The sequence below is a fragment of the Micrasema longulum genome, unplaced genomic scaffold (assembly GCF_059751315.1).
Source record: "Micrasema longulum isolate JH-2025_06_02 unplaced genomic scaffold, ASM5975131v1 h1tg001317l, whole genome shotgun sequence".
Taxonomy (NCBI): Eukaryota; Metazoa; Arthropoda; class Insecta; order Trichoptera; family Brachycentridae; genus Micrasema; species Micrasema longulum.
In genome coordinates, this window is record NW_028278504.1 from 70,263 (window position 1) to 192,158 (window position 121,896).

General features: G+C 32.3%; 3 protein-coding genes across 5 annotated transcripts; 1 reads left to right on the top strand and 2 right to left on the bottom strand.

Annotated features, from left to right (window-relative positions):
* Nucleotides 1–3,879: 3,879 nt before the first annotated feature.
* LOC148275910 (pancreatic triacylglycerol lipase-like) lies at nucleotides 3,880–27,096 on the bottom strand. 2 transcript variants are annotated; one of them, XM_088235021.1, is made up of 6 exons: nucleotides 27,040–27,096; nucleotides 19,325–19,514; nucleotides 17,195–17,468; nucleotides 14,014–14,176; nucleotides 11,640–11,840; nucleotides 3,880–5,223 (listed from the first exon to the last, which is right to left on the bottom strand). In XM_088235021.1, the coding sequence occupies exons 2-6, from the start codon at nucleotides 19,447–19,449 to the stop codon at nucleotides 5,000–5,002; spliced, it is 987 nt and encodes a 328-aa protein (XP_088091147.1). In that variant the 5' UTR covers nucleotides 19,450–19,514; nucleotides 27,040–27,096; the 3' UTR covers nucleotides 3,880–4,999. The 2 variants fall into 2 exon arrangements, with proteins under 2 accessions (XP_088091147.1, XP_088091146.1); XM_088235020.1 differs by lacking the exon at nucleotides 27,040–27,096 and adding an exon at nucleotides 21,130–21,296.
* A 5,206-nt stretch (nucleotides 27,097–32,302) lies between these two features.
* On the bottom strand, nucleotides 32,303–120,610 carry LOC148275911 (lipase member H-A). 2 transcript variants are annotated; one of them, XM_088235044.1, is made up of 8 exons: nucleotides 120,279–120,610; nucleotides 89,554–89,662; nucleotides 84,909–85,054; nucleotides 83,710–83,803; nucleotides 81,548–81,699; nucleotides 42,205–42,396; nucleotides 40,673–40,844; nucleotides 32,303–34,534 (listed from the first exon to the last, which is right to left on the bottom strand). In XM_088235044.1, exons 1-8 carry the CDS (start codon nucleotides 120,334–120,336, stop codon nucleotides 34,477–34,479), a joined length of 981 nt encoding a protein of 326 aa, XP_088091170.1. In that variant the 5' UTR covers nucleotides 120,337–120,610; the 3' UTR covers nucleotides 32,303–34,476. The 2 variants fall into 2 exon arrangements, with proteins under 2 accessions (XP_088091170.1, XP_088091171.1); XM_088235045.1 differs by lacking the exons at nucleotides 89,554–89,662; nucleotides 120,279–120,610 and adding an exon at nucleotides 85,933–86,070 and having other exon boundaries at nucleotides 84,909–85,065.
* LOC148275912 (aldehyde dehydrogenase 1A1) lies at nucleotides 59,330–79,685 on the top strand. Its single transcript, XM_088235023.1, has 11 exons — nucleotides 59,330–59,434; nucleotides 69,501–69,605; nucleotides 71,757–72,024; nucleotides 72,449–72,565; nucleotides 73,092–73,279; nucleotides 73,968–74,070; nucleotides 74,155–74,339; nucleotides 75,510–75,674; nucleotides 76,267–76,424; nucleotides 77,683–77,757; nucleotides 79,485–79,685. Exons 1-11 carry the CDS (start codon nucleotides 59,411–59,413, stop codon nucleotides 79,546–79,548), a joined length of 1,452 nt encoding a protein of 483 aa, XP_088091149.1. The 5' UTR covers nucleotides 59,330–59,410; the 3' UTR covers nucleotides 79,549–79,685.
* Nucleotides 120,611–121,896: the final 1,286 nt, after the last annotated feature.

Below are 121,896 nucleotides of genomic sequence, written 5' to 3' on the forward strand. Positions count from 1 at the left end.
CATTAAAAAAAAAACTTTATTTACACACAAAAAAACAACATCTTTTCATTTTTTTGCAAATGCATTCTACTCGAATGCAACCCTGGTAGATCAATGAATAAAACATTTATGCTCCTAACTTCTTTCTTACATAATATATTGGATATTTTAATATCTACGAACACGCAGAGCGCAAAGATCTATATTTCTCTGAAAACCGCACGTAAATTGGTTCAGCCGTTTAGGAGGAGTACGGTGACATCACACGTACAGAGGAATTTTATATATATATAAAGATAATTAAGTGCCTAAATATAGGTTTCTTTATAAAGGTGTTCATTAAACCCTGTCACATCCGAAACCATGATGATCAGTATGAGCAAGAAGACATATTGGCGCATTAAAATATTTTTTTAGAAGGAACAAAATTTAAAAAATTAAATATTTAAAAAATCAAATGGTTGTTTACTTCTGCAGGGGTAAAACGAGGAGTGGGAAGGGGGGAGTCTGATACAGCGCCGCGCTCCCCTAACTTCTCCCCTGTGGAAGTAAGCAACCATTTGTTTTTTTAAATACTTTATACTTTACTTTGTATATTATTTTAAATATGCTAATATGGCTTCTTGTTCATACTGATCATCGTGCTTTCGGATGTGACAGGGTTTAAAGAACACCCTGTATAACTAAGATTTATATTCAAAGTCAACCAAGGCGTTACGTATTGTGATAGATTTCCGGTTTCCGGGTAGCCGTGTTTTTCAACGTCCAGTGTCTTTTGACAGGTACGGGGTTTTGCTTTTTAATGTCAGGAGAACTCACCGATTTGAACTCGTGACATCACGGGCAGGGTAATTTCAAAATTACAAAACTTTAAAAAATCATAGCGATGATAAAACGATACGTAAAAATTTTAATTTGGCTTTGTTTGATAGCCTTTTAACAAATAAAAAAACAAAAACGAAAAACGGAACATCCTCATTGGCTATGTTTTTTATAAATACATTTTTTTATTGGCAGATTAGCGACATCTCTGTTTATTCGTCGAACACAGCTTAATGGAATCTGCAATCTGCCAACACAAGTATTTTATAATTAAATACATACGGTGATATCAAAACAGGTAATTAAAATGAATCTATTTTATTCACAGGTGGTAAACCTAATCAAATATTTGTAGATGGCGTTGTATTCTTTCATAATATATAATTGATTTTATAATATCTATGCATACCGATTAATACTTAACTTATCGTAGCCTTACAGAATGGAAGTTGGCGGGGAAAAAATAATCCCATTTGCTGGATAACTAGAAGAACCAGTTGCATAAAAAAAAATTAAGTTGAATTAAGTTTAAAGTTAAATAATTGTAGCGTTTTGGTCAAAATGGACAATGGAGTTCGCACAAAAAAGTCAAACAAAACACCTCGTTTTGCACATTTAAGCAAAAACTTTAATTTAACTTTAAACCTTATTTATCTGAACTTTTTTTCTAAAAAAATAGACATAATACAAAGAACTATTTTTCTCTAAACGATATTTTTTTTAAACATTTAAGTTTTCATTTAAATTCTCGATAGAAGTTCATTGTAATTTATATAAATAAAAGACGAGTGATACTTTAATCCACAGATTTGGAATATCCAGTGACCGGTTTCATCGTTTTCGCGACATTTTCGAGACTGATATATTTATTAAGGAGTAAAATGTATTTATACAAAACAAAGGTAAGGATAGATAATTCAAAATTTTATGAAAGTAAATCAAATAAATTTATTTTTATCTTAAGGATCATTTTCAAAATTTTTTCGGGTTAACTAATGAGTTGATATAATGCTATTTTAATAAAGATAAAAATAACTTTATTTAATTTACTTTCATATAATTTTGAATTATCTATCCTTACCTCAGTTTTGTATAAATACATTAACCACTCCTTAATAATAATACCAGTCTCGAAGATGTCGCGAAAGCGATGAAACCGGTCAACGGATATTCCAAATTTGTGGATTAAAGTATCACTCGTCTTTTATTTATATAATATATATTTTGTTTCTTAGTTCTCATTGAAAAATCAATCTATGACTTTTTACGAATAATAATCAGTTTTTATTTTCTAAAACGTACCTAAATAAAAAGCTATAGTTTTTTTAGGGCCATTGATCAAATTGTAAAAATCTTAGTGAAACATACTGTCTAATAATAAAAAAAAGGTTTCTGAATTTTATTAATATTTAAAGCATTAACTTTGTGGTCAAATATTTTACTAAATGTTATTAAATATTTGTATATAACCACTTACCGACTTTTCTGTGTCTATTGATTTCAAAACGTACCCGTCTCTTCGTCAGGACACCATTAAGCCAACATGAAAAACCCACTTTACACCTTCACCATAGTTGTTACAGAAAAATATAAAACCAACACGACGTGCACTTTAATAATTACATGCACTGATAAGATTATGAAAACATTTAAAGTTGTTTGAGAAATAGTTGAAAAAAAGGAAGGGATGGAAGAAGGAGCTTGAGTTTAATAGGTTTAGGGTGACCATTACAATGGAACATCTTATAACGGGCTATATTGAAAGGTTGTTTGATTATTGATTAAAGGAACGGGATTTTTGAAAGCTTTCCTAATGTAAAATAGTTCCATATTAATATTATGTTAATAAAATTTGTATAAAACCACTCACCGACTTATCTGTCTACCGGTTTCGAGACGTAACCCGTCTCTTCGTCAGGACAACAACACTACACCAACATGCAAATATCACTACACACCTTCACCATAGTAGATTTGCAAAAATATACAATCGACATGCAGGTTAGACACATGCTTCACTACGCCACCACCGAGGGTTAATGACTTATGAAGCTAATATTTCAAAAGGATTAACAATCGGAAAAGGAGGAAAAGGGAGGGGGAGGGTAGGGTGACCATTACAATGAAATATCGAATAATGGACTATATTGCAAAGTTACTTGATTATTAATTAATGGGACATTATTTTTCAAAGCCTTCTTTATGTAATGTTGGACCACAAAGTTAATGTTTTTAATATTAATAATATATTTTCATATTATTTACTTCTAACTCTTTTATTATTTGTATGTAAGATTTTTACTCCTTTATTTTAGTCATGATTAAAATTGTCATGATTAAATATTATTAGTCATGATTGAAATTGATTAGGTAATTTGCGACTTCGGAGAATTTGTCATTGTAAAGACACCTTATAGAATATCAAAATTTCTTGAAGTTCTTCTAACGTAAACAGAAGGACGAGAATTATTGCATTTTAATTGGTAAACACTTGATAATGAGTTTTGCATGTTGGTTTATTTGGTGTCCTGATCAAGAGACGGGTACGTCTCGAAACCGGTAGACATAGAAAAGTCGGTAAGTGGTTATGTACAAATATTTAAAAATATTTAGTTTTCTGAATTTGTTTACGCTCTCCTAAAATCGTTACAGTGAGCATTAATTTTAGGCATTGCCTTCAACACTTATTTTTATTATCTGTTCAATAACTTGTAATAAAAATAAATAAAACGCCAACGCGTGCTTCCTTTTCTTTTAATGCTTTTTATAAAGTAAATGATTTATACCATACAATCAACATAACCTTGCAATATTATGTTAATTTTGATTTTCGATTGATTTTGCCTAACTGAAAACGATAAAATCGACGTTTGGTTGTCCCGTTTCCCGCACCCCAAAACTGGACAGATTTGGTTGTTTTTTTAGATAGAGTATCAGAAAGAAATTTTCTGTATCGCATTTTTTGCGTTTTAAAAAATAGTAATCTTTTGTATACCGTATGTTCGAGAATTAGAGATAAAACTGGGTACTTTTAAGGGTTTCTGGGTGGTTCTAGTTCCCATAGTAAAAACGCTAGCGACACGCCAATGGTAAATATGTATATTATCTAAATAGGGTTTAAAACAATTAGGGTTTTCGCTAGGGATCAGTGATATAACGAGAGGTAATTTCGCCTGAGTTCGATAGGGATCATGTTAGGATCTGTGTTAGGACTTTGCCAGTAGTGTCTTAATAATTTGATGTACTTATGTCCTTGCTTTGGTAAACGTATTGTTTTTCTTCTGCTGCTTCGGTGCATGTTGTATAGGGCAAATTTTTCATTGGCATAATCAGTTCGAAGTGCAGCTGTCTTTTTCGCACAGTATCGGAGAGGCATTTGCGAGACAGGAAAACAAGGTTCAAACACCTATTCATTAAATTTATCAGGCATTTTCAACTTTAATTCGTACAACTGTTTACAATAATAATATTTGCCAATAATAATTTACTAAGGAGCAAGTTCTGGCTTGCGGCTAGGGCAGCCACCTTTCAGGGCCCACTTCCCCTGGCTACGGGCATATTCCTGCCTTTGCTGAAAGCTTTCAAAAAATCATGTCGGTGTAGGTACTTACATTTAGTAAAAAAACAAAGATATTTATTTTTAAATAAATGTTTTTTTTCTTAAAAAAAGTGTCTGCATATTTTTACAATATAAAGCTATTTATTTTGTTAGCCTAGAGAAAGTTCAGTGGTACGGGAAATAAGATACAAAACAGTTTTCTTACACGCGGTAAAAATTGAAGCATTTAATTGTATCGCGAAGTTTCTCGAAAACGTAGGAAAAATATAACTACTTTGAACTACGTTACAAGTTCTTCCGAATCAGCTAGTAACAGAGTGTTGTGATAGATTTTCAGTTTCGGGAGCCCAACTCACCAATCAACAGAACTCACCGCCTGGAATTTGTGACGTCACTGGCGTAGTAATTTCAAAATTACGAAACGTCAAAAAATCACAGCGATGAGAATTGATACATAAAAAATAAAAATATATTTTGGGCCCAGTTTGATTAAAATTAAATAAAACACCGCTAAACTTCCTAATTATTACCTACATTAAAATTATATAAAATTTCGATTTCTGTATAAAAAAATCACCGTTTATGATTTACAGATTAATGGCATTTAACACGCCTTGGCAGTAATCCATTCGGTATTTTTCATTCGTCATCTGTGTTCCTGGCGTATGGTTTTTTGGCGTTGGTGGTGACGTAGAAGATGCCCCTGGTGTCCGCTGGAACCTGGTCTCCCATAGAAGTAGGAGGGCCGGTACAATTTCCACTGCGGACCTCCCTGTCGCTGACACACTCCCGAGAAAGGAATCCGAAGCGCTGAGGTATGGACTCTGCAAAAAACTCCCACGACCTTCCATGACTGCAAGCCTCTGAAAGACACATCAAATCACATTTGTATACAATATATTCGTCGGCCCAACTAGTAAAACTTTACTTTTGTTGAGGGGAGAATAAAAATAGTTATTATTTCAGGAGCGAAGTTTTTTTCGGTATTTAAAAAAATGTAACACTACAGATATACAAATTTTACACACATATATGCCCTTTTTTACACATGCCACGCAAATCCACCCGGCCCGGTAACTTTACCGCGTTTATCGTACAAACCCATACAAAATGTGTCACCTTTTCACACGTGCTGTAAAAATCTAGACGACCCGGTATGGCCCTTTTCACACATGCCACGCAAATCCACCCGGACCGGCAACTTTACCGCGTTCACCCTACAAACGCATACACAACGTGTCAGCTTTTGTAGGGTGAACCCAGTAAAACTAACGCCGGGTGGATTGGCGTGACATGTGTGAAAAGGGTCCATCGCATGGGTAAGCGTTGCACATGTGAAACGGGTCATATAGTACTAGCATAGAATTATAAAAGTTCAGAAACCGCGTACGCGTATTAATCTGAAGCCGACTAAACGACTCATAAATGAGAAGTGTTGCGTTTTGGCCATTAGTTACTTTGTAGACGTCGCTTAGTACGCAACCGCCGATTTAAATTAAATTATGCCGTGTTGTGTCGTTTTTAAGTGTCAAAATAATACTGGGATTGAATGGAAATAGGGTGAGATCACATTTCATGTGTAAGTAGCGAATTCACAAATAATATTATATTGATTATTTTACCGTCTGTCGGATTGTGAAATAAAACAAGATGGAAATTTTGTTAGTCGAAATTTTTACAGGGTTTTCTATTAATTAACTTTAATATAAAAAATATTAAACGGTATTATTTTACGTGATTACTAAATTTAATGTGTTGTTTAATTGTTGTTTAATTGTTGTTTAATTTTTTTTACGTTTGCCTAAAAAAATTACCTGTTTTTTTTTAAATATAATTTTTGTGGTAAAACACAACACAATTTGTTTACATTTGTGTTGTGATAGTAATTTTTCGCGGTCTGGCAACATTACGCGGCCATTTCACGCATGCGTGCAGGCGAGATGTCGTCTAGGGGGTAATTGGGAAACTTTTGACCACTGTGCGATCTATGCAAAATTGGTTCTACACGGCTTCTGATATATTATAATTCTGTGATTACTAGCCTTTACCCGCGGCTTCACTCACGTGGGATTAGTGAGATATTATTTGTGTCGTTTATCAATTAGATTTTTTGTTAATCAATAAGAATTTTCTCGATATAATGATATATTTTATCTGTTTTGAAAGTAACTCAGTCTTCCAATTATCGCTATGAAAGAAATATTATGATCCGTTAAGCTAGGGTTTCCTAGGACAGCGGTGCCCGTATCTTAACGGCCGTAGTGAACGGTGATGCGGTAGGCAGCCGTCGTAGCGGTGAATAGAGAGTGGTTTTATTTTTTAACGGTGTTATCAACACCATTTTTAAAGGAAACCACTCTCTAGTCACCGTAACGACGGCTGTCAACCGCATCACTGTTCACTACGGCCGTTAAAATACGGACACCGCTGTCCTAGGAAACCCTAGCTTTAGTCTATGATACCGTGGTATCGTTATTCTGTTCAAAAATCCAAAATCCCAGTGCAAAACCAAAACAAAAAGCAATTCAAACTAACCATAGATAAAGCAGTTAATTATAGAAATTTAATGAATTTATTTCAAATTTATTCTTTTTGACATCCCGATAAGTACCCTATTTTACTTCTTCCCTCCCCGGCAATCCTTTTTCAAAAAAATATATCAATCGGTCGCTCCATTGTGACACAAGGAAAGACAAATAAACAAACACACTTTCGCAATTATAATATTAGTATTGATGGATTGATATATAACAACAGAGACGATAAACATTTTATTGAAGGGAGGGAATAGAAGTCAAGGCATTTACAGGGCATATGAACTATCATTGGCTGGTTTCGGCCTATGTTTGAACATTCATATTCTTCTGTTGATCTTCGAGAAGTTAAAGAGCTGAAACATTTATTGATGCGGGGGAAATTCCGACAAAATTATTTCTCCACATATATGTTTAAACATGGGGAGAATGGTGAATGTGACACGAGTATATAAAGTGGCCACTTAAACCAGCCAACAGCAGGTCATAAGCCCAGTAAATACATAGACTTTTACATTCCCTTCTATAAAATGCTCTTTATCTCCGTTGGAATATATTAAACTTAATAATTCTCAATGGGGTTTAATCCTGTTCTTGTCTTTAAAAATTTGAATAGACTCAAAATATTGTTGGCATGTAGATTATTTAAGTCCTGACAGAAAACGTCAAAATACAATTTTTGACCAAATGGTCAATGTGAATCATGGTCAAGGTCAACCACACATGTTGATTTACGAGTTTTAGAGGATAGGGTGATGATTTAATTAATGTGTAAGTGACAAACAGTTTTAGCTAGCTAAAGGCACACACAGCGACAACACGTGCGCGGCATCTTCAAGGTAAACTGTATAAAATTTACAGTTTACCCTGAAGATGGCTCCTGATGGAACCATTGGGTTGTTGACAAGGCGGAACAAATCCAAATTACACAAGATCATAAAAAAAGAAAACATATTGATAACAGTGACGGTGAAAACCTACGCATCTATTTAAACATTTTTTAATTCTGAAAAAAGAAGGATTACTATTAAAATATTTTCGCAAGGAAAGTATTTTTGAAACGGAATAAAAATACATAAAACATATGAATTATTATACAAATAATGAAATAGAAACGGTTTAGTAAAAACGAACACGAAAACGGTCAAGCATAAAAATAGTTTATAAGAGAATATAAAAACGTGGTAAGGTAGAAACTTAGTGATGCGCACAACCATAATCCGTCAATGGATGAAATTTTAAATATTTTGGTTAACAATCAACCTACAGTTTTTTTGTTCCCACTATTTTACGTTTTCCTGTTTTTCGGTGATAAATTTAAAATTTACAGTTTAGTCAATTTTTTCCACTTTCAGGGATGGATAATGGGGAACTTCAGCCCTACGGGAAATTGGATACAAAAAATGTCTTTTTGCCCGCGGTAAAAATTAGAGCATTCAATTGTGCTTCAAAGTTTCTTGAAAATGTGCGAAAAAAATAATAAAAAATATTCTAATAAAAAACCAACTACTTTGAACGACGTCACTAGTTTCACACGAATCAACCAATGAAAATAGAGCTGTGAAAGATATCTGGTTTACTTACCATCAACGGACTGATCGGCAGAACTTACCGCAAAAAAGCGGGAGAGAACCTCTGAAATCGCATGCGGAGTAATTTCAGAAATACAAAACTTTGAAAAATCGTAGCGCTGATAGTACGATATATATATATATTTTTTTTAAACTATTGTTTAATAGTATTTTAACAAAAAAAAATTATTGAAAAACCACTGAACTTTCTCATCGAATTATGCCCACATAGAAGGGGTACACGTGATTTAGTTTTTTTAGAGTAATTTAACAAAAAAAAAATTTTTTTTTTTATTAAACAATATTTCACAAAATTTTATAATTGTCAATGGTACCTCGTTTTATTACCTATTTGCCATTTTACTTTTAAACAGAATCGTTTTTTTAATTTCGTTTGTTTGTCCCTTCCACGTGGGCACAATTGAATCGTTTGATAAAAATCAATGTCAACTGTCGACTTATCCAAAGTCGATTGTAAAAACTCGATTATTTTTATAACTGGATAGTTTGGTTATGCGCATCAAAAATAGAAACAAAATAGTGCTCAAATACAAACATTTAACTCAAAATTATTGGGAATAATGAACAATGACATTTAATTACAGAGAAGCATTAGACGTGAAAAGAAAAGTAGATAAGTATTATTTAGATGATGTTAGAATTCATTATTTGGTGAAGAAAATCAGTCACACAGAATGTTTCGTATTAGAAATGATAAAAAATCTGTAAAAAACAAACAGTTTATGGATCTTGTTCATCGTCTTGATATAAACTTCTTGCGTATGGTTCCTCTCCGTTTGTATCAATGTAGAAAACACCACTGGCCTCGTCGGGACAGTCGTCTCCCATGGAGATCCCAGACCCTGTACATTCCCTTTTCCGAACCTCGTTATCGCTTTTGCATTCACGGGCAAGGAAACCTCGCGGCTCCCGAATGGACTCCACAAACAACTTATGAGCCCTGGAATGGCTGCACGCCTCTGCAAGACAGTCTCAACTTTGTACATTGTGCAAAAATTAAACTCGGTGTTAACAAAGTACACCCCGACGACACCCCAACGTTTTCATGCGATTCCAAGCGAGTTTTCAAATGTCGAGATTCCCAAATCATTTCATGTCGCAAACATTGTTAAAAATTGGCTTGTCGAAAAAAACATTACAAACCCCTTAAACATTTATGTATGTTGTAAAAGTACTACAGTTATTTACATATATATTCGTACAAACGCGCGATCGGATTTTTGTGTTGAATATCTGTAAAATTACTATCCATATTTGCATTCTCTATTTTGATTTTATATCCTAAACTATTCTGGAAATGATTGCAATCAATAAATGTAAACAAACTCTTCATGAAAAATACGAAACACTCGCCAATACAAAATTGCACCTCACATTGATATTCGTCAAAATAACACTATCTAACACATCACCAATTTAAACTCAAAACATCCATAAAACAACAATCAAGTTAATACTTAATCGGGCATCCCTTTCATTTTACAACACACCTAAGTTTTTTAGGCATAGAAGATACAACTTTTTCGTAGTATTTAACGTCAAATTTATTCCATTCATCCATCAGTCGTGATTTTAGGTCTTTTGCTTTAGAAATATTGTGTTCCTTTAAACAGATTTCCAACTTTGGGCACATATTGTCAATAGGATTGACATCTGATGATGTTGGTGACGTTTTTAATTAAACTTTTGGACAGCTGTACAATAACTATGATCGTACAAAGTATGATTCGTGTCATTATCTTGGTAGTATATTATGTACAAACATACCTGCAAGTGGTGTTTGAGTGAGCTGCATTCGTGCAGAATACAAATATACACAAATCCTGTCGGGTCATAGTGGGATCATGAGCTCAATTTCATTTAAGCTATCCAAAATCAACACCGGCCCATGTAATAATGTTACTCCTCAAGATTTTCCACATCTGTTAATGCATTGCCCTTTTTTAGTTTATAGATAATACAAATGGAGGTGCGTTGCATGAGGCTTTACAGAATATTCATATAGTGATCGTAAGGACACGTCAAGAGAGGTAAAATTATGCGTGATAGATTAAGTTAGGGCAATATAAGGTATCAATGATAGCAGGACACCAAATGCCGAACACTCTTCAACAGGATCGGAAGGTGTGTTGACAAACGATAACAGTCCGCTTTCTCCTAGTGAGTTTTCTGTGGTTTCCTCGTAATTAGATCAAATGATACTTACATATTATTTACGAATTTATTTAAGATTGTTGTAAAAAGAAAATTTCAACACCTAGTTATACTCTAACTTATTAATAATAAATATAAAAAAATAATTAATAATTATGGGAAATAATTCAGTCAGATGAATCTCTTCACAACATTAAAGGTTTCAGCTCTTTAACTTCACTAAAATCAACAAATGGAAGAATTGAAGAAATATGGATGATCTAACATAGGCAAAATGGTGAATGTTACACAGTGTGTAAAGTGGCCACTTAAACCAGCCAATGACAGGTCATAAGCCCTGTAAATGCCTAGACTTCCATATTCCCTTATTTAAAGTATTCTCCATCCCTGTTATAATTTGTTAATAAAAAAAATATTTCAAAAACAAAACATTGTTATAAAATCCAGACGCTTTCCGATGACACTATCTACCTATAAGGATGTTTGTTTTTAACAGAATTCATCGCCCTCCCACGAAACGATGCGATGGACCCAGCATCCCTAATCTCTTTTGGCAACTCATTAAACATCTTAAGTCTTTTATGATACATATTGTTTTGAGTTGCCTGGATTCTTGTTTTAGGGAGTCTGAAACCCTCACCTCCCCTCGTTGGATAGCTATGAATTTCGTTATTGCGCTGAACATCACAAAACGTGTCATTATAATATATTGCTCTTAGCCACATTTCAATATTGTTATATTTTAAACATAAGAACTTTGTGTTGTTTTTCTTTACAGTCAATTTAGAAGTATACTTATATTTTTTGAGTGAACAAATAAATAACTATCTCTTTAAAGTAAATGTAAACCTTGCACATTATAGAGAAGGTAAAAAATAATGGAACTTCGTGGAATTTATATGTAAAAAAGGAAAAGCTGCATTCGTATTCCTATTACAGCGTATCTTAAATTAGGTTCTGTTGAGTTTTACTAAAATAACGACTTCTTCTGTCTCTTACCGATGATCTCCGCAAGCCCCGAACATCCCGGCTGACTCGGTTTTCCTCCATTAGGGTAGAAATCAGCATGCCCCAAGGGGTGAAGGTATCCCAGGACACCAGCACACGTGTGGATGACGTCTACAAACTGAGCGTCATCAGGGTCCAGCCGGTTGGGCGGCTTTGCCCAGTATTCGAACCCCGGTAAAGCGGGATCCAAACCTGATGAAATAAAAACAGCAAATTAGTTTTTTAGAGAAAGGCTCATTTTACACTATTCACGTTCGTTCAAATCCACACGATGCGGCAAAATTAGGGTGGATTGATGTTTACTAATTATTTTAGTGGCTACTTTCAAGTAAAAATGCTGCAAAATAAAATATAGTAGAGATTAGTCGGCCTCGCCGTGTACTAATTAGTGCGTTTGTTTATTATTCTTGAGGTCCAAGTTTCGATTTCTGGCAGGGTGGACACGAAATGTTAATTTTGAAGGTTTTTTGAACTGAAATATTTTACTCCTCGTGGACTGGTACTTGAAGCGTAAGATTGATCACCTTACCTTCATGTAACATATGATCGAACTATGCTGCATATGGTTTACAAATGCAGTTCCCTATGCACCACTGGGTGTGAAAAGGGGGAAGATTTATTTCCAAATTCTTATTTTTTACAAATTTGGAAAAATTTCACGATACGTCTGAAATAGGCCAATATCGAAACATTATAACAACATCAACCAATACGGTACATATTGGTTTTTGACTTTAATTGATTTAACATCTTTATAACCTCCACAATACATAACCTCCACAAATACATCACATACAAATAATATAATCACTAGATCCTCAACACATAGACAACTCAAACATATACAAACTAAAACCACTTTCGGACAAAGGGATTTTGAGAATTATTTAATTAAAATCTATAACCTACTTTCACTATCTATTAAAACAATTAGTAACGAGAAAATGTTTAAAAAGGCTATAAAAAAATGGATAGTGGAGCTAGGTAGAAGTAAAATGGATTGTCTCATTCGCCCATAACAATATTGAATCAACTGCTCCACAAGTGTATAGCGTATGTTAGGTTTTTGTTATTTTCATTGTGTGTTTTGTAATATAAATAATACAGATGTACATAGATACCTTGTTTTTAAAACTGTCTATTATCTGCTAATTAAAACTGCTAATTATCTTCGTTTTTTTAAGTTAGTCTTCTTTGTTTATTCTCAAATGTAATTTTAAAAAAGTGTATTGTTAAGTGTCCTCGGCACGGGAAACCCCAGTGAGGTCATATTATTTTTATATTATTAATTATAGTTTGTAAGCAAAAAATATAAATAAATAAATAAAAATTAACTTTTTTTATTCGTTAAAAATATGTAAGATACTGTATATAAACAAATAAAAAGCAAAAAAACACTAATAACCGCACGACCAACTTGTCAGTTGGTTTTCGTCAAAGAAATTTCAGAACCAATTACAAGAACCAATAAGTAAAAAAATATAAAATACACAGTTTATAGATAAATTCAAATACATTAATATTACGTCATTTGGTATTGTTTTTTTTTTCAAATGAAAAATGTTGTGTCGATGGTAATGAATTAGGATTTAGGTAATAGTGGTATAATATGATTTGAATGAACATTTAATCAATTTTTTTACTGTACTATTTAGATTCAAAATTATAATAGTTTGTCCAATTAATTATTTTTCATTTATATTTTTATTAAATCTCCTCTTGAATAGTGATTGAGAAAACCATCAATATGGAAAAAAAAGTGGATAACATGTATGTTTAAAAAATGTATATACTGCCTTAGAACGGGGAAGCCAACCCAAGTTAGGCAATTTAAAAGACTCACCAGCAAAAAACATAAAATATGTAGGGATACTTTACTACGCATTAAAACCTTAACAACATGAAAATTGCCGTAATAAATATGTAATATACCATCTCAATGAATTATGGCCACCCGGAATTTGACACAATTTCTGAATTCGAGCTGGAATTTCTAAGAAATTTTCTTGAAAAATAATACATACTCGTATATATATATATTTTTTTTTATATAGTGGCCACTCAAACCAGCTAATGACAGGTCATAAGCCCTGTAAATGCCTAGACTTCAATAATGTCTTCTCAAAAATGTTTTCTCTCTCTGTTGCAACAAATTTAATAATAGTATTTACATTTTGTTGTCAAGATACTAGTTTCGAAGATCACGGGTAAGCGATGATAAAACAGGTCTCTGGTTATTCCGAATTTGAGGATTAAAGTATTATTCGTCTTTTATTTCTATAATATAATGTTTATTAAAACACATCTGTGCCGGATACCTTCGCAAGTGCTTTTTACATTTCCAAGAATATGCTAAAAATAAAACCTGATATCCGGGCGACTTTTATGGATTCAGTCTGGACGTAGGATCCTGCATATCCTGATGCATGAGCTCCCAAGCTGTGGCCCACGAGGTGGAACTGCTCTGGCCTCATCATGTGTTCAGTAATCAGGTATAAAATCATGCTGCCAGTTTTGTTGCCGACTACCTGTGTATTGAAAATATGAAAAAATGAACTCTATTCTGCTGCAGGTACAATTAAAAAAATAATAAAAATTCCTGTTTCTGTACCAGCTTGTATAGTGCAATGGTCAATACCTGACAAATTATCATCATCATAATCATCATGATCTTATCACTACTCAGTAGTGCATTAGGCAATGCATTTTGATCATTTGTTACATAACAGAAAGGTGAACATGTGGTCAACCTTACGCTTCAGACGCCAGTCGGATTGTATCTGGAACCTCAAACGTGGAAGTCGAACGCGCTAACTACTACACCGTGAGTACGACTAATCTCTATTCAATTCATTTTTGCAGGATTTTCATCTGTGAGTAGCAATACAAAATAATTCAATGAAATCAATCCCCCCTACTTTTACCGTGTAATGTGAATTTGGACGATACGTGTATGACAGTCATATCTCCACCTGATTTCCCCTTTCAGGATTTTTACTTGAGAATAGCCTTAAGTCAAAAACACTCGTCCAGTATTCTAGTTCTATTTCACACAGTACTGTATTCTTCATCCTCTCGGACACCTTAAAACTGTATGACAAAATTCATCGCTTTATATTATGTTCATACAAGTAGGTACATCATCTATTGTTTTATGTATTTATTTATTTTCATTTGTTTTTCCACTTGCAGGGAATCGATTTCCGGTAATTATATTTATTTATTTAATTTAATTCAGTATTCATTTATTATTTCAAATAAAACCTTTTTTCCGTATAAACACCGTACTGGGCACAACCCTTGTCAAGGTATCCATTTATATTCTTTATTTTGTCCTCATAGTCAGAATAGTAGGAATTTAAATAATATTAACAAAAAAATATATTAGAGTGATGCTTCTACGAGCATGTCCCTCAACTTTTCCATTGGAGACGTTGTTTCAATTTATGAAGGCACTGGACATAAGACAAACTTTAAAAAAAAGTCATAGACACACTTCTAGTCATGCGGTTAAAAGAGGCGATCTCAGCAGATTGCTCCTACGAGGTTTTCCTGTTATTTGAATTATTTAATACCAAAAACACGTACGGCTTTCGCTCAAAGAAATTTATCTTTTGTGGGCCTAAGAGTTTTCAATGTCCTGAATGAACATATTAAGTTCTGCAAACCGAAAGCCATTTTCAGGAGAAGTGCACGAGTTTGGATTTTGTCTAAGGGAAGAGACAATTTCAGGAGACTGCTGCGAGACATGGCATAGATTTATGTATAGTACTATGAAGCGTGTTGTCCAGATGTTTATTGAAATTTACGTTTATGTAATAGTTTTTATTTTTAGTATTCTTTAATAAAATTTTTTTTTTTTTTTTTAGTAAAATAAATATTTGCGTTCTTATGATTTACCCAAATATTTAATTTTGAGGGCCATTTTCAACGAGTTGTAAATAACTCACTATTAGAAAATGGAATCAAGTTGGGGTAGAGTGGGATTCGAACCACAGACCTTTGGTCCGTGAGTCCGAGACACTAGCCACAGGACCACAACCCGAAAATAAATGTGTTTAAGAAATGTTTCATTTAAGAAAAATATCAAAAAAATGTGTGCTTTCAAATGCTTGTATTTTATTTAAAAAACAAAAATGCGGTTATCGCGTTTTTTATTTAATTTATTGTCGTTGAATCATTATAAGAGATTTTACCATATACTTTATTTTCTAAGTACCACTACAGTTAAATAAAAATTTCAAGAGGTGTAACCTGCTGATCGATAAGCAATTATATTTTAGTTATATTTTTTTATCTGAAAAACTAATTTTTTTATATGAACATTTTACTAACAATTTTTTGAGACAAATCTTTGTAGACAAATTGTGGATTTTCACTGACGGGGTTGATATAAATACTATATATATTTTCAACAGAGATAAAGCTGTTAGGAATATGAAAGTATAGGCTTTTACATTGCTCGTGATCTGTCACTAGCTGGGTTATTTTTGTTACGCACAGTTAAGTTAAGTTTATCAATAAATGGGATGGACTAAATATTATTACTTTGAAAATACAGATGTTATATTTTATACACTACTTATATTAACGAATGATGTTATTTATAACCCAGTCATTTTTATTTCCCTCTGGAAACTACAATATTAGATGTTATGCAATCGTTTTTATCACTGATCTAAATTGATAGAATATATTGTTTTTTTAACATTGACACCATTACAACGCAATTATCTAATCTTTGTTAAGTACTTTTTAGATTTAATAATAATATAGGGAATTAATTATTTAAACAACAATTAAGGAAATATTATTATTATGTTGAAATTATAATAAACTTATGAAAATTACTTTCCTTTAAGATAATATGTGGTGGGTAAGAATTTAGATTTTTTTTTGTTGATTTTTTTGTTTTTTTACAATAAACATAATAATAAAACAGAGTGTTAAAAAAATAAAGCATAATTACATATCAATGAAATACATATTTTTAGAAAAATAGTAAACAAAAAATCCCACAAAGGCATGGCTTGTTCGTGGGTATACAAGAAAATGTTAATGAATTTTTGCTCCTATAGTAAATAATGGACAGTTATAATATTTTTGTATAACATAAGAAAGAAAAAATAAAATATTCTGTAAAAGATAATATGTTTTTTTTTGTAGTAGTTAAAAAAGGAAATAAAAAATATTCAAAAAAAAACAAAAAAATATTCATTATTATTAAAGGGCAACAAAATAAATCATAGAAAAAAATAGTTCATATCTTTAGTTTGAATTCAGGATAGTGCATGTTTTTTAAAAGAGGGAAAATTTATTAGATGAATTTACTAGATGAATAGGTACATTTGTTTTCTGTCACTCTCTCGCAAATGCTTCCCCGATACTGTGCAAAAAAGGCAACAGCACGTCGGGTCGATTATGCCTAGCTAAAATCGACAACATCGACGTTTTTAAAAGCGCATTCTACGGGTCTTATAAAATTGCTTTATAATTTGTTTTTAATACTTAAAAAATATATGATCGCATGTTTGTCATAATCTCACCTGAGTGTCAGCAGCTGATGAAAAGTAGAAAAGATTATTAGCGAGGTATTCCCAGTCCACTATAACAACATTCAGGTCTCTTGAATTCAAATAAGCATCCTTAATATTAATGACAGTGTTGCTAAAGCCACTTGACTGAAAGCCATGGATGACGATCTTAACGTCTTTCTTAGAGTCGAAATAAGGATCGTTGAAGGGTGTTCCAGTCTCCAAGGTATTGGAGTTCTCATCATTAGATTGCCAAATTAATTCGCTATAATTATCGGGATTATTTCTGAAAATAACACAGTCTATTATTTTATTAATACATGAAATTAAATGAGTGTTAGGAGAAAAACAAAAGAATGCTCTTGCTTTATACTTGAATATTTTTTTTATTTTCAATGACAAACCATCCACTCAGAAATTTGTAAGAACAAATATCTACTACAATTTTACGTACTTTACACATATTTCTACTTCAGAATAAAGACATATGCTCTTCAATATACCTAGACGGTATAAATCTGTTTAATCATGGGTATAAAGAAAATAACTACTTATTTGCTTTGAATTTATTTATTTACTTTGTAAATATACAATATTACATTAATATACTTTCTGGTAACATTATGCTATTTGATGCGCCGGAACTACTGAGCTCAATAAAATTAAATATCCCAACTAGAAACCTCAGACAAAACTTACTCTTTCATCCAATATCCATAGAACTAACTATGGTTTTCATTCTTCTATGCCCAGAATTCTCAGGTCTGCTAACTAACATACCAGTCTTGATTTATTTTATAACAAGTTCGATCACTGAATCAAATTCAATTATAAACACCTCTCTCCCGCTTCCACTTCCACCAAGTCTATTACATACCATTGTGTCTTTCTACTTTTCTTTATAATAAGTTTATATTTATGAATATGTCCTTTAAAGTGCCCATTGGGCGTATATATAAATAAATAAATAAAAATACTACATTAATAATCAAAATCTTAAATTTGTCAATAATTGTACATAATATATTATATATTATTTATCGCAAATGTCAACAAAGCATTTTGATCGAAAGGTGGAGAAGCTTACAGCTTCCCTTGGTCTTCCTGGAATATTATTAAACATTTTCAAACCCTTATAGTAAAGTTTTTTTGAGTTCCAGTCAAACTTACTTAGATTTAGAAACCTCCCAAAATTGCCACCACTTCTTTTTCCTCTCTTGTGGAAATTCTCATTATATAGGTATAAACCTATCAACATGTATCAAGGAAGTCGTCCGTTTTCCAACATATAAATTAAATTCGGAGTATTGAACAGAATTCTTGTTTTATTGTCTATGTTATTAGATATTGGTGACGCGAGAGAGGCGCAAAGGTTATTTCCTCGATAGCTGAAGAGCGCATGAACTAATCCAAGATGGTCCAACAAAGTAAGCCAACACACACGTTACTAAAAGGACGTTTACTGCCGCGGAAATTGACTCACCTGTTTGAAGTGTTCCCCCTCGCTGCACCAGATATTATTTGAGGGAGTGATGTGGTTGTTTACTTCTTTCTCGATTCGGCTTTGTGTATTAGGATTGGATATTGGATGGGGTGATAATAATGCCATTGACACTTTTTTAGCGATCACTATATGAAGACAGTGGCAGGCATATTATTTTGTTTTCAGTTTATCATGAGGATCATAGAAGACATATTTATTCTTTCGTTTTCAGTAAAATACAAAATCTGACAGTTTTCTTTTTAAATGTGGAATATGTAAATTATTGCAATGCAGTAGGTACTGCCAGGCTGCTCAGGTACCTACTTCTCAGGGTAAAAGACGACTACCAAAATATACAAATGGCAGTAAATATTCACGCGTAACCAGATATTTAAAATTAATTAGAGGATTAATCTTGTTTGGTTTTTTAAATTTTATTAGTATTTAATCAAAAATATACGTGAAAAAATCCAATTGAATTTAGTCCGCCTCGTGGACCAGTGGTAAGTTTGATTCCGGCAGAGTCGATGTGAAATATTCAGAATCATAAAACAAGTTCATATTACCTTTGTACATTTGTTACAAATGATCGCTGATACACTTACAGTGTTTTTTTACAACATCAGCTGAAAATAAATTAATTCTGACAAGTAATTTACCTGGTATATAGATGAAAGTAGATAGAATCCGCTTTATTCGAGAACAATCCCCTGGCTGTGTTATGTTCAGATTCATCAGTCAGATTGACAACTTGCGGGACTCCTTGTCCGTCCGGCATGTACATCCAAGTCTCTCCATAGTCGGGATACCTCTCCTTCAGGTCGTTCTTATACTCGATACCATCACTCCCTGGTCACAAAACACTTATTATGTAAACGTAGAAATATCATTTTTTACAGTGAGACCATTGTTACTGGAACAAGTGGCATTCAACGTTCCGATACGCCGGTTGTAAAATATTGATGTCCGGCCCTCGATAGGCACAGCGCAAACTATGGCTTTCATGCACCGATGTCCCGATTGTGTCGCATTGTAAACACGAGACAGGGAGTGTCTGGACTTTTTTGGTGATGTTGTTTCTTTGGTAGAATGTTCTTTCTACTAGATTTAAACAATCACTAAAATAGACCAGATCTTGTCTCTAGGTAGTTATTATTAAAAGTTTTTTGTCCTAGCATTAATTTTATTTAATTGTACTTTATTTTAATTACACCTGTATACAACTAATTAAACTAAATGAGTCCGTAAATAAATACATTATATAATTCACGGGCACAGCCTAAAAAGCCATAATAAGTGAGTGAATGTGAAAACAAATTAAATGAATTATAAATTAATAAATTGTACCGGGTAATTATCCCGTGGCTATTTTCGCGGTCTTATGGCGAGGTTCGAACCCCACTCCACCACAACTTGATTCTCATTTTCTAATAAAGAGTTATTTACAACTCGTTGAAAATGGACATCAAAATGTTCATATTTAGGTAACTAGTAAAATCGGTAAATATTTAAGATCCCAAATATTTATTTTTTATTGAGTAAACAACTACACGTGTCTGGGCGAAATAATTATTTCGTTTCTGGGTGTAAAATGAAACACAAACCCAGAATAAATGTTTTACACTTGATGGCTACTTACAGGAAAGAGTCATTTTTATTTGCAATTTTTAATTTTCACTCGAATGGTATCTTAATTGGGGATATATTTATAACAAAAAAGAATCGAGATATGTTTCGACTGATGAACTAATGTAGTGTCCTACGCACTATTAAGCACTGCATTGGTGCACCAATCGCATCGTAAGCGTATCTTGATATTTTTTGTTACATTAAGGTAAGATGATCAGTATTACGCTTCAGGTACCAGTCCAGGGACTATGAAATATTCCGGTGTGGAAACACCCTTTTAAATAAATATTTCATATCAACCATGTCGGAAATCGAGCCCGAGACCTTTCGCATGGTAGGCAAACGTGCTGACCATTACACCACGAGGCCATATTATTTACTATTATTTATTTCAATTGTGAACCCGTTCATTAAAAATAACTATATAACACATTATTGAACTAATCTTTTATATATAAAAGAAATAAATCAAAGTTTTGTTGTTATTTACTCAATATATGAAAACATTATTTTCATTACGGTGCTTTTGACATTACCATTTTTTAAAAAATATCGTAAGTGATAGACAATTTTAGAAGTTATCATCATAATACTCTTGGATATTTACGATGTTGTGGAAAAAATAGAGGTAAAAATAGTATTCAGCAAAAAAAACATATTACTTCTATGTGTTTATGGCCATTTTTAATTTGAAAGAAGTAGAAAAAACACAAACATGTTTTTAATTAAAAGTCATTATTATTACACTTTGGACATTTACGATAATCAATTAAATTAGTATAACATAGAAAAAAACTATTAAATATAAAAGTCAAAAATATCATAAAATAAGTACCCGGTAATGTGGCGAAGATTAGAAGAGAAGATATTGACAGAAGTCCAGGAGGCAGTGATGGGTTCATAATGATGAGGAAAGTGGTCTGACGTAGTCTGAATGTCCTGATGAAATGAGGAACGGAAGGAACACACACCGGAACACTGGTTGAATGTTATACTTTATATATTGTTTTAACGGAAACCTAACTATCTTCCGAGCGAACATGTTGTGGTTTACCTTGTGGGAAGAATAATACAAAGTTAAATTTAATTACCCATAGTAGTTTTGATAACTTAAAAAGAGTGAATAAAAAAAACGTTTTTTTTTTAAAGGCTTTCAAATACATGATAATTGTAAAAAAGAAAATGAGAAAAATAAAAATAACAAAATACACCGTATTATACAATGTGTCCCGGGCTCAAGTGAACGGGCGGTAAATACAGACAGAAAACTTGAAAAGGGGGTCAATCTTAAAATAAAATCATAAAAAATCAATAGTAAAAATCAAAAATAATCATTTCAGTGATAGCCTTTTTACTAAAAAATATATTTTAGTAAGTCGTTTAATTTTTAAAATCTTGTTTAATTGTTATTGCATTATTTCAATATATTTTTTAATAGTTAAAAGAATGCAGTTACAAATAACTTTTGCAAATACAACCAAAAATAAAATAGGTGTTTGAAAAAAAATATGGACGCAAAAATTTTACACCATTTTCAAAACAAAAATTGGTTAATACCGTTTTAGTTGGAAAAACTTCCAGTTAGGTGTAACTATGTTATTATTATTGATAATCATTTTACTAGAGACCCTAAAATACACTAGAATAATGTTTTTATCTATATTTCGTAAGCTTCAAGAAACACCACCCCAAACATGGCCCTTTGCTTTATTTGGGATTACTATAGTGAGTTACCGCCGCCGTTCGAGAGATGCCATTTTGCTGTCAAGACGCCATCTTGCTGTCATTGCCATTTCGCCATTTCATTATTTAGTCTACCAATCGCTTTGTTCGTAATAATACGTTTAGTTTCTTTGTCGAACTTTGCTCTCCAACACTCCATGTTTTGTTTTCGTTATTGTTTTACTGGGCGTAATTAAAAAAAAAACAAACACAAAACATATTCTTCCATACTTTTTTTCTCTGAAAATTCTTATTATTTTCGTTGTTTTTCCTTTTCATAGTTGCAATAACAGGTAAGTGAGAATTTTTATACTATTAAGATTTTATTCAAATGTGAGATTTATCAAAGAGTGTAGAGCTATCAATGAAATAATTAACTTTTTTTAAGATATATTTTTTTTACTATAGGATATATACCCTCCTGTTTTTCTGAGAAATAAAAGTTTTTCGTCTTATATTTTGAAAATGTATTTTCATATCACAACGGCCGGTTTCTTGAGCCCGAGACACTTTGTATAGGGTGATCACTTTAGCCAGACAGATACCTTCAAACAGCCCTGTAAATTGTTAGACTTCCAAGATTCTCCGTCGATCTTGAGACACATGTCTTCTTCTCCTTGATTGGTCAGCCGTCAGCACCAAGCACTCGATCTCTTAACTTATATCTGTCACCTGCCAGCATCTTCATATCCTGATAGCTGCTACAACGCACATACCCGATCGTCTGATCTATCTAACTATTTCTGGGCGGCCTCTATGATTACTGCCTTCAATAATTTCATTTCGTATAATTATATTTTGTACCTTTTTTTAAATTTAATCTGACGTTAAGACCGCTGACACACGACTACGCAAAAGTTCAGTTCATTTCAGTTCAGTGCCAAACATTGGCGTTTATTATAGTAAACAATACAATATGTTATGTTTGCAAAATAGTGAAAAGGGTACCATTAATATTAATTAAGTGTAAAATTAAATTATAAGCAAACATATTAGACACTGTCTATCCTCACTAGATAAAGTAAAGACCTATTCTGAGGTAGGCAGCATTTGCTTATTTTTATATAATACAGCACATTGAGTCTTAGTAATGTCTTGAGACGATTAAAATATGAAAATCTTGCAAAAGTGGTGGAAATAAAAAACTGACGAAGTTTATTAAACTGAAAAATAGATAAAGAAAAAAACCCCAGTAATTTGATAAAAATATATAAAATTTGTCAATAAAATATTTTTTTAAATACGACACACTGACAAAAGAAATGTTGAATAACACATAAACCCTTAATTGCTGCTTCAACTGGCTCCTTCTCAGTTCAAAAAGCCATTCCTCTGTACGAATTTTAAATTTGTTTCCAGCTCACCATAAAATTTTCTTGTGGGAGCATATTGTATACACGAGGGCCCATAAAAATTTAATGTTTTCGGGCAGAAGAAGGTTTCATCAATGTTTATTTTGCTTTCAGTTTTAGATCTGGTGCCTTTAGAATGGGATAATGATAGTGATGTTTCTAATACAGTTTTACCTAGAGTAACAATTTATGGCTGTATGTAAGATAAATTTCACAACCTCCCTTACTTCTGCATGTAAAAAAAAAACGTTTGTACAACTTAATTAAAATATAAAAGTGTATTTTTTAAATTAGGTATTTCGAAGATTCTTTTATTTATCTATAAGGAGATTATTTTGAACGATACAAATCATTTTATCAGATGCTTGTAGTTAAAACATAATTACCTGCAACGTTTTATGGCATCATGCAATTCACGGTTGTTAATATATTTGTATTGGATTTAACACACCAATAAATCACCGTAGAGTTTACATTACAATAAATCTCGTATAAAAGATCTTTAAAATATGATTATTTTAATTTTTTATTCTGGATTATTTATTTGTCAATTTTTTACTCCATTAAAAATAAAATTATTCGAACGTCACGGGACCTTTGTCCCGTGTTGGGAAAAAACTCATCGTGAAAGTCTTAATTATGATATAACGACGAAAGAATAGTAAAACAAGTATATGTGACGAAAATGACGACCAAGGAAGACGTGGCATGATCAGATAAACCAAAATTTTAAGTCTGGTCATGTCAACAGCGGACAGAACTGAAGGGCATGTATGACAAGATGTATGAATGTGGAAGAAGCTAGGAATGTAAGCCAGAATAGACGTGTGTGGCGGTCCATTGTCTCTGCCCACCCCTACGGGGAAATGCCGTGATGGTAGTAGTAGTAGTAGTAATATTATAACTGTCCATTATTTATTATAGGAGCAAAATTCATTAGCATTTTCTTGTATACCTACGAACAGGCCATGCCTTTGTGGGATTTTTGTTTACTATTAATATGTATTTCATTGCTATGTAATTACGCTTTATTTTTTGAATACTCTGTTTTATCACTTATGTTTATTGTAAAAAAACAAAAAAAATTCAATAAAAAAATATGAATTGAACCTTTGCCTAAATTGTTACCATACAATTTTCTAACCGTGTATCTAATTGTTTTATTTTACACTGTATATTAATTTAATCTCCCTTTGACTATTACATTATACTAATGGGAAAACTAACAAAAAAGATTTTTTTTGAGAGTGAAAATATCAGATTCTAAAAAATATGTATTCACCTTCTTAAGGGCAGCTATCCTTGGTTAGACAGTTTTGATGTCTAACCAGCAAAAAAAAATATGCATGTATACTTTTACTACTCATTAAACCTTTTATATACATAACTAAAAAAATCAATAAATATAAATAAATCTAAATTTCTGTAATAAATATGCAATCATAAATAAATCAATTAAAAAAAAATATAAAAAAATGATAATTGAAAACTATAAATGAATCATTCCGACGCTCTTTGGTGGTCCTCCACAGACACACAGACCGAAGACGATAGTTATAATTATTAATGAACTCATCATGTCTAGTGGCAAAGTAAAGAAAACTCGTCATTAATTAAGTATTAAACTACGAGTAAAGTTAGATAACGGAAGTGCGGGGCAGAGCTGGTGAACAGACAATAGGGGAGCCATATATCACCTCCGAGTCCCTAGACTTGTTTTCAAATTATCACCTACTTTTGTATTGTCAAAGATATGTTCCGAATCCTCCCCTTTTAACCCCAGAACGCCACACATACGAATAATTACTTCACTTGAACGTTTTATTTTAGTTTAGCTGTTCAACAGTTGTTGAATAATTGAAGAGTTTTTGCCAAAAACGGAATGTTTTCTCAATAACCGCAAAAACCATAACGATTTTTTAAAAAAATAAACATTTGGATTGTTTTGAATACAATATTGTAATGCATACGAGACATGTTTTACGATATTTCTTCTAAACAATCCAAATGTTTCATTACTGAGAAAACCATAGAATTAAGAATAGTCCAGAAGGAGCGTAGAATCATATTTGAATACATCGAACTGTGTCCAATAATTCCCCCACTATGCCTCACTTTCACCGCGCGCATTCGTGATGCCATCGCGTAATGTTGCACGATGGGAAAAAATATAATTATAACACAAATGTCAGGTAAAAAAAAAGTAATCTGTTAATTTCTCTAAAATAAAAATAAATTGTGCACGCGGAAATATTGATTAACACAACAGAGTAGATAAGTAAAGGGTCATTCAATAATAGTATTTGAATTAATGAACTTTAAACTGAAAATATAAAACAATTTTTATTTTATATAAAACGGATATTTTTATATCATGTTAAATAATATTTTATGTTTTGAGGATAATGTCGGTCAAATGTTCACCACAGAGTTGTTTAATCCGAGGTCGAATTTTCATTAGTTCTCTCTTTAGATGAGCAAAGTAGGGTAAAAAAATTTACTATCCTGGCAACACTAACGAAATGTCCATTTTGTTTTCTTTGACAATTTGACTGATGGAAAAATAATTCAATTTATAAGTAATGTATTTTCTACTTACACATTCATTTGCTAATTACACATGATATGTGATCCTCTCCTGTTTCTTTAAGATCCTAGCAGTATTTCTACACTTCAAAAGGATACAACACGGCATAGTTGAATTCAAATCAGGAGTTACGTACTAAGCGACGTCTACAAAGAAACTAATGGGTCAAAACGTAAACCAACTCATTTATGAGTAGTTTAGTCACTTTCTGTTTGATGTGCGTATGCGGTTTCTGGACTATTCTTAATTCTATTGAAAAAACAATAAAATTTCAGGTAATATGCAGTTTTTGTAAAAAAAAAACCTTTCAATTGACATCTGATTTGAATATGGAAATTTAAATAAATGCTTTTATTTTTTAATGGTAAATTGTTTTTCGTGTGAACGTTTAAAACGACTTCTTACCTACTCATATTTTGTCAATTCAATTTTATTGTGGAACTAAGGGACGCGGGATTGTCGTGGGAGGAGGTGAAAGTTCTGGCTGGCGATAGTGTCTCCTGGAGGCATCTGATGATGTCCACATGCTCCACTTAGGAGCGGATGTAAAAAATAAAGAGAATACATATGTTGTCAATACATCTTATGACCATGCTCTTGCAAGCTTGCCATTAACACAGCCTCTTCTTTTCTGTAATGAAACGCAAAAAATAATTTCACGGTTTTTTGTTCATTTCCGCTTGGTTTTCGATAAATAAAATAAAAACACTAAAATATGATGGGGCATAATATCGAATCTTGAGGGTTTCCAATTGGAAGTAAAAATAATAAAAAAATAATGACATTATGATTTACGAACATTTTTTCAATTTTGACACCATTTTCGATGAGTTGTGGAGAACTCGCTATTAGAAAATAGGTATCAGGTTTTGGTAGAGCGGGGTTCGAATCTTGGATCGATGATCAATGAGTCAGCGATACTAGCCACTGGATCACAAACCGGCTCAAATTTCTCCTTACAATATTCTCAGAAAATAATACAAATTGTATTATTGACTATCTTAATTGCTCCTGCTTATGTGAGTAGATGGTTTAAATGTAAATAATATTTTAACCTAAGCTCAACTAGTCAAATAATACTTACGTGAAGTGCAATAAATTCAGTGATCCAAGTTAGTTGATAATGCAATGCTTGTTATCTGCGGAAGATAATAATTTATTAATGCGCATTATTCGTTCTTACCGGGTTCCTGTTACTTCCCAGACAAAGGAAGTACCTGCTATCTAATGCAACTTCCTGCAATTTGTTCCATCACTCGACCCAATTTTCCTTTCTCCTGTCAAACTAGTTTGGTGACCTATTAAACTTTAGATTATCTAAGATTGTCCCCAATAATTCACACTCTTCATAAATGACCAAGGTTTATACATTTATATATGTATTTGAATCTTTAAGTACAAATAAAAAGTAATTTGGCGAACTTATTGCTAAAAGCAATTTCTTCCAGCCAACCAAAAAAACAGACTGGTCAAAAGAAAAGTAGGTCAAAAAATTGTACTTAAAAACAAAAATATATATCAAAAGACGCATACACGAAATTAAACCTAATTGATTGAAAATAACAGCTGTTTTTTTATGCGGAGATAAGGCTTGCACATATTAACTTAAATAAAAGTACATTATGCTATACATATTAAAGGATAGGGATTGTTTTTCAGATAATGAGTTTGAAAGGAGAGAGAAAGAGGAACCAAGGATACATGTAACAATTTATTATCTCTCTACTATATCAATACCATAGTAGAGAGATAATAAATTTAATGAAAGGCATCATAAATATATTACAAGCTAATATATTTGCTTTTACTGTGCTTAAAATAAGCCAAATAACTCTTAATTACTGTTACCAATTTTAAAATTCATGTCTCTTTTCAGTGCCATGACGTTACCAAGATTATATATCTCAAAGAATTTGGAAACCATTTTCTGAAAAATTATTATATGGAAGAAAAATTTGACAAAAACAATTTTATTAAAGATGTATGTATGTATGTATGGATGTATGTATGTAAGTTAAACAAACAACAATAAATAAATAAAACCATGATTTTTCATTAAAAATGAACCCCGTTGTTGTCCTAAAAATAAAATATTTTTGATTATTATTTCATTCTCCGCTAGTTACCTTAAAGAATTTTAAGCACCTTTCGTTATGAGAAGAAGCTGAGAAAAATACAACCAGAGTGTCCTGGGTGGTCTGGGATAATATTATAGGCTGGAAATTATGCTGTGTTGGGATTTTGTGCCGTGTGTCGTTCGCACTCTGCCAAGGTTTCAAAGAGCATTACACAATTATTTTTATCAGATTTAATGTGACGCAGCAACCCTCACGAAGGTCACAGAAAAAAAACATTTTAATCTCAACGGCCAGGCCGTGAAAAATCATTTTAAAAATATTATGTTTTGGAGGTACAGATTGAAATTGCAACAGTTCTTTATTTTTCATTTTCCAATAGCCAATCAATGATCAGTCAGTCGTCACAGACATAATCCACAACATTGCTGTGTAATAAAATAGGTTGATATAGACCACTAATCTTAATTATTTAAAAGAATCCCTGCTCCTGACTATCGACCATCTTAACATAGTCATCGTGAATGAGGCATCAAATATGATGATAGTGGAAAAATATCCATTTTTAAATACGTCACATTGACTTTTTTATTTCGCTCTTCGTAAAATAATAATTTTTAATAATTGTTTAAAAACCTTGTAAGCGGTAATAAATGTGTTCTTTTAATTAAGAAACAGCACGACTATACCGAGAATAAAAAACTATAATATTAACTAAAATCGTGTAATTATACTTATAAACATATGTAAGCTTAAAAATATGCCACGTTATGGCTTAACCGAATTCTTTAAAAACCTATTTGGATAAAATAAGTTATTCGAATAGAAAAATATTTTGATATGATGAACAAAATGTTCTTAAACAAAATAAAGGAAATAAAATAAAATACTAAACGTTACAAAACCATTCGAATAGGAAAATAGTCGCATTTGTTTTTTGGAGCATAAAGGGTTTCCATTTAGATAAAATTATGAATACATAATGTTTTAGAATTTTGTTAGTAGCTGTACATAATACTGTTAATTTTTAAGATAGCTTTTGTAAAATAACATAAAATAATATTTTTTCAATTTTTTACCAAATTACCCTGCATACCCAGATTATCTTTGTTTTACATTCTTACCAACCATAATTATCAAAATTGAAATCCATTGACTGACGAAAACAAATAATTTAAAGTAAAATATTTTGACATGGCATTATTGCTGCATCGTGCATAGTCTTCTTCTTCTTCTTCTTCAGCCTTATTCTCTCCACTGCTGGATAAAGACCTCTTCCAAACGTCTCCGTAACTTCCTATCACCCGCTTCCATCATCTTTTTTTTTTTTTGATAGTTAACTTTTTGTACATAAGTTGCTTAGTCCATTGCTTAGTAGTAATTTCTTCCGATTAGTTGGCCAATAAAATAAAAGTTTCGTTTTTGTAATTCAAGTCGTAAAACACACTCATTAGGAAATAAAAATACAAACGCTAAAGATATACACACATAGAAATTATTGTATTTGTATATAAATTACCTTAAATTAATACTATTACTCAATGGGAAAAAGGAATAAAGAGGAGAGAGGAAAGAGGTATTAGGAGAGATTAAGGAAGAGGAAGGAGATGTTTGAAACTGAGATACTGGTCTTAACATCTCTGATAGTGGTTGGGAGATGATTTCACAGTCAAGCTGCATGGACACTTTGAAGTGATTTAACACGTCTGAAGAAACTGAGATACTGGTCGTAACATCTCTGATAGTGGTTGGGAGATGATTTCACAGTCAAGCTGCATGGACACTTCGAAGTGATTTAACACGTCTGAAGAAACTGAGATACTGGTCGTAACATCTCTGATAGTGGTTGGGAGATGATTTCACAGTCAAGCTGCATGGACACTTTGAAGTGATTTAACACGTCTGAAGAAACTGAGATACTGGTCGTAACATCTCTGATAGTGGTTGGGAGATGATTTCACAGTCAAGCTGCATGGACACTTTGAAGTGATTTAACACGTCTGAAGAAACTGAGATACTGGTCGTAACATCTCTGATAGTAGTTGGGAGATGATTTCACAGTCAAGCTGCTTAGACACTTTATGATTGAGAGAAGAAAGAGGGATTGTGGGTGGGTATTAAGAAGGTGCTTTGAGAATTAGACCGAAGAGGTAAACCATGAACTGATAAGCGTTGATTTTTTTACGGAGGTATATATTAGCGTTAGGACTATGAAATACAGTAAACAGAAGTGAGAGGGAGTGATAGTCTCTCCGCTGTCTAATTTTGAGCCATTTCAGTTGTCTACGATAATCAGACATGTGGTCATATTTACCAGCTATCGAGACAATTCCATCGACCTATCTTTTCTGTGGCCTTCCAACACTTCTTTCGTTTGATCGTGGCCTCCACTTCATTATTCTGGGTCCACCTGCCATTATTTTGCCTCGCCGGGTGTCTTGCCCATTATCATTTTAGTTTTGCTGCACAATCTTTCTTAATTTCTTATTCTGTCTCTTAGAAATACACCGAGCATCTGTCTTTCCATGGATCATTGCGTGCATTTTAGTTTCTGTATAGTATAAAGTGTTATTAAAATATTTTAAATCATACCTGAAATTAAAGTCGATATCAGCAATGTTTGAGTATGTATAAATGCTTGAAGACTGGCTGGATTTCCTCTCTAGTCAACAGTAACAGTAAATATCAACAGATGGAAGAGTTGAGGAAATGTGCATGTTCAAACATGGGCAGAATAGTGAATGTTACACTGTGTGTAAAGTGGCCACTCAAACAAGCCAATGATAGGTCATAAGCCCTGTAAATGCCTAGACTTTTATGTTCCCTTCTCAAAAATGTTTTCCTTCTCTGTTGCAACATATTTAAAGTCGATTTATTTATTAAATGTTTTCTGAAAAGTTTTTAATGCATCATACTAATATATTACACAACATAATTATATTTTTGTACAGTAATTAAAATTCTTATAAACTACACAAAAATACATCTCACACTGACTTAAAATTTGTTAAAAAGGTGGGTAAAATAAAAGAAAATAAATAAAAGTTTAGTTTTATCAACTTCTTTATTAAAAGTATTTTATTCCTAAAGCTTTAAATAAAATTTCCTAAAACAGTTATTGCGAATTCGACTCTTTAAATTTGTTTTTATTAATATTCTTAAAATACACGAATATGTACAGTGCGTTCGCATATTAACAAGTGAGCCTATTGAACATAACTACATTTTTTGCTTGTGAAAGCGTGCATATTTAAATTATTCATATTTAAAACTTTTTGTTAAGCACACATTAAATAAGGCTTATTCAACATTCGAAGGCACTGTACTTAAATAAATACCTACTCTATGCCCGCCCAATCGATAAATACGTTTTTAGGCGATCTACAATCTGACTTCGCTTCTGTTGTAAACCAGTACCGGAATGAAAAACATAAAAAAGTAGCTTATTTTAAAACGAAAATCAGACTTCTGTTACATTTTCTAAGAAAAAGTTTTGTGTCTGCGTTTGAGAAGTTATTTGATTACAATATCAAATCAGTAACCACTTGCCAACCAACGTAAGTCGTTACCTATGTAAATTAACACATGCTACAAGGACCTGGGTTGGTATTCTGAATCTTCTCTACGCCCTAGACTGGTTAATTAAAGATTTTTTTTAATGCAACAACACTTTGCTTCATATAATGGCCACACCAATGATTAGACATAAAAATTCTGTATAAAACTGTTTAAAAAATGGAAAAAAACTAAAACGGTTTGGTCAATTAAGTTTTTTGGGTAAAGTTCGCAATAATTTTCAAAATTAAAAGTATTATAATTGTTTTCACGTGTTCATATTTTTTTGACGTTTAAAATCGTATCGGTGTGGCCAAATATGAAGCAAAGTGCAAATGCATTCGAAAAATAAAAATTCCCAAATTAATCACTCCCTAGGGGGTAAAGATGATTCAGAATATCATCCCAGGCTTAAATAGTAAAATGATACCCTGGAACCTCTTTTTACACGTTTTTTTAAAAATTACAAAAATGAAATAAAATATTATTTAAACATTCATTTAACAATGCGTATGGTAATATATTACGATACTATTCGTTTTTGGAATTTCATATATTTCTTTTTTACTCCCCAGTAGCTTAATCACAAATAACTATCGACGTGCTTAAAAACATGCTAAGCATTTGCACGAACACAATGAACAGTAATGAACATGCTTAAGTTATCGCAGTAATAAGTCAACGCGTGTGTAATCTCTATGTCAACGCTCGTGTCGGTTTGTTTTTTTGGCTTTTTCATTAATTCGGAATATTATTTCGGAATACCAGCCCTGGGGTGCTGTTCTGAACCGCTCTTGTGGCCGTAGAAAACACTTTATCTCATAGTTTTTGTATGTAAATACTCGTGATAAATAGTTTTTCTACGGCCGCGAGTGCGCTTGGAATACCAGCCCAGCCCAGGGGTTAGCAGTTTATCAAGTAAAAAAAGAGCTCAATTGGTATGAAAATACGATAATAAAAGTACCAGAGAGCCGCAGAAATGGATTTGTAGAGCAAAAGAAGGTAGAGATTTTTTTATTTAAAAATGCAACTAGAACGGCGCTCATGCATCGCTTTTCATACCAATACTAAATCTGGCAAATATCTACTTATTTTTAATTAAATACGTGATTGTAAAGGTTCATCCATTATTCTGCTTCTAAGTTATTTTTAATTGGTTCATAACTGAGTCCGGTACTAGGCCATAGGCTTCAAATGCCACCACTCGCATACGCTTCATATTGACCCACGCGAGTGTGGTCATGTCCGGCCGGGCTAAAGGCTAGTAAAGAGTATGCCGTACTCATAGAATTAAGAATATTCCAGAAACCGCATACGCACTTCAAACAGAAGGTGAATCAACTACTCATAAATGAGTAGGTTTAAATTTTGACCCATTAGTTTCTTTGTAGACGTCGCTCAGTACGCAACTCCTGATTTGAATTCAACTATTCCGTATTGTGTCCTTTTAAAGTGAAGAAATACTGCTAGGATCTTAAAGAAACAGGATGCAATCACATTTCATGTGTAATTAGCTCATGAATGCGTATATAACAAATGCATTACTTAAAAATTGAATCTCGAATTAAACAACTCTGTGGTGGACGTTTGACCGACATTATCTTCAAAACATCAAATATTATTTGACATGATATAAAAATATCCGTTTCAATTGTCAAATAAAATTTGTTTTATATTTTAAGTTTAAAGATCATTAATTCAATTACTCTTATTAAATGACCCTTTACTTATCTACTCTGTTGTGTCAATCATTGTTTTCCGCGTGCACAATACAATTTTAGAGAAATTAACAGATTGCTTTTTTTTACCTTACATTTGTGTTATGGTATTCAGTGACTTCAAGTATGCGCGCGGCGAAAGTGTGTCTCAGTGGGGGAATTATTGAACACAGTCCGATGTAATCGAATATGACTCTACGCTCCTTCTGCACTATTCCTAAATCTATGGCCGTACTATTCCGAGTTTAAGTTTGTTCGGTGTTTCTATCTCATAAACTCATAAGTTGTAAGGCTGCTTGAGATGATATGAAATTGGAGTTTATGTCTAAAGAGCCGCAAACGTCTATGCAAAGAGCTGCTTTTGCCGATCTCTGCACTAGGCGTATAAGAGTGTTGGTGAATAATATTTGTAACGATTTTTTAAAGAATTTTGCTGTCATGTCATATTTGAAAATATAAAAAAGAAACATTGATTAACAATTTCTTTTTTAAATCCCGAAAAACAATATTATGCCAGGAAACCTTTTCTACCAAAGTTATTTTTTAGGCAGTAATACGTAAAACTAAATGTAGTTATGCAGAAAGCAGTTAGCCATAGAAAAGTGAACCTGAGATAATAGCACGTTTGTAAAAACAGAATATAATAAAATCTCCACAACATTTGGAATGTTTTTAACTTTGACAAATGATAAACAATCAATAAATATGTTTTTTTCAAACAAGTATCTAATTACGCATTTGATCAGTTTTAGTCGTCGTTTTAAAATACCCCAAGATTTTTCTAGAGCTGTGGGTGTTTTCTGCAAATTGAGAAATACCATTTTTGAGATCAACATTATTTTTAGAAGGTGATTATTACAGTTTTTTGTATGAAAGCGGCCTGGCTGTTTTTAGCTGAACATAGAATTCACCTTACTGCTCCCGATAACATCAATATCTCATTTTTTTTATTGTGGACTGGCTGCTTTCTGCATAATTACGTTCAACATATCCCCTATGTAAAAAGAGGTTTTAGTGTATGGCAAACATTCCCGAAAAATATATTTAAATAGATTTAGAGAGTCCCTTACCAAACTACTGTTAAAAAGATACTGGCTGTGGGTTTATACAATATGTCAGAGGTAAAGTGTATGAGTTTTCAGCGAATTTCATCAACGAAGCGCATTAAAAAAATTAGTCAAAAGGACAATCCTCGGTGCTGTTGATCTTGACGCAGTACATTCCATAGGCCCTGAAAAAAAAACATTGAATAAATCGTGTGTTGCCGACGTAAAAGCACATGCACCAACTTGGCGGCCCTTCCTGGGGCTTTAATGTAGCATAGGAGGCTTCAGTATGTGTAAGCGATCTACCACCTCCTCAATAAAGACTAGTATTTGTCACTTTCGGGGGTGGTGATCGCCATACTGAAGCCCACATATAGATTAGAATTCATGAAAATATTTGTATGCCCATAATGTGTTTTTATGTTGTTCTGTATGAGTGTTGATCGCCGCGCGGTCGGCGGGGAACTGCGGCCGGCAGCGGGAGGGTGGGGACCTTATACGTGGCGCGAGAGAGACCGATAGAGCCGGCAAATGTGCTCCCTATCTCTCTCGCCGCGTGATTGGTCAACCTAGCACCGCCCGCTATTGGCCTAGCCTGCCGCCGCACGACAAAATGTTGTATATATAGCCCCGCCGGGGAAAAATAAAGTCAGTCATCTCACCACACTACTAAGGCTTTTTACTCTCCACTTCACCTCCCTACCTCGCTTCAAACCGGACCTCATCGCCACCTGGATTCGAACACCGCTACCCCCCTGGACTTGGAACTCGGATACTCTTTGGATTGGATTTTGGACCCCGGATAATTTGGACCCTTGGATACTTCCCCGGAACACACCCCGCCGTTCCCACCAACGGAGAGATACCGGCCTTACAACCCGGTTGCCTGACTCAGGATTGCGGCCGCCAGCGCTACTCGCTAGCGACCCCGCAAGGGATCTCTAGGCGACGATACCTCCCCCGGAGCTTATCGTTCGTCGGCCGAGGCCCGCCTACGCCCGGCCACTCTGCGTTTGACACCAGCGCCTATAGAATTGTGACGGGCGCGATTGCTACGGACGAAGCAGTGATCCGCCGCGTCTGTTACATCGTGGATGTACAAGGAAAACCGGTTAACTACATTTTTGGCATATTTGAGTTATGAATACCATAAACTTAAATTTGTTATCCTCTATGTAGATAGGTATAATCGGTTAAATTATATTACCGCCATTAACTGAGTTTCAGAGAATTGTTGAGCGAGTAAAAACGTATATATAGCATTTATTCTCAAATCTTTACAAAGAAAATCACTTAAATGATTTTAAGTGATTATTTTTTTATGGAAGTTTATGTTTTAAATAATGAATATACAAGGAAAAACGATTAAGTGTCTTTGTTCTGGTTTTTGTTAAAAAACAATATCACATGCAAAGTTTTTATTAAAAGTAAAAACGACTACTATGTGAGTTTAGCTAGTTTTTATTGAAGTAAAAATAACCGTTCTTATGAAACCTTACTACAGCGAAAAACTATGTTAAAAAAGACTAGTTAAAATTATGCAAAATAGGAGTCATTCCCTAAGAATTCCATCATTGGTACAAGAGTCCTTCCACTTCTGCTAATGTGAAAGATGCTTTATGTGAAGATGAAGACAGTGTTGGATTTGATACAACTCAAATTCAGTTAGACAATGTCGCCGGCTAACTCAACCAGCACAAATTTCTTCACAAGGAAAATCAGCTAAATGCGGACTTTATTTTTCTTATCTTACTTAATTATTTTTTTCTCAAAATTCTGTTGCTTTTTATTTCATATAAATTCTGATATGTATAAAAATATGTTTCATAAATAATAAATAATAAAAATTAAAAAAACAAAAAAAAACTTGATTTTAATGAACAACCAAATTTTAAAATTCAATTTACACAAAACTGGCCTTTTGCAGTTAACCAGTTTTCCTTGTATACCCACGAAATATAACTCTAACATCATCATCATCATCATTCCGTTTCCGTTTCTGAGTGCCAAGCAGTGGCTTTGGTTTACCAACCGCAGCACATATTGATTATTTTCGTTAAATAAAGGTAAGATGATCAGTCTTACGCTTTAAGTGAAATATAATTGTGTAAAAACACATTTTCAAAAGTAAATCTTTCATGTCAACCATACTAGGAATCGAACCAGAGACTTCTTGCATGGTAGATAAACGCTCTCACAATTTTATTGCGAGGCGGATCTACCCTACCTCATATTTATTTATTTATTCATATTTTACTCTTACAAACTATGAACAATAATTAACATAATGTGACCTCACGTGCAGAGGACACTTAACAATATACTTTTTTGAAATGTTTTTACATTTGAGAATAAACAATGAAAACTAACTTAACACTTTGTATCCCGGAGCCGTGTAAACACGTGATTATATAACTATGCGTTGTGTCCCGGTCCCGTGTTTTCACGTGGTTTACCAGCTGTCTAAAAAAGTGCATTTTATTGACATCTAGTGACTTTTATTACTACTTTTTCGCTGCTGGTAAACCACGTGAAAACACGGCTCCGGGATACAAAGCACAAAAAAGGAGTAAGGCCATGTATATGTGCAAACATAGCAATGCGCAATGTGGCTCTCCATAACCATCATACAAAAATGACTTGTTTAATTATTTCAAATAAATCTAAAAAGTTTCCATTGATTTAACCTGGTATTTTCATAATTATGCCATTTTTAAGAAATCCTTCACAAAGCATGAAATTTTACGAAAATGGGCCGGGCACAGGGTAAATTCTATGTGTATTCGGCCGGTACTCAAAGTGTTAATAAAATTCAAAATATTAATATGCCTTATATTATTTTATTATCACCAAAAGCATCACGAACTAAGAGAGAGAGTTGTCTTGATATGTTTATGTTTTTTCAATTTGTATTTTTGTATTATTTAATTTAGAACTCCCTGATTTGGCATATTATTTATTACTCTCATTTCTTACTATGGCATAGAGTGAGTTTCTAGAAACCATATCTCAATTATCATTTCAAATATGTTTGTATTTACAAAAAAATTATTGATTTCAATGATACTATTATTTTGTATATTTGATTATGTATGATCCTAAATTTGTATAATTTATATTTTTATATTTTTATCTGTTTTTTTGTTTACATTGTCTTCTTTGGAATTTTATTATTTATTATTTATACTTTGTTTTTTCTGGATTGTTATTATATTGCATCAGATGTCATTAAAATTGCATCAAATTAATTTTACCATCTATTTTTTATTGTTAATTATTATGGTTTGATACTGGCACAGCCTAAAAAGCCTAAATAAGTAAATTAATATAATAAAATAAATAAAACAACTTTGTTTTTAACCACTAGTTTTTATTTTTCACCCACCGGTTTCAAAGCAAACAAGCTTCTTTTTCAAGGTTTACGTAACTAATGAATTGATTCCTTTTTTATTTTTATCATGTTCACTAAATACTACACGTGGACCCAATAAATCAAGTCGTTTTTTTCCTTACACGGGTGGTAATTTGATATAATTATTTTTTAAGTTAGACAGGAGAGGACTAAAAGAAATATTGTTTATTTGGTTATTCATTATTTTTTTCTTATTTTTAGCTTTTTAACTTCCAAGATTTCTAAGTTGTCTAATTTTAATATTTTATTTTCAACATGAAGTACTTTTAATCCAGTGTCTTTATTGAAGTTATGATTATTTTCTATCAGATGATTTGCGAATTCAGATTTTTTTTATTATTTAAGCATCTTAAGTGTTCTTTTACTCTAATATTAAAGTTTCTGCTTTGAAACCGGTCGGTGGAAAATAAAAATTAGTGGTTAAAAACAAAGTTGTTTTATTTATTTTATTATAATGAATAACCACAAAGTTAGTGCTTCAAATATAAACTTTATATAAAGTAAATTAATATTTAAACGAGTGTAATTTTGAATGAATAAATGTTACTGACCGCTGTCAAAAGAAGAAAAGTCTCATACTTTGGTCACATATCCCGCAGTGAGAAGTATGCCCTTCTCCAACTTATTATGGAAGAAAATAGAGGGCAGGCGGGGTATAGGACGGAAAAGAGCATCATGGCTCAGAAATCTCAGACAGTGGTTTAGGTGCCGGATGCAGCAGCGCTGATTTGACTGGCCCAGGATCGTGATGAATTCAGAAAGATAATTTCCAACCTCCGGTGGAAGCCGCAAAAGAAGAAGAAGAAGATTACAAAAAAGTATTAACGATTACATTAATGCATGTATAGTTATAAACGCTGGCGTAAACGTTAAATTGAAACACAGTTGCGTTTAAGGTAATTATTCAATCGATATATCTGAAGCATTGATTGATCTGTCATTGCTTAAATCTATTATCAAAAGCACGAAGAAGAAACGATATAACTAATTAGTATTAAAATAAATCTGTATAGGAACTAACCGCAAAATTTCTAGGCACCCCACCCCATCGGCTCGTTATTTGAAAAGGCAATCCCAACTATTCCAAAACTCGCCACAGCGATCCAAAGTGAGTAATTTTGATAGTTTTTGATTTATGAAATATCAACTGCCGTTCTCAATAGCAGATAATACTGGCAAATGAGAATATATACTACGGCTGACAGAGGAAGACACGACCAATGTACGGTGGAGAGCCACCCGGAAAAATGAGCTACAGACTACGAAGGACGACGTGTGGGCTGGAAACGTCGAAGTGCCTTCTTACGTTCTCTCAGGCATATGGCCATGAAATAGATGAACCAAACGACAGGGTGGCCAGGGCAAAAAGCAGTGGAAGTTGGGGATAGTTTTTGTAGAAAACTTTAGTAGGAAATTATGTATGCGCAATGGTACAGGATCATCAGGAAAAATGTTTAGGGAAGAATATGCCGTCTGACTGGGCAGATGCTTGCCAGGATAAAAGGCGATGGAAAAAGTTGGTAATTTTAGGAAACAACCTAAAATGAAATATTCAGAGCACTACGCACTAGAAGGGGTTCGGTTTAAAACGAATGCAGCTAAACGAGCGATGTAAAAGTCTGAATGAGGACCTGGGGTACTACTGCATCGTCTCTACCAGATACTGATTAATTCGGGGATTTTTGTTTTTTGCGTTTACAATTTGCTTCGTGCATAGCCACACTGGTGATTAAACGTCAAATAAATATGAACACGTGAAATCAAACATGAACCTTTAGCATTACACAAAACACTTAATTAGGTTGAATTGACCAAACCGTATAACTTTACTTCCGTTTTTTAAACAGCTTTATACATCATTTGATATTTAAGAAGCAAAGTGTAGTCGCATAAAAAAATGCTCAAATTAACCACTCTCTAGGGGGTAGAGAAGATTCAGTATACCGACCCCGGGAGATAAAGTATGAAGACCTATCATGTGAGTTAATATCATCATACGTGGTAAAAATAGTAAAGGCAATTTCTGAAATAAATAAAAATAGGACACACAGTGACGAACACTGTCAAAGTGGAACGGATGGTTTGTTGATGTCTGTCCATAGTCCGTCATCTCCTGAATAAGTTTTTTGAGGTTTCTTCTTCATTAAGCTAATACGGCAAAGTTCCTTAACAAGTACTATAACCGACTATCCTACCAGATCCTTAACAAGTACTATAACCGACTATCCTACCAGATTCTAACACAATAGTTAAAGCAGTTAGAAAGAGCGGTAAAAACAAGCCTTTTACATAATAAGCAAGGCATAAAATAAACATCTCCCTTTTAAAAATTCAATTCAATTTATTTATTTTATATAATACATACATTACAAACTAAAATTTAATGCGTACGTATTATAAAAAGACAAAAAATATATAAAGAGACTATTGTCAAAATAGTAGGAGAATCCTGCTCCGAAAACCCCTTCAGATACATGGAACAGATCAACATCCAGAGCGATGTTGTTCAGCATAGCGGTACCCCTTCCAACAGGCATAACCATCGGCAGGTTGGTCCTGTATATCGGAATATGAAACAATCTATGCTAACACTGTCTTAGGTAATTATCAGGAACATACAAACCAATGCTTATCATAATCTCAAAATTATCGATCATATTGCGCAACAATCGATAAAAATGTGTAGTCAAATACACATTCCTTCTAGTCTCTAAACTGTTGTAGCCAAGCATACCCCGGAGAAACTCGGTCGGGTAGAGCCAAGGATAATACCCGCACTCTCTCATGTAGAGATATCTCAGAAACTTCTTTTGGATTTTCTCTTTCATAAGAGAGTAGTTCAATACATTAAAAAAAGGAGGCTTTGGTCCGTGTTACGACATCTACAGTTGAAGTTGGTGGTAGGTTTTACCTTTCGGGTGTTTCCTCCCCCACAAGCACGTCACGGCCGGAGGAGCGGCGGCCCCAGGCGGGTCCCGCGCGGGGGCACTCGGCCGGGCACGGCACGCCCACCATTTTCATCCTCCGCCGCACGGCCGCCGCGTAGTAGCACGCGCTCAAGAAGTGGGAACACCGAGCTCGTCCTAGTACCGACAACATTACATATAAATATAAGAATTTCCTTTCTTAGCATTATCCAAACATCCCTGCGTTAGATTGCACGTATATTTAATCAATATTAAATAGTTGAAACACCCGTCGAGTGGCTTTCTTCTGTAAATAATTCGTTTCGAGATGGATACATGTCGAACGAACGAACTTACAAAACAAAATTGTGACAGAATAAGCCTGCTGGGTAAAATAAAATAAAGCTAATTCATATCAGTAAATATTTGTATTTAACCACTTACCGACTTTTTATTTATTTAACTTTTTGTACATAATGTTATTTGTACATTGGCGAGCTTATTGCCAAATGGCAGTTTCTTCCAACCATCCAATAAAATAAAAGTTTTATTTTTATAATTCAAGTAACAGAACATATTCAATAGAAAAAAAGATTAAAAAGCTAAAGATATATAAAAATTGAAATAAACGTATTTGTTTATAAATTACCTTAAATCAAAACTATTACTAAATGGGAAAAAGGAAAAAAGAGGAAAGAGGAAAAAGGAGAGGAGGAGAGATTAAGGAAGAGAAAGGAGATGTTTCTTCAGACGTGATTTAAACGGAGATAATGTAGTAACATCTTTGATGGTGGATGGGAGATGATTCCACAGTCGAGCCGCTTGGACACTATATGAGTTAGCGAAGAAAAAGGAATTGTGGATGGGTATTAAGAGAGTGCCTTGAGAATTAGAACGAAGAGGTAAACCATGAACTGAGAAGCGTTGAAATTTTTCACTCAGGTACATAGGAGCGTTATGACTATGAAGTACATTGAACAGAAGTGAGAGACTACCGGTCGAGACGTACCCGTCTCTTCGTCAGGACTCTTACTACACCAACATGCAAATACTAAAATACACTTTCACCTTTACCAGCACTGTAGTATACACTGTATTTACGTAAAAATACATATAGCATCTGTGGGTAGCTCCGCATATAAACCAAAATATGAATCTAATGCACTGGAACCTATCTACAGAGGAACAGGTGTCGTGGCGCAGTTGGTTAGACGCCCAACTGTGAAACTTGCGTCGCGAGTTCGATTCCCGCCAGTTGCAAGAAAAAATCCAAGAAAGATTTTTTTCTTAATTAGTCTGGGTATTGTGTTGTATTTTTCATTACCTCCTTCCATATTCCCTCTTTCCCATCTGCTGACAAGCCTCGAAATAGAGGCTTAGCGGGTTATTTCTTTTTTTTTTTAAATAAAAAAACATTAAATCTAAACAGTATCATATACATATGTTGTCCATATTCAGTGGTATGCATGCAGAATGACTATTGCGAAAGCATTTAGGATACTAGCTCAGATATCTGTGAACTTAAATAATATCTTACTGATGGCATGTCCCTGGCAGCCAGGCTGGGAGCGCCCCCCGTTGATGCAGAAGTCCGCGTGTCCCACCTGACCCGACTCCCCCAGGAAGCCGGCGTTCGTGTGGAGAACGTGGACGATGTGGGCGTCATCTCTCGTCAGCCTGAACTTCCGAGAACCGTAACTGCTGACCAGTGGCTTGGCGGGATCCAAACCTGGAAATAAAACATCACAATTTATCATTATAAGAATTTCCGAAAAATCGGATAAGTTTATTGATGTGTTCATGAAAGGAAATGAAGTTAATTAATTGTTCACAGATCTATTGATTCAGACTTTACTGGCGGCTGTAACCGACGCGTTATGGGGAAGGTGTGGCGGTTTCGTCTCCTTGGTGCCTCGCATTCGGCGTACCCGGCGTCAACGAGAGGTCCGAGAGCCTGGCGAACCGAAAGAGCACTGACCGCTAAGACAACCTCAATAGCCCTGAAAAGGGCTTTAAACGGGCCGCGTTGGTGCATAGAAGCGAGCGTAGTCAGGGCAGTCAAGTCGACTATCAGCAGCGAAGAGCAGAGAGCGAAGCGGGCGAAGGGCGTCAGGGTAAAACACACAAGTCAAATGTCTGCCTATTATACTTACTTGCCTATTTCAAATACTGTTGATCAGTGTTTATATATATATTTTTTCTGGGTAAAAAATAATTATTTAATTTTACTTTTCACCTCTCCGGCTATCCTTATACAAAACATTATGTCAATCGGTCGCTCCGTTGAGACGTGGAGGAAACACAAACAAACAAAAAAAACACACACTTTCGTATTTATATCAGTATGGATGATACGCAATGCCATCTTGGGGTGATATTCCAAACGCTCTCGCGGCCGTATAAAACACTTTTATCTCGCGTATTTTGTACTTAAATACACGAGATAAAAGTATTTTCTACGACCGCGAGAGCTGTTCAGAATAGCACCGCTGGAACACACGTTCTGTTTTAGTCATAAGATCAAGTTTTACATTTTACTTTATCTGCAATGCCATATGTAGCGGGTTTCTAAAAATAATAATTCACTAACGAAAAAAATAAAAATATAGAAATTAGATTTCGATAAAACATTTTTTAAATAAAGATTAAACTTTTATGGCTATTTTATTCGGACAAGAGTCAACAACATCATAAAATTCAGGATGTGAAAAAGATAAAATTCATTTAGCTTTTGAGTGAATGGTAAAATTTATTTATTTCAATGGTTCCAACCTCAATGGCGAATCTAAAACAGGTACCTGTGCATATTTAATCAGAACATCATTTTAATTTTTAGATGGAATCCATATTATAATAGACATAACACATAAAATAAATCCTTGACATTTTTTCAATCAGATTTAGAAGAAGCATAATTGAGGGTACTACGGCAAAATCCAAAATTTTTAAAAGTGAGATATTTAATTTTTTCATTAATACATTTCATAAAAGGTACATGTTTTTTAAAAATTCTTTACATATTTACTTTTACACATCTAGTAAATTTCATCACTGTAACTCTCCAAAAAAAGAGACTTTCTCTTGTGCTTGGATAGTGGCTTACGCTGTTGTAGTTGTTTATTTTAATTTTATTTTTTTAATAAAAAGATATATTTGCGTTCTTATGATTTACCCAAATATTTAATTTTGAATGCCATTTTCAACGAGTTGTAAATAACTCACTATTAGAAAATGGAATCGAGTTAGGGTAGAGTGGGATTCCAACCACGGACCTTTGGTCCGTGAGTCCGAAACACTAGCCACAGGACCACAACCCGATTAATAAGAGTTTATATTATTTTAAATACGAGTACATGAGAAAAAAATAAAAACATAGGATATATAAAGAAAAATCATAAAACAATAATACATTCATACTAATTAAAATTTAATGTAGTTTTTACGTGTGTTCAAAATTTTTTTTAGATTTACTTTAAATTTATTTATTATTTTTCATGCTTTTTAGTTCATTGGGAAGATTATTATATTTTTTTACACCTTTAAAGATAAAGCTAGTTCGACCATGACTTGGGTGAAATTAAGGAATTTAAATATTATGTTGGTATCTATCTGAGTGACTTATTCATCTCAAATTATAAATTTTATATTAATTGAAACTTATTCAGAATACATTTTTTTACAATAATTTTAACATTGTCAGTTAAAAATACGACTTAATTTGTAAGACTTGACTTTTAAATTATCGGCTTTGTTGCAAACATAGCAACCATTACTTGTATTTAGTAATGTACCAAAGTTAATAATGTTTAAAATTACATTAATTATTTCATTTCTGTTTCTTGACATATTCATGCTTATGTCATCCCTGCTTACGTATAAAATATTTACTGATTATAATAAAAAAAATAAGTTTTGAAAAAAGTTGAAGTGAAGTATTGTATAAATTTTTGTGATTTGCTCAAAATAAAGAAAGATGGATTTTGCCGGGTTTGCAAATAGTACCCCCAATTATAATATTATAAATTATTTATAAGAAATGGTTAAAGGAGACACTTTTCGTGCTACGTCATGAAGATAATTTATCTAGCTCAGGATATTAAATATTTGTAAACACAAATAAATGTATATCAACGCAACGTAATAGTACATAACGTGTATTTTTTTAACTATTTAAAAATTTCGATTAAAAAAAAAATTCTGTCATGACAATTACTATTCTACCGTTATTGACTTTTATCTGTATTCTAAATTATGATTTTTCTAACGTCTTCTAATTTTAAAATTCTTTTGATATAACTTATACGAAAAAATGCACTTCTGCTATCTCCACTGCAATAAATTTATGAAGGTATGTATTATTATGTATAACCCAGATATTTTTTACTAATATGAAAAAATGATTTTTTTTTAAATTTAAAATATTTTTTTTATTATTCTTACTCTTCTTAATTCGTCTTTATTTTTTGCTACTTTTATCTAAATACATGTCTGTCATTATATTTAAAAAAACACTTCTGTTCTCTCCACTTCAATACATACGTATCTGTGCTATATGTATAGAATACCCATTTATTTTATACTCATATGTGAAGAATTTTTTTATCATATTTTTTATTTTACTTCTTAAAATCTTTTTTTTGCTACTTTTGTATAAAATACATTTGTCTTTGTGTGTATATATGTATGTAAAACATGTAAAAGCCTACAAGGCGTTAAATAAATAAGTTGGGATGTCGGAATCCAAATAACTATTTTTGTGAGCGATTAATTTTGACTTTGATTGATTGAGTATGTATTAAAATACCATCGTTTGGTATAAATATCCTCAATACGATTGAAAAGTCACTTTGGCATTCCGTAAGTATTCATTACGATTGACCTTGCCATTTCTTCATCAATCCTCTTTGGCTTCTACATCCAGAAACATAAGCAACATATTTCACATGTCTCACACCTAATCGTTCCAAAATATCGGTACACGAATCAATTTTATTTATAAGAACAAAAATAGTAATTGCACGTAAGTACCTATAATTTAAAAAGGTTAATCCATTTTGTTTACTGTGAACTGTGATTCATACGCAATAAAAAAACGAGGCATAAAAAGTAGATATGCCTCGTTTTTAATAGTTTGTACCTGCATGTATATTGTACATACATACAAATAAGTAACCAGGGCTACTTTTTCTACGGGTTTATGTGAAAACAACTTCATATCTCCGCTTTATCTGCTGACCACATAAGACGGAATACCTACTTATTTGTAATTAAAATATTTTTTTCCAATAATCCAACAATTAAACTAAATAGCAATTAATAACTTCGCGAAATATGTAGGTATATTCGCAATTATTTTAATACGGTTCATATATGTGGCCCTCCGTATCAAAGATGGTCAAACGCTAAAAATAGTATCAAAAGCGGTCAACTGCATATTTTATACTTTATAAAAATATCGTTACTTGTTGTTAACCTTTAGGTTAATTGTTCAGTGTTAATGGCACCAAGTATTATAAAATAAAAAACATTTGTAAACATATAAATTAAAAAGCGCTATTACAGATTTTTGAAATTTTCTCTAAAATGTATATGGAATCGTTTGGTCATCTTTGATATCGAAGGGCCTCATTTGCAAAAGTTGAAAAATATGTATATATAAAATAAGTACTTATAATATAGGTAAAATAATTATATTGTAGCACTGATTGAAAACACCGTAAATTGTTTGTAAATTACATTTTATAATGAAAATATTTACTAATTAAAAATTAAATAAACACATTATTATAAGACGTCAGTCCACATTATGTTCACCAAAATTGTATTTTCTTTTACACTATAAAAAAAATATGAAAAATTACCCACTTTTACTAAATTACCTAACCTAACCTAACCTAACCAAAACCTGACCTAACTTAACTTAACTAGTGCAGAGTAAAGTGGAGCAGAGAATCGTGCTGGAGGTCTGTACTCGTATATCTGTTTATATTACGTTCTGGAGCAAAACGTATTCTTATTTATATATTTATTTATAAGTAGTTTATTTCGCATTTTTTTAGACATAAGTCCCAACTCTATGGGACTTAATGTCCTGTGTGGAGTTGGGACAAGTAATTAGTTGACACATACATACGAGTACACCACCACAAATATTATATTTGATCAGAAACATAATATTTTTTTAAAATAAATATGTGGCTCATAAATATGGTAAACATATGGCATATTAACATAAAGATTATTAATATTAATTCAATGTTTTTTTATCCTTATGCTTATGATTGTTATTGTATAATATTATATTATTCTTTCCAATTTACTTTTTTTCCTGCTAATCATTAAAGCTTATCACATGCACGGAAAGAATGGTAAAACAGATTTATATGGAGATATTGAATGGCAACGTGAGACGAGGACGACGAAGGAAGACGTGGCATGATCTGATAAACCAAAATCTAGTGTCAAAAGCAGGCAGAACCGAAAGGCATGTAAGACAAAATGCCTAAATTCGAAGAAGCAAGAAATGTATGCCAGGATAGACGTGTGTGGCGGTCCATCCTATCTGCCTATTCCTACGGAGAAACGGCGTGATGGTAGTAGAAGATGAGTGTTATAAAGATATCTTTGTTTTATTAATTGTTATGTCAAACTTGGATTCATTTCGATAGAATTGAACTGATATGAAAAACTAGGATGGTATTATTGCATGTTTTTAAGGCAATTATAAACACATCAATATATCATTGTAGTGTGTACGTAAACACATTTGTATAGTGTAATTTGAGTAGACAAAATTGACTTTTAACGTAACAAACAATTTGGGATGTTTCATAGATTAGTTGTTGTTAAAAAAATTGGTGATATTTCCATTTGATTATTTTTTATTTATGTGTGTATTAATACATCTGTGATGTCAGAATGCAAGTAAGTTTTGCGCATACTATTATTTACTATTATCCACGCCTTAAGAGGAAAGGCTACTTGTAAAAAAAAATATATGTGCTTTTTTTCGCTCCTTATATTTAAGTTAGAAGTAATTATTATTATACAACTATGTAGTGGTATCATATGATTTAATGTAAAGGATCTTTACCGACAAGCCATATTAATTGGCTTAGTGAGTCCTGTAAAAAAAAAAAAAAAATGTTTTAAAAAAAAAAAAAAATGTAATATTGTATGTAAGTAATAATTATAAAAAAATATATTTAAAAAATTGGAAAGATGTCTTTTTTCAGGGTACAGCTTTCTCAACAAATTTGGTGACTGGACCTGAGCCTCCCATCGCAAATTCCTATCAATAATAACACCAATGTATTTCAGGAATCTACCCGTTGCAGAAGTTGGCGTGCTTTTTGATAAATTGTTTCTTACGGGAGCTAGAACCATCCAAAAACCCAAAGAAGCCCCTAGTTATATTTGTCGCTTTCGGACGTACGATATACAAATACGATAATTAAGTTTAAAAAACGGAAAAGCACCGACACTGAAATTTCATTCAGATACTCTTTTTTTTCTTTTTTTTTTTTTATTTATTTACAATTTTAAAAAACCCGTTAGGGTTACATTAGAAATTTAATATTGTCTAGTCATTTTATGTCTCGTCTAGTCTAGTTAGTTCAGTCATCATGTGCTTTTTCAGATTGATTTTAAATTTGTCTCCATTAAAAGTTTTCAAGTAGTAAGGTAGGTCGTTGTAGTGTTTAAGTCCATTATGTAGTATTTTTGACAGTCCTGTTTTTGTCTTTGCTTTTTCAATATGATAGTGTTTTTGTTGTCTGGTGTTATATTTATGTATGTCAGCATTTTTGACTAATATTATGTCGTCGTCTTGTATGTTTCCCAGTGTTATTTTGTGCACAATTTTTAAGGTCTCAATTTTAGTCAAGTAGTTTATGTCAAACTGGTGTGTTTTTTTGTACAGTTCAGTCGTAGAGGTCAGGTAGGGTAGGTTGTATGTTAGTTTAAGAATTTTATTTTGTTGTCTTTGTATTCTTGTTATGTCTGTCTTGTCTCTTTTAAAAAAAAAACATCAATATCGGTTCAGTTTTGAGGTGCGGAAAACGGGACAGCGAAACATTGATTGTGTCGATTTCAGTTGTATTTCAGTCCATCGAGAATAGGGTTATCATAATGACAGGCGTTTGCCGCATTTGACAAGCATTTTAAAGTTTGGACAGGCATGCGACCGGCATCGCTCAGACACAGGCATTTTTTAATTTCAATCTAAAATTTAGCCTATTGAGAAGGATGATGTATTGGTTGTAGAAATAAATATAAGTTAAACGCAACTTTAAATCCCCTCGCGTAAGGAGGAACATTTTAGACAGGCTAGATTGTTGTGGAAGCTTAAACATAGACAGAATGGTGAATGTTACACAGTGTGTAAAGTGGCCACTTAAACCAGCCGACGACAGGTCATAAGCCCTGCAAATGCCCACACTTTCATATTCCCGTCTCAAAAGGATTTTCCCTCTCTGTTGCGACAAATTTATTTTATTTTATTTTATCAACATAAACGGCAAATCTGCCTTTTACGAAAATTTATAATACTAACATATTTGGCTTTATATATATATTTTTTTTAAATAATAAATTTCCTTATACCCAAGATTTATAAAAAAAAATAACCTAAAATTATACAGCATATTCAGTAGAAAGTTTAAACAATTCAAGAATAAATGTAAAAAACAAAATTAAATAATAAAACATTCTACAGTAATACAACAAGAAAATCATAAGTACTGTTTTATACAGCTGGGCAAAGTGAACAAAAAACTATATATATTATGAAATGCATGAATAAATAAATATAATTACCATTCACCATCTTTGAAAAGGTTCAAAGTTCAGGTTCAGGTTTGTTCTATGGGAACAATATCATACTTTAAATATATTAGATACGTGGGAATAACTATTGCCGAGTTCATGAAGTCTGTTTAGTACGGCATTACAAGTATACACTGTCCGTGAATTGTTGCTACAAAACGGTGGCACCTGTCTAGTCATTCTTCCAGGCACCCTGAAGTTGATGAGAGATAAAAGTTCAGGGCAATCCCATATTGAATTTACAATTTTGAATAAATTTTAAAGGTCTATAATTCATGGCTGATTCTAAGTTTAAAATTTATATACCGTAAGAATTTTTTAGATTAACATTTTATGTCACTGCTGGTTACTATACAGTAATAAAGCAAGTAAAGAAATAAATATATTAAATATTGAGTCAGTTAAGGCAATATTAGTGACAAAAGAAAATTTCATAATTTTAAGTGGAGTTTTTTACTTTTACATATTAGAAAAAAAGATCAGTTAAAGAAATCTCGTCATCCGAAAAAAGTTAATAAAGTAATCACATTATTAACATATTACAAATGAGATGGAGAACATTTTAGAGAACGGAACAAAGAAGTCTAGGCATCTAGAGGGCTTATGACCTGTCATTGGCTGGTTAAAGTGGCCACTTTACACGCTGTGAAACATTCACCATTCTGCTTATATTTGAACATCTGTGAAGTTAAAGAGCTGAAACCTTTATCGTTGCGGGTGAGATTCATTTGATCTTTCACCTACATATTAGGAAACGCCTGAAAATAATTTTCAATTTTTATACTTCTTCTTGGATCAGGTGGATTTATCAACAATGTTTTGAATTTGTCCAAATTTTTGTAGATAAGGACTGGATTCAACCTTCTAGGGAGCTGTTAAATGTCTAGACTTCTGTAGATACCTAGACTTCTATATTCCCTTCTCTAAAATGTTCTCCATCCTGTTGTAATATGTTAACAGCTCCTAGGGGGTTAAATCCAGTCCAGATCTACAAAAATTTGGACAACTCAAAACAGTGTTGATAATCACATTATTTTCAAATATAAATTGAAATTAAAATATTTGTTATCTTTTTACTGCTTTTTACCAAAGACAGGCATTTTAGGCACCTTGAACAGGCCTCGTGCTGTAATGGTCAGCGCGTTTACCTAACATTCAAGAGGTCTCGGGTTCGATTCCCGACATGGTTGATAGAAAATATTTATTTAAAAGGGTGTTTTCACACTAGAATATTTCATTGTCCCTGGACTGGTACCTGAAGAATGAGACTGATCATCTTACATTCATGTTACAATTTTTTTATCAAAATACACTGTGATTGGTGTACCAATGCAGTGCCATATGCACCATTAGGTGCGGAAAGGGAATGATGATAATGAATAGGCATCATTTCATTTTTAAATGTAAACCCTAGTCGTGCAGTTATCTTTTTCACACAGTATCGGGGAAGTATCTGCCAGAGAGTGACTAAAATACTGATACTGATCTGGAATTTGAACAAAAAAAATGTTTAAATACCTATTTGTCAAAATTCTTACACACCGCTTACCCTCTCAAGATAAGTAAACAAATTATTGTAAAAAAAACATGTATTATCTAACCATATCAATTTTTTCTTAAATTTAAGTGGGGAGTAATTTTAGAATTACAATATTTTAAAAATCATAGCGCTGATAAAAAAAATAAAAAATTCAATGATACATAAAAAAAAAAACATTCAAAAAACCACTAATCTTCTTTATTAAAAAAAGTATAAAAGCAACAGAAACTAGTTTAAAAACAATAACATGAAATACAATATTTTTAAAAGAAAACTTATGTTAAAACTTAGTTTTCAGAATGTGCATTAATTTTCATTTACTACGGGCACTGTGGCTCAGTGGTTAGACAACTAACCGTTAAACTGGCGCGGCGTCGCTAGTTTGATTCCTGCAAGTTGGAAGTTCAAGACAGAAATTAAAAAAATATGTTTATCTCAATCGGTTATCGTGTTGTGTATTTTCATAGCTTCCTTCCGCGTCCCTCTTTCCCACCGCTGACAAGTCTCTAAAATAAAGATTGAGCGGGTCATTCCTTTAAAGTAAAATTTAAACGAACACCGGTTGGACATTTAATAAACTTTAAAAATAATAAAAAATAACAGTTTTAAAACCACACTGTGGGTACTTTAACATAGTATTCAACGCATAGAATAGACATTATTATTATAATTTGCCACTTAGTGTAAATTGTAAACATAAATTATCCTTGAATAGGGCTTGCGTGTCTATGATTCACTAAAGTATCTTAATGAGCTTGTATATCATGATGATAGACCTCTGAATTTATAGTACTTTATAAAGATAGTCATTTGTCAATATCACGGCCATTGAGAAAAAACATCAATCATTCGCGGCCTCCGTGGTGTAGTGGTCAAGACGCTTGACTCACAGATGGAAGGTTCCGGGTTCGATTCCCGGTGAGAACACAAAAATTAAATGTGATTTTTCTCAAGCCTGGGTGTTCTGTGATGTAATTCACCGCTGTAATTGGGCCTCCTGGCCTGTTGTGGTGCAAAAATAAAATAAAATAAAATAAATAAAGGCCGATAATAATAATGATGATTTTCATACTCTTTCTCAAGGAGAACAAATCAAAATGTTATTATATAAAACCACTAACCGACGTTTCTATGTCTACCGGTTTTGAGACGTACCCGTCTCTTCGTCAGGACACAAATTAAACCAACATGCAAAACCCACCATACACCTTCACCATAGTTGCCCAAAAATAAAAAAACCACGCTACAGTAATAAAAGGATGTTTTTGTTTTGTTTACCTTTTCTGTGCCGCTAGGTATTTTTTTAATACATTTTTTTTTATAATATATTACATTCAAATACATCTACCCATAAAAATTTCATTACATTTTTTATGCCGTTCCTCTCCAATAAAGATACATGCTCTTGTGCTTGGGAGGGCCTTACACTGACTTGATATTAAAGTATTATATTTTATTAACATATTACAATAGAGATGAAGAATGTTTAAGAGAAGGTAATATGGAAGTCTAGGCATCTACAGGGCTTATGACCTGTCAATGGCTGGTTTAAGTGGCAGAATGGTGAATGTTACACAGTGTGTAAAGTGGCCACTTAAACCAGTCATTGACAGGTCATAAGCCCTGTAGATGCCTAGACTTCCATATTACCTTCTCTTAAATGTTCTTCATCTCTGTTGTAAAATGTTAATATAAACAGCTCCCCAGGGAGTTGAATCCAGTCCTTGTCTACAAAAATTTGGACAAACTCAAAATATTGTTGATAAATTACCTGGCCCATGAAGAAGTATAGAAATTGAAAGAAAAATATTTTCAGGCGTTGCCTAGTATGTAGGTGAAATAATTCAATTAGATGAATCTCACCCGCATAAATAAAGGTTTCAGCTCTTTAACTTAACGAACATCAACAGATGAAATAATTGAAGGAATATAGATGTTCAAATATAGGCAGAATGGTGAATGTTACACAGTGTGTAAAGTGGCCAATTAAACCAGCCATTGACAGGTCATAAGCCCTGTAGATGCCTAGACTTCCATATTACCTTCTCTTAAATGTTCCTCATCTCTGTTGTAAAATGTTAATATAAACAGCTCCCCAGGGAGTTGAATCCAGTCCTTGTCTACAAAAATTTGGACAAACTCAAAATATTGTTTACTATATTTTATGTAACCGAAATATAAAAATAGAAATAGAATAATATTTTATCGATATTCTTCATTACTCCTTTATATATCAAGTGGTTTTTTTTGCAAGATATTGCTTTAATTAAATACATAAATAAAATTTAGCGCTTTAGAGATAAATATAAACTGGTAAATAAATCAATTTTAACTTAACGTATCGAATAAATGAGAACAATAATGAAATTAAATCAATCATATTTAATACAACAACAACAACAAACCATCACGCCGTTTCTCCGTAAGGGTAGGCAGAGAGGATAAAACGCCACATCACTCTATCTTTGCATACAGATCTCGCTTCTTCTACATTCATACATCTTCTCGTGCACGCGCGCCGATTATTCCGACTTTTGACATGTCCATCTTCAAGTATTTGTTGGATTTGGTCATGCCATGTCTTTCTCGGTCTACCTCTATTTCTGCATCCATCAACATTCGCATTGTAAATATTCTTAGCCGTTCTTTCGCTGTCCATTCGTTCTACACGTCCAAACCAGCGCACAGCTCCTTTCTTGATTTTGTCGATAATGCTTGTCTTAGCCTTACATAAGGTACGGATCTCAACATTTGTGCATCTATCGTATATAGTTTTAACACACATTCGCCTGAGAGATCCCATTTCGACAGCATTCAGCCTACTTTCATCCCTGTTTTTCCAAGTCCATACTTCGCTCCCATACATCAGGGTCGGGACCAGAACTCCGTTGTGAACTGCTAATTTTGCCTCTTGCGATATTTAACAAAGTGAAAAATAGGAAATAATAACACAGAAATTGCTTTGCATTCCCTAGCAGGCCACGAAATTTTAGGCAATTTTTGAAACTCTCATTTGAGCCGCTGTTGTATCAATAATTTTAATAATTTCCCGTTTCTTAGTATTTCATCAAGCTTCTAACAGATGCGTAAATCGCGTACAAAGGCAAGCGTCTTTACACGCTATTTTTATATGGACGAGCACGGAAACGGAGCACAAAATACTATTTGTTGCGTTAATTTGTTGTAGTTTAGACTATAATTCCACAATTTGGTCTCCATTTTTTATGTCCCGCCAATGTAAATTAGAAAAAGTTCAACGTAAATTCTGAAGAATTATAAATTTTAAACCATCTATTCCTCTTGAGCGAATTGATTATAACTCTTTAATTTGTGAACTTAACTTAAAAACATTATCTAGTAGACTGACAATTAATTAGTGATTTAATGATTTTGCATAAAATTTTAAATGACTGTTTGGACGTACTTGATTTAACAAACTTCATAACATTTAATGTACCTTCAACTCGGACCCGTCAGCCTAACAAAACGCTATTTTATATAAACAAATCTAGTAGTAATTCTTATATTCACTCGCCAATTCAGAGACTACATAAACTTGGCAATTAATTTAGCTCTATTGATATATTTTGCTGTTCAATATCCGAATTTAAAGAAATTCTTTTATTAATGATATAATAATTTATTGTGTTATTTAGCCATTTTGTGTTCGAGTCCCTATTGTTTACATTTTTTTTTAATTTGAATTTCTTTCCATTGAATTTTTATACTTGAATTCATTTATTTTATACTCGCTATCGTTTTGTAGTTTAAAGTTTATAATTACCATATATATGTATTTTTTATAATGTAAAATCCCGCTAGGGCGTTTAAATAAATAAATAAAAAAATGTTTCAAAAGTATGTTGAATGTTTACTGCGGTTGAAATCCATTTTCTTTGGTTTAAAAAAATACTGTTCCTATGTTTATTAAATGTGATTGTATAATTAATGCAATTTATACAAATATTTACGTTTGTTTGTTTGTCCGCGATAAACTAAAAATGCTACTGGACCGATTTGCGCACGATTTTTTGGAAAATTATCATTTTTGCCTTGTCTTGGAAAGGTTTATAGCTATTAAAATATTTGATCTTAAATGAATTAATAATTGAGGCTCGCTTGTTTGATCATTGTTCTAATTGAAAAGTGTAAATATATTATCAAACGTTCCATTGTTTTCAATTCAATTATATAATATACTAAGCTTTTACCCGCAGCTTCGATCGCGTGGTATTAGGGAAAATAAGTTTCGCAATAAGAATTTTCCTGATGGAATTTTTTTTCGGGATAATAATTAGTCTGCATCGATTGCCGGTCTTTCGTGTATTGCTGTGAAAAAACACGACGGTCTGTTAGTCTATGGTGACGTAGCATAGTTATTATGTTCAAAATTCCAAAATCCTATTAAAAAAACAAGACTAAAAGCAAACCTAACTAACCATAGATGAAGAAAGTCAATTTTAGATATTCAAAGAATTAATTTTAAATGAATTATTTTTGACAAATCACCTTATCGCCTGCTTATTTTTAAATAATGTGGCTCATTGTTTAAATATTTCATAATTTTTTTAGTGTGCTTTTTTAATTTCAAGATGACAAATAAGTAGCTTTTTTTACTTCTCGGCTCTCAAGTGATCAAAAAATCAAGGTGATTGGTCGCTTCGTTGCGATGTGAAGGAAACACAGACAAGCACACTTTCGCATTTATAATATTTGTCTAGATATACCTACATAATATAGAATCTAGCAATAGCAAAGCACTGCCGGGTTCCGCAGGTTGAATTATAAAACAGGAAACACATCTACTACATTTAAGCAACGACAAAATATTTTAAGACGATCGTCTTTTTACTACTCAAAAGACAATTTGTTTTTGTTTATTTTCAGAATGCAAAATCTTATTAAATAATCTTAATTTATTGAATGTTTTTTAAAAATCAAAGCTGCCTATTATATTCCCAATGTATTTTTTTGTTTATGCGTGTATTTTTGCTAATCAAATGATTCATTCATTCGATTAGCTTCTCTAATATTGAGTGATTATACGAGGTGTGTTCAGAAAATTAAGAGATTTTTTTAATTTCGCGGGTTTGGAGAGTCGATTGTCATTTTTTTGTTATGTTGGTATACATGCGCCTGCAGTATTGAAAAAAATTCAGCTGTATTAATTGTTTACTTTGTCTGTGGCAGCCGCTAAGGTTAGACGTGTTGGGCGTGCTCGGCGATTTTCGTCTTGGCGATCCAAAATGGCTCCACTGGGACGATTGAGCCTTAGCTTCGACGTCATATCCGTTAACCCATGTTTCGTCACATGTTATAACACGCTTCAGTCACTCTGTATGGTCGTTGACTTCGTTTAGTAACGCCTGAGCAACATTCATTCGCCGCTATTTTGTTCGAAATTCCAAAAATTTGGAACAAATTTTGCTGCCACGCGTTTCATACCCAAAACATTCGAAAAAATTTCATGACATTAGCCAATCGATATGACAACATCATCAGCGACTTCTTTGATTGTTATCTAGCGATCGTTCATAACCATTTCATTAACTTTTTCCACGTTTTCATCGGTTGTTGATGTTCCGGGGCGTCCCGGCCGTTCGTCATCTTCAACGTCTTCACGTCCATCTTGGAAACGCTTATTCCACTCGTAAACTCTTGTTTTACTCATAGCAGACTCACCATAGGCCTTTGTTAACATTTCATGTCCAATGTTACATTTTATTGATTTTTTTACACAAAATTTGAAACAAATTCTTTAATCCATTTTTTTAATAAACGAAAATCGCCGAGCTCATAAAAACACGTCTAACCTTAGCGGCTGCCACAACCAAATTAAAAAATGAATACGGCAAAAATGTTAGCATGCTTCAGGCGCATGTGTACCAACATAATAAAACCAAATTTTGACAATCGGGCTCTCTAAACCCGTGAAAGTAAAAAAAATCCCGTTATTTTCTGAACACACCTCGTATATATATATTTTTTTTATATGTTCATCAGTATAGTGGCATTTGATTAAAGTATAAAATTTTAACCTTTTGAAAGACCTCATTCAGAAAAACGTCGATTTATTTTAGTTCTAATAGTCAAAGGTGTCAAATTATTCATTTGAGGAAAAAATATTTTTTGCTTAACCTGATATTTACACAAAACTTGAACGTAAAACTCTAAGATTCAGATAAAAGCGGCCTGCGTGGTGTTGTAGTTAAGACGCTTGACTAACGAAAGGGTGGTTCCGAGTTCGATTCCCAGTTAGATGACAAAAATTAAATGTGTATTTCTCAAGCCTGGGTGTTCTGTGTTGTGGTTCACCACTGTTATTGGGCCTCCTGGCCTGTTGTAGTGCAAAAAAAATATGATGAAAAAGTAAATAATTTTAAGCATTATGCAAGATTAATTTTTGCATGAAAATGTATTTTAAATCATGAATAAAAATGTTGTTGTGAACTGTCAATTATTTAGTGGTAAACACTTGTTTAAATAAGTATTTAATATCAACTAGATGGCACGTATTACAATGGGAAGTTAAAAGAGTTATTTTCAATTAAAGTAAAGTTCAGTATGAAAAATTGAATATTTAAAAAAAAATATTTTTATGCATGTTAAATAACAGGTTACAGACGGTAATACTTTAAAATTTGATACAAATATTCACATTTTCGTACAAAAAATTCGATTTTACTTTATAGACGTCTTGTTGTCGATTCAGTGTTGTAAACAATTGAAGATAACTCTGTTGACTTTTCATTGTAATCGGGGCCCGTGTCGATAGCCGAAGTCGAGACCTATCGCATGACGGCGACTATTAGACTACCAGGGCTGGTATTCCAAACGAAATTATAGCGCGGTATAGCGCGTTTTTACGTACTAAATACACATTATAGCGCGCTGTAAACGCGTTCGGAATACCAGCCCAGGCGGACTAAATTTAAATTATTATATATATTTTTTTTAATACAAAGATTTTTTAAACAATATATTAATTGTAAATTGAAAAATTTTACTAATAAACTAAAAAATATAAATATTAGTACTGAAGGTGTTATCAAATGCATTTTTTTTTTTGTTTTTTGCACCACAACTGGCCAGGAAGCCCAATTACAGTAGTGAATTACATCACAGAACACCCAGGCTTGAGAAAAATCACATTTAGTTTTATACTCAATAACTTCCTTATATCTATTATCAACCTGGATCCCACAATGTTTGTCCATTTATTTATTTATTTATTTATTCAGATTTATATAAAAATAATGTGACTTCACTGGGGTTTCCCGTGCCGAGGACACTTAACAATATACTTTTTTTAAATTACATTTGAGAATAAACAAAGAAGACTAACTTAAAAAAAACGAAGATAATTAACAAATATTCAGACAGTTTTAGAAACAAGGTATTTATGTACATCTATATTATTTATATTACAAAACACACAATGAAAATAACAAAAACCTAACATAAGCTATACACTTGTGGAGCAGTTGATTCAATATTGGTATGGGCGCATGAGACAATCCATTTTACTTCTACCTAGCTCCACTACCCATTTTTTTTTTGCCTTTTTAAACATTTTCTCGTTACTAATTATAATTATTTGTCTTTAATTTTTCTTTTTATTGTTGCGTTTCTAGTTGTATGTTCCGCTAAATTCGCTAAATTTATGTTTTAAATAGACTTAGTTTGTAAATCTATGAAAATATAAAATATTTCATCGTTTTTCTAAACTGGCATCAATAGGGAAAGTCTAATTAACCAATAAATGAGGAAATTGGATACAAAAAATGTTTTTCTACGCGCGGTAAAAATTAGAGCATTAAATTGTACGGCAGTTTCTTAAAAATGTACATTAAAAAAAAAAAAAAACGAATTACTTCGAACGACGTCACCAATTCATATAAATCAACCAATGATAAGAGAGCTGTGAAATATATCCGCCGTCAACGGACCAACCGGCAGAACTGCTGAACCGAGAATAAGCGGAAGAGAATCTCTAACGTCACATGCAGAGTAATTTCAGAAATACAAATATTTAAAAAATCGTAGCGATGATAATACAATAAATTTATTTTTAAATTGGCTTAGTTTAATCGTTCATTAAAAATAAATATGAGTTTAAAAAAACCACTGAACTATATGAACCATATAAACATGAATAAATGTGAATTTAATTTCCATGGCATTGAAACTTACAAGCTCAAACAGTAATCTAACTTAAATGAGTTAAGTCGGGGACTTAAACGAAGTAGCAATATAATAAAAAAAGTAAATCAAGCAGCCGCCTCTGTCTTTTTATCAACACAACTCTGAATTCCGATTAGTTAGTTATTGACCGCGGTCAGAATAGCACCTTCGTTTTCTTCCATCGTTCAACAAAATGGCCAACGTGAAATACACTCAGGTAAACATTTTTAAAGTTACTCTTTGGATATGTAAAGATAAATAATGAACTATAGTTTGATTGCAGTTAATATTTTTGCAATTCGGGCGGATAATTTGAATACTATTAATAGTATTCATACTGTGAACATTCTTTAAATTCTCGGTTTATATTGTCGCCGGCTAAAGTTGTACTACATAGACACAGTGATGTTTTCAGTCCACAAATAACATGCGCGGGAAACGTCTGGAATGTTTTGAATATTGATTTTGGTTTATATTCATTTTATGGCTGTTCAAAATATTCGCCGGAAATAAAACATTCTTTTCGCCAAAATTAGGTACTTGAGCGTTTGCGTATAATAATATTATGGTGGTTATGTTTGCGAGCGAGGTATTTTATAACACAATAAATGTAAAATACGTAGTTGGTATTTTAAGCTTTGTTTTTTTTATAAAGCCTATATAATATCTTTAGAAAATACATACAGTAAACCGTTTATTCAAACTCCAGTCAGCTGGATTGCCAAATACCCAAATTGTTATCAGGAAATAAAAAAATAACGGAGATGTTTTTAAGCAAAATTTTTTTTTTTTAATTTTTATATAGCGCTGTGATTTTTTAAAGTTTTGTATTTCTGAAATAGCTCCTCGTGTGACGTCAGAGGTTGTTCTATGACAGTTCTTCCGATTGGTTCGTTTACGGTGACCAAACCGGATATCCTTCAAACCTCTTATCATTGGATGGTTCATGTGAACCAGTTACGTCATTCAAAGTAGTGCGTTTTTATGAAAATACATTTTTTTTTGTACATTTTTAAGAAATTTTACCGTACAATTTAATGCTTTAATTTTTACCGCGCGGAAGAAAACCTTTTTTGTATACAATTTCCCGTAGAGCAAAAGTTCTTGACATATTTAAGTCAGTATTTAATTTTCAATTCCAATTCGCTGTATTATTTCAAAATCAATCAAATCTGGCACTCATTCATCCGGATAATTGGAGTTTTACTGTACTATCATTGTAAAAAACGTTTTTATCTTTTTAGTATAGAAATTGAAGTTTTCGCAATTTTTTCATGAACTTATTTTACATAATATTTTTATTTTGCGGTTTTACGGTTGAAGTTCATGAACTATTTTTAAATCATTGTACCTTAGAGGATAAAACACGGGAATTCACGTTTTGCCAATTTGAAGTTAAAAATGCAGAAATTATCGCCATAAGTTATTTTATACTTGAATACTTTGATAATAAATTTAAAACTGTGCTGTTTTTATTCATGATAATATCTGTGCCTTAAAGGAAAAAATACGGGAGTCACATTATTCGAAATGTTCGGAAAACAAGATTTTTTGATTGGGTGATTCCCAAAACATCACAACTTTTGGACCAATTGAAATAATTTCAACCTATAAGAGCTTTTAATGTAAAATAACGATTTTTATGATAATAATTTTACGTATTTAAACAAAGTTGACTTCAGGTTTTTATTTTAACTTAAAAAAGCGTTTTGATGACGAAAGTAAACTTTGGTGTTTATTCGCGGATAAAATAGCTTATTGCGATAATTTCTGCATTTGCGCCTTCAAAACGGAAAAAAGTGAGTTCCCAAATTCGCTTCTTAAATTCATTCGTATCATATGAGAGGGAACGATAGTAAAATACGATTTGATTGCGTTACAGTGAGATGGATATATCGCACCCCCAGTTTTAGACTATGACAAGTCAAAAAATAGCATTCTGAGATAATTGAATTTAAAGTTTCATTTCTCCGAAAGAAATCAAAACATGTGTTTAGTTAACCGTGTTTTTTATAATATGTTTGTCAGGATCTGTATTTGAAAATGCAATGTTTCAAAAAATAAAATATTTTAAGGAAATTGTGTTTAAAGTCGTGATTTTGAGATATCATACTCTAAAACTAGACCAATGAAATATTTGAATCAAGGTTTTGAGTTAACTTATCGTGTACATTATTATTGCACTTATAAAAGTAGGAAATGAGATCATTTTTTTTCAAGATATGGTGCAAAATAATAAACTAACATTAATTTTGAACAATTTAATTTTTTATTTTCGCCAAAATAACCAATAAAAACAACATAGAAACCATCTCAATATTTTTTTATAGTTTTTCAATGTAACAGAAAAAAATAATAAGGACTTTCAAAGTCTCATCAATTGGAATAATTTCAATCATCGTTTTCTTCATAAGTCGATGTATTTTCTCTTCGAGCGGTATTAACGACTTTTAAATTATTACTATTAGGAATAAATTTTTTCTTGCATAGGCTTAAAAGATCTTTCTTTTTTGTTCAGTTATTCCTGGTAGCACAATGTTAGCATTCTGATTTTTTTTAGAATTTAAACTAACCAGTTTTGTAGGAAAGATCATCAAATCGGTTTTGTTAAAAAATCTATGTTTAGATTCTTTTTTGAAGTGCACAATTTTGATTGCTTGCCATTTCACTTTGTTTCCATCGGTTGTAGTAATATATTTTTTTCCTAGTGCAACAGAGAGCTGTTTTAGGTCAAACATGTAATTTGTTGCCATTTCTTTAACTTTATAGGGGTTTCCATTTTTTTTAACCGTGGCTATAATGCGTACCTGGTATAAAAACTGGCTCCCTTTTGGACATTCTGTTTTTTTCTTTTTCGATGAGTGAGTGTATTGCATCTCCTTCATTTTGGGTGTGGCCTGTGATCAAATATTGTTATGTTATGTAGATAATATTTTCTGCTGCTAATATGTACAAATACAAAGCAACTACGTATTTATTTTTATTTTGGCCAGCAATGTTATCTGACCAAAAAACTACAACATTCTTGTGGCGACATTCATTTTTCAGGTAATGATACAGACAACTACCAATTTCATTTGATCCTCTTTTAGCAGTCACCTCGTTCCAGACATAACAAAATCATTTTTTCTTTAAATGTCAAAAATTGTAAAATTATAGGTTGCGAGTTTTCAAGTGTGATAGAAGTCTGAAACTTCACCACAGGGCAATGAAAAAACTGCCTGTAAATCGAAGCATGCGACTATTATATCTGAATCGGGGGTAGCAGCATTTGCCACGTCAATTTTTTCTCATCTTATGCTCTTTCTTTGTTTCATTAAATTGATAATTTAATGAAACTAATTGTTCCGATTTTTGCGTCTCATTAGAATTTGAATATGATGTGCACGTTGCACATTGGTCTTTTTTAGGTTGGAAACGCCCAATGTTGAATTCAGTATTAAATATTGTAGAATACTGTAACAACTAAACAAATGATAAATTATTTTGTTGACACTTTTCTTAGTATAGTATATATATTGTTGCCAAATTCTAAGACCCATCAATGAACTCTCAAAAAGTAGTTTGGGGTCTCAAAAAGTGGGATTCCACCCTTGGGATGCTATTGATGTGATCCCTGACATATTGTTTTAATTCAGCATCATTTTTTTTATGATTGTCATGTCTTCCAGCCAATTAAATAATATATTTACTTCTAAATGAACTCATCTTGAAAAATAAACGAATACTTGAAGTGTATAAAAGTGCTTAAAACGAAATCTCTGTAAACAATGAGGCGAGTGTCAAAATTTAATGTGGTACCAAAACTCAAAATCAAGTCATTTGACTATTCCTAAACTATGATAATTCAAAATGTAATAGTCTTAAATTCATAAAAATGTTGTTTTCTTATTCAAGACTATAGCAACTCAAAATATCATAGTCTTGAAATATCACACAATATGATTTAAGAAAATTCAAGACTATATTTTGTGTTATTAAATTGAGAACAGTTCATTTAGACTTGTGAAAGTTTTTGACCAGATAGTTTATCATATTATCAATACTTCTACATTATTAATTCAATATCTTAGTTTTTTGACTTGTCATAGTCTAAAACTGGGGATGCGATATGACGAACGAACGAATTTACAAAACGAATTTGTGACAGAAGTGTAATATTTACTTTTAATATTGGGTTCATTAACTATACAGATACAGAAGAACTCCGACTATCCGAATTGTTGATTATGCAATGAATTTTATTTTCAGTCCGGTACATACATACTGTACCTACTAATGTACAGCACTTGTAACTACGCTTAACATGTAAAAGTGTTGCCTTTTCATTTAATGAATTAAAATCCCACTTTTTATTTTTAATCATTAATTTTCATTTTCAACATACATACTCGTACAGTAATTAATTGAAAATAAACCCATTTTCCTGGAAAAAAACTAATTATCGGAATGTTCGACTATCCGAATGGGATCCGGTCCCAATTGATTGGGATAATTTGAGTTCTATCTCATAATATAATTACTTATTATGATTAGGTACCTACTCTAGTTGTATCAAGATAATTAATATATTATGAAGGCTGGTATTATTCAATGTCACTTCACTTACACCTGGTTGTATTTCTTTACGATGAGAATATTAATAATGCACAACAGGCATAAATATTAATTTATAAATATTAACATAATTATTCTTTCAATCAGTGCTTCTGGCTCACCTGGGTACGTAATATGATGATGATTCCATTTTATCTACAAGGTAAAATTAATTTTCCGTATGAAAAATAGAATATGTTTACAAATTTTTTTAAAGTTTAAAACTTGATTTGAAACGTTCGAAAGATGTGTTGACCTTTTTTACTGATTACCCATTTGTTGCACGTGCACCGCGTCGCAGAGATAGATAATATCGAGGATATACTAACAGAATGCATTAAGTCAAGTCTTCATATATTTAAAATATTTTTTTAATATATGTGCAAAATCTTGATTTCAAATTGTATGCCTAGAATAAAGATTACTCTTTCAAAACTTAAAAAAAAGCAAATCGTGGGAGAAATAATGCGTTGAAAGAATAAAAAAGCTTTAGATGCGATTTTCTCGGAACTTGTTTGAATGATTAATGCATTCTGTCAATAAAGCCTTGATACTATGTATTATTACTACCGTAATATTATCTCTTAGTTTTAAAAATGAGTCACTAGAATATATTTTTTTCAGGATTACATTTTCCATTATAATTCGTAATATAATATTTACTATTTACTGACAAAATGTAAATAACTCCGATAACACATTTATAGATTTTCTTAAATTTAATTTATTTTTTTTTTTTATTTATTTATTCACACTCTTTATCAAAATACCATTCCATGTTCACTTTGCCCAGCTAACAAGGGTACATACCTCGTTCCAAGCTAGGCAATTAAATTTTAATATATTATAATAGTTAACAAATTAATATAAAGCACAGACAAACAAAATATAAACTTATTCGGATACACATTTTGATTCATATACATACAGACATACACATATATACACACATATATATAAATATACACATATATACACATGTACATACACACACACGTACATACACCCATGCGCATACACATACATACATTCATAAAAACATAGACAATTTATTTATGCGAAACTTCATGGTTGCCATCTATAAATATATATTTTTTAAATTATTCCTTATTTTTTATATTTTATTTTTGACATCCAGTAAGGTTCTCCAATCCGTGGCATGCATCAACTTTTCTGACTCCCTACGACCAATGTCATGAAAGAGCGAGGTCAACACCTTCCGTAACTTGACAACACTCCCGTCTTTCCACGATTCTGGCAAAAGGTTATGGACCTTTTTGCCTACGTTATAGTGTTGTCTCGATGCCAGAACAGTGTTGACCCCTTCACTTAGTATCAGATCCCTATTAGAGTATCTTGTATTATGGTTGTGGTTGACGCTTGGGTAAATTAATTGGTAATTACTTTTTACGTTTCGAAAATAAAAAAGTTATATCTTAAATAACATAAATTACTTTTTTAATTATTATTATGGGTAACTTTAAAAAAAAAAAAAGGAATAACCCTCTAAGCCTCTAAATAGATAGAGGGGATATGAAAGGAGGCAATAAAAAATACACCACAACACCCAGACCAATTAAGAAAAAATCTTTTATTGAGTTTTTTCTTGCAACTGGCGGGAATCGAACCCGCGACGCCAGTTTCACAGTTGGCCGTCTAAAGCTAGGGTTTCCTAGGACAGCGGTGCCCGTATTTTAACGGCCGTAGTGAACGGTGATGCAGTGGACAGCCGTCGTAAAGGTGATTAGAGAGTAGTTTCCTAGGAAAACGGTGTTAAATGGTGTTGATAACACCGTTTTCCTAGAAAACCACACTCTAGTCACCTTTACGACGGCTGTCCATTGCATCACCGTTCACTACGGCCGTTAAAATACGGGCACCGCTGTCCTAGGAAACCCTAGCTTAACCAACTGCGCCACGGCGCGGCGCCTGTCGCAAGCGCCAAGATTCATAAACATAGATTTTAATTTGTATTTGATCTAATATAACGCATCCGAGATCCTAATTAACCAAGCCCCTAAGAGCCGATAAAATAAGACCCTTAGGGCTGACTTTATGATCCCATGAGGACAGATTTATTCAAGGCCACAGGGTCAATATACGGCCCGGAGAGCCGAATTTACTTGCAATTTACGGCTATCGCCGATTGTTATTATTTGAAATCACTGATTCTTCACTATTCAATGAAATTGCTTACCAACCGAATTTTTTGCGTAGATCTAAATCTAAATCTACAAATTTTTAATGATTTCTGTTGCATTATTTCATGTGACAGATTCTTCTTGGTTTCGTAGTGTAATGGTCAGCGCGTTTGCCTACCATGCGAAAGGTCTCGGGTTCGATTCCTGACATGATTGATATGAAATATTTATTTAAAAGCGTGTTTTCACACCAGAATATTTCATAGTCCCCGGACTGGCACCTGAAGCGTAAGACTGATCATCTTACCTTCGTGTAACAAAAATGATCAAGATACGCTGCGATTGGTGTACCAATGCAGTGCCCTATACACCATTAGGTGTGGAAGGGGAATGATGATGACTTCTATAATACATTCAGATTTTTTCGAACAGCAAAAAAAATATTGTGAGGCCCAAAAGTATTATATTTCAAGGTGCTCGAAATCCTAATCAACCGAGGGCCGATCACCTAAAGCCCGTTAGGCCTAATATATGATTCCCGATGGGCCCAATTTTCTAGCATAGCTAGTATTAAGGCTGGAATTTAAAATTTTACTTTGTAGATAAATGTTGACATCCCATTGTGATATGGGCCCTGGCGTCACTGAAACCTATTATGACTGTAAATAACTATGGTGGATTTAAAAATATACATTATAGAAAACATGTTTTTGAATAAAAACGGAATTTAAATAGCGGTTTAGTATAGTAATCTTAATTCCTTTTTTCCACCTGCTGACAAGCCTCTAAATAGAGGCTAAGAGAGTTATTATTTTAATAAAATGCAGATATTTTGCTGATACAACAAGCGATAAGCGACACGCAAATATTTGTTGCTTGCAGAAAATAATATTCAAAATGATATCTGAAGACCGATAAGGATAAGAAAAATTTAATTTATCAGTGCGAAATATTCATTGCATCAATAATACTTTCGCTTTTTGTTAGAGTTAAACCTAGTTTTTTAACAAAATACGGGTATAATTGAACGTAGTTATGCAGAAAGCAGCCAGTCCGCAATTTTAAAAAAATGCCATATTAATGTTATCAGGTGCAGTAAGGTCAATTCTATGTTCTGCCAAAAATAGCCAGACCGCTTTAATACAAACAACTGTATTAATCACCTTCTGAAAATGGTGTCGATTACAAAAACGACCTTTTTCAATTTGCTAAAAACACCCACAGCACCAGAAATATCTTACGGTTCTTTAAAAATAATTTAAACTGGTCAAATACATAATTAGATTCTTGTTTGTCATATAAAAAAACTAATGTTTTCATTGTTTATCATTTCTTAAAGTCAAAAACATTACAACTGTTGTGTAGACTTGATTATTCAGTTTTTTCACAAAATCGCTATTTTCTCAGTTTTACTTTTCTATGGCTGGCTGCTTTCTGCACAACTACATTCAATTGAAAACTACTTTTTTTTTTAAATTTTGAATGTTTGGTAGGTACTAGGTACCTACAAACATGGTAATGATAAAGTCTTTTTTTCACCCAATAAAAGTTTAGGCATTGATGTCATGTTTTCTCAATTTAGGAATACTATTTATTTGAGGCCAGTTGCAACAAAGTTAAAGAATTGTTGCGTTTTTCTCAAAATGAACGAAATTTGTTGCTCGAGAACTTGTCTTTTTTTAAAAATATATCACAATTATTAATTTAACATTGAACCTTTATATTATAACTTTACTTTTATGTGGTGAAAATGGACTATGAATGCATAAATATCTTAACGTATATTAGGTTTTATTTTTTTTTAAATATATGTTTGGACCCCTGTATTAAGTAACCTTACATCTCATGTAAAAGGCTAAGGTACTCGGAAAATTCGTTATTTTTTATCTTGGAAATGGGATTTTTGATCGCTGGTTTTGGTTTATTACCTTTATGCAAAGATATAGTTCTGTTTGTGAAAAGGAATCAGATTTAAAACCCTGAATGAGTGTTTACGACTCCACGGCTACTCTTAGATAAAAATCCTGAAAAAGGACATTGAATAAAGATAAGTCTGCCTCGTAATACAGTGGTTAATGCATTCGCCTACCGCGCTAGAGGTCCTGGGTTCGATTCCTGGCTAGGTGACGTAAAATATTGGTTGTAATAGTGGTCATATACTGTAATATTTTATTGTTCTTTACTGGCACCCGAAGCATGAGACTGATTACCTTACCTGGTATGTATAAAAAAATATTAAGATACCCTGCATTTGGAAGACAGGTGCAGTAACCTATGCACCACTAGGTGCAGATAGGGAAATGATGATGTATTAAAATTGATGTGCTCACTACTAATGCTCAGAGTAATAATGCGTTTCAGCTATAGAAATGCAATTTCGCTCTATTGCATAGAACAATCATGTCGCAAATTTTTGGTTTGTTTTTGGTTGAATATAGTTAAACTTACATTACTAAACGTTTAAGCATTTCTGATCTGTCTTTCCTCTTCGAAATTTTAAACAATTTTATCGATAGCCCGTATCTCTGAAAGAGTATTTTAGTAAATTACCTCGTAAAGTCAACACGACAAGTACATTTTTTTTATAATCCATTGCTCAAAAAAAATTATGTTCAAAACTCATTTATTTATCGTAGCTGCTCCAAATTAAACTTACTCTGTCCACATTTAGATATTTTTAATACTTTGAAACACTGTAAAATGAAACATTTGTCAGTGTGTAATATGTTTATGTTCCTATTATTATGTTCATGTTATTATCATATCAAAATTTTCGATCGGTCAATTATATTATAAAAACCTCTCTCCTCCACTCCTCCACTCCTCCACTCCTCCACTCCTCCTCTCCTCCACTCCTCCACTCATCCACTCCTCCACTCCTCCACTCCTCCTCTCCGCCACTCTATTTTCTCATCCCTTAACCTTCTTAAGCTAGGGTTTCCTAGGACAGCGGTGCCCGCATCTTAACGGCCGTAGTGAACGGTGATGCGGTGGACAGCCGTCGTAACGTCGACTTGAGAGTGGTTTCCTAGGGAAACGGTGTTAAATAGTGTTGATAACACCGTTTTCCTAGAAAACCACACTCTAGTCACCGTTACGACGGCTATCTACCGCATCACCGTTCACTACGGCCGTTAAAATACGGGCACCGCTGTCCTAGGAAACCCTAGCTTTACGTGCTCTTTTTTTCACTTGTCTTATATTTTTTTCTTTTTACTGTGTTTACTTTAGCATGTTCTCTAATTATATTTGTGAAAAACTTTAACTGTAATTTTTAATATTGTGTTCTTATAAAACAACTGTTGTTTTTCCTAACTAAAAAAAACAATAAAATAAAAAAACAAACGACGGTCGAAAAAAACAAAGTACGCACTTCCCATTGTTTCGCTGTAAACGCTTACTTCATGATTGATATTCCTAGAAAGATTTTTGTCCGTATGGGTTATTACTCTGAGCTAAAACCCCCTACGTTCCAACACTTTTCTACTTTTGACGAGCGTACTTTTTGTGATGTTTCGTTTGGTTATATATATTTTTTAATTTCAGCTATTTATTAACAACGAGTTTGTACCTTCCGTCAGCGGAAATACCTACTTGGATACCAACCCCGCTACCGGAAAGAAGATTGTTGACGTAGCGGAAGCCACAAAGGTAATTATCAAAACTTCCAATTACTGGCGTACAATATATTAACAGACACGTTATTCCCATACTTACTAAGCCGACAAACCAAAAACACACGGAGAAATATTTCAATAGACGCAACCAAAGCTCTTGTGAATGCTTTTGTCGTTTCGCGTCTAGATTACTGTAATGGAATATACGCAAATCTCCCAAAATATTAAACTGATGAACTTCAATGCGACAGCAAGGCTTTTTACAGGAGTAATGTTTTTTTTCATATTTTACAACGAGATTTGCACTGGTTAAAAAGCCTAGAAAAAATAAAATACCAGCTTTGCTGGACAGTGTTCAAATCCCTTTATGAAAAGGCTCCAAGATTGATGCAGGCCGAGGAAAAATTGAAAAAAAAAAATTGCAGAAAAAATTTCTGCGCTATCTGTACCTAGAAGAGTTTGGATATTATCCTTGGCTCTTCACAACCGACTTTTTACTGGGAATGCTAGGCTATCAGTCATTATGAAGGAGGAGGGACGTTCATTTGGGTGTTCACTTTTTCCAGGTGATCGGTGGTCGCATACATAACTCAGAAATTCTGATTGATGTAGGTCTGTTCGTACCTGATAACTATCTTCGACAAAGACAGCATCGATTGTTTTACCTACCGCGATGCAGAACCAACCTGCCAACGGTTACGCCGGTTGGTAGAGCAATCTTGCTACTTAATCGCATCGCCTCGGATGTCGACATATTTCACGACAGTGGGCCTTCCCTTAGGAAAGCACTTTCTAACTTTTAATTTTTCTTTTTACATTTTGTTATATTATTTTAATAACATAACTATCTACTGTATTTTGTGATCTATTATTGTATTTAGAATGAATTGGCTCTTTTTTCTGTAATGTTCTAAATATCTGAATAAATAAATGAAATGAAAATGAAATAATAAAATGAAAATGAAATAAAACTTATTAAACTCCAGCGCTGCCCAAACACTAGGTTCGGAGATTTTGTTTTTGCCCCTCTGTCTGGAACCTATTGCCTTCACACTTGGGAACCATGGACAGTCTCAGTCAGTTAAGATCAAAATTACGTTCTTAATCTTTCATTACTCTTTGACTGGCACCCAAAACGTAATACAGATCATTTTGCCATCATGTAACAAAAAAATATATCGAAATACGCCGTGACTGGTTAACCAATGCAGTGCCCTATGCGCCATTCAATGCGGATTGTGGAATGATGGTTAAAGATACAATATTCAAGTGTTTACAATATTATTTTTTTGATATTTTGTAATTTCAATATGTTACATACAAAGTGTCTTCATCGTTTTAATAGTTCACTGACGTTTTCAATTTTTATGAGATCATTAGAGATCTGCAAACTTTTATGATTATTGTACATAACTATTTTTATTTAAAGATCGTAAATGAATAATATTATTGTTATTATATTACAATTCCTATATTATGTAACAAAAAAAACTAACGTAAATTTTAAAAGAAAAAAAATAGCTATGTATATTCGCACAGATATTCAAAATACATATTGTTTTCTGATTCTTTCCACGCGTATTATGAAACTACAACTCAATAATTGACTAGTGATTTTAATTACTCTGTGCAAAAACCGGACGTTATAATGCTTTTTGTAACTAGATATAAATTTATTTTAATATAGGAAGTTGATTACAGTCCTTAAACCTAGGATTTCCTGACATTGTTCAGTACAATGTTATTTAAAAATATAATTGATTTCATCCAGCCATTTATATTATTAGATTGATTGTTTTTTTCCCCATTTGAAATACGCTTAAGACCTTAAAGTACCTACATATATATATTATACTCTAAGCTTAAGACAATTTTCTTAGCATTATTTTGTTATTTTAGTTATGGCAGGTAATAGTTTTAAGGATGAAAAAACATGAAAATGAAAAAAAAAAAGAAGAATAAGTAAATTAACTTTAGAGGTAAGATCCAGAGCAGTCAGGAAGTCAGCCGGATCAATAATAGCAACTAAAAAAGTTTTTTTAATTTTCCTACGCATTTTTTTGCTGAGGTTAATAATTCATTGTCATTAAATTTATTTAATTTTCGTGTTTCTGAGCAAGGGGATATCCACGATCCCTAAACTATTACAATATTTTAACAATAAAGACTTTTTAATTTCTCGCAGGAAGATGTCGATATTGCTGTAGCAGCAGCCCGGAAGGCATTTTCCAGGAAGTCCGAATGGAGGAGTCTAGATGCTTCTCAGAGAGGGAAACTGCTGAACAAGCTGGCCAACCTGATGGAAAGGGACATTAAGGACATGGCCAAGTTGGAATCTCTGGACAACGGAAAAACCGTTGCTGATTCGGAATTTGACATCAACTGTGCCATCGACACCATCAGATACTTCGCTGGCTGGTGTGACAAGATTCACGGAAATACCATACCAGCTGGTTAAAATTTAATATTAAAAAAAAATATATATTGATTCTTTTCATTCAATTGTTGCGCAGTCATAATAGACTTATGAATGCGCAACAATTACGCAATTAACAAATACTCAGGCAGACACAGTCTGCGCTTTACTGGATTGCACAATTTAAACAGCGCTGTGCAAGCAGACATCCTTGCATAATATCCAACACTTCCGAATAAGTAATGAAAATGAAAAAATATACCAAACGCCTTAAGTAAAACTATTAGGTAGCTGTTTGGATTTTGGATAGACAAAATTCAACACAAATGAAAAAAATCATGTAATAGCACTTCATATAAGAGAAATTTACCATTGTTTTGGGAAGTTCATTGGAAACATCTTAATTTACAATATTTACTTATACAACTGTTTTCCGTTACTTATAATTTTATCATTTTCAGATGGAAATGTGATATGTATGACAAGAAAAGAGCCAGTTGGCGTGTGTGGTCAGCTTATACCATGGAACTACCCCATTCTTATGCTAGTGTGGAAATGGGGACCAGCACTCGCTGCAGGTAAACCTTCGAAATATGGCAATCATCGATCAGTATCAATATATGACACGATTTTATTAGATGACTCACGTGATTTTAAACACCACGAAGTCTTCCTGCAAGTCAGGTATATCTTTAAATACAAAGGTATACATTTCGCCAACTCTTTATTTATGCATCTTCTCAGGCATGCGCGCCAATTGTTCCAATTTAGTTGACGTGTCAACTCTCGACTTTAACGCGCCGCGCCTTTATTATCCATTTGAAAGATTACCCAAGAGATAGATAGAGGAACAGTTGGACCTCATCATCTTGGGAGAACAACTTGTTTTCTGCAACACCGATCATAGGATCTTTTTAAAGATGGAGAAAAACCCCTTCTCATTTTTCCTTGGCTTTGGTTTTATAGTAATTTGCAATGATATATTATTAGCTCTACATTTTATCGATAATGCTTATCTCATCCGTATATTCTTCACAGATCTTGACATTTGCCCACCTAAAGTAGGGGATCGCACATATTGTAATCATTTTGTGTATTTTTCAGGGTGCACATTAATTCTGAAGCCCGCTGATCAGACTCCTCTGACAGCCCTCTACATGGCCGCCCTCTCCAAGGAAGCTGGTTTTCCTGCTGGAGTGATCAACGTTCTACCGGGAATCGGTATTACAGCTGGAGCAGCTATTGCAGAACACATGGATATCGATAAAGTTGCCTTTACCGGTTCAACAGTGGTCAGTTAAAGAATTAACAGAATATTATTTTATTTAAAAATAAATGTACATTACATAACACTACATTTTGCGTTAAGTACGGAGATTTATTTTTTATTTTTAATAAAACAAATTATTTTTTAATTTAATGAGGAGTATATCTGGTTGCGAATTATGTGGGTATGCATTGTTAAAATATTGTCACAACTTTAACATCCTTTTTACCCACAACCACTGTTCACTTTCCACCTTAGTATCTTTTGATCATCCGCCACAATAAGACCTCGTGTCGTATCCATCTCATTTGTTGGGGCTGTGACCGATTGATACTGCATACCGCATATCGAGGATATTAACTTATTTCATTAAAATTAAAATACAGTCCTCTCCGCTAAATAATATAGTAGTAGTCCTAGGGGTTTGCCTTCCGTTATTTCTCGCCCCGCATCCACATGGTAACTCGTTTTCCCACCAATATCTAATTTGTCTTTAATTTTATAATACATATATATATATATTGATAGACCGTTTACTAATTTGAATATTTTGTTAATTTTTAAACCTAACGTTGCAAAAATAAAGTTTTTTTTTAAATTTTTGTTTTTTTTCATAACTGTACTATTCGCCGTAAAAATAAGGAAACATTTGTATTATTTAGTTCAATTTTATCATAATGTTTTGATGACTGGCGACTTTGTTTTCCTTACAGGTTGGAAGCAAAGTTATGCAGGCAGTCGCTAAATCTAACCTTAAAAAAATCTCTTTGGAACTCGGAGGAAAAAGTCCTCTTGTGATCTGTGATGACGCTGATGGTAATTTAAATCATTCAACAAAGCTATTGATTGCCAATTTTTTATTATTATTACAAGCTATTCAGATTTATTATTATTTTACAGTTGACGAGGCGGTAGAAATTGCATTCAACGCTATCTTTGCCAACCACGGACAAAACTGTTGTGCTGGTTCTCGAACCTACGTTCAAGATAAAATCTATGATGCGTTTGTCAAGAAAGCTGCAGCAAAAGCCTCGCAGAGGAAAGTTGGAGATCCATTCCAGGATGGTATTGAGCAAGGACCACAAGTAAATATCTTCAAAACTTCATCCTACTTGTTAACGTGTTAGTTTGTAGTCGGTTTACGAGTCGTGTACAAAAAACTTTCCTAGTTGGCTGACATTAGAAATAGGGTTGTAGTCCCGTGGGTAGTGTCTCGGACTCACGGCTCGTGGTTCGAATCCCACTTTACCCCAAATTGAATCCTATTTTCTGAAAATGGCCCTCAAAATTAAATATTTGGTTAAATCATAAGAACACAAATATTTTTTTATTATTTTTTAAATAGTTAAAAATCAAAAGTTATACTAATAGTACTCCCTTTTTCATACAAAAATGATACTGTTTTTTAAATTGTTACTATTTTAAAGTTGATAATAGGCCTAATTATAGAAAATACATGAAAAAAAACTATTTCTAAAGACTAATGATCAAACAACCCAGCCTTAGTAATAAATCAAATTATTGGACCTGCCTGAATTCATCAGAAAGAAAAAAAAAAGGAAAAATCAGGTTGTAGTCCCGTGGCAAGTGTTGCGGACTTACGAATCGCAGGTCCTAGGTTCGAACTCCACTCTACCTCAGCTTGATTTTTATTTTGTAATAGTGAGTAATTCTCCGCTATACAACTCCGCTAAAATTAAAATGACCGGCAAAGTTGAAATATTTGGGTACATTACAAGAACATTAATGTTTCTTTTTATCAACAAGAAAAGCTAGAAAAAAAACTATAAAACATTTTTCAAAATGGTCTGGACTCATCCAAATGATGAATGTTAACAGTATCAGCGAGGTCTCTTATTGTCAATAGACGATTTTTGAGCACCAAATCGTTGATTTCATAAAAACGTGTTCTTCATTAGTTAATGTTGATGGTCGTCCAGTGCGATTTTTGTCTTCAACGCTTTCTCTGCCTTCTTTGAATTGTTTATACCACTTGTAAACATTTTTTTGCGACATAGCCTGGTCACCGAAGGCCTTCTTCAACATTCCTAACTTTTCAGCAGCAGAAATTTCATTCCGCAAACAAAATTAAATCTCAACAAAGTCCAGACATTGTGAAAATCGATAAATTAACTTTTTGTTATTCACAAAACACGTGCGTAACTATTGAACAAATGCAGATGTTGACGTCAAATTTGACACAGATGTTACTGATAACAGTACTACCAACATCTTTAAAAATTCTTGGTTTTCAGATTGACGAAAGAATGATGACTCAAGTATTGAAGTTCATCGAGTCTGGTAAAAAGGAAGGAGCTAAACTTGAAACTGGAGGATCAAGAGTTGGAACAGAAGGATACTTTGTACAACCGACTGTCTTCTCCAATGTCAGTGATAATATGATCATTGCTAAGGAAGAGGTGAGTTTCGACGATATGGCTAAACCATTACAACGGATATCTTTATTTGTTTATTCAAATCTTTAAGTACAAAGAATAAGTACTTTGGCGAACTTTTTGCTAAAAACGATAACTTTCCGGCAGCCAAAAAACTGGTTAAATGAAGATTTAGTCAAAAATGTGTACTAAAAACCATAATATACGAAATATATCTCGTTTATCAAAAGATACACACGTGAAACACCCCAGTTAATTAATAATTTAAAATAACAGCTATAGCACCTGCTTTGATCCCCATACATTTTTTCGCATATTGCTACCTTAATCTTACAACATCCCTTGTGGACGCTGAAGGCCTTTAGGGGGGTGGTAAAAGGCCCAGAGAAAATTGGGGGCTAAGGCTTATTAAAAAAAGGCTTTCAAAGGGTATATAAATGGGACACATTCCCGGCCGGTATAGCATTTTCTCATGTATCGACTTCTATCCTCCCCCCTCTCCCTTGAACAACGAAATAATTTTGAAAACCTTTAATCTAACTCATATTTCAATTAATGAGATTCGTTATTTAATACGTTTTTTCCACTCAAAAAAGTTTGTAACTTCTCGTTTCAGATCTTTGGACCTGTCCAGTCTATTCTCCGTTTTTCGACTCTGGATGAAGTAATAGAAAGAGCCAATGCATCGAAGTACGGTTTGGCTGCAGGAATTGTCACAAAAAATATTAACACTGCTCTCACTTTCGCCAAGTCGGTGGATGCTGGATCTATGTGGTAAATATTAAATTATAGAATTATGAAAAAAAAACTTGATGAAAAAAATAAAAACATTAATCATCACTGGTTGTTATGTACCTCTTGTTTCTGAAATGGACCGGACTTTAAAGAAATACTTATTTAATATTTAGCCTTTAGGAACAACTTCTGCTATGATAACTAGATGATTCGAACACCTCTTTACCAGGAGCGTGCGGTGAGGTTTTCGATTAGGGAAACAGTCACCTTGTACTAGGTACATAGGCAAAATTGCATTGCTACTACTTATTCAGGAATACGAATGAAGTTCTTTGAATTTTTCTTTTTTTAAAGAATTTACCCGCTAAGCCTCTATTAAGAGACTTATCAGCAGGTGGAAAAGATGGGATATGGAAGGAGGTTATGAAAAATACACCATAACACCAAAACCAATTTAAAAATAAATCTTTCTTGAATTTTTTTCTTGCAACTGGCGGGAATCAAACCCACAATGCCAGTTTCACAGTTAGCCGTCTAACTTACTGCGCCACGGCGCCCGTCTAATAAACTAAAAAGCAATTTTATACCATAATGTCAGCATAAAAGAGTTATATTTCATACTTTAATATTATAATACTATATGTTCAACCAAAGTGCCAAATTTGTTATAAAACCGTCAAAATACATAGAAAATAAACCTGGATTGGCTTGTTGGAATTGGTTCCAGAGATACTAAAGATCTCGATTTGCGCATGTGCGGAGTGTAAAATTCAGTACTGAGGGACCGCCTCATAGGAACCAAAACACTAAAGTAGTTTCGTATATCAGAATTAGACTGGGTGCAGTGCATTTTACGTCAGTCTGCGCATAACTGCGCGGTCAGAAGGTTGTGTGGGGCTTTCGCATTTTTTTAGATGTTATTGATTTATGAACATCGAATCCATCCAAGGTCGCTACGATTAAAACAACAAATTAATCAAAAATATTTGCTGTAGTTATTAAAAAGATTAGTTAATTCATGGCTAATTTCATTTATTTTTAAAAAATAATATACTGATAGTTTAAAAGTTACATTTTTTGGGAAGCGTTAATTCCAACCAATCTATGGATTAACCCACGTTACTGGCTGACTAGCCCATGCTCTTTTCCCCTTCCTTAGTATATAATAATATTTCTTTCAGTTTTATTAAGACTTCATAAAGATGTGTTGTATCTACCTTAATACTTTCCACCCTTTTTTAATTAAAAGATAAGTATATTTAAAAGATTTACATATTAATTATCATTTTTATTCCAGGGTAAACTGTTTCGATTATGTTGTTCCACAAGCTCCATTCGGCGGCTTTAAGCAGTCCGGTGCTGGGAGAGAATTGTGAGTTTTCTGATATGTTTATGCATATTTCTGTATTTGCTCAATTGAGTCAGTTCTATCTAAGTCACCCTCATTTGATTAAATTTACTCCGCGCTTAAATCCACAACTTTTTCTTAAATCTTAAAAGTTTGTGCTAAAATAATCCTTCAGATATGGTATTGTAATGTCGTGTTACATCAAGCAAAAACCGGAATATTCTGAAATTCATGCAATTTGAAAGAAATAAAAAATTACGACATCCTGTTTAATAATTCCTTTCCCATAATTTTAAAAAATAATAGTACAGTTTACGTGTGTTATAAATAAAATTAATTAAAAATCATAAATACGCCGGTCATTTAACTATCGTGCACTCCCGCTCATTACTGATAACCGACTGATTCAACAAATGAGAAAAACACACACGACTGATGTTTTCCTTGTGTTATGCATGGTTCACACCACAGATAATTCCTTATGTTATGCATGGTTCACACCACAGATATATTCGTGTATTATCTATTCAGTGATTCACACAAACACCATCCACAGAACAGCGTCTCTGTATCTCTTGCTATAAGTTATATTATCGTGCTCTTTCTTTGATTTATTGTTGTATTGGAATCACTTTTATTTATATAATGAGGAACTTCAGCCCTACGGGAAATTGGATACAATAAATGTTTTCTTGCGCGCGGTAAAAATTGGAGCGTTAAATTGTACGGCAAAGCTTCCTGAAATGTACGAAAAAATAATAAAAAACATTATAACAAAAACGGACAATCTTGAATGGCGTCACTGGTTTATATGAATCAACCAATGATAAGAGAGTTATGGAAGGTTTCCGGTTTACTTGCCTAAATAGGCCAGTGGGTAGAACTGATCGAGAATAAGCGGAAGAGAACATTTGACGTCACACGCGGAGTTATTTCAGAAATACGAAACTTAAAAAAACCGTAGCGCTAATAATACGATATAGGTATAAAAATGCATATTCATTTCCAAACCTATCCTTTTTGAAGCCTCATTTTTTTTCATTTTCATTTCATTTTTTTTTTTGCACCACAACAGGCCAGGAGGCCTAATTACAGTGGTAAATTACATCACAGAACAACCGGCTTGAGAAAAATCACATTTTAATTTTTGTGTTCTCACCGGGAATCGAACCCGGAACCTTCCGTGCGTGAGTCAAGCGTCTTGACCACTACACCACGGAGGCCGCCAATGTAGTTCATGTAGTTCCATAATCATTTCGCCTAGTTCATCCATGTCTTTACTTATGACCACTATATCATCTGCGAATCTGAGGTGACTATGAGGTACATGCCATCGATCTTTACACCCTTATTTTCCCGATTTACGGTTTTAAATACATCCTCTAAGGCTAGCGTAAAGAACTTTGGCGATATTGTGTCCCCTTGTCTGACACCTTTTTCTATTTTGATTTTATCAGTTTTTATGTCCTCATCAATCCTCACATCCATAGTAGCGTTGTCATAAATGAATTCGACTAATCTCATGTATCTAGAATCAACTCAGGCATTTTGGAGTGCTTCAATAATAGCCCATTTTTCAACTGAGTCAAACGCTTTTCAATAGTCATTCTTTGTTAATACTATTGCATCATTTTTTAAATAAGAGAGATTTATCAAGTCTTGTATCCTATGTAGACTCGTGTTGCATCACAGCCACTAAAGAGTTTATCAATAAGTTATTTATAACAATTAATTTATTATGTATTTTACAGGGGTGAAGATGCTCTGAAGGAATATTTGGAAACCAAAACGATTACCATCAAGTTGCAAAATTAAAGAACTCAAGGAAACATTTTTCCAAGATCGTCGGTATATATATATAAATAAATATGTATCTGAAATAACTACCACTCACAGTATTTGATTTTTATAGTATTTTGCAAAAAATAAACAATTTAACATTTGCTAAAAAAGTTCTTACTTCTAATCCCTAAAGCAGTTCCAAGAATGATTTTTTATTTGGTTTTTCGTCTTTGGATTATGCATTTTTAGTGAAAATGTTTAGGAAAAATATAAAACAGATTTACAGATTCAAATGGAAATAGCAGTTATTAAAACAAGGAATCAGAAATTAAAAAAAATAGAATTAGAAATACCAGTAGTCAGTTAAAGGAATCAATATGTTAATTTTTTGGCAAAAAGGTCGTATTTAATGTTTAATAATTTCTACACATAGCCGGTTTCAAGGACGTAACGACTCCGGATGAGTTCTCCTAACTTCAAGATCTTGAATTGAGAAAGAAATTTCTTTGATAACTTTATTCATACGGTTAAATTATGTGCTATCAATATAGAATTATAATATTATACATTATGCACTTAAACCCTTGATGTTAAACGAATGGGTGATGAAAGAATGGTAAAACAGATATATGTCGAGAATGAATGATAACGTAGGACGAAGGCGAGCAAGAAAGACGTGGCATGATCAGATAAACATAAATCTTAAGTCTGGTTATGTCAAAAGCAGACACAACCCAAGTGAATCTTCGCACTCACAATTAGATTTATCAATGTAGAAGACGTTAGAAATGTATGTCATGATAGACGTGAGTGCCGATCTATCCTCTTTGCACACCCTTACGGAGAAATGGCGTGAACGTAGTAGTAGTTAAACCCATGGCTATCAAAAGCAAACTCGACTTTTTTGAAGATAGTTTTGTGAAATGATTAGTGAAACCCGTTATTACCAAACATCAGTATTTTATGTTTTCGTTTTAATAAGATAATTAATTAATAAGTCGCGACCTTCCCTCACAGTGAACTTAATGGAGGCCACCACACACCGTACCCGCAGTTCACCGTCACGATAATGTTTATTCCCTATGGACCCGTTTAACCTTCAGAAATCAAGTATTTTGAACGTAAGCCAGTGTGCAGACTGCATTTGCATCGCCTTGAACATGAATTTTGCCAGTAAAATGAGACATTTAAGATAGTGTTTACTTTTGGTATGTAGTTTGAGAAAGTATTTAAATACGTTTTGTTTATTTTTAGTCTTTTCAAAACTTTAACGTCGTCGAAATAATAATAAATATGACACCTAAATATTAATCACAAGTAAGTACATTGTAAGAATAAATATTTCGTTACGGATCAATTCATTAAATTTCTTTATTTATTTATTTATAAACAAAAATTGTAAAGAGGGCGTAATTTTCTTCCTCCCCATTTATTGTATTTTTTCTATTAAAAACTAGTGTCAAATCAATTTATTTATATGCACATATTGCTAGTTTTATTTAGCAATTTTTTTTTTTTACGTAAATATTTGATATTGATTTATATTAACAATTTACATATACATTTAAGAGAAGCAGTAGTGAAAAAAAGACTTAGTTTTTTCAAAACATTGACGTCGTTGAAATAATAAAAAAAATGATACCTGAATATTAATCACGTACACTGTCAGAATAAATATTTCATTACGGATCTATTCATTTTAGATATTTTTTTATTTAAGTGTAAACAAAAATTAGATAGAGGGAGTTTTATTATTCCTCTCCATTGGAAGGAACAGATGGACACCTTTTTAAAAATAAAAAAATATATTTATAAATCTCTGGTGCTGAATTTGTTGTTGCTTAGTAACAAAAATAAAATGTTGATATTCTCGTACAGGGGCAGTCTCTTTACAGAGCAACTTCACAGCAATGATAATTATGCCCGTAGCGCTTCTGAATTCTGAATAAGGATTTGGAGCTACAGATAAACAACTAATTAAAGTTTTCTTTTATTTTGATACGAAATTATTTAGAATAATCGTCGTACTGACCCACGATTTTGTGTTGGGGCTCCGAGAGGTGGTTGGAGACCATCCCGCAGATGTGCGCCCCGAGGGAGTGTCCCACGCACGTGGTTTTCCTGGCAAGAGCCCCCTCGAACGTGAGCCGCGCGTACAGCTGCGCCGTGCACTGAGCCACTAACCTAACAGAACATGCAAATAATTTAAGACACAAGTGGATAAAGGTGTTTTGTGTCAAAACAAAAAGCAGAGATAATACCTGGATTTGAAGTTTTGAACAACAGTATAATTTATTATTGATAACATAGCACCTTCATTAATCGTCAAAATCGATTTCTGCTACTTTTTGATGATGTAGTGTACGTGAAAGGGCTGTACATAAAAGCTCTATCAATGTATAAAAAAAAGTACATATTAAAACATTTGCAGCACAACGCCTTCATCTACCCACGTCATACAATACTAACTAAGTATAAGTGAAGACCATAAAAAGTTGAATATATTTAAAATGAAATACTTTGTATATATCTAGACTACACGCGAATTTAATATAAAAACACAACTTTACTCGTTTCTGCGCTGGTATACCAAACGCTCTCGTGAAACACGAGAAAAACTATTTTCTCGTGCCACGAGAATGGAACAGAATAGCATCCCAGGTATTCTCCATCATCAGGTGTTTTTATTTTATTTATTTAAACACCTTATATACATATACCGTTTACATACACACGCATAAGGGCGGGCATATTGCCTTAATCTTAATGACTCCCGAGGGGATAAAATCCAGTCTCTTGTCTACAAACATTTGGACAATCTCAAAATACTGTTGTAAATTATTATTATGTATTAAAATGTTCCTGCCTAGCTTGGAACGGGGTATGTACCCTTGTTAGCTGGGAATCAAAAAATGTATGTTGTATGATAAAATGTATTATAAATACCAAAAAAATATTATTCAACGGTTTGACTTAATTGTAGGAATTGAGATGAATGGCAAGGTTTATTAATTTATTTATTTTTATTTGGGAAAAAAACAACAGTTTTTACATATATTGTATACAGAAAATAAGAATATATATAAACGAAAATTATGAAAACAGTCAATATAAATTTTCCACAGTGATGTTAACTATTGATTTAGTACATTATCGGCATCAAAATAAAAGCAATTTAACAATTTAAAAAGGTTAGACACTTTGAAGTTGCAAATAAAATAAAAATACATATACGCATATACAATAATAAAAATAAAGTAAATAGAAATAAAATAAATTTAAATTTGAAGATTTTTTTTTTTGTATAAAAATATTTCAATTTTGGTAGCCATTTTCAACGAGTTGTAAAAAACTCACAATTAGAAAATGGAAATCAAGTTGGGGTAGAGTGGGGTTTGAACCTCGGGCCGCTGGCTCGTGAGTCCTCAACACTAGCCACGGGACCACGACCCGATTCAAAATATAAAAAAAGAAAACAGTTTTATAAAAATAATGCAATAGGTTCAAAATATAATATTGAACATACATACATAATTACTGATATCGTATAACTAAACGGGTGTACTGTCTATAAGGAATCTTCTATATTTCATATGAAAAATGTCTGCGTGACCGGAGAGAACAGTATTATATATATATTTTTTTTATTTGACACTATATATATATACAATATAAATACATATAAGGGCAGGCATATTGCCTTAAGGCAATTTCTTCCTACCTACCTAAACCGTTCACTTTGAGAAAATTATAAATACATGGACATATTGAATCTTACAATTTTATACAAAAATTAAAAACAAAGATTAACAAAATAAAAATATTAAAAAAATAACACTATGCTATGAAGATAGGAGAGGAGATGGGAAGGAAAGAAGAAGGATAAAGGAACAATTTAAATATTTAGACAGTGACATTTCAATCTTGACTCAAATGTAAATAAAGAAGGGGCGTCTCTAACATTAGTGGGTAGATTATTCCACATGACATGATCTAAAGAAAACGTCGTTTTTCCTTAAGTTAGTCCTAGGTACTGGCAAATTAAATGTTGTATGGAGTCTTGTTGTGTTGGGTACAAGATATTCTAAAGAACTTGTAAGTAAAGGGCAGTCTACGACGTTGTTTATTGATACAAATCGAAGGAACTTTTTTTACTAATGCATCCGCATTTAATTGTGTAAAATCTGGACTTACTTAGTGTTGGACAATGCGGAGAGATAACAGGGGAACGCGGTTAGCGGAGCCCAATCCACCGTGAACACATTGTAGTCCCCTCGAGACAGAAAGGCTGTAAAAAAATTACAATAATTTCATTAGTTCGCTAGATGTACCAAGTGTTACAAATAGTCACAACAAAAACCAAAATGACACAGCAAAAAAAACCCTTTTTTTGGCCATTTTTTTTAGATAAAAAAAATCGCTGTAATAAAAAAAAACTAATCTTAATCCATCATTTTTTTTTTCACAAATGTTTCGGCTACATTCTCATTCAAAAAGGTATTGTTAGTAAATCTGTATAATACAAAATTTTGCTGGCGGCGATTTTTAAAAAAAAGCAGTCATAATTATTTATAGGGAAATATCACTTTTTTTATTTACATTTTTAAAGTAAAAATGGTCTATGAAATACTGTCCAGTAAAAAAAAATATTTTTTGCTACTAATCAATAGAATAAAAAATATGTTTAAATTTGTAATTTTGAATTCCCGCGAAAACGGTCATTGCATTGGCCACGCCCCTAATACGTCACGATTCGTGTTAATTTTTAGATTTGTTCCAAACCATTAAAATTTTTATGGAACATCGTCACGAATCTTAACCTCAAAACTATCGATACCAAACATGTCGCGTTTTTCTTGTGACATATTGTTGTATATTTTATTTTTCAAACATGGAAACACTTCTCCACAATATCCATGTTGATTTTGAAAATACAATTAATTATTCGAAATCCATTTTATATATTTTTATCGGCATTGTAGTACGTGATATTTCTGTATTATTGTGTAACGAAAAAAACTGCAACAATAACATAAATATATGGTACAAACAAGTGTGTAAAACAAACAGTATTGCACTTATAAAAATGTGTCTTATTTTGAAATTTATGCGTGCATAAATATTTTTATAAAACCGTCTTGCCAGTGTTTTTAATAGACTCAGTAAATAAACATAAAATGTTCGTCTCAGTTTATTTTTAATGTTAATTAAAACAATATTTAAAGTTGGGATGCCGCGCTGACTTATCGACGAGATGTTGGCGTCGGTCATTTAAATGCTAAAACTTAACATTGCATTAAAAAAACTGTAAAAAAAGTCATATACAGTCATATGCGCTTTTTTCTCTTGGCACAAATGTAGTGACAAAATGTTTGGAATTGATTATAACTTACCATTCGCTATGAAAGACATGGGTGTCTTGCCTTCCGTCCCGTTGAAGCCGTGGATGATGATGACGTTCTTCCTTTCTGGAGTCCATCCCAGGCCCTGGAGAGCTTCATAACCCAACACGTTGACCTTCTGCTTTTTAGGGTGGTCCCTGAGGAACTCCTAACATATTTTACTCAACACTATTAGGGCTCGCTTTAACATGAGAAAAAATATTTTGAATTAGGTATCGCTTTTCAAAAATACACATTGAAGTTTACAAAAAATCTTACTTTATACATAAAATAAAATAATAATAATTTTATTCTAATAAAATGGCTGAATGGTGCATAGCTAACTTCGGCAATTAAAGAAAAAACGCATTATTTTTATAAATAATAGAATAATTTGTCTTGTATCCTAAAACAAAATATTTTATTTTCGAATTACACTAGTTAGACGAAGGAATTGTACTTTTTTGTGAAGTCAGTATGTATTTAACACAGTTTTACAATACATTTTACAAAAAATATACGTTTAAAAATGTTGGTCGTGTCAATATTTATACCTTATCGAAGATTCTCTCTTCTTAACTCAATGAGAAATTAGTGTGAATGAAGAAATAATAATTAATTCGTTGTAACAAATAAACCGAGTTAGACGAAAAATGCTCTCACTCCCACAGCCAGTGGTTTGTTTGAGTCAATTAGTCTGTGTCGTTATTATTTAATTGTTTATCAAACAATAGTTCCAATCTTATTTAATTTGTACATTTTTGTTTCAATTAATTTACATTTACATTTTACATTTTTTTTTTTTTTTGCACCACAACAGGCCAGGAGGCTTAATTACAGTGGTGAATTACATCACAGAGCACCCAGGCTTGAGAAAAATCACATTTTTAATTTTTGTGTTCTCACCGGGAATCGAACCCGGAACCTTCCGTGCGTGAGTCAAGCGTCTTGACCACTACACCACGGAGGCCACGTACGACCACGGTATGTACCTGCTATTTTACTCCGAATAGTTCATATAATATGAAAATGATACCTTATTCAGATAATATATCCCAACACCAAAGTTTTTACGAAGAGACAACATCAACATTTTAAAAGATTTTAAGTTATTAACACATCCATATTTAGAAAAAAGGCACGCGTAAAATAATCATTATAAACCATATATTTGTGCTTTCACTACGCTGGGTTTGATAGAAGATATCTTTTAAAACATCGTGTTTCGGTTCGGTTCATTTACGATCACTAGAAAGTGAATCTTCAGCAAGTGAGATTATAGAGTGCAGACATTATGTATATAGGTACAACGCAACTTACACACAATCTATATTATTAGAGCTATACAATGCATTTATGCGAAAACAAAAGTTGGAACGTATTATGTGTGTGGCATTGGCATTGTGCCAGTAAACAAATAAATAACTGGGTTGGCGAAAAACAGAAAATACATAACATTACATCTTCTGAGAAAAGCCAATGTGAAAAGAGCGCAAGTATTTTTTAAAAATGTAGATATTGTGATAGGTTGGTTGTTTCATGAGTAGAATTGACATAACTATCATATGTACACTTTTTATACATATAAGTGTCATATTTACACACCACAGCGAAAATCCACCAGGCCCGATAAATAAAACATAGGGGGACTGTCTTTTATCGTATTATAATAAATTTTTTGAATTATTTTATTAATTAATTGGCAGGTAAACGCACTAGCTCCACTCGATTCCCTTTAATCAAATTTTTACTCGTGAGTGGAAACTAAAGAATTAAAACGAAAAAATAAAATAATAAATAAATATCCACTCACCCTAATTTTACCGGGCCGCGGCCGGTGGATTGGCCTTAAGCTACTCACCGTTACGATGGCTGTCAACAGCATCACTGTTCACTACGGCCGTTAAAATACGGGCACCGCTGTCCTAGGAAACCCTAGCTTTACTAGAGTCGGGTCCATATTACGGTAACACTGCTAACACAGAGATTTGCCGATGTCGATAAAATTAACTCGAATTTACTGCACGAAAATTTATGGTTGTCGGTTTACCGAGTGACCATCGAAAACAAATATTTTTATTAATATTCCAAATTTGACGACGAATATTTGTAAATTAGGGCCCCGATTCATTGTTCCAATTAATATATTTTATTAATCTAGTTTATGTATTTTTATCAGTATTCGTAGTAGGTATGTGATATTTTCCTATTATCTTCAATTGTATTTCAAGTAAAAGCCTATGAAAAATTAAATGATAATTTATTATAGATTGCTGACGAAGAAACTTTGATTTTTTATACAAATTACACATTTGCGTACAGAAAATTTGATTTGATTTTATAGACAGTGAAGATAAGATGCATTACAATGGGTAATTGAAAGAGTCATTTTTGATTGTCTATAAAGTAGAATAAAAATTTCCGTATGAAAAATTTTACATTCACATAAAATGTTTTCAATTACAGGTTACCGACGAAAATACTTTAAGGAGAAGGTAATATAGAAGTCTAGGCATCTACAGGGCTTATGACCTATCAATGGCTGGTTTAAGTGGCCACTTTAGACACTGTGTAACATACACCATTCTGCTCATATTTAAGCATCTATATTCCTTCAATTCTTTCATCTGTTGATGTTTGTGAAGTTAAAGAGCTGAAACCTTTATTTATGCAGGTGAGATTCATCTAATTGAATTATTTCACCTACACACTAGGCAACGCCTGAAAATGTTATTTTTTCAACTCCTATACTTCTTCATGGACCAGGTGGATTTATAAACAATAGTTTGAGATTGTCCAAATTTTTGTAGACAAGGACTGGATTCAACTCCCTGGGGAGCTGTTTATATTAACATATTACAACAGAGATGAAGAACATTTAAGAGAAGGTAATATAGAAGTCTAGATGAATCTCACCCGAAAAGTTTCAGCTCTTTAACTTCACAAACGTCAACAGATGAAAGAGTTGAAAGAATATAGATATTCAAATATGGGCAGAATGGTAAATGTTACACAGTGTGTAAAGTGGCCACTAAAACCAGCCATTGACAGGTCATAAGCCCAGTAGATGCCTAGACGTATATATTACCTTCTCTTAAATTTTCTTCATCTCTGTTGTAATATGTTAATATAAACAGCTCCCCAGGGAGTTAAATACAGTCCTTGTCTACAAAAATTTGGACAAACTCAAACTATTGTTGAAAATACTTTTGTTTTCATACAAATATACACATACCTACAAAAAAAACGGTTTTACTTTATGGACAATTTAAGAAAAGTCTGTTAACTTCCTATTGTAATGGGAGCCCAGTTCTGCAAAATGAAAAGCTCGCAACGCTTATTCCTTGTAAATCCTTGGTATAAATCTTGTTAAATTTCTATCTAAGATTTTTCTGGTATGAATAACTTTATCTAAATTATACAAGTAATGTATTCTCCATTTAACTTTATATAATACATTTTTTGCATGATTATTTTTAAAGCAAAAATAAAAGGTAAACGTTTTTTATATGTATAAACATACTTGCATTTTTATGATGACCATAATATGATAAAATGCAAATCATAATTAATTTCATAGTTTACTGGAAAGGAAAAAATCTTTCAGAAGAACGAAACAATAATATTCTTGATTTTACTGCGGATACTCACGGTATTTTTTTATTTTATTATCAGACACACCTTTATATGATCAAATAAATGCATTTGAGAATATCGGATATTTTAATTATTTGAAATGTGATTATTAAAGTTAAATTCTTATTAGAAGATATAAAATTTATTTTTTTTAATTTTTTTATTATTACATTTATTTTATTATTAAATTTATTGCAAAAAAATAATATACATACTTAATAACAGGGAATCTATATAAAACCAATTAATGTAAAATGAAAACGGGGTGTTCTCTGTTTATGATAGTCTCCATCTAACATGGCACAGCTTGTTATAAGATGGAATTTTTTTATCTTTAGAGCGTAAGTAGTCCTATACTAATAAAACAATAACATAAAAAAGAAAAACTAAAACTACTTAATTATAAATGCCTAGCAAATCAAATGTAAGAAATTAAAAATCATTATAATACAAATATAAAGTATATATATGTATATGTGCCAAAAATACATGTTACTTAAACATAAATAATATAGTATAATATATAATAAAACAAATATAAAGCAATGAAATACATAAAAATATAAATAATATGTGTACCAATTATATAAAGTACTACGTTTATTGATTTACGTATATTTTTCAAAAAAATCTCTCGCTACACTATTTATATGTGCAGTTATTTTCATTTTAAAATTTGTTTTACATTTTGAGTCTTTTATATTTGGCAATAAATCATTAAATATTTTTGGAGCAATCACATTGTATTGCTTTTTACCAAAGGCGGTTGATACAAATGGGACCATACAGTTAATTTGTGTTGCTGAATGAGTGTTTATATTCTGTTGGGTTCTTTTGACCTCACTTAATTTATCATAAAATTTAAGTAGTAGGCACCTTACAAACAATTGTCTTACATCCAATATCTTTAACTTAGTGAATAGATCTTCCGTCGAATACCCCAAGGGTTTTTTGAGAATGATTAATATGATCTTTCAGAAAAACGAAATAAGAATGGTGTTGTTATATAGTGGGCACTCACGGTGTGTACATAAAGAAAGTGATGTCTGAGTCAGGACATTTGATATCCCTTTTGAGCACACAGCGCCAGTACCGAATATCCATTGCTGACCAAAACACGCCATCGGAAACTGAAAAAAATGTACAACGTTTTTAACATGCATAATCAAAGTCAAAAACCTTTGAAGACAAGAGTCAATGACTTCCAGGTCCATGATAACAATAGGTAGCGATAACATATAAAAAAACAATTTTCGTATTTTTTAAGTTTTATGGAAGTCTTTATTCAGAAAAAAACATATTTACGGAATTTTTTGCAAAAATCATATTACCAATATATGCACATATTATGTAAGTACATATTTATTTATTTATTTATTTATTTATTTATTTTATTTAGAAAACATACAGTCATACAAAATAAGTACTAAAAACAACAATTTTTTAACATAAAAAGACCAATTAAGTTTTCATAAATTAAAAAGATATAAACATTAAATGTGACGAAAAATAAAAAATAAATAAGAATTTTAAGTGAGAAAAGGATAATTGTTGACATTTGCATTTTCCATGGAGGTAATAAATTAAAATATATAAAAATACCGAATGTACACTCCGAGCCATGCACGCACACACATGAACGCACATATAAAACATACACAAACATATACATTACATGCGGCATATATACATAGCATAAACCACTCAAGATGTACATTCAGCAACTATCCCAAATAATCGACCCCATGAAGAAATTTTCTGTACAAATGCAACGTGCAGTTAAAAATGTCTACATCAATACTCCGTTATAATTAAACCGCTTTTTAAGTCATTTGTCGTAGGGTGCTCTTACATAATATTATTTTTAAAAAATTACAATAGGGATGGAGAATAATAATAGTCGAGGCATTTACAAGGCCCTGTAAATGCCTTGACTTCCATATTCCCTTATTTAAGGTATTTTCCATCCCTGTTGTAATTTGTTAATCCTTTCGAGGGGGTGAAATCCAGTCTTTTGTCTACGAACATTTGGACAAACTCAACAAATAGGATAAAAAAATTACAAATTAGATTCCTTAAAATGTTAGCAAGTAAAACCAACTTGATAACGTATCAAAATGACTACAAAAATCTTTTCCCGATGTGTAAAGTTTTGACGGTACAGAATATGATATACTATCGCCTGGTAACAGAGGACTACATGGATTTCTATAAAACGCCAATATCACATAAGCATGAAACGCGCCAAAAAGCGAGAGGAAATTTCATAGAAAGAAGAGCCATAAATGCGTATGGAGAGAGGACCAGGGCGTATATACTCCCTCGCATAGTAAAGAGACTCCCGGACGAAATAAAGAACAGTGATATGAATAAAAACAAAGTAAAATTGGTTTTAAAAATCTTTTTCTTCTAATTCTAAGTTTAGTCTGTAAAAAAAAAAAAAAAAATTATACAAAAATGGGGAAACCAAACAATTTAAAACAATGTCAAAAAAGTGTTTGTTTATTATTTTTTATATATTTGGTTTTCAAAAAAGACTTGATTTACTTGTATTTAATTTTTTTAAACTTTTATTTTATTGATATTTTTAAGATTTTTTTAAAAATATTTTATGTAAACATTTATTATATTGTGTTACAAAAATGTTTAAAGAGAGAAATCCCTGCAAAAAAACTGCTTTTGCAGTTTGGTGGGAATTTAAAAAAAATTGTTTAGAATTTAAAAAAGAAAAATAAATTTAAAAAAATAAAATAATAATAATATTTTAATAATATTATTAGTTCAATATTTTACATAAAAGGCTTTTCATCTTCTCTTCTCTTCTTTTCATTATTATACGAGTCCAGTAGTTCAATCACAAATAACTATTGACGTGCTAATAAGCGACGTGGTAATAATTTCTCACCGTGGTTGTTTATGGTATTTGCGATCACAATGGAACATCCATGAACACCTAATATTATATGTTAAAATATTTACGTTTCGCGACGTATAATCCTGCTGCGCAATCACATATTTGAATTTCGCCGGTGTAAATATGGAAAATATTCCAAAACTGCAATTTTTGTTTAATTATTTAATTTTCATTATGCTATTTATTGCATTTAGCCGGCGGTTGGCAAGCCTAATGTCAAGAAAAGCAGTCTCCATGGTAATTGTAATTTAATTTTCACTTTTTTTTATTAGATACTCCTTATTATTTTGCAAATGCAATATATTGTATTATTTTTTATAGTAAACGTTGATTTGTCGCCAATGAACTGTATTTATTAACGAAAAAGCCAAAAAAACAAACCGACACGAGCGTTGACTTAGAGATTACACACGCGTTATTCGTAATTCCGTAAACCGTGTAGAGTGCAAGTACTCATATTTTTGCTCTCGCTTTAAATTCAGTTAGTAAAGCTTAAAGGTGCATATTTACGATTGTTTTTAAACATACGTATTTATAAGGAATCGATCTTTGCCTGGTGAGATATTTTACAATTAGTTTACTTGTAATCTCGAAGGATTTGAAATTTTATGCGAAAAAAATCTGTGTTGAGTCTACCTACATTAGAATAAATCATATTGTCCCGGCTGAGGTCTATTTGACAGCGCCGCATTGAGTAGGTACTTGCTAGCTAAGTCCGCTACAAACTCAGGCGAACACAGCAGTGCCATTTTTCAATTAAAAAAAACGAAAAAGTATTTTATACTTTAAAAAAAAAAAAAATAATAAAAAGTAAATATGGAAGCTCAATCCTTCGTTGAATATGCTAAGCGTGCTATAAATGCATTGACTACACTGCTAATGGATCCTAATAATAAATTTACAAAAGAACAACTCGGGAAAGTAGTCCCAAAAACCAACGAAATTTTGTGCACAATAGGACAAATGGCAGTAAAGATGAGCGCATTAGAGACTGAGGTTGCTACGATTAAGAAGTATTCCTCTTCAACTAATATCGACGTATTTAATATCTGTGATCTAGTATCCGAAGTCCAAGATAGAAGTTACAGGGAGAAAAATATTGTTTTATGTAACTTACCTGAGAGTCAATCTACGACCCGTGCCACAGCTATTAAGGAAGATGATTCTGCTGTCAAGAAAATACTGTCTGAGCTTGATTCCTCTGTTCAAAGTCAAGAAATAAAAATATACCGACTTGGAAGAAATACTGGAGAGAGGCCTCGAGCAATTAAAGTTGAATTTTTGGAGGTCAAATGGTCACGACTACTACTGAGTAGGAAGCACCTTTTAAAAAATAATATTCGCATGTACCAGGATCAGTCTTCATTACAAAGGAAACAGCTTATCGAACTTCGTAATGAACTTGATAGTAGGAAAGCAAGCGGCGAGACTGATATCACAATAAAATACATAAATAACAATCCTAAAATAGTAAAGATGTTTACAAAAAACGACAATCCATCAAACTCTACTATCAAAATGTAAGGGGGGTGAGAACAAAACTACAGACACTTAAAACTGCATTACCAACTACGGATTTCGACATTTACTCATTTACAGAAACATGGTTGAACAACAACATCGACAATACCGAACTTGGTTTTAGCAATCACCTGATATATAGAAATGATCGGGATAAACTTGCTTCTAACAGATCTCGTGGAGGAGGAGTTTTGATTGCAGTATCGACTAAGTTCTCATCACGAATGCTCAAATGTAAAAAACAAAATTTTGAACAAATTTTTGTAATGATTTCATCAAAACGAGAAAAAATAATAATAGGCTGTGTGTATATTCCCCCTTCGTCTGATACGCAAACCTACAAAGATCATTATTTGGAGGTGGAATGTCTACGAAGGCGGTACCCTGAGGCCACTATAGTTTTGACGGGTGACTACAACTTACCCAATATACAGTGGGATCCAGATGGTATCAACACTAAATCTAGTGATGGCATAGACCATGGGTCAAGTGAGATAATTGAAATGTCAATGTTTTTAAATCTCCGTCAAGCAAATTATGTTTATAATTGTCTTACTCGTCTCTTGGATCTTGTTTTTTCTAATTCAGATAACATTTCAGTGCAACTTGCAAATGAAAATATTTTACCAATTGATAGATACCATCCACCTTTATGCATTAATTTTGGAACCCTTATTTTAGCAAAGAACAAAACCTCTGATGTTAGATTAAATTTTTTTAAAGCAGATTTTCCTGCCATTAACTCATTTATCCTTAGCAGTGATTGGAACTTTTTAAATCAAAATTTAAATGTAGACGATATAATTGCACAATTTTATCATATCCTTGATACTGCCATTGAGTCATCTGTGCCTAAAACTAAATTCATAGCAAGTCATTTTCCAAAATGGTTTAGTAAAAAACTTATTGAAGTTATACTACATAAAAAGATTGCTCATAGTAATTTTAAAAGGTCTCGAGACATTAAAGATTATGAAGAATTTTCGAAATTGAGAATTTTGTCTAAGCAGCTTTCTAAAACCTGTTATCAAGACTGTGTAAGTAAATTTGAAGTCGATGCTGCATCTAAGCCGCAACATATTTTTAAATTTTCCAAGATTCTTAACAGTAGGGAATCTGGAATTCCGTCCACAGTGTATTACAAACGCAAAATGGCAGACACACCACAGGAAGTTGCCAATTTATTTGCTGATTACTTTAGCAGTGTTTATAGTTCTACTTCTAATTCTAGGTTACACAGTATTGATAATACAGATTTAATTGATTTTAACGACTGTGTATTTACTGATTCTGATGTAAAAAAGGGGATTTGTGCCTTAGATCCAAAAAAAAGCGCTGGGCCAGACAATATCCCTACACTTCTTCTTATACAATGTTGTCCCTCTTTAACTGGTCCACTTACAAAAATTTTTAACTTGTCCTTGAAAACTGGAAACTTTCCCAAGAAATGGAAGATCTCATACTTAACTCCCATTTATAAAAAAGGAGATAAAACTGACGTCTCCAATTACCGACCCATTTGTATTCAGTCAGCCATTCCAAAGTTACTGGAATCTGTTTTGCTAACTAAGTTCACCAATGAAATTAGTAAAGTTATCACTCCGTTACAACATGGTTTCATAACTGGTAGATCAACTCTCACAAACCTTATGTTGCATCAGAATCGGTTGATCACATCAATGGAGAGACGTCATCAGACTGATACAATTTATACTGACTTTAGTAAAGCGTTCGACAAGGTTTCTCATACAATTTTAATACACAAACTTAGTTCATTGGGAATTACTGGTAATATCTTGGAATGGTTTAAAAGCTACCTGTCATCAAGGAAAATCTTAGTAAAAGTATTCGGTTATAACTCGTATCAGTTTGAGGCATCTAGTGGGGTACCCCAAGGCTCCCACCTGGGACCAGTACTGTTTTCTTTGTTTGTTAATGACATTGTGTCGATATTTGAGAAAGTAGACATTCTTCTCTTTGCCGACGACCTTAAAATTTCAAAAACTGTTACCTCCGATACCGATTGTGGAGTTCTTCAGTCTAATTTGGTAAGGCTGTACAACTGGTGCCAGAAAAATGAACTTTATTTAAATGTCGACAAGTGTTGTGTAATATCATTTACAAGAAGTAAAAAACCCATAATATTCGATTACAACATTAATAATATCAATCTGGGAAGAGTTACACAAATAAAGGATTTGGGGATAGTTTTTGACGAAAAATTGACATTTATTCCTCACATTGATACCATCACTAATAAGGCAATGAAATGTCTTGGATATTTGCAGCGAACCGTTAAGGATTTTAATTCCATCACTACCCTCAAAGTGCTATTTACTGCCTTGGTTAGAAGTAATTTAGAATTCAATTCAACAATTTGGTCACCTTATTACAATGTTCATATTTTAAAGTTAGAAAGAGTACAACGTAAATTCCTTAGATTCATCAATTACAAACTTAATATACCCGCTGAAAATATTGATTATGATAATTTATTATGTACACTAAATATGTCAACTCTATGTAAAAGAAGAATTATAAATGACTTATTAAATTTATATAAAATAGCGAATGGCGTATTGGACGTCCCGGAATTAACTAGTGTTATCAGCTTGAAAGTACCTCTTCGAAATACTCGGCAGCTAACGTTATTTTTTGAATCTCCTGGCAGTCACAATTATTATTACAATTCACCAATACCTAGACTACACCGGCTAGGTAACGAGTATGGTGAGGTTGATATATTTTGTCTGTCTTTATATAAATATAGGTTAAGTATTCAAAAGGTTATAAATTAATTTATGTAAAATTTCTTAATATTTTTCTTTTTTTACTATTTCTTTTTCTCATGTATCTCTTTAATAATGTATAAACTTATATGTATGTATATGTATGCGTGTATGTTTTCATATGTAAATTTTTTAAATATTTTTCTATGTACCATATACCTATGTTGGTACATTTCCTGATTTTTACTTATTATTGTATCTTTTAGCTTTTCTTATGTTATCTTTTATTTTTACCAAATTTACATACTTATGTTCCACTGCTGCACTTAAATGTAATTTCTAAAATATGTAAAAGCCCATTGGGCGTGTAAATCAATAAATAAATAAATAAATAAATAAATAAATAAACTTATGACTGTGATAACTTAAGCATGTTCATTATTGTTCATTGTGATCGCTCAAATGCTATGCATGTTTTTAAGCACGTCGATAGTTATTTGTGATTGAGCTTTAGGGGAGCTATTCTGAATCGCGCTCGCAGCACGAGAAAACAGTTTTTCTCGTGTATTTTGTATGTAAATACGCGAGGTGACCATTTGGGACACCACCCCAGGGCCCGTATCACAATGTGAAGTAAATATTAATCTTAAATTTTATCTACAAAGTAAAACTGTTTTCTATACGAAAAATAGAATCTGTTTACATTTTTTTTTCTAAATGTGACCAATTATAGGTTACAGACGAAGATACTTTAAATTTCCACAAACATTTTCGTTCATATACGAGTATATCGATTTTACTTTATACCTTTTCGATATGTACCCATGGAGATAGCGTTTGTAATCGCAGGCCAGTAAATGTGACATTTGATTGACATGCGGTAAAAACCGTTCGCATTGCGACATAATGACATTACGCAGCAGGATCATAATTTACCTATTCTGCACCCAGTGGTGCATAGGGCACAGCATCGACACTACGATTGCAGCGTATTTGGATCATTTTTATTACATCAGTCTTACGTTTCGGGTACCAATCCAGGGAGAGTAAAATATTGCAGTGTCTACCTTTAAAACCAATACTTCACGTTGACCCTGCCAGGGATTGAGCACAGGACTTAAGAATGGTAAGAGAACGCGCAAACTACTACACAACGAGGAGAACGTATGTAACTTTTTACGATTTTTACCTAAGAGTTTTGGGTCGAAAGCACTCGTTCAGAGTCCGTTATTTTATAAACAGAAAAAAATGCATTCTTCATCCGCCCGGACACCCTTTTTAAAATTTATTTCAATACCTGAACATTACATCATTACCATTTCATTATATCAGATAGCAAAAACACAAATAGGACTATTTCGACTGCTGAACAACTCAACGGACTGAAAATGTACGCTGACCTACCACATGTACTAATATATAAAACAGAATCTCAAAACTCATTGTACAAGGGATTGAAGCTGTACAATGAGTTACCTGAAGAAATAAAGGAAATAGAAAAAATTTTAACATTTAAAATTAATTTGAAAAAATATGTTATTGAGAAATTTTGATAAAAAAATTGTAATATTATTAAAAGTTTATATTAGTTCTTGAGATGTTATGAACTAATCTAATAAAGCATAAATAAATAAATAATAAATATACTAAAGTGAGCAACCATACCGAGATTCAAGATTTAAGTGCGACATTTTGAAAGCTTCCTGAAATCACATGAACCAATTTACGATTATTTTTTAAATAATTTAATAGATTTCTCAATAAAAAGGGAAAAAAAAATTATTCGGGAAAAGAACTTTTGGGTTTTTGGGACCTTAAATATTCAATGCACTGTCTGAACATTGTAAAACCCGGATTCAGTTGAATTAAAAAACCAGAAAAAATGTTTAAACGTATCGATTAATAATTTTAAAGATAATTTGTATTGCACCTATAGTAAACATACTAGTAGGTTGTTATGTATTCGTAGGTGCATATAATATGTATTTGTAAGTTCGTTTTCAACCAACGTAAGCGTATTGTCATACCTACCTTGTTTTATTGTTAACATTACATCGCATCGTATTCACTGCATTTTGTGGTTGCCTACCGTTGCATATTGTTCATTCAGTGAGTATCAATAATTTTTATTTAATTAAATGTTTTTTTTTTATTTACCATACTTTAAAAAAATACAATTTATGTAATAATAACGTTTATTGACTAAAATATTTACGAAGAGGTTTCGAAAGTAGGTATACCTAAACTATTTATATATTTTTTAAATAATCAAACTTCTTACCAAGTTCTTTCCTGTACCCTTTTCAATATAATTACAAAATTTAAATTACATTTTTTTTATACATACGTACCCACACACACGCACCCACCCTTTCACACATACACACATTCACATACGCACGCATGAATGTACGTAATTACGTAAACTATTTTCTTATATATCATGATTTAAAGTGGATTTTTTTAATTGGCTCCACTTATTTTTCTACTATTCTTTTATGTAATAACTGTAAAAATTCTAAATAAAAGAAAAAAATTGTATTTAAATTAATTGCAACAGAGAGGGAAAACATTATTGAGAAGGGATTATGGAAGTCTAGGCATTTACAGGGCTTATGACCTGGCATTGGCTGGTTTAAGTGGCCACTTTACACACTGTGTAACATTCACCATTCTGCCCATAAAAATGGGCAGAAATTGGGTTTAAACAAACATCCACATTTCCTCAACTCTTCCATCTGCTGACTTTTGCAAAGTAAAAGGAGCTGAAACCTTTATTATGTGGGTGAGATTCATCCGGCTGAACCAATTCACCTTCTAGGCAACGCCTGAAAACAATTTGCCAATTATTATACTTCTTCTTTTACCAGGTGACTACAAGCAAGCATTTGGACATACTCAAACATTGTTAAAATTATTTGCTCTGCATATATTATAACAAATGTTTTGCCTTCAAACAGGTTGTATCTAGTTAGGCAAACTACACACAATCCAAAGCAATTCATTATAATAAAAATGTAGTTTATTGTAGGAATTATGTTAATAAAACATATTTATTTTTATTAAATTCGAATCAGGTTGTCGTCCCGTTCTCACGGATCAGAGGTCCGAGGTTTGAATCCCAATTTGATATCTATTTTCTAATAGTGAGTAATTTACAACTCGTTGAAATGGCCACTGAGATTGAAATATTTGGGTAAATTATAAGAAAGCAAATATTACTTTTAAAATATTTTTAAAATAGTGCATTTCAGCTCTGTAAGTAAATACCGTGTTAACGATATTGAAAACACAGATCTGTTTACGATAATTGTAATATAAATATATAATTCAACAATATTTTAAGTTTTTCCAAATTTTTGTGAACAAGGACTGGATTCAACTACCTGGGGAGCTGTTTATGTCAACATATTACAACAGAGATGAATAACATTTAAGAGAAGGTAATATAGAAGTGTACGCATCTACAGGGCTTATGTCAATGGCTGGTTTAAGTGGCCACTTTACGCACTGTGTCACATTCACCATTCTGCCCATATTTGAACATCAATTCTTTCATCTGTTGATGTTTGTGAAGTTAAAGAGAGATAAAGGTTTCAGCTCTATGACTTTACAAACATCAACAGATGAAAGAATTGAAGGAATATAGATGTTCGAATATGGGCAGAATGGTGAATGTTACACAGTGTGTAAAGTGGCCACTTAAAACAGCCATTGACAGGTCATAAGCCCTGTAGATGCCTAGACTTCTACATTACCTTCTCTCAAACGTTCTTCATCTCTGTTGTAATATGTTAAAATATGTAATTTATATGAAAAGTATAAACAATATTTTTGTATTTATTATGTAAATCATTTATTTCATTTTTTGCATTAGTTTAATCAGAAAAATTCCAAAGTTTATTTCGATATTTGGATTTTACTAAAGCAGTGCACCATTTTCATGCTTGTAATTTTCATTGAAATATAATACGGCAATGCGAAATTTATATCAGATATTTCTCTGAGATTCAGGCCTCAGATCATTGCTGCACAATTAATCTGACATGACAATGTGAACTTGAGTGGCTGACATTATGTGTCACGAACCGTGCGAATTTTTCAATATTCGCATCTATCACACGAAGAACTTTCTCGGTGTACAAAACCACTTAACGTGTTACAAACGAAATCAAAATATTTTCATTCGTGGCATGAAGTGATCGACTCCTATAATATTTATGGTTGACTGATCATAAACACTGCTGATCAACCGTTTACTTTAGATCAGTATTCTAAGTATATTTGTTTATAATTTGCATTAATGTGTGCATAATTAATTTCTGCAATCAATCAAATCTGCATAACGCTTTTATTTTCTTCGCAAAGTAGGTACGAAAAAATCATTCATCAATATAATACTGTGTCAAATTTTTATACGTTAAAAAAAATAGAGACTACAATGTTTGATTATATCCAAATGCTTGCGGACTGGCTGGATTTCCTCCCGAGGGAGTTGTTCATATTTAAATTTATTTCAACAGAGAGGGAAAAAAAATTGACAATAGAATATGGAAGTCTAGGCATTTACAGGGCTTATGACCTCTCATTGGCTGGTGTAACACTGTGTAACATTCACCATTCTGTCCATGTTTGAACATCCACCTTTCCTCAACTCTTCCATCTGTTGACTTTTGTGAAGTAAAGTGAAGTAAAAGAGCTGAAACCTTTATCACGTGGCTGAGATTCATCCGGCTGAACCAAATTACCTACTAGGCAACGCCTGAAAACAATTTTACTATTTTTATACTTCTTCTTTTACCATGTAGTTAAATAAGCCCTGTAAATGCCTAGACTTCCATATTCCCTTCTCAAAAATGTTTTCCCTCTCTGTTGAAATAAATTTAAAAATAGAGACAATTTATTTCAATTGCGATTTGCGGTCCCAGCGCTGTGGTGTAAACGGGGGACTTTAGGTTCGAGACCCATTTAGACCATATTAATTAAAGGTCATTTTTATCAAATCTGAATGTCCTTTTTTACAGTATAAAGTATAAATAATTCACAACTGTAATTTGGCCTCTTCGTTTTATCTCAACAATGATCATTTCAAACAAGTTTTTTATTTCAAAAAATTAAAAGTTATTTACTAGATAAATATAATAGACAGATTTATTTTTTGTCCATGTGTATTAAAATTGTTTATATGCAAAATGCAAAAAATATTTCATATGAACAAAATTTTTTTTTTTTATGTTAGTTAATATTTGTATAAAACCACATAACCACTTTTCTATGTCTACTGGCTTCGAGACGTACCCGTCTCTTCGTCAGGCCACGATTAATCAAACATGCAAATCCCATTATACACCTTCACCATAGTAGTTGGGAAAAAATAAAACGGCGTTTATAATATCTTTGTGCAATAATGACGAAGAGGCAGGTACGTCTCGAAACCGGTATTAGGTAGCAAATATTCACTAAGATTTTTTCATGTTTTTAATGAATTATAAAATAAATAAATACTTATATTTCCTATTCATATTTATGAATGTTTTCTAGTTTTTCAAAATCGCACCACTTTCTCTCCCTGAACAAATATTTAAACGAGTTTTTGAAATTATGTTATTTGTAAGCTTAAAGACAATAAGTATGCATTTTTCTTGCTTTTTTTAAGCTCCTATATTTAAAAAAATAAAATAGTACGAATTTGTACCGTCAGGGAATTGCACTATAAAAAAGTTGTTATTTTTTTATACTTATATATATTTACAAAAATTAAAATTATAATAAAACAACAAAAATACTGAAAAATAATAACTCACTTGTTATCATAATAATGACAGCTCTACGTTAAGCTAATCCCCGGGAGTCATTTTTTGGAATTAATTACTTTAAAATGGCATAAACTACTCAAAAATGTCTAAATATGTACCGACAGTTATTTGTTACATCAAATTCATTCTCATAAAGGGGATATATAAGTTATTTTGCATCAGGACAAATTTATACTGTCAGCGGCCAAGGACTTACTAAAAAATATTTAGGAATCAGACTGGTCGCCATACTTTCTTTCATGTTACATCATACAATGTAGTAAAATAAGTGTAACAAAGCTTAATATTGATTACAATGATAAATAAGTTCTTGTCTACTTGTTAAAATAATTCTCTAGTAAATTCAACTTAGTTTTTTGCAAAAAACGATACCGCAATTACAAAAAAATATGAAAAAACTCGTTAGGTGAATCGATTTACCTAATACGAAAAATCTCAGACAATGCCGTCATCTATTGCAAAATTTGGCAATAAAAATATTGTGAAAATTGCATTACAAGGTATCTATGTAGAGAGATTTGTAATATTTATCAGATGTTTCATTAATATTCTTTACTTTTTATTTTATTAATATAATTATACATTTTTACAGTTTTAACATTTCAATTTTCATATTTTTACTAAAACTAAAATTCCACCAAGCCACTTTCTGTAGCTAAAAAATATTATAATCAGTCAAAGAAAATAAAGCACCGTTTGACAACTCGTTGAAATTTCAAAATTAAGAACTATTATGATAGGTCACCGAGCTATTGATACACGCAGACGCGCCCTAAGCCTTCAAAAATTATAACGCTTAACTCATGCCCAAACGCTGTCATGCTCAACGCGAATTTAGTCGCTCTTTCACAACCAAACGGGTGTGACGTGAGCTTGATGTTTAGAATCTAAACCCAAAATGTGTAGTAATAGGTCGACGTGATAGGTACTTATATGTATAAGACAAACAATATGAAAAACCAAAACACAATAATGTATACAAAAGTCATAAAATTCCCTCACTATTCCCTGGTAACTTGTAGGTCATAGAATTAAGAATAGTCCAGAAGGAGCGTAGAATCATATTTGAATACATCGGACTGTGTCCGAAAATCCCTTCACTTTGCCCCACTTTTACCGCGCGCATTCGCGAAGTTACCGCGTAATGATGTCAGATGAGAAAAAATATAATCATAACACAAATGTAAGGTAATAAAACCACTTTGTAATTTTTTTAAAAATTTTATTGAGCACGCGGAAACATTGATTGGCACAACTTAGTAGATAAGTAAAGGGTCATTCAATAAGAGTATTTAATTCATTCACTGTGAACTTAAAAAATAAAACAAATTTTATTTTACAAAAAACGGATATTTTTAGTTCACGTTAAATAATATTTGATGCTTTAAATATGATTTCAGTCAAATTTCCACCACGGCGTTGTTTAATCCGAGAGGTCCAATTTTCATTAGTTCTCTCATTAGATGAGCAAATTAGCGTTAAAAAATTGATTATTCTGACAACACCAACTAAATGTCCATTTTGTTTTCTTCGACAATCGGACAAATAGAGAAATAATTTAATTTTTTAGTAATGCATATGCTACTTACACATGCATTTGCTAATTACAAATGAAATGTGATCCCATCTAATTATTTAAGATCCCAGCTTCACTTTTCTTCATTATTATTCTTCACTTCAAAACGTCACAACACGGCATAGTTGAATTCGAATCGGGAGTTGCGTACTGAGCGACATCTACAAAGAAACTAATGTGTCAAAACGTAAAACTACTATTTTAAGAGTAGTTTAGCCGCCTTCTGTTTAATGCGCGTATGCGGTTTCTGGACTATTCTTAATTCTATGTTGTCGGTACTGATAATAATACCCGTATGCAGAGACAAACTTTAAGATGAGGAAAGTACATTCTATTGTCTTCACCTTCGGGTTATTCTCTGCATTTGAAATTAGAATGTACTTTCCTCACCTTAAGTTTTGTCTCTGCATACGGGTATAATTCTCGGTCAGTGCATTCTGATGCATAAAATGTATTTATTTTATATTTGTTTCGTGTCTATGCAAACAAAACCGATCGTGATAGTCTATTACTTGACCTCTACTTTCTCCATCAAATAAATAAGGTAACTACAAACATGCGAGTACAAAATAAAGGTAGCGAAGTATGGCGGAGTATATAACCAATAATATCCCGTGTCAAACGAATATATTGTTGCAAACTTCCTTACCAGCATGAAAATTGGAGCAATGAAAAACAAAAGAAAAACAAATTACAGCTGCCAAATTATCAAGCTCTTTTGTTTATTTTCTAAAATTTCAAAAATTGGAATTTTTTATTTCAATTTAAACTTCAAACATTTGCGGGGTACATTGAAACATTTTCAGGATAATATTTTGTTCTCATTTTTATGCCTTTTGCATGGTTATTTTAACAAATCTTTGTGTATAACAACGTATTATTTTATATTTAATATGTTTATTTCGATGATTGTTTTGTCCCTGATTTTCTAGCATAACTTTAAAAACAATCAGCCTCCAAAAATATTTTTTGATATTCCGAACACTCCGATAGAATAATAATGACTTGTGGAGTGTTATGTAGCTATATTTAATTTTACCTAAGAAAAATTTCAACGCATTAGGATTTCACTGACGCCTTTATTGGCAATGATTAGGTTTTTAGTCAATACCTGTACCATGTTTAATTTCCATGTAGATTGTGACTAGAAATAACTGTAAAACTATCTTATTGATAAAATTAATGCCTTGACAATGTAACAACACCTGCCTATCTAATGAGAACAATTACATTTATTAGAATATTTGAGTTTGTTCAAATGTTTGTAGACATAAGACTGGATTTCACCTCCTCGGGAGTCATTAAGATTAACAAATTACAACACGGATGGAGAATACCTTAAATAAAGAAATATGGAAGTCGACGCATTTACAGGGCTTATGATCTGTCATTGGCTGGTTTAAGTGAAATGAAGAAGAAGATTAAAAATTGGAAAGTTGCCTAGTATGTGGAAAAATTCAGTCAGATGAATCTCTTCAAAATAATAAAGGTTTCTAAATGTTATTAAATATTTGTATATAACCACTTACCGACTTTTCTATGTCTACCGGTTTCAAGACGTACCCGTCTCTTCGTCAGAACACCAATTAAACAAACATGCAAACCAACATAATAGAAAATTCGATAAATGGTTATATACAAATATTTAATAACATTAAGTAAAATGTTTGACCACAAAGTTAATGCCATAAATATTAATAATAAGGGTTTCAGATCTTTAACTTCATTAAAATCAACAAATGAAAGAATTGAAGAAATATTGATGTTCAAACATAGGCAAAAAGATGAATGTTACACAGTGTGTTAAGTGACTTCTTAAACCAGCCAATGACAGGTCATACGCCCTGTAAATGCATAGAATTCCATATTCCCTTCTTTAAGGTATTCTCCATCCGTGTTGCAGTTTGTTAATTTACAATTATGTCGAAAAATGGCTTTGTAAAATTTATCGTAATGTGCGAAAAATGCGACATTGACTTTCTTTTATATTTGATCTTGAAAAGGTCTTGAATCTGAAATATAAAGGCTTTATATTTCAGATTAAAAAAAAATAAAAACATTTCAAACCCACGTTTTATATGATATACTTTTATACTCTAATAATAAATGTAAACTGTTCTCGTGTAAAATTCAAGAAAATCACATGCGTCGTTGTTCTACGATCATGACGATTTGTGGAATATATATTATGTATATATGTACATAGGTACCTACTAATATTTACATAACTGTTAAAGGAGTATGTCCAGTGCGTTTGAATGTTTAATTTGTTTATTTATGATAATTTATATAGCACCATTTATGTGAAAATCCACCTCAAGGGCGCTGTTGATATGTTAGTGCCTGCCGGAGAACCGAGTAAACAAACAATTTTTACATAGGTAAACATGAAATTTTTATGCTAGTAGGGACACAAGAATGATTTATGTGAAAACTTATTGTAGCGCACACATAAAGCAGAGAGTATTAACACTTTGAATACCGGCCGAATACACATAGAATTTACCCTGTGCCCGACCCATTTTTGTGAAATTTCATGATTTGTGAAGGGTTTCTTAAAAGTGTCATAATTATGAAAATACTGAGTTAGATCAATTCAAACGTCTCATACTTATTTGAAACAATTAAATAAAAAAAATTGTATGATAGTTTTGCCAACATTGGCCTTTAGGGAGAGCCACATTGCGCATTGCAATGTTTGCAACATATACAGGGTCGCACTCTTTTTTTTGTGCTTTGTATCCCGGGGCCGTGTAAACACGTGATTATTATTATTAAAGCTTTAATTTAACAATAGAATCACTATGTAAAGCGCCCTTGAGGTATTTTATTACGAAAATGGCGCTGTATAAGTTATCCATAATAATAATAATACTAATAATATTATAACCATGCACTGTGTCCCGGTCCCGTGTTTTCACATAGTTTACCAGCAGTGAAAAAGTACTAATAAATGTCAGTTGATATCAATGTACTTTTTTTAGATAGCTGGTAAACCACGTGAAATCGCGCGACCGGGACACAACGTATGGTTATATTATCACGTGTTTACACGGCTCCGGGATACAAAGTGTTAAAGATTTAAATGAACTTTTCGTATGTAGCTGAATTTTACACTTTAAATTTTTATTTTGCTGTAGAAATTGGCATTTATAATTTGATTAAGCGCTTTTGATTTTTCACTGCTATCTAGTATTAGCTAGTGTCCGGGAGGATGAAAAATACAATGATGTGAGTGAAATTGACCCAGTATCCTGGACAGGTGTTTTTAACTCAATGGGTAGGAGCTCTCAGGTAAAACTCCTGAAAAGGGAAATCGAGGCGAGAAAAGTCCGCAGTTGGCACGTTTGAATCCCATGCTTAAGGTTTTATGTTTGATTCCTGCTGAAATTGACATGAAATATTTCATAAAAAGGTGATTTTACACTGAAATATTTCTTTGTCCCTGGACTAGCTCCTGATGCGTAAGATTGATCACCTTCATATAAAATATTATCGAGATACTCTGCATTTGGTTTACCAATGCATTGCCTTACCCTTCATCAGATGTGGAAAGGTAGAGATGGTGATGATGAGATTGTATTAAAACTTATAATATTATAAATCAAACACTGATTTGAGTCTACTGAACATTTTTTCCGAAATTCAAATATAAACACCTAAATTCCCTATTACCTATTAAACACTTAGCCTCGCCCTTAACCATTGGTTTTTCCCTCAATTATGATTAATGCACATGCTATAGTTTATAAGATAATTTTTATTTTCTACTTAAGTACCTTGAATTATATAACTATACTAGTGGACCTGACAGACGTTATTATCTTGGAAACATACTTTTCATCTAGGTACTTGTTTGTGATTAAATTCCAAAACTAAAAATTGTTGATATTCAAAAAATATTGAATTTAAGTAGGTACTTGTTGATGGTTGAATTCCAAAACATAAAATAATAATTTTTTAAAATATGGCATTAATTCATTCATTTTGCAAAGGTCAAACTCCGGTCGTCTCATCAACAAAGGGGTGTACTTAAGTAGGAATACGATTTTTAAAAATGTATTGAATTTAATATTATTTCAGTGTTACCAAAAATCCAATAAAAAGAAATAAATGGGTAGAAATTATAAGAAATTTTAGGAAAGAATCTGATTGAGATCCACAAAAAACAAATGCTATTTGTAAACATACAAAAATAAACTTTTTTATGCACAAAAAACCAACATCTTTCCATTTTTTGCAAATTCATTCTCCTCGAATGCAACCCTGGTAGATCGAAGTATAGAACATTTATGCTCTTAACTTTTTTTTTACATATTCAATTGAAGATTTTAATATCTACAAACACGCACAGCGCAAATATCTATATTTCTCTGAAAACCGCACGTAAATCGGTTTAGCCGGTTAGGAGGAGTACGGTGACATCACACGTACAGAGGAATTATATATGTAAAGGTAAGGACATTCAATCCATCTAATCTTCACATTAATTTGAAAATACCCTAACAAGGCGAAACAATTGTCACGAAATTTTGGTTTTTTTTATTTTTTACATTTATAAAAATAAAATAAAGTGTTCAGTAGACTCAAATCAGTGTTTGATTTCCAATATTATAAGTTTAAATATGGAGTTCTACAAAATAAACACCAAATCAATCAATAAGAGCTTGTATTAGTTTTTCTTTGAAGACTAAATCGAAGAATCTAAGAATCGAAGACTATATATGAAGTAAAAATCTCGTGTTCTCCATACATTTTGAAGAATAATCAGAAATTGTTCTTCAGAAAAATGCAACATAAGATGCGCGTGAGCGTGACAGGTAAATAATTATAAGGTAGATTTCTTCACTTGGGCGCAACGATCTAAGTAAGTAAATGAGTTTTTGTACATTTTTGCTTAATCTTGCGTTCGCTAACAGCGTAAGTAAACTGGGAATGCGAATATCCGTTACGTTGCACTTAGTTATCGCTAGAAACCGGTCAATCTTCCTCGACAACGGAACCAGATATGTGCAACTGTAGCTTCGATAGACACAATGTAATTGCATATAATATGCAGGTAATGGTTAAGCTGATTAGAAGGGTTTAAACACATGATTCGTGTAATCGGCGATTTTAAATTACATATATAATGAACTCATTAGTTGCCCATTAAAACAGTTGACTCGTTGCGCCTAGACAGTTCGGAACCTACAAAAGACAGAACATATTATATTATCTATTTATTTATTTATTATATACATACGGCCTAAGCCAATTAAAACAGTTACATGAAGAAACATAAATGCAAGAAACTGAACAAAAAGAACATAAAACTATTTAGCAAAGACAAACAAGGGCAAAACAATAATTGTATCCAATATATTTAAAAAAACGAAAGACCAAAAACTTTGAGCTAAACCATGCCAATCCAACTTCATCCCACACTGTTTAGTCGCGAAGAGATCTACGAAAAGCCGGAAGATCTATCCCAAAAAATTCCATGTCGTGTGATGAATTGACTAATCTACACATTCTGGACATTGGGGCATAAAAACCAAAGTTGGTCTTAGAAGATTTTATAAATCACAGATTTTGACTTCTGGTGACACGGTTGGGAACATGAAAAGAAATTGATTGCAACAGAGATGGGACATCACTTAAAGCATTAAGTATTTTGAAAATGCATATAAGGTCCATCTCAGTTCTACGTGTCTCCAATGAAGACAGATTAAGAGATTGCTCTATTTCAATATAAGAATAATTACCCCTTTGTAATCCGAGCAACCATGCCACTTTTCTTAAAAAACGGTGTTGGACAGACTCGATATGGTCAATATGAGTCCTGTAGAATGGAGACCAAATAGGAGAAGCGTATTCTAGATGGGGTCGAACTAGTGAGCAATAAGGAGTTTTGATGATATTAATATTTTTGAAGTCCGCCGTCACTCTATTGATAAAACCGAGAAGTTTGAGAGATTAATTATCATTATTATTTTTTATATCTTACTATCTTCAATAGTGAGAGATGCGCAATCGCGTAGATAGATCAGGGCCCCGATTACAATGGGAAGTTAACAGAGTTATCTTCGACTGTCTATAAAGTAAAACCGATACTTTTATACGAAAATGAATTTATTTGCATGAACATTTCAAGTTTTTTCGTTGGTAACCTATAATTGAACATGTTTAGAAGAAAAAAATATATGCATATTCTTCTTCTTTCATACTTTCACTTAATTTTACTTGTATATAAAATGGAATTTAAATCAGGACCCAGGAGCCCTGGATCCGTATTCTAAAGGGAAGTTAACGTTAAAATTAATTAAGGAGAAAAAAAATAGTACCAAGTACTTAGGACTGTTAGTGGACTCGCAACTTACTTGGAATGAACATGTTGAGCACGTGAAGGGAAAGATTGTCCCTGTAGCTGGAATACTGTACAGATTTCAGAGAATGCTTCCAGTTTCGCTGCTTCGAGCAATCTATTTTTCTATGGTCCATTCACATGTATTTTTACAAAGTATTTTTCTATGGTATAAAAATATGCCATAATATTGTTGTATAATGTATATTCTTAGAGCTTCATTAACTTCAGCACATCTCATTGTTATTTTCGTGTTATCATAACAAATTGTTGTTTTTGTAATTAATCTGTCTTTTTGTTGATTATTTTTGTGCTAAGTTTGTGAAACCTTTATGAAATTTACTGTTTTTTTTATTTATCATACCTATGCTGTGTTTGGGGTTTTTGAGGTGCAGGTTATTCAGAATAGAGCGATCAGAAATGTGTTTCACCTACCGTATGATACTCATGTAACGGACATTTATTTTGAAACAAAAATCATGCCTTTTAGCGTGCTTTCCTATTTCGAGATAACTGACACTATCATTAATACAACTCTCGACTCAATGCGCAGTAACATAAAGCCCGCTTTCATTAGAGACATCCATCGGTACAGTACTCGATCAAAAAATAATATTTATATTGGATCTGTGAAGTCTACGAAGTTTGGTACTAGATCTTTACAATACATAGGTTTCAAGGAGTTTAATAAATTGCCACAAAAATTTAAAGTACCAATTTCAAAATATAGAAACAGGACGTGCGAATTAAGAATTATTTTTTCCAGAAGTACTTTGAATAAATAATGTTAGTTTATCCAGAGAATGCGCATCTTGAACATATAACTTTTAATATTTTGCCGTTTTTGCTTGTATATGTAATTTTTAATACTATTAAAATGTTATTTGTGTTTTTTTATACTTTTTAAGCTTGTATTATGTATACGTAATTTTAAAACGCTTTTGATATTTTTTTAACCTGTATTGGGTGCGCATATTTTGTTAATTTAAAAAAAAACTCTTCAATTTTATCTCATTAAGTTTTCTGTATGAAAATCAGAACATGTGTACTATTTTTTTTCCAAACATGTTCAATTACAGACCACCCAGGAAGATATTTTAAATTACATACAAATACACATTTTTGTACATAAATATCGATTTTACTTTATACCGTCTCGATATGTAGAGAGAAAGTTAACATTTATATTCAACTTATCTCCAAAGTAAAATTGAGTTTTCTGTATGAAAAGCATAATATGCATACATTTTTTTCTAAGAAACATGTTCAATTAAAGGTTACCGACGAGATACTTTAAATTTTTATGCAAATATACTCATTTTCGAACACAAATATCGGTTTTTCTTTACAGACAGTCAAAGATAACTCTGTTAACTTCCCATTGTAATCGGGGCCCTAGAAAGATATAACATTTTGACACCCGATCAACAATATGGTCAAAAATTTTACGTCGACCTATCTTTTCCATTTTAATTATATTAGTGATCCTACTGGGTCTTACGGATAAACACATAGTGAAAAAAATATTTGAAACATGTTTAGGTAGCAAATATAAATTAGGTAAAAAAAAGGCAAAAAAAGGAAAAATAAGGCAATCGTACGATTTTACTATTTTTAAACGCCGTTTTTTCTAAGTCGCCATATTCCACAAAAGGGAAAATAAACATTAGATATGAATAATTTTTAAGGAATTTAATGTCAATTAATTTAAAAGGAAAGCGATTAACGAAAAAACTTACATTTTGGTTATTAAATATAAATTAAAGCACAAATAAATCAGGCAATTTGTTCTCAAATTCTTATTCTTATGCCTTCAATAATAATTGAAAAAAATTAAAGTAGTTTAAATAAATTAGTTCAAAACCTTTTTTAAAGAATATTTTTATTCAGTTTTTTTTCAAAGAAACTATAATTTGGTTCTAAATATTTCATTTCTACAGTTTGTTTATAGTAAAATTTTAGTATTCATACAAGCCAGTTTTTTCTTTACAATGTTTTTGTTCAATATTGCATTATCTTTAAATTATAAGACAAATTTTACTTAAATACTTTGTCTTTATATGAGTATCCATGTACCTATGTTTAGTCTAATTTTCGAGAAGCGTAATCTGCCCGTCGATAAGTAATGATATTTTTGTAACATAAAACTTATGAATATATTTTATATCAGAAATACCTTGAATATAATTGTTTTTTATACGATTAATTGCCTTACATCTGGAAAAACGAAAGTACAAAATGTTTTGGGAAAAAAATTGGCAAATGGTTGATAGACATGAGAAGCAGGAGAGAAAATTTATTGACAATTATAACTTAATTTGTACCTATATGTTATATACATACTTATACAGGGTGTTCTTTAAACCCTGTCACATCCTAAACCACGATGATCAGTCTGACCAAGAAGACATATTGGCCCATAAAAATAAATTTTTAGAACGAATTAAATTTACAAAAATAAAATATTAAAAAAAAACAAATGGTTGCTTACTTCTGCAAGGGAGAAGCGAGGAGAGGGGGGGGGGGAGTCTGATACACAGTCAACCACATGGCCACGCTCCCCTCGCTTCTCTCCTGCAGAAGTAACCAACCATTTGTTTTTTTATATTTTTTTTATTCTGCTTTCTAAATTTTGTTTTAAAAAACAAAAAAAAAATGCAAAAATTAAGCGCTTAATACATTTTTTCATCCCACTTAGAAATATACTTAAAGTCCCGGACTTGAAACACCTATACCATGCACTGGCAAATTCTGTGTTGACTTACGGTCTAATTGGTTGGGGAGCTTGCACAAAAACCGCCCTTGAACCTATAGCAATTGCACAGAAATCTTTAATCCGAGTCATTTTTAAAAAAAACATTTCGTTATTCAAGTGACTTGCTCTTCAAAGAATTCAAAGTACTGAATATTATTCAACAGTATATATTGAGAACGGTAGTGGTTACACACATAAAGAGAGACATTTACCCAAGCGTCAACCACAACCATAATACAAGATACTCTAATAGGAATCTGATACTAAGTGAAGGGGTCAACACTGTTCTGGCATCGAGACAACACTATAACGTAGGCAAAAAGGTCCATAACCTTTTGCTAGAATCGTGGAAAGACGGGAGTGTTGTCAAGTTACGGAAGGTGTTGACCTTGCTCTTTCATGACATTGGCCATAGGGAGTCAGAAAAGTTGATGCATGCCACGGATTGGAGAACCTTACTGGATGTCAAAAATAAAATATAAAAAATAAGGAATAATTTTAAAAAAATATATTTATAGATGACAACCATGAAGTTTCGCATAAATAAATTGTCTATGTTTTTATGAATGTATGTATGTGTATGCACATGGGTGTATGTACGTGTGTGTGTATGTACATGTGTATATATGTGTATATTTATATATTTTTATTTTATTTTTATTTTTCTTTCTGTTGACGCCCATGGGGCTTTTACATTATACATACTATATAATAAGAAAAAGTTACACACTAAACATAGTTAACATTTTTTCAAGTATAAAAATTAAATAAAAATATTATTAAGATTTAAAAATAAAGTTACATAGTTAACATAATACACTATTAAGACATAATACATACATTATATTATGTTTATAATATAAGGCATATCAGGATTCAAATAAAACATAATTATAAATTTTTTTTAAATTTTTTTTACACCGGTAAACTAAACTTTAAAGTGAAGTTATTTAAAATGTTGAAAACTGAAAAGGGCTTTATAAACTAAAAATATAAAACATAACACGGGCCAAATTTTAAGCATACATAAATACGATCGAGGATTTATTGACTAGACTCAGTCGCGTCGGTCGCCTGTAGTACTTTGGTCTTGAATATGCTCAATGAGTAACGAAATATATCGACATCGCCATATTCATTACCAAGGCGATGAAGTCTAGCTATAGGTGAATTTACATAGTAGTTGTGCCCACTGGACACCTCGACAAACACCGACTTATTTCGTGTGCGACGGGAAGGTATTTTAATATTGACCAGTCGCGTTAAATCAGGGCTGTCCAGCGCGCCATTTACAATTTTATATAGGTTTACTAAATCGGTTAAGATTCTCCTATTCGAGAGAGTAGACAATTTTAAATTATTTGATAGGAAGTTGTAGTCGATTTGGTCAACGGGAATATTAAGTTTAAAATTTATGAAGCGAAGGAATTTATGTTGGACTTTTTCTAATTTTATGTTATGTATTTTATAGCAAGGTGACCAAATTATTGAATTATACTCTAAGTTACTCCGAACTAAGGCAACATATAAAGATTTAAGCGAATCGATGGAATTAAAATCCTTCACCGTTCTCAGCAAATATCCGAGACACTTCATTGCCTTGTTAGTAACTGCATCAATGTGTGGAGCAAATGACAACTTGTCATCGAACACTATACCTAAATCTTTTATTTCTGTAACTCTTACGAGATCTGTGTTATTTATATTATAAGAGAAGTTGATTGAAGTTCTATTACGGGTAAACGTAATAACACTGCACTTGTCAATATTAAGAAAGAGCTCATTTCTCTGACACCAAGTATATAGACTCGCCAGGTTTAATTGAAGAGATTCGCAGTCACTAACAGAAGCAATAGTCTTAGATAATTTCAGGTCATCAGCAAATAAAAGAATGTCCACTCCCTCGAATATCGATACAATATCATTAACGAAAAGCAAAAACAAAACAGGACCTAAGTGAGATCCCTGAGGAACTCCACTAGATGCCTCAAACTGATACGACCCATAACCGAATACTTTGACTAAACTTTTCCTAGACGATAAGTAGCTTTTGAACCATTTTAAAATGTTTCCCGAGATTCCTAATAGTTTTAATTTGTGTATTAAAATCGCATGTGACACCTTATCAAAAGCTTTACTAAAGTCAGTATAGATCGTATCAGTTTGCCGGCGTTTCTCCATAGCTTCCATAAGCCGATGCTGATACAACATTAGATTTGTCGTTGTAGATCTTCCTGTAATAAATCCATGTTGTAATGGGGAGATAACTTTTTTTATTTCTGGAGTAAACTTTATCAAAAAAATAGATTCTAATAGTTTAGGTATAGTTGACTGCGTGCAGATGGGTATATATGTGTATGTCTGTATGTATATGAATCAAAATGTGTATCCGAATAAGTTTATATTTTGTTTGTCTGTGCTCTATATTAATTTGTTAACTATTATAATATATTAAAATGCAATTGCCTAGCTTGGAACGGGGTATGTACCCTTGTTAGCTGGACAAAGTGAACATGGAATTGTATTTTGATAAAGAGTGTGAATAAATAAATAAATATGCTAATATGTCTTCTTGCTCATACTGATCATCGTGGTTTCGGATGTTACAGGGTGTAAAAAAAACCCTTTTTATTGCGTACATATTTATTATATTATTTACGTGCTTATTTTATTATATTCATACTTATTATATCCGTGTACACTTTTGCAAATACGACCCTATTTTTTTTTTATTGCCGCAACATATCGGTTCCTTAGAACAGGCATTGCTTATATGGGAACTGATAAATCCTCTCAAGTATTCCGCTATACCGCACTCCTCCGCTTGCTTAATTTATCCTTAGTGTTTAAGTAGAATATTTGTTTGTAATTTGGCTTATGTGATTTTTCTAAGTTATAAATAAAATATTTAATGCTTACTAACTTCATTTTGTTGATTGCTTGATTTTTAAACTACGGCATTTCGAAATGACGAAATCGCATGATATCCTTTTTTTACCAGACCTTTTTTTATCTACAGCCAACGTAACTTTCGAAAATTATTTTTTATATAATTAATAAATTTAATCAAACACTTTATAGTTTACGTCACACACAAGTTTAATATACATTAGAACACAATTATTATTTTCGTTTAGTTTGATAAGTAAGTAATTCTAAATATATTACAACAGAGATGAAGAACATTTAAGAAAGATTACATCTACAGACATTGCATCTCTTAAATGTTCTTCATCTCTGTTGTAATATGTTAATATAAACAGCTCCCCAGGGAGTTGAATCCAATCCTTGTCTACAAAAATTTGGACAAACTCAAAATATTGTAAATTCTAAATACTCTAAACGTGTTGTGTTCTTTCGTATATGGCTTAAAATATAAACAAAATATTTTTTTTACTTTACGTTTATTTTTTTGCACACTACATTTCAGAACATTACATTTCAAAATGTTATTCCGCAAATCAAATGCCGAAACAATATATAATATTGATAAAACATATAACTAGTATGTCATTAAGCTATGGATAATAATTTTGATACAAGGAATCAGACTTCTTATGCCCGTATGCAGAGACAAAACTTAAGGTAAGGAAAGTACATTCTAATTTCAAATGCAGAAAATAACCCGAAGGTGAAGACAATGGAATGTACTTTCCTCACCTTAAGGTTTGTCTCTGCATACGGGTATTAGTTTAGTTTTACTTTATTTTTTTACTTTTTCCTTTATTGGACAACAAGCACTATAACCTAAGTAAGCATCTTGAAAACTGGATTGGTTAAAAATAAATTGCTATTTATTTAGCTAGATATTAAATATTGAATTGAATGAACGACTAAATAGCCCGACTCTAGTCTATCCTCGTCACACATCTAATCGTTTATTCCATGTACCAACCGTTCATACAAACTATGCCCAGAATTCTCCACTTATACGTTTCGCTCGAGAGTATAATTCAAACTTTCATTCTAATAACCCTTTCGATTGTAATAAAATGACATTCAAATTGCGACCTCTAAAATTTAAACCTACTACCTACATCAATGCTAATTTGGATGTCTTTGGTGATATATCAACTTGTTAATGTACTAAAGGTTTTGCATGTCAATTTGCATGTTGATTTAATTGGTGTCCAGACGAAGAGACGGGTATGTCTCGAAACCGGTAGACATAGAAAAGTCGGTAAGTGGCTATATACAAATATTTAATAACATTTATAAATACTTTTATTTTCCGAATTCTTCCATAGATAAATGGGCAAGTAACTCCAATCAAATTAACAAAGCAATTTCTTAAACGGCACTAATTAAAGGCAAATCTAATGGACCAATGCTGATATTGTGGAATATTCGAGAGGTGATTTTCAGATTCCCACTTACGCATTGACCGTTGAAATATTTGTATAAATCTTTTGAACTGATTTAATGGTCGAATAACGGGTAATCTTCTTTTTACAACGTTCTTGATTGCACTTTTTCTTGGTTGAGAGTATACTGTTTTTGTCACTCTTTTACCACATAACCCAGTTGCGTGTACGACGCGCTATTTTAACCAAAGCAAATACGTGCTTAGTTAAGCCGAAACTACGCTCAATTATTTACTTAAGCCAGAAAAATCATAACTGTAATGAATATTATTTTCTACTGGTAAACTCTTAAATGAAAAAAAAAACACTAATAAGCACATTAACTTCAAACTACCTACTTAATAGGATTTTTCGCTCATACTAGCAAGGTATGGGTTTATTTATTTTGTCGTTTTATGTATATATTATTTTGTTTTAACTTGCTAACTTACGGATTTCTCATAATAAGGGGTTTTAAAACAATCAAACATAATATCATACACTCTGCTGTTGGAAGAATATTCCGATTTAATATTAGTTAATTACAGTTATTTTATAATTATGTAGAAATGTATCATGTAGGTTGAAATATGGTATTATAATAATTAAATGATACGCGATGAAGATACCTTGCGTAAGATTTATTTGTCACTGAATGTACGAGGTAAGAATAGAAAATTAAACGGAGCGTATTCGCTGGGCGCTGTCGGCGTGGAGAGTATAGCTTTCTGTCAGGTTTTTTGTTTTACAATGTTCGACAGTGCCCTCTGTTGGCCGGCCTTGCGTTCCGTGCGATGTTCAGTTACACTACTATTTTATTTATTTAACTTTTCATACATACTGTTAATTGTACTTTGGCGGGCTTACTGCCAAATGGCAATTTCTTTCAACCAACCAATAAAATAATAGTTTTAATTTTATAATTTATGTTAAAACATATTTAATAGAAAATGAAAATAACAAAAGCTTAAGATATATCAAAAAAGAAATAAATGTATTTGTGTATGAATTATCTTAAATCAATACCATTACTCAATAGGAAAAAGGAAAAAAGAGGAAAGAGGAAAGGAGGAGAGATTAAGGAAGAGAAAGGAGATGTTTCTTCAGACGTGATTTAAACAGAGATACTGTAGTTACATCTTTGATGGTGGATGGGAGATGATTCCACAGTCGAGCAGCATGATGACTATATGAGTTAGAGAAGAAAGAGGAATAAATTTGGATGGGTATTGAGAATTAGAACGACAAGGTAATCCATGAACTGATAAGCATTTACATATTTCACGCAGGTACGTATATAGGAGCGTTAGGACTATTATTAATTATTTCGTCGTGATCGCAGAACAACGACAGATGTGCGAAAAATGCGACACCGACTTTCTTTTATATTTGATCTTAAAAAAGTAACTTAAAGGCTTTATATTCCAGATTAAAAAAAGGCCCAAGGATCAATTACAACAAACCGCTCATGATGATCTGATTGACGCAAGTGACACAAAGGGCTGTTTTTTTTAAAACGTATGTCTTAACCGAGACGAAGGTAAAGTGAGAATGTAGAGATCTAGGTACTTACCCGTCCCAAAATACAATATTCCTGAAAATATTTCGTGTTATTTACCCAAACACTTCAGTTTTGAGGCCAACTAGTTGTAAATAACTGTAGGCATAAGAAAATAAGAAGTTGTAGTACAGCAAAATACGAACATCAGACCTCTAATCCAAGAGACAGCGACTCTACCACGGGACCACAACCCGGTTCAAGATTCAGTAATTAATTAAAATTATAATAATATCTACATTCAAAGAGAAAAAAAAATCGCTGTTTGCATTTTCATACATATCACGAAAATGTTTAATCCCATGCTTTTACTAGATCTATTCAGGTTTTTCGTTTACAATCAATGTACCTACCTAAGTAGAAAGTTCATTTTGTTGTCTTAATAAAAAATGTCAGTTGACAATAATTTCCAGAAAACCACGCTCTTGAGATATTTTCACACCATTCAATAAAACAGTTGACATTACTCTATTAATAAAATGATTAATCCGAAAATATCATCAGTGTGCCCATTATGTAAAGCAAAGTGCTGTCATTTAGAAAAAAAATCTTCTAATTAATCACTCTCTTAAGCTAGGGTTTCCTAGGACAGCGGTGCCCGTATTTTAACGGCCGTAGTGAACGGTGATGCAGTGGACAGCCGTCGTAAAGGTGATTAGAGAGTGGTTTCCTAGGAAAACGGTGTTAAATGGTGTTAATAACAACGTTTTCCTAGAAAACCACACTCTAGTCACCTTTACGACGGCTGTCCACTGCATCACCGTTCACTACGGCCGTTAAAATACGGGCACCGCTGTCCTAGGAAACCCTAGCTTAAGAGGTAAAAAAGATCTAGAATTCCATCTCTGGTTAATTAGGATTAATTAATTCTCGACCGTCTTTGTCTCGTTTTAAAATTTCGTAAATAATATTGTTCTTTCAATTTTTTAATTTTAATAAAGTTTAAATAAAAATGTTTTTTTATCATAAAACGCAAAATGGTCAAAAATGATGGAGAATTAGAGAACGATTTTGAAAAGGAAATATGGAAGTCTAGACATTTACAGGGCCGATAATATGCCTATAATATGCCGATTTAAATAGCCAATTTACACACTAAATAACATTTATCAAACTACATTTGAACTACGACTACAACTATAATTGAACATTCATATTTCTTCAATTCTTGCATCCCATCGGTTGACTTTGATGATGCAAAAGAGTTGAAACTTTTGTTTAGTGTGTGAGATTCACCTACTAGGCAACGCCTATAAATATGTATTTATTTTTATTTTGATATGTAATATAAACATATAATGCATAAAAAGTGGTTCATAAAACAAAATTATTCAATTTATACCTCTTAATTAAAAATGTTTAAAAAAAGAAAACGCCTGAATATTTTATTATTATACATCTTCTTGTACCAGTTAGTTTGATCAACGATATTTATATAGCTATTTTAAAATAAAATGTGAAAAATTACAATACAATAAACATCTCTTTTCTTAGAGAAATCTTATTGATGCTGCTACTTAAAACGAGATATTTCTATGAAAGTCCAATGATAATAACAATCGTTTGATATTGAATCCGAGAAAGGCTAAGGGAGATGTGGCCTACTTACTGAAAAGCAACTGTCTGCAAAAAAATCGACCTGTACACATACACGTATATGAATACATTTAGTAAAAGAAAGTAAAATTTAAAAATACGTGATAAAATTATTTATGTTTCTTTTAAAAGAAGTTTTGAAGTTCAGTGATTCAATTTTTTTTTAAATTATTTTTATGTATCGGCGCTATGATTTTTTAAAGTTTTCTGATTTTGAAATTGCTCCGCTTGTGACGTCACAAGTTCTCTACGGTCAGTTGTCCTGATTGGTGAATTGGCTTCTCGGTAACCGGAAACGTATCACAACACTCTGTCATTGATTAATTTCGGAGAACTAGTGACGTCGTTTAAAGTAGTCCATTTTTATAAAAATCTTTATTAATCATTTTTAATGCATGTGGGAGAAACTTTACTGTACAATTAAATGCTCTAATTTTTACCGCGCTTAAAAAACATTTTTATATCCAATTTCCCGTTGCACTGAACTTCTTCATTATGTAAACTCTGTACCTACTCTGTCAAATAAGTGATACCTACGCAAAAAATATTTTAGCCATTGGTGAAACATGTAATTATTTTATATAGTACATACCTTGTATAATATAAATCCACACTAAAACATTGGCTATTATTTTAAAAACATCAACCATTTTAATATAAAAAATATTTTTTCTCTTTTCACTTCACTAATATGGATAAATAGGCCATTTTTTTACGTGAATGTGGATTTTTTATTACTTGGATAATCTTTTTAAGTGGGTGCTAATTTATAGTTATTTGAGAAAATTTGACAGATTGATCTGTTGTGTTCGAAATTTGAATTCGCGCTAGTGCTATGCAATCTCGAGCGGTAGTTGGCTAAACGGATTCGATAGAACTGAGACTTCACTAGTGAACTTGAAATAAGTGGGTCTTGACGTGCCCCTTTTACTGCAGAGGGGGCTCTGCCTTCTAGTTCTAGTGAATGCACCTCGAATCCAGGCCAGTATTGAGATTTTAGGGCAATAACTTGAATGTTTCCCGTCTTTTAAATTTATTTATTTATTCATATTTATTCTCTTACAAACTATAATTAATAATAAAAATAATGTGACTTTACTGGGGTTACCCGTGTCGAGGACACTTAACAATATACTTTTTTTTAAATATTTTTACATTTGAGAATAAACAAATAAGACTAACATATTAAACATAAATAATTAACAAAATGTTTAGACAGTTTTAAACACTACGTATTTATTTTTATAATTAATTTATGTACATCCATATTATTTATATTAAAAAATGCACAATGAAAGAACAAAAACCTAACATAAGCTATACACTTGCGAAGCAGTTGATTCAATATTGGTTTGGGCGAACGAGACAAGACAATAAAATTTTGATTTGTTGCAACAGAGAGGGAAAACATTTTTGAGAAGGGAATATGGGAGTCTAGGCATTTACAGGGATTATAACCTGTCATTGACTGGTTCAAGTGGCCACTTTACACACTGTGTAACATTCACCATTCTGTCCATGTTTAAACATCCACGTTTCCTCAACTCTTCCATCTGTTGACTTTTTTTTTTCAAGAATTAACGGTACAAGTACCTTTTACATTACATACATACATAAGTATTTACAGTGGATTATATACAGTAACAACTTTTTCAATGCTTACTTAGAAAAAACATAATTAAAATATTGATTCCACACTAAAATGTTTTACAAGTAATTGTTTATAAGCTGGAAATTTCAATAAAAATATGTCACCTAAATCCGAATGTTTATTACCCAGCGCATGTAGACGATTCAGTACTGAATTGCTAGAATATATTGAGATGTGATTGTTGCAGTGATAAAGTTGAACTAGCCTAGTCACTCTAACTGGTACTTTAAAACCAATGAGGGGCAAAATTTCAGGGCTGTCCAATACTGAATTAACGATTTTAAATAGAACTAATAAATCATTTATAGTTCTCCTGTCCCTTAATTTAATCAAATTTAATATATTTAATAAATAATCATAGTTACGAAATTCATTACGTATTCCTAATTTAAAATTAGCATTGTGAAGTAAAGGAGCTAAAACCTTTATTATGTGGGTGAGATTCATCCGGCTGAACCAAATCACCTACTAGGCAACGCCTGAAAACAATTTTCCAATTTTTATACTTCTTCTTTTACCAGGTAGTTAATTCAACAAGTAACAAATTATTTATTAATTT

What these genes read in the sequence shown, in the direction of transcription:
- LOC148275910 (XM_088235020.1), bottom strand. Translation starts at nt 21,196, where the DNA reads ATGAACCCATCACTGCCTCCTGGACTTCTGTCAATATCTTCTCTTCTA. An exon ending in AATCTTCGCCACATTACCGG is followed by an intron (nt 19,515 to 21,129) that starts GTACTTATTTTA and finishes TTTTGTGACCAG; the next exon opens with GGAGTGATGGTATCGAGTAT. An exon ending in TACTTTCATCTATATACCAG is followed by an intron (nt 17,469 to 19,324) that starts GTAAATTACTTG and finishes TGTTATTTTCAG; the next exon opens with AAATAATCCCGATAATTATA.
- LOC148275912 (XM_088235023.1), top strand. Translation starts at nt 59,411, where the DNA reads ATGGCCAACGTGAAATACACTCAG. An exon ending in ACGTAGCGGAAGCCACAAAG is followed by an intron (nt 69,606 to 71,756) that starts GTAATTATCAAA and finishes AATTTCTCGCAG; the next exon opens with GAAGATGTCGATATTGCTGT. An exon ending in CGGAAATACCATACCAGCTG is followed by an intron (nt 72,025 to 72,448) that starts GTTAAAATTTAA and finishes TATCATTTTCAG; the next exon opens with ATGGAAATGTGATATGTATG.
- LOC148275911 (XM_088235044.1), bottom strand. Translation starts at nt 120,336, where the DNA reads ATGGTTGATGTTTTTAAAATAATAGCCAATGTTTTAGTGTGGATTTAT. An exon ending in CATGTCTTTCATAGCGAATG is followed by an intron (nt 83,804 to 84,908) that starts GTAAGTTATAAT and finishes ATTTTTTTACAG; the next exon opens with CCTTTCTGTCTCGAGGGGAC. An exon ending in TCCGCATTGTCCAACACTAA is followed by an intron (nt 81,700 to 83,709) that starts GTAAGTCCAGAT and finishes ATGTTCTGTTAG; the next exon opens with GTTAGTGGCTCAGTGCACGG.